Source organism: Scyliorhinus torazame, chromosome X, assembly GCF_047496885.1.
Source record: "Scyliorhinus torazame isolate Kashiwa2021f chromosome X, sScyTor2.1, whole genome shotgun sequence".
NCBI lineage: Eukaryota > Metazoa > Chordata > Chondrichthyes > Carcharhiniformes > Scyliorhinidae > Scyliorhinus > Scyliorhinus torazame.
In genome coordinates, this window is record NC_092738.1 from 14,901,907 (window position 1) to 15,046,085 (window position 144,179).

Consider the following 144,179-nt stretch of genomic DNA (forward strand, 5'->3'; position numbering starts at 1 on the left):
TGGGGTCTATGTTCATAAATCTTTGAAAGTTGCCACTCAAGTGGATAGAGCTGGGAAGAAGGCGTATGGTGTGCTCGCGTTCATTAACAGAGGGATTGAATTTAAGAGCCGTGAGGTGATGATGCAGCTGTACAAAACCTTGGTAAGGCCATATTTGGAGTACTGTGTGCAGTTCTGGTCGACTCATTTTAGGAAGGATGTGAAAGCTTTGGAAAAGGTGCAAAGGAGATTTACCAGGATGTTGCCTGGAATGGAGAGTAGGTCTTACGAGGAAAGGTTGAGGGTGCTAGGCCTTTTCTCATTAGAACGGAGAAGGATGAAGGGCGACTTGATAGAGGTTTACAAGATGATCAGGGGAATAGATAGAGTAGACAGTCAGAGACTTTTTCCCCGGGTGGAACAAACCATTACAAGGGGACATAAATTTAAGGTGAATGGTGGAAGATATAGGGGGGATGTCAGAGGTAGGTTCTTTACCCAGAGAGTAGTGGGGGCATGGAATGCACTGCCTGTGGAAGTAGTTGAGTCGGAAACATTAGGGACCTTCAAGCAGCTATTGGATAGGTACATGGATCACGGTAAAATGATATAGTGTAGATTAATTTGTTCTTAAGGGCAGCACGGTAGCATTGTGGATAACACAATTGCTTCACAGCTCCAGGGTCCCAGGTTCGATTCCGGCTTGGGTTACTGTCTGTGCGGAGTCTGCACGTTCTCCCCGTGTGTGCGTGGGTTTCCTCCGGGTGCTCCGGTTTCCTCCCACAGTCCAAAGATGTGCAGGTTAGGTGGATTGGCCATGATAGATTTCCCTTAGTGTCCAAAATTGCCCTTGGTGTTGGGTGGGGTTACTGGGTTATGGGGATAGGGTGGAGGTGTTGACCTTGAGTAGGGTGCTCTTTCCAAGAGCCGGTGCAGACTCGGGGCCTAATGGCCTCCTTCTGCACTGTAAATTCTATGATAATCTATGATTAATCTAGGACAAGGGTTCGGCACAGCATCGTGCTGTATTTTTCTATGTTCTCCAGACCCACAGCCGTGTGGTCGATTCTTCAAAAAAAATGACCTCTGAAATGCACTCACTTCAAGGGCAAATAGGGAGGGGCAACAAATGCTGACTCAGCCAGCGATGCAACATCCCATGAACGAATAAATAAAAAAGAAACCAGGGTGGCACAGTGAGAAAGTGGTTAGCACTGCTGCCTCACAGCAACAGGGACCCGGGTTCAAATCCGGCCTTGGATTTAGTTCAAATCCGGTCTATATGGAACTTGCACGTGCTTCCTGTGTCTGCGTGGGTTTCCTCCGGGTGCTCCGGTTTTCTCCCACAGTCCAAAGATGTGCAGGTTGGTTGGGTTGGCCATGCTAAATTGCCCCTTAATGTCCAAAGGCGTGCAGGTTATGTGGATTGGCTACGCTAAATTGTCCCTTCATATTCAAAGATGTGCAGGTTAGGTCAATTGGCCATGTTAAATTGTCCCTTAATGGCCAAAGATGTACAGGTTAAGTGGATTGTTCATGCTAAATTATCCCTTTGTGTCCAAAGATGTGCAGGTTAAGTGGATGGACCGTGTTGAATTGTCCCTTTGTGTCCAAAGATGTACAGGTTAGGTGGATTGGCCATGATAAATTGTCCCTTAGTGTCCAAAGATGTACAGGTTCGGTGGATTGGCCATGATAAATTGTCCCTTAGTGTCAAGATGTGCAGGTTAGGTGGATTGGCCATACTAAATTGTCCCTTAGTGTCCAGGGATGTACAGGTTAGGTGGATTGGCCATGCTAAATTGTCCCTTAGTGTCCAAAGATGTACAGGTTAGGTGGATTGGCCGTGTTAAATTGCCCCTTAGTGTCCAGTGATGTACAGGTTAGGTTCTGGGTTATGGGGATAGAGCGGAGTAGATGGGGGTGGTATGAATGGTTGGGGTGTTCATTCGAATGGTGCGTGCAGACTCGATGGCCCCAATGGCCTCCTTCTTCACTGTAGAGATGCAACGATTCAATGAAATGCCCTCCTTAAGTAAAACTCCGCAACCCCCCCAACCCAACCCCAGAATCAAACGTACCCTATTGGTCGTCAGGTAATGCATTTTGGAAGGTCTAATGCAGGTAGGGAATATACAGTGAATGGTAGAACCCTCAAGAGTATTGAAAGTCAGAGAGATCTAGGTGTACAGGTCCATAGGTCACTGAAAGGGGCAACACAGGTGGAGAAGGTAGTCAAGAAGGCGTACGGCATGCTTGCCTCCATTGGCCGGGGCATTGAGTATAAGACTTGGCAAGTCATGTTGCAGCTATATAGAACCTCAGTTAGGCCACACTTGGAGTATAGTGTTCAATTCTGGTCGCCACATTACCAGAAGGATGTGGAGGCTTTAGAGAGGGTGCAGAAGAGATTTACCAGAATGTTGCCTGGTATGGAGGGCATTAGCTATGAGGAGCGGATGAATAAACTTGGTTTGTTCTCACTGGAACAACGGAGGTTGAGGGGCGACCTGATAGAGGTCTACAAAATTATGAGGGGCATAGACAGAGTGGATAGTCAGAGGCTTTTTCCCAGGGTAGAGGGGTCAATTACTAGGGGCCATAGGTTTAAGGTGCGACGGGCAAGGTTGAGAGTAGATGTACGAGGCAAGTTTTTTACACAGAGGGTCGTGGATGCCTGGAACCCGCTACCGGAGGAGGTGGTGGAAGCAGGGACGATAGTGACATTTAAGGGGCATCTTGACAAATATATGAATAGGATGGGAATAGAGGGATACGGACACAGGAAGTGTAGAAGATTGTAGTTTAGTCGGGCAGCATGGTCGGCACGGGCTTGGAGGGCCGAAGGGCCTGTTCCTGTGCTGTACTTTTCTTTGTTCTTTGATCTTCTTTGTTCTATTCCTCCTTCAGTTTCACTCCAGACGACTGCCAGCTTGAACCCATGACTACCACCCTGTAGTGGTTAGCACTGTTGCTTCACAGCTCCAGGGTCCCAGGTTCGATTCCCCGCTTGGGTCACTGTCTGTGCGGAGTCTGCACGTTCTCCCCGTGTCTGCGTGGGTTTCCTCCGGGTGCTCCGGTTTCCACCCACAAGTCCCAAAAGTCGTGCTGTGAGGTGTCTGGTGGGGATCTAGCAGGCACGCAGCACAGAGCACCCGGCTCTCGCTGCCGATATGGCCGGAAAATTGCCAGGCCTGTGGCGGCCGCGCAACATGGTGCCGGCCGCGCACGGACCCAGCCTGCCAAATAATGCCCCCCTTTTGGCCAGGCTCGCCATCCCTGGAACACAACCCACCAGTGCCCTCAGCCCCTGTCAAAGTCTCCCCTGCCCGTGGATCGGCCCTCCCCCGACTGTGGCGGTGCTGGACTCAGTCCGCAGCCGCCACACCGCGTTCCCGAAAAAAACTACCACGAGAGACCCGTCGGGAATTCGGCCCATCGGGGGCGGAGCATCAGGGGGGAGGGCCTCAGGTAACATCCTGAGACCGTCCATATGGTGTGTGGCATACTCCTAGAGTCTGCCATTTTGGAAGGGGCGGAGCATCGTAAAAGCGGCACCCCCAATTTTGGCGCCAACGTGGATTCTCCGGCCCATCGATTTCGGCGTCGGAGAATCCCGGCCAGGCAGTGTGGCGACTCGGGGATTCTCACAGTAACTTCCATTGCTGTGTTAATTTCATAGAATTCATAAAATTGACAGTGCAGAAGGAGGCAATTCGGCCCATCGAGTCTGCACCGGCTCTTTGAAAGAGCACCCTACCCAAGCCCACACCTGCACCCTGTCCCCATAACCCAGTAACCCCACCCAACACTAAGTGCAATTTTGGACACTAAGGGACAATTTAACATGGCCAATCCACCTAACCTGTACATCTTTGGACACTAAGGGACAATTTAACATGGCCAATCCACCTAACCTGCACATCTTTATACACTAAGGGACAATTTATCATGGCCAATCCACCTAATCTGCACATCTTTGGACACTAAGGGTCAATTTAGCATGGCCAATCCACCTAACCTGCACATCTTTGGACACTAAGGGACAATGTATCATGGCCAATCCACCTAACCTGCACATCTTTGGATACTAAGGGACAATTTAACATGGCCAATCCACCTAACCTGCACATCTTTGGACACTAAGGGACAATTTATCATGGCCAATCCACCTAACCTGCACATCTTTGGACACTAAGGGACAATTTAGTCAATGGGGCAGCATGGTAGCATTGTGGATAGCACAATTGCTTCACAGCTCCAGGGTCCCAGGTTCGATTCCGGCTTGGGTCACTGTCTATGTGGAGTCTGCACATCCTCCCCGTGTGTGCGTGGGTTTTCTCCGGGTGCTCCGGTTTCCTCCCACAGTCCAAAGATGTGCAGGTTAGGTGGATTGGCCATGATAAATTGCCCTTAGTGTCCAAAATTGCCCTTAGTGTTGGGTGAGGTTGCTCGGTTATGGGGATAGGGTGGAGGTGTTGACCTTGGGTGGGGTGCTCTTTCCAAGAGCCGGTGCGGACTCGATGGGCCGAATGGTCTCCTTCTGCACTGTAAATTCTATGAATTTATCATGGCCAATCCACCCAACTTGCACATCTTTGGACTGTGGGCGGAAACCGGAGCACCCGGAGGAAGCCCACACAGACACGGGGAGGATGTGCAGACTCCGCACAGACAGTGACCCAGCGGGGAATCGAACCTGGGACCTGAGTTACTGTACTTGTGACACTAATAAAAGATTATGATGATTATAACAACAAATAAAACCTATTGCAACTGCTTTCTTAAAATTGCAATGCAGATGAAATCTGTGTGTATGTGTGTGATTTAACATTTGCGCAAGTGTCGGGGGAGGAAAATTGTCATTTGAAGAGGCAGGAATGTGCTGTCCCTCTGTCTCCTCGAGAGGGGGCTGGACCATTGGCGCTGGTTTTGGGGAAGTGGGTGTGGAGTAGTGTAGGCTCTGCCCCTTTTTCCGTTTGAGATCACAAGTGTATGTGTGTGTGGGGGGGTTTTCAACGTCAGATCAGACGGTGTGAATAGCTCGGTTGTGCTTCAGTCTCTCTGGAACAGTGTTGTGGCTCTGAGGTAAATGCCGATGTTTATTTTCAAACAAAAACAAAATATTTTGATCTCAATTATTGGCTCTTTTATATTTATTTTTAAATATTAGCTGTGTGGACTCTTGTCCAGGCTGTAGAACCACGACCCCCCCCCCCCCATACTTAGCCACGTCTTTAAATCCCCCCCCCCCCCCCAACCTCAGTCAGTTTTTCTAAAATGTTCAAAGGTTGTTTTTTCCCCCCTCAATATATTTATTTTCTTTCCCCTCCTGCTTCCAGAGAACCCACTCGAGTGAAAAATGGCCGTAGAAGGAGCAATGAAGTGTGTCAAGTACTTGATGTTCATATTTAACTTCTTGTTTTGGGTGAGTGTTAAGTTTTTTTTTAATGTCACTTTTTTTTGAGGGGGGGGGGGCGGTCGGTGTGTGTGTATGTGTGTGCGTGTGAGAGGAGGGGGGGGGGGGGGTTGGTGTGTGTGTATGGTGGGGGGTGGGGGGGGGGGGGGGTAAGTATCACCTTAAATGTGACTGGACTACAATTCTGTCAAAAATTTGGCCAATGTTGTGGTGTGGACGTGCTGAGAAAACTTAATTAATATTGCATCCCAAACTGCAATTTTTGGTTCGAAATAATGCACTGTTTAAACATGTTGGATTGGCTGATTTTTTTGGTGTTTCAAAGTCTGTTTACTTGCACAGCTATTTCCCCCCTCTTTTTTTTTTAAACTCTTTTTTTTTTTTTTCCCCCTCTCTCTGGTTAATGCTAAACTCCTTCAGAACAAAACGTCTGCCAACATTGAGACTGCTTTTTTTTTCATAGGACCAGCGACGTGGATTGATTTCCCCACACCCCCTCTCTGGAAATGCAGGATCTTGTGGGAGGGCTCAGTCATGGTTTTGGGAGAGGAAATGGAAGTGTGTGGGGGGAGAAAAATAGGACATCGGGGGGGGGGAAGAGAGGGGGCATTAACTATCTGTCGAGGGTGAATAAGACTAGATTGTTTTGGATATTGGGATGGGATTTGGTCTGTGTTTGTGTGGGTTGTTTCTTTTTTTTTGGGGGGGGGGTGAAATCAGATCAAGGGAAAGCAAGCCTAACATTCCCTTTTAAAGGGATGGGGAACATGAGGATGATCTGATTGGGATTGATTGTGTGAGGGAGGGGAGGGGAGGGGGGAACATTAGGGTGACTGAGATTGTTGTGTGAGTGGGGGTACATTAGGGTGATCTACTAGGGAGGACTGAGATTGTTGTGTGAGGGGGGTACATTAGGGTGATCTACTAGGGAGGACTGAGATTGTTGTGTGAGGGGGGTACATTAGGGTGATCTACTTGGGAGGACTGAGATTGTTGTGTGAGGGGGGTACATTAGGGTGATCTACTAGGGAGGACTGAGATTGTTGTGTGAGGGGGGTACATTAGGGTGATCTACTAGGGAGGACTGAGATTGTTGTGTGAGGGGGGGTACATTAGGGTGATCTACTAGGGAGGACTGAGATTGTTGTGTGAGGGGGGGTACATTAGGGTGATCTACTAGGAAGGACTGAGATTGTGTGAGGGGGGTACATTAGGGTGATCTACTAGGGAGGACTGAGATTGTTGTGTGGGGGGGGGCATTAGGGTGATCTACTTGGGAGGACTGAGATTGTTGTGTGAGGGGGATATTAGGGTGATCTACTAGGGAGGACTGAGATTGTTGTGTGAGGGGGGTACATTAGGGTGATCTACTAGGGAGGACTGAGATTGTTGTGTGAGGGGGGGTACATTAGGGTGATCTACTAGGGAGGACTGAGATTGTTGTGTGAGGGGGGGTACATTAGGGTGATCTACTAGGGAGGACTGAGATTGTTGTGTGAGGGGGGGTACATTAGGGTGATCTACTAGGGAGGACTGAGATTGTTGTGTGAGGGGGGGTACATTAGGGTGATCTACTAGGGAGGACTGAGATTGTTGTGTGAGTGGGGGTACATTAGGGTGATCTACTAGGGAGGACTGAGATTGTTGTGTGAGGGGGGGTACATTAGGGTGATCTACTAGGGAGGACTGAGATTGTTGTGTGAGGGGGGGTACATTAGGGTGATCTACTAGGGAGGACTGAGATTGTTGTGTGAGGGGGGGTACATTAGGGTGATCTACTAGGGAGGACTGAGATTGTTGTGTGAGGGGGGGTACATTAGGGTGATCTACTAGGAAGGACTGAGATTGTTGTGTGAGGGGGGTACATTAGGGTGATCTACTAGGGAGGACTGAGATTGTTGTGTGGGGGGGGGGCATTAGGGTGATCTACTTGGGAGGACTGAGATTGTTGTGTGAGGGGGATATTAGGGTGATCTACTTGGGAGGACCTGGGATTGTTGCGTGAGGGGGGTACATTAGGGTGATCTACTTGGGAGGACTGAGATTGTTGTGTGAGGGGGGTACATTAGGGTGATCTACTTGGGAGGACTGAGATTGTTGTGTGTGGGGGGATATTAGGGTGATCTACTTGGGAGGACTGAGATTGTTGTGTGGGGGGGGCATTAGGGTGATCTACTAGGGAGGACTGAGATTGTTGTGTGAGGGGGGTACATTAGGGTGATCTACTTGGGAGGACCTGGGATTGTTGTGTGAGGGGGGTACATTAGGGTGATCTACTTGGGAGGACTGAGATTGTTGTGTGAGGGGGGTACATTAGGGTGATCTACTTGGGAGGACTGAGATTGTTGTGTGTGGGGGGATATTAGGGTGATCTACTTGGGAGGACTGAGATTGTTGTGTGGGGGGGGCATTAGGGTGATCTACTAGGGAGGACTGAGATTGTTGTGTGAGGGGGGTACATTAGGGTGATCTACTTGGGAGGACCTGGGATTGTTGTGTGAGGGGGGTACATTAGGGTGATCTACTAGGGAGGACTGAGATTGTTGTGTGAGGGGGGTACATTAGGGTGATCTACTTGGGAGGACCTGGGATTGTTGTGTGAGGGGGGGTACATTAGGGTGATCTACTAGGGAGGACTGAGATTGTTGTGTGAGGGGGGTACATTAGGGTGATCTACTAGGGAGGACTGAGATTGTTGTGTGAGGGGGGGTACATTAGGGTGATCTACTTGGGAGGACTGAGATTGTTGTGTGGGGGGGGGGGACATTAGGGTGATCTACTAGGGAGGACTGAGATTGTTGTGTGTGGGGGGGGGGGCATTAGGGTGATCTACTTGGGAGGACCTGGGATTGTTGTGTGAGGGGTGGGGAACACTAGGATGAACTACTTGGGAGGACTGGTATCGTTGTGTGAGCAGGATGGTCCTCGGCGCTTTTCTTTTAAAGATTACCTGACTGGGTGGGAGTTGTGACAAGATTTTGCACCAGCGATATTTATGGCTGTGCCAATCTCGCTTACTAAACCGTGCCCCCTCCGAGCTATTGGTGTCCTCAGTCTCATTTCCTGCACTGCCTTTTTCTCTCTTTTCAAAATTGATTGTTTACAAACAGGAATTGCAGGTTTTTCTTGCAAGGCCAGAGGGAGGGGAGTGGGATTTGTTGAAAACTAATGCTGCAAATTCTCAGCAGGTCAGGTAGCATCAGTGGAGAGAGAGAGAGAGAGAGAGAGCTGACATTTTGAGGTTCCGGACCTTTATCATCACAACTGTCTGGGATTCACTGACTCAATCATTTTTTTAATGCCTCATATTCAATTTTAACAGCATTTGGATGTGTATTACTTGATTATTCCTTCAAGCAGTTCCTGATTTGCTTTAATGTTGCTATTTAATCTCCTGCTGGTCAATTTTTTTTGGTCATCTTGACATTATGGGAGGCATTCTCAAATTGAAATGGATACTTCTCGAATTGTTCTGAAGGGGGAGTGGGGTGGTGGGGGAAGAACCACTGGGGTTTGGAATGTGTCTTTAACTCAGACTGCCTTTGTTGTAACTTTGGGGTAAGATTATACAAGTCCCAGGAGCTTACTTTGTTTCGCTCGCCTTAGTTCGAGAACTTCTCAGGGGAAGCTTTGTCTCCTCTCCAAAAAAAAGAATGTGGTCAGGGGATTGAGAATGTGTAATGGCCGCCAACTGGGAGAATTCTTAAATGGTTGCTGTTCTTGTGACCTGGTGGGGACATTTTATTTTGGTGATTTTTGTATCTACAGCTACATAATATATGTCTGCTATGTTGTTTGGTACTACAGAACCTGAGTGTTGCTGGGAAAAGAGACCCGCTATTAAAGCTTTTCATATTGTGCTCACCAGATCAGTTTGCAGGTATTTTCTGACTGTTAACAGGAACAACAATATTCTACACTCTTTATGCAGTTTAGATGTTCCCCTGTTAAGGTTGGAAAATTCTTGCGAGCTGTCCTGACAATGCTGGACAAAGAGCTTCGGCTTGTCTCTATAATGCCACTCTGACAATCTTGTGTTGCCGGATACCCTTGTGACTTTTGACATCTCGGTGCTCTGAAGTACCTTCGCAAACCCTGATTTCGAATGTACCAAATGACCAGTTGTTTTACGTTCGTTTACGGTTCGATTCCTGGCCCCGGGTCACTGTCTGTGCGGAGTCTGCACGTTCTCCGTGTCTGCGTGGGTTTCCTCCGGGTGCTCCGGTTTCCTCCCACAGTCCCAAAAGACGTGCTGTTAGGTGAATTGGATATTCTGAATTCTCCCTCTGTGTACCCGAACAGGCGCCGGAATGTGGCGACTAGGGGCTTTTCACAGTAACTTCATTGCAGTGTTATTGTAAGCACACTTGTAACAATACAGATGACTATTAGGGCAGCAAACAGAATGGTTCTTGCTGTGAGTAAGGGCACAGACAGCAGAGTTCTGGGTAAGTTCTGGTGAGGGTAGAATGTGGGTGACTGCACACCAAACTGATTCATCTTTGTTTTCCACTTTGTCACAAGCCTCTTGCTCAAAAGGTGATCTAAGTTTTTACGAGTCAAGTTTTTAAGAACTTCACTGAAATCTCTTCAAATAAGAGTGATGATATGTGTGTGTGTAGCCAGCGTTGAGATTGCTCAAGGCAGTCAGTAACACCTACCCTTGTTGCAGGAGTGTGGTTTTTGCAATGTAGAACAAGCTTAAAGGTGTTACATTAAGGCCTGTGCTTCAGGTTTAACCAATGTGAAGTTAACTCTTAGTTTGTCAACCAGTCTGTTAGGTAGTCTCAATTAGCAAAGTGCAACCGGAACAGTTGGCTGCAATTTTTTAATACAAAAAATTTTAATACAAATCGCAGTTGGTGCAAAATCAATTCTGTGAAATGCGTAGGTTTTTAGTCTCTTGTTTGCCGGTGTATGTACTTGAAGGATGTTGCGACTCCCCTTCCATGGGGTAGGGTTGATGTTTTCCCACAAGACACTGCAGCAGAGCTCCACGCCATGGCTCACTCTGCACAATGGGAAATGAGCTAACGTGTTTTTCCAAGAGCCTAAACATACATTGTTGAAATTGGTAGCTCTAATTAAAGCTTTTAAAAACCATTTCTTCCCTATCTCTATTTTCCTTCCCTCCTCGCCCCCGGCAATGAAACTAGGTTCCTTAAACTTTGAATTAAAGTTTCATCACATGACCTCAAACTGCCCCACCCAGTCATGACATTTCTTTTCTAATTTTAACGCACAAGTATTGAGAAAAACATGACTACTTTTTAAATGCCACTGATATTTAACCTGGGTTGCTTACAGCAGTGTCTTGAATATTACACTTCCTGGAAGATTAGTGGGGCTGTTTCATAGAATTTACAGTGCAGACGGAGGCCATTCGGCCCATCGAGTCTGCACCGGCTCTTGGAAAGAGCACCCTATCCAAGGTCAACACCTCCACCCTATCCCCATAACTCCGTAACCCCACCCAACACTAAGGGCAATTTTGGACACTAAGGGCAATTTATCATGGCCAATCCACCTAACCTGCACATCTTTGGACTGGGAGGAAACCGGAGCACCCGGAGGAAACCCACGCACACACTGGGAGAACGTGCAGACTCCGCACAGACAATGGCCCAAGCCGGAATCGAACCTGGGACCCTGGAGCGGTGAAGCAATTGTGCTATCCATAATGCTACCGTGCTGCCCTAAAGGGAGTGTTTTTTTTTTGTTTTGTTGCTGTGATCGTGCTTTTGCTTTGGTCTTCACTCTGTAAGCTGATGGAAGTAATGCATATTATGGACTGTCACTTGTTTGTGGAATAGTTCTTTCCAATTTCTCTACAGGAATGAACTAATTTTCTACTTAGTACTCTCGGGGGGCCAGGCCAGTGGTTTAAGTAATGGAGTCGATGTTTTTCTTGCTCTTTGCTTGGCCATATTCTGAATGGTAGTCTGATGTTGCAAACTTGTAACTAAATAATTCCACCCCTCTCCTTACGTAATGAAATAAAATTTTAACATTATTTCACCATCTTCCTTCCTGTCCCTTGTTCTCTTGGAACATTATTAAGCAATGTTGTCACTTTTAAGATGTGCCAAATAAGAAGTGTCATAAGAATCCAAACCTTCCGACCAATGATTTTGGTACAGCTGCGAGAATGTGAGTTTGTATGTTCTCCCCATGTCTGCTCCGGTTTCCTCCCCCAGTTCATAGATGTGCAGGTTAGGTGGAATGGCCACGCTACATTTTCCCTTAGTGTCCAAATGTTAGGTGGGGTTGCGGGGATGGGACAGGGGAGTGCACCGAGGTACGCTGCTCTTTCAGAGGGTTGGTGCAGACTCGATGGGCCGAATGATCTCTTTCTGTACTCCATGGATTCTATGGAATGCGGTCTTGCATGTGCCCTGCAGTGTTGTTTTCAAAAACTTCATTCATGGACGCCGCTGGCGAGGCCAGAATTTATTGCCCATCCCTAATTGCCCCTTGAGAAGGTGGTGGTGAGCTGCCTTCTTGAATCGCTGCAGTCTGTGTGGTGTAGGTACACCCACCGTGCTGATAGGGAGGGAGTTCCAGGGCCAGGATTTTGACCCAGCGACAGTGAAGGAACGGCTGGTTGTATTTCCAAGTCAGGATGGTGAGTGACGTGGAGGGGAACGTCCAAGTGGTGGTGTTCCCTTGTGTCTGCTACCCTTGTCCTTTTGGATGGGAGAGGATGGCTTTGGAAGGTGCTGTCTAAGGAACCTTGGTGAGTTCCTGCAGTGCATCTTGTAGGTGGCACACACAGCTGCTACTGTGCGTTGGTGGAGGAGGGAGTGAATGTTGAAGATGATGGATGGGGTGCTGATCAAGTGGGCTCCCGGATGGTGTTGATCTTTTTGTTGGAGCTGCACTCATCCAGGCAAGTGTATTCCATCACACTCCTGACTTGTGCCTTGTAGATGGTGGACAGGCTTTGGGGAGTCAGGAGGTGAGTTACTCACTGCAGGATTCCCAGCCCCTGACCTGCTCTTGTAGCCACAGTATTGATATGGCTGGCAGAGTTACTGGTCAATGGTAACCTCCAGGATGTTGGTGTCGGATTCAGTGATGGCAATGCCATGGAGCGATGGTTAAATTCTCTCTTGTTTGAGATGGTCATTACCCGGCACGTGTGGTGCAAATGTTACTTGCCTCTTATCATCCCAAACCTGAATGTTGTCCAGATCTTGCTGCATCACAAACTGCTTCAGCATCTGAGGAGTCGTGGTCTTGAAATGTATGCGAGCATCCCCAGGGTATGTCATTGATGAAGATGGCTGGGCCTATGACACTCTCTGCACTGGTGTCCCGGGACTGAGATGACTGACCTCCAATAACCACAACCGTCTTCCTTCGTGCTAGTTAGGACTCCAACCAGTGAAGAGTTTCCCCCCGATTTCCATTGACTCCAGCTTTGCTCGGGCTCCTTGAGGCCACACTCGGTCAGATGTCAAGGGCAGTCATTGTGAGCAAGTGCCACTGGACTGTCGATGACACTTTCCATCACTTTGCAGATGATGGAGAGTAGACTGATGGGGTGGTAATTGGCCGGGTTGGATTTGTCGTTTCATGTGTACAGGACATACTCGGGCAATTGTCCACATTGTCATATTGTAGCTGTACTGGAACAGCTTGGCTAGGGGTGCAGCAAGTTCTGGAGCACAAGTCTGCAGTACTATTGCCGGAATATTGTAGGGGCCCATTGCCTTTGCAGTGTCCAGTGCCTTCAGCCGTTTCTTGATATTGTATGGAGTGAATTGAATTGGTTGAAGACTGACATCTGTGATGCTGGGGATAGTACATAGAAAAGTGTCCGACTCCACTACCATAGCTGGGAGTGCGTTCCACGCCCCAACCACTCTGACTAAAGAACGTACCTCTGACATCCCTCCTATATCTCCCACCCTGAACCTTATAGTTATGCCCCCTTGAAACAGCTACATCCACCCGAGGAAAAGTCACTGAACGTCCACTCTATCTATCCCTCTCATCATCTTATACACCTCAATTAATCACCTCTCATCCTCCTTCGCTCCAAAGAGAAAAGCCCTAGCTCCCTCAGCCTTTCCTCATAAGACTTACCCTCCAATCCAGGCAGCATCCTGGTAAATCTCCTTTGCACCCTTTCCAATGCTTCCACATCCTTCCTATAGTGAGGTGACCAGAACTGCACACAATACTCCAAATGTGGTCTCACCAAGATCTTGTACAAGGATCTCTGGAGAAGGCTGAGATGGATCATACACTTGGCTCTTCGGGCTGAATGTTGTTGTGAATGCTTCAGCCTTGTCTTTTGCATTGATTAAGGGTTAAGGAAAATCCCAAGGCTTTTTACACGTACATAAAAAGCAAAAGGGTAGCCAGGGAAAGGGTTGGCCCACTGAAGGATAGGCAAGGGAATCTATGTGTGGAGCCAGAGGAAACGGGCGAGGTACTGAATGAATACTTTGCATCAGTATTCACCAAAGAGAAGGAATTGGTAGATGTTGAGTCTGGAGAAGGGGGTGTAGATAGCCTGGGTCACATTGAGATCCAAAAAGAAGAGGTGTTGGGTGTCTTAAAAAATATTAAGGTAGATAAGTCCCCAGGGCCTGATGGGATCTACCCCAGAATACTGAAGGAGGCTGGAGAGGAAATTGCTGAGGCCTTGACATAAATCTTTGGATCCTCGCTGTCTTCAGGGGATGTCCCGGAGGACTGGAGAATAGCCAATGTTGTTCCTCTGTTTAAGAAGGGTAGCAAGGATAATCCCGGGAACTACAGGCCGGTGAGCCTTACTTCAGTGGTAGGGAAATTACTGGAGAGAATTCTTCGAGACAGGATCTACTCCCATTTGGAAGCAAATGGACGTATTAGTGAGAGGCAGCACGGTTTTGTGAAGGGAAGGTCGTGTCTCACTAACTTGATAGAGTTTTTCGAGGAGGTCACTAAGATGATTGATGCAGATAGGGCAGTGGATGTTGTCTATATGGACTTCAGTAAGGCCTTTGACAAGGTCCCTCATGGTAGACTAGTACAAAAGGTGAAGTCACACGGGATCAGGGGTGAGCTGGCAAGGTGGATACAGAACTGGCTAGGCCATAGAAGGCAGAGAGTAGCAATGGAAGGATGCTTTTCTAATTGGAGGGCTGTGACCAATGGTGTTCCACAGGGATCAGTGCTGGGACCGTTGCTCTTTGTAGTATATATAAATGATTTGGAAGAAAATGTAACTGGTCTGATTAGTAAGTTTGCAGACGACACAAAGGTTGGTGGAATTGCGGATAGCGATGAGGACTGTCGGAGGATACAGCAGGATTTAGATTGTTTGGAGACTTGGGCGGAGAGATGGCAGATGGAGTTTAATCCGGACAAATGTGAGGTAATGCATTTTGGAAGGTCTAATGCAGGTAGGGAATATACGGTGAATGGTAGAACCCTCAAGAGTCTTGACAGTCAGAGAGATCGAGGAGTACAGGTCCACAGGTCATTGAAAGGGGCAACACAGGTGGAGAAGGTAGTCAAGAAGGCATATGGCATGCTGGCCTTCATTGGCCGGGGCATTGAGTATAAGAATTGGCAAGTCATGTTGCAGCTGTATAGAACCTTAGTTAGGCCACACTTGGAGTATAGTGTTCAATTCTGGTCGCCACACTACCAGAAGGATGTGGAGGCTTTAGAGAGGGTGCATAAGAGATTTACCAGAATGTTGCCTGGTATGGAGGGCATTAGCTATGAGGAGCGGTTGAATAAACTCGGTTTGTTCTCACTGGAACGAAGGAGGTTGAGGGGAGACCTGATAGAGGTATACAAAATTATGAGGGGCATAGACTGAGTGGATAGTCAGAGGCTTTTCCTCAGGGTAGAGGGGTCAATTACTAGGGGGCATAGGTTTAAGGTGAGAGGGGCAAGGTTTAGAGTGGATGTACGAGGCAAGTTTTTTACGCAGAGGGTAGTGGGTGCCTGGAACTCACTGCCGGAGGAGGTGGTGGAAGCAGGGACGATAGTGACATTTAAGGGGCATCTTGACAAATACATGAATAGGATGGGAATAGAGGGATATGGACCCAGGAAGTGTAGAAGATTGTAGTTTAGTCGGGCAGCATGGTCGGCACGTGCTTGGAAGGCCGAAGGGCCTGTTCCTGTGCTGTACATTTCTTTGTTCTTTGTTCTTTGTTTGATTATTCTGGGCTCCCCCAGCATTGAGGATGGGGATATTTGTGGAGCCTTTTCTCCCAGTGAATTCTCCACCACCATTCATCACTGGATGTATCAGGACTGCAGAGCTTCGATCTGATCGGTTGGTTGTGGGATTGCCTAGCTGTCTATTATTTCCTGCTGATGTTGTTTGACACGCAAGTAATCCTGTGTTGTAGCTTCACCAGGTTGATAGCTCATTTTTGGGCATGTCTGGTGCTGCTCCTGGCATGTTCTCCTGCACTTAGGGTTGATCCCCTGGCTTGCTGGTAAAGTAGAGTGGGGGATATGCTGTGCCATGAGGTTACAGATTGTGGTTGAGTGCAATTCTGCTGCCAATAGTCCACAGTGCCTCATGGATGCCCAGTTTTGGGTTGCTAGACCTGTTCGAAATCTATCCCATTTAGCACGGTGATACCCTTTGTGTGGTGTGGACACGAGGCTTTGTCTCCATAACAACTGCAATGGTTACTCCTGCCAAATCTCATGAACAGATGTGTTTGTGACCGGTGGATTGGTGGGGATGAGGAGGTTTTTCCCTCTTGCTGGGGACTCAGTCAGTAATAGCTCTACGGAGCCACACTTGGTGATGGATATTGAAGTCCCCACCCCTTGCCACCCTCTCTGTGCTTCTTCCAACTATGGGTGGTATTCCCCCCCCCCCCCCCCCCCCCCTGAAACCAGCGGCGCGCGAATCGCGCAAGGCCGCTTGGAGAATCGCCGTGAGCAGCGATTCTCCGGCCCGGATGGGCCGAGCGGCCGCGCGTAAACGGCCTAGTCCCGCCAGCGCCGTCCACACCTGGTCACTGCCGGCGGGTACTCATCACGAAGGCTTGGGGGGGCGGCCTGTGGGAGGGGGGCTCCGTTCCCGGGTGGAGCCTCCGGAGTGGTCTGATACGCGATCGGGACGAACCGATCGGCGGGCCAGCCTCTCTGTCGGCGGGCCTCCTTTCTTCCGCCATCAAGCCTGGATCCATCCGCCATGTTTGTGCGGGGAGGACGGCCACCGCGCATGCGCTAGTTGGCGTTGGGTCTCTGACGCCGCGCCGAGGTCCCGCTCCCGTAAATCGCGCGATGCCCCTGCTAGCCCCACAGAGGGGGGAGAATAGGGGTCTCTGAACGGGCGCTGACACCGGAGTAAAACACTCTGGTTTTTACACCGGCGTCGGCACTTAAGACTCCCATTGGGAGAATCCCGCACTATAGCTCCACAGCAGCTGATAAGAGTGTTTCCTGCAGTTGGCTGGGGAGGGAGAGCTAGTGAGTTAGATCGTTGTCGATTTGATCTATTGATTGGTTAGTAAGTTGTGAGCAAATGCAGGCCTAATTTCTGACCACTCCACTCCAGGGAAATTCAAGGTCATTCTGTGTGTTAAGGCATTGGTGTCAGGGAATAGTTCAAAAGTGGATCACTGCTTGGTTTTTTTTGGAAAATTAAATCCTCCATTTCAAGGCACTCTGAAGCATCTAGATTAGCCACTGTGCTCTGTATTTTAGCACCTCAATGTTTAACTCTTCACATTCTCAAGCCTGTCCTTTTTTTTAAAATTTGGCACTCTTTGGGGCATCTAATTGGAGTCAGGTGACCTCTTGGGCATTGTGGCGCCAACTCTCCAGTGTTGCCCTGGAGTCTCCAGGAATTGAAGATTTGTCAGGTAGTGCTATGAGCCACTGGAGAGAAATCGGAGGCATTAAGTTTTTATTTTCATATCTTTGGTTACTTGGTTGTTAAAATAGATGAGGTGATTTAGGATCCTTTGGAGAGTATGGGAAGGATTATGGACCTGTTGGGGAGGTTTGGAGGGTTCGCGGGATACAAGCTGAATGTCTGGAAAAGCGAGGTATTCCCGGTGAATGAGCTCGGACAGCGGGCTAATTTAGGGGGGATGCCATTTCCGGTAGCAAGGGATAGGTTTAGGTACTTGGGGATTCAGGTAGCGAGGGAATGGACGGGGCTCCATAAGTGGAACTTAATGAAGCTGGTGGAGGAGGCCAGGGAGGATCTTAAGAGGTGGGATACACTGCGCTTAACGTTGGCGGGGAGGGTCCAAGTGGTGAAAATGAATATTCTGCCGAGGTTCTTGTTTATCTTTCAGGCTCTCCCGATCTTTATACCAAAGGCCTTTTTTCGGAAAGTGGACACGATCATCTCGGACTTTGTATGGGCGGGGAAGGTGCCGAGGGTGGGGTGGACCCTGCTACAGAGGCAGAGGCAGCAGGGGGGGTTGGCGTTGCCAAACTTGCTTCATTATTATTGGGCGGCGAATGTGGACAGGGTGCGGTGGTGGTGGGAAGGGGAAGGGGTAGAGTGGGTTAGGATGGAGGAGGAGTCTTGTAAGGGGTCTAGTTTGAGGGCTATGGTGATGGCAGCATTGCCAATGGCTCCGAGTAGGTATTCAGGGAGCCCAGTGGTGCAGTCCACGGTGAAGATATGGAATCAGCTGAGGAGGCATTTTAGGGTGGAAGGGCTAACGCCGCTGTTTGAGAATCATGGGTTTGAGCCGGGGGGGATGGATAGTGTGTACAGGAGGTGGAGGGAAGTGGGGCAGGTCAAGGTGAGGGATTTGTATTTGGAGGAAGGGTTCGCCAGTCTGGAGGGGCTAAGGGAGAGGGTAGAGCTGCCGAGGGGTAGTGAGTTCCGGTATCTACAGGTTAGGGACTTTGCACGAAAGGTCTGGAATGTTCCCCAGATTGCTGGGATACACCCTGCTGGAGCGACTGCTGCTTCCGGATGTGGAAGGGGAGGGAAGAATTGGGGATATATATAAGTGGCTGGGGGAGCAGGGAGGCGAGCGGGTGGTGAAGATCAAGGAGAAATGGGAAGCGGAGTTGGGAATGGAGATCAATTGGGGAGTATGGAGTGAGACACTGCGAAGGATAAACGGGACCTTCTCTTGTGCAAGGATGAGCCTGATACAGTTTAAGGTGGTGCACAGGATGCATATGACTTGGGCGAGAATGAGTAGGTTCTTTCAGGGGGTAGCAGATGAGTGTGAGAGGTGTGGGCGGGGGCCAGCGAATCATGCGCACATGTTTTGGGGTTGTGAAAAATTGGGAAAATTCTGGGCGGGAGTGTTCCTGGTCTTAGCCAGGACACTGGAGGAGGGAGTGGACCTGGACCCTTTGGTGGCGATATTTGGAGTCTCAGAGAAGCCGGAGCTCATGGAGAGGAGGAAGGCCGATGTCTTGACCTTCGCCTCTCTGATTGCACGGCGATGAATTTTGCTGGAGTGACGGTCGGCATCGCCACCGGGGGCAGCAGCATGGTTGGGTGACCTGTATGACTTCCTGCGGTTAGAGAAGATAAAGTATGAGTTAAGGGGCTCAGCAGGAGAGTTTGAGAAAAGGTGGGGGATGTTTGCGACCGTGTTTGAGGAGCTGCTCGTCGCAGAGGGGAGGCGGGGGGGGGGGGGGAAAGGAGAAAAATCTGTACAAACTGTATAGTTGATTGTTGGGAAGAATGTTTCCCGGGGTGTTTATTTGCTGTAACCTACTTTGATACAAGTTTGTAATAAAATACATTTAAAAAAAAAAAATAGATGAGGTGGGGGATTATGTTGCCCAGAATTGGCAACCCTACTTTGCAGACTTGAAAGGGGTGCTGTGTTCCATCCTTCCTATCTCCACAATCATACAAGAAGTATTGGTTCCAAATTTTTACTTTTGTTTTGGATATGAGCTTGTTTCTTTAGATTTCTGCTGTTGGTGTGAGTTTTAATCGCCACCAATGTTGAATCTGTTGAAAGAAATTTAGAGTTGCGAGTGAAATGAGAATCTGACCTGGTGTTATGGGCCAGGGTTTAGAGAACGTCGAAGTGTATCATGGAGTTCACCTGACCCACGACCTTTAATAGATTGTGGCCTGGGGAGCACACTGCCCACTCTACAGGTGTGGTACAGCAGAAATGGAAAAGTATTTTTTAAAGCAAAGCAATGTTATTCTATGAACTCAAATGAACCTTTTTAAAACATACAGTGAACATCTTAGCAACCATCAATTCAAATACAACCCCCAAAGAATACAACACTAAGTAATGCTTAATAACTTCCCAAACAACATCCAGAAATAAAAGAAACACCTTTAAACAGAAGCACATTAGGTTTACATTCACTACTGAGAACATTTATAATTCCGAATTCACCAAATGATCAAGAGATAGTCTTTTCATGGCAGAGAGAACAGCAGTCCACCTGCTTTGTCTGGCTTCAGCTCCAACACTGAAACAAAACCAAAAAATCACAGACACACCCAAGCTTTTCTCAAAGTGAAAGTAAAAAACAGAGCCAGAGCTCGGCTCCACCCACACTCTGACATCACTGCAGTAACATGAGCAGCTCCATTTCTTAAAGCGACATTGTCATGACGCCTGTGCAATGTTCAGTTCATCGTAAGGAAATTTTGAGGAAGTGTGAGCAGTCCACGCAAGCTTGGTTTCCTTTCATCTGCATGCCCAGTAAGATGGAAAGCGAATGTTCACACTCGGTTTGCAGTCGATGATGTGAGAGGGGCTTTCCATTTGAACTGTTGGGCAGCCCCCCCCCCCCCACAATTCCAAGGACGTCATTTAGCCAGCTACCTCAACAACATCATTCTCGCCGAGAATCTTTACCTGGCCTGAACACCTTCAGACGTCCGCCTCTGACGTCTGGAATATATTTTTAGAATCCTTGGAAGTTTTCATTCTTGCACTTCATTCCCGTTTTGGTGTCAATAGCTGGCGGTGGCCTTTGGAAATGTTGTGTAACAGCTGCTTTTGTTGGGTTTGTCTGTACTGCACATTGCCAAATGTCTTTTGTTCTTGGAGATGACTGAATCACAAGTGTTACACTCACTCTGCTCTTCCTCTCTCCATAGTTGGACAGTCGGTTAATCTTGTCTACTGTCTAGAAATAACTAGCCCCTCTGGTGGGGAATCCAGAAAAATCTTTAAATTGGAGCTAGGTTGAGGGGTGAAAGTCAGGAAATACACCCCCCCTCTCTCTCTCCCACACACGCGCGCGCGCGCACACACATGGCTAGCAGTAGATTGAAAACTTCAAAACTGCAATTATTTTTTATTCTTTTCCAGTTAAGGAGGTACAGGAAGCCAATTTTTAGACAACTTTCCATTTTCTCCATTTGAAAGTAATATGGTGTGTCATTGCGTGGCCGCCCAGTGGGCAGGGACTGGTGAGGATTGTAATTAATGAATAAATTCCAGCCTTCTAAATTAAGTACTTGGCCAGATGCACCACTTCAAAGTAACTAGAACACTTGCATCATCCGTAGCCATTATCTGATTTCTTTGGCATGTTTGGAAAGGCACTGATCCAGTCAGATCTGGAGATTCCAGGTTGAATTCCTCTTAGTTCGGACTTTACTCTCCCTAATTCCAGAGGGGGAGCAGTTTTGAACTTGGGCTGCAATATTTGCAATTCAGCTGCCATTTTAAGCAAGATTTTTAACATGTTCAAAATGGGGGACACTGCTTCTCTTCCAACGCATCCCAAGAGGGAACTGACTTGCATTTTTATAAAGCATTTCTTGGCCTCTGGCTATTACAGCCCATATCAAGTACTTTTTCCAGTGGAGTCACTCTCGGAAACAGGACAGCAAGCAACTGGGACACCACCAACCCGCACAGATAGCAATGTGACAATGACCAAGTTATTGTATTGCTGATTGATTTTTGAGGGACAAATAATTGCAAGGCGGCTGCAGGGAACTCCCCTGGCTTTATTGTAATAGGGCAGCACGGTTGGTTAGCACTGTTGCTTCACAGCTCCAGTGTCCCAGGTTCGATTCCCGGCTTGGGTCACTGTCTGTGCGGAGTCTGCACGTTCTCCCCGTGTCTGCGTGGGTTTCCGGGTGCTCCGGTTTCCTCCCACAAGTCCCGAAAGACGTGCTGTTAGGTGAATTGGACATTCTGAATTCTCCCTCTGTGACCCGAACAGGCGCCGGAGTGTGGCGACTAGGGGCTTTTCACAGTAACTTCATTGCAGTGTTAATGTGAGACTACTTGTGACAATAAAGATTATTATTATTTAATAGTGCTGTGGAATGTCCAGCCTCCATTGGAGAGAGTGGACAGGGTGTTAGTTTAATATCTGATCTGAAAGCCAGCAGCATTGGGTGTTGTAGCCTGGCTATCGAGTTACTCGTGTTGGGAGGTGCGCATGTTCTGGATGAGTGGGTACAGCCCTCCTGATGCTACCAAGGCAGGAGATTGCTCAACGCCCATCGAGCTATTGCCTCAGGAAGAGTTGGCACACACCGGCAATTAGGGGAGGAAACTGGGGTGAGGGGGCGGAAAGGTGGCTGAGTCACCTTGCCCTCACAGATTATTGGGATGCACTAATTGTTATGTTTACTTTGGGAGCAACAAGTCACTGGGGTGTGTCGGGACTGCTGGAGCCTGTGGCCATGGCCCCTCCCCAGTCCATTGTGACACCCATTTTTCTTTAAGCGCTGTACTGTCTCCCCAGCAGCAACCCTAATGTTTTGACATTTCTCAGAAGTCAGCTCTAATTCTCCATCAGCTAAAAGCAATATAGACCGAAGTGCTTGGAATCTGCCTGTGACTCAATACTGTTGAAAACCTCGTGTGGGTATTGGGAAAGTCCTGACTTCTTGCCCTCTCGATGATGCTGTCTAACGCATGACTGGTCAAACAAAAAGTAGTCCATGAACTGCAGAACCTTTGATGGTTTCGGCTTGACGAAAGCGGATTGCCTCTGCCTGCCCAAATTCTAATGGAAGAAGTGAAAGGGTGTCCGTCACGTGCACAAGAATAGTTTACGTCTGTGCAATGTGCTGCCCTCGGTTTTGACATACCAAAGCCTGATATTCAGGGAACTACTGAGGGAAGTGCTGCACTGTTCTGAGGTACAGTCTTTCCCATGAGGTCCTGTCTGCCCCCTCGGGTGATTGTTCTATGCAAAAATTAACCCCCCCCGTTCCCCCCTTGTGGGAATTTTCAACTCTTTTTAATGGACTTAATCGCTTGGAAAGTGCTTTAATGTGTCTTGAGGTCACAAAAACCAACTCTCTCCCTGAGCATTGATGAAGCATGCATATTGAACTCTAGACTCCTGGGTCCTGACCCTCTTGGAGGGTCTCTGGGGCTTATACTGTAACCACACTGAGGGCGTGGGGCCTGTGAAATATGTTGCTCAAAATAACTCGCCAATTTGGTGCTTCTGAGTTGGCGAGAGTTAAGTCATGACGGAAGATCAGCACTTGAATACTTGTGCTTCTGAATCTGCTATTTGTATCTTGGAGTTGAACTGGCTTTTACCAGGGCTGGAATTGGGATTGCAAAGGACATTCTCTGTTCTATTTCATCTATTTTAACTTGTAGCATAAATATTTTAAGGTGTGTGCGCTGACCCACGCAGATATTTCCTTTCTGAGACAGAGTTCCTCTTTTAGTTAAAAGAAACAGGCGATTTTAACATGCATCACAGTCTTGTTCCTCATAAAACCCCACTTAGTTGATTTGTGTGTGAGGGAACTGACGTGTCCCAACATAGTGAGGGAAGGGCAGGTAAGTCATCAAAAAGTGGGAGTTTTCTGACGCACACTCCAGCCGCTTCCTCATGTCTGTGTATCACCGCAGATGCTTTTTTGACCTTGACCGTTTGGAGGTTAAACATGCATTTGCCTCCAGTTCAGTTCCAGGGCCATGTTTCTATTTATTATTTTTAAAATTCATTTTTCCAGCATGTGAGCGTTGCTGTCTAGGCCAGCATTTGGTGCCCATCCTAATTGCCTTGAAGGTGGTGGTGAGCCACCTTCTGCCCGCTGTTCTGTTAGGGAGGGAGTTCCAGGATTTTGACCCAGCGACAGTGAAGGAACGGCCGATATATTTCCAAGTCAGGATGGTGAGTGACTCGGAGGGGAACCTCCAGGTGGTGGGGTTCCCCGGTACTGCTGCCCTTGTTCTTCTAGGTGGCATTGGTCAAATATATCAGAGGAATGGGTGCCTTTTCCTTTTTAAGGCACAATTTAAGCTTTGCTCTGTTTTATCCTGTGACATTGGGTGGCCCGATAGCACAGTGGGTAGCACTGTTGCTTCACCGCTCCAGGGTCCCAGGTTCGATTCCCGGCTTGGGCTACTATCCAGAGTCTGCACGTTCTCTCCGTGTCTGCGTGGGTTTCCTCCGGGTGCTCCGGTTTCCTCCCACAAGTCCCGAAAGACGTGCTGTTAGGTGAATTGGACATTCTGAATTCTCCCTCTGTGACCCGAACAGGCCCCGGAATGTGGAGACTAGGGGCTTTTCACAGTAACTTCATTGCAGTGTTAATGTAAGCCTACTTGTGACAATAAAGATTATTATTATTTGGGGGGAAAGGTGGGCAGAAATAACTGGTTCCTCATACCAAAATCTGCTGGTTACAACATTCTGTGCCCTTATTAGTGCAGACCGACATTTGGAATTTATTTTTGCTATCGCTGGTTTGTATGGGGCAAATCCTTTTTTTGCTCCAGTTATGACAAGTTTGTTTGGCATTGGCCCTGGCCTGCAGTGCACGAGTTGCGTTCCCAACATCAGAAGCCTGCGCTGGGCTGCCTGCGCAAAAGCACCAAAAAGGTCTGGGCATAAGCAACTGGGCAATAGCAAAGCCAGCAAACCTTCCTGCACAAGAGGAACGTCGGCCATTCTCATTCCCGAGGACATTGAATGGAGGTCCAGCAGGTGCCTTCCCTCCTGGATTATAAATTGGACACGAGGAACGTTGTCCGTCATTTGGAGTCTGCTTCTGTTCAGCTGCAAGCGGGCATGTGTGTTACAATATGTAGAATCTCCCAAGTTGGCCTAGCTGTAGATAGCTGCTGATGCTGCACACAATAAGTGACTTTGTGCGTGGATTACCTCTTGATGCTTTGATCATGATGGCATTGACTGATGCTTTCCAATGTTACGTGTAAAAGATTAAACCTTTAAATTGTTTTTTAAAAATGCTTTCTGAAACCAACCCTCCCCTCCAATGGTGTTTGTTTTTTAAATATGAAGATATTTTTACTTTGCAGCTGGAGTGGGGGCATTAGCTCAATGGTCCTCTCAGTGGTCCTCTTCTTGCCTCTGACCCAGAATCCTGTCAAGTGGAGACCAGAGCTCCAACTCTGAATTCTGGGTTGCTATTCAGTCGGTGGGAATGCCCTATGAAAACCCATGAAACATTCCATCATACAGAACTAGCCTCCCTATCAACTGGTGTCAAAGTGGCTAGGATTTATGTCATCGACTGTTGATCAAACTGAGACACCTTCCGCTGTTTTGTGGGATGATAAGCCAACTTGATGGCTCTTGACATCCCTTTTCCTCTCCCCTACCGCCATCCTCCTGTCACAAGCCCGGCCAGGAAGTCCACCTTACAAAGCTGAGGGGAGGGCATTTAGAGAACATGGCTCCACTGTGCTGGTAACTCAAATGTTCTGAACATTTTATGCAGCTTGTCTTGAGCCTCTGCCCTGTCTGGTTGATGCTCTGTAACTACGAAGCTCATGGGTTAAGTGCTTCCATCTTATTGAGGAGACTTCAGGCCAATCCACATCGAACAAGCTGCTGTGGAAACACTGCTTGTGTTTTGACAGCTGTGATAAATTGCGCCATTAGGCCAGTCCATATCGAACAACCTGCTCTGAAAACTCTGCTCATGTTTAGGCAGCTGTGATAAATTGCACCACTGCAGCTGATCGGCATTCTGAAGAAAGCAGCCTGCAACATTTACCCTATCTCCCACTGTTAATGGATCCTTTTCTAGAATCTGGGTCCACACCATTTGCCAAAACCTTGGGCCACACCCTATTTTTCCACTGAATTATTTGTGTACTTAATTTTGTTGAAATCCATCCATATCATTTTTTTTGATGTGTTGCTTCCAGACTAGCAGGTGAAAATATTTACCTCTTGCCACTGAAGGTAGGTGAAAGTAAATCTGCCTCCATTGCGGTGCGAGGTGTGTGGGCAATCATGGCTTGCTGCCCTGTGGTTCTTCAATCCTGTGGCAAGAAAATCCCACAGGAGGACCGGTTTGCATAGGGAGCATTTTGAGCTTCTTCCTGCGATGGCTCTTGGCTCTTCATGTTTTTTAAATGAGTGTTTGCACTGCCACTATATTGAACTGTGGATACGAATGCTGCTTGGTATTTTAATTCGGGAATGAAATAACAGCGCTAAGGCCACTCTTTTTCCACAAGCTCACTTCGTTCTAATGGGGCAAAGCAGCACAGGAAGGAAATCTTGGCGCAAGTAGAATGGGGCTTTTGGTCCAGATTTGGGAAGGGGGTGGGGTTACAGACCATAGTTTGGCCTGGCCACGCTGACCTGCATTGCTCATGCTCCTGCTATACCTGTTTGGAATTTTGAAATCGTTCTCCTTCTCTCCAGTTGCAGTCTTACCCTCCGATCCCTGCACGCCTCCTCCAACTGTAACCTTGTATACATCCAAGCTTTTGAATCGCTCCGTCCATCAGCTTCCAGGTCTTGTGCGGAATTCCATCCCTAAATCTCACCTTCCCTTCCTTTTTTTAAAAAACTCTAGATTTTTGGCTCCCCCATTCTAACCTTTGCGTGGCTCAGTGTCAAGTTTGTTAACGCCTAAGAAAGAACAAAGAACAAAGAAAAGTACAGCACAGGAACAGGCCCTTCGGCCCTCCAAGCCTGCAACGACCATGCTGGGCGTCTAAACTAAAATCTTCTACACTTCCTGGGTCCGTATCCCTCTATTCCCATCCTATTCATGTATTTGTCAAGATGCCCCTTAAATGTCACTATCGTCCCTGCTTCCACCACCACCTCCGGCAGCGAGTTCCAGGCACCCACTACCCTCTGTGTACAAAAACTTGCCTCGTACATCTCCTCTACCCTTGCCCCTCGCACCTTAAACCTATGCCCCCTAGTAATTGACCCCTCTACCCTGGGAAGAAGTCTCTGACCATCCACTCTGTCTATGCCCCTTATAATTTTGTAGACCTCTTATCAGGTCGCCCCTCAACCTCCTTCGGTCCAGTGAGAACAAACTGAGTTTATTCAACCTCTCCTCTTAGCTAATGCCCTCCATACCAGGCAACATTCTGGTAAATCTCTTCTGCACCCTCTCTAAAGCCTCCACATCCTTCTGGTAGTGTGGCGACCAGGATTGAACACTGTACCCCCAAGTGTGGCCTAACAAAGGTTCTATACAGCTGCAACATAACTTGTCAATTTTTATACTCAATGCCCCGGCCAATGAAGGCAAGCATACCGTATGCCTTCTTGACTACCTTCTCCCCCTGTGTTGCCCCTTTCAGTGACCTGTGGACCTGTAGACCTAGATCTCTCTGACTGTCAATACTCTTGAGGGTTCTACCATTCACTGTGTATTCCCTACCTGTATTAGACCTTCCAAAATGCATTACCTCACATTTGTCCGGAGGCCTTACTGAAGTCCATATAGATAACATCCACTGCCTTACCTGCATCAATCATCTTTGTGACCTCTTCGAAAAACTCTATCAAGTTGTAATTTCCCTACCATTGACGTAAGACTCACCGGCCTGTAGTTCCCTGGATTATCCTTGCTATCCTTCTTAAAGGGTAGTTTTTTTTTAATGCTCTGACTGGATCAGTGGCGCTATATAAACACGTAGTAGTCTTTGAGCTTCCCTCCCCTCCTGGTACAAGGAGTTTCTGTACAATCACAGGAAATGTCCTCTTTTGAGTGACGATCTGGTTCAAAAATAATCCAGGATGTCAGATGGCTTCCACACTTTATCGTTATTTTTAACAACTGCATTTTGAATTTTGAACTTGCAGCTTAACCATCCTTCTCTTCACCCTTCATGTACTTGCAGGCTGAACTTCGAGCAGTTGCGGACCCAGTTTGGATGGATTTGTGTCTGTTCCGTGATGCGCAAACCTGCCTGCCATGCTTCTCTGTTTTCTGGGGGTGGCACGGGGGAGAGATGGCAGCTCTCACGCAGAAGTGTGACATTTTCCGCTGTGCCCATCAGCCACTGTTGGAAATTGCCCAAGCCCATTGGTTGCTGATTTGGAGGTGGGGGGAGGGAATTGGGATCTCGGTGCATTTCCACTCGGATTGATTGTCCAGGATCAGCGAAAGGTTGGGGGGAAGGGTGCCTCTTGCTCCTTGCCCCTCTTTCCCACTCCTCTCAAAAAGTTTGCATTTGTCTGCTGCTGATGAGGGGCGAGCTGTTCTTTTTTGTTTTTGCAGTTGCTCATTATTTCCCTGATGCAGACGTGCCCTTTGGAACCGGTCTGTTGGGAAGGGATAAGGTCATGAGTGATGCAAGACCCTTGTGGAGCTTTAGAAATGGCATCAAATGATTAGGAGCCCTGTCTTCTGTGCATAGTATTTGACTATTTCCGCCTTCCCTCCCTCCTTCAGCTGATTCTGCTTGGTATTTGGGCACCACCAAGCTGTTGGGCACTGCCCAGTTGGTTGCCACTTAGTCAGGAGGTTATGGGCTTCAGCCCTACTCCAGAGCCTTGTTAATCCAGGGCAGCATTGCGGGAGTGTTTGTCATCTTTTTGGATGCGACTGGGGCAGAGATTTAAAATTTTAAATATCCCATGGCACTAAAGAGTGTGGGGAGCTCGCAGTCCTCAACCAAAATGATATAATTAAAATGGAAGCTGGTCATTATAACATTGCCCTGTGTGGGAGCTTGCTGTGCGCAAATTGGCTGCTGCATTTCCAAGATTACAACAGTGATTGCGCCCAAGTGCTTGTGTGACATCCTGTGGGCAATGGAAGGCGCTAATGCAAATGCAAGATCTGTTCTCCTAATATCTGTAAAACCCTACACGGCAATCTTCTATGCTTCATGCCACAATGGGAGGGGGAGGGGCCAAAACCTACTATTGAAGTTTGATGAATGTGTGGTTCCAATGTCGTCAACCGTCCCAACAATTGTTGTCATGACGAGCAGCGCAATTGAGGGAGGGAGTGGTGTACTGGAAGGAGTTTGCTGAGCTTCCTGTTCCCTATTCGCTGTTGGAGAAGGAGACCTGATGGGTCTCGCGCGGAGAGCCAGCCCAATAGCCACTTGGCGGTCAAAAGGGCGGGAACAAGTCCTGATTAACTCCCTCGCACCTCAGCGTGCGTTTGAACGGCAGGGAGGAGGAGAGAAGCAGTTTCTCCTGAAGCTTGCAGACTTTCAATCCTGATCATATGGTTGCAAGACTGCTGAGCTTGCTACCCTGCCTATACCGTCGTTTGCTGCACTAACTCTTTCAGGGCTTGTCCCTGATGGCTGCATTCACTCCAGCCTCCCTATATGTTGCTTGGAGCTTGCCAAAGGGTGGGGGGAGGGGGGGGGGGGGGGCAGCATATTTAGCGCAGCTGCCACTACCATTTTTAATTGGAACATGTTAATTAAATGGAAGTGGCGGCAGCAGAAACATTCTGGCAGTCACACTAAAAGGACTCTCTAGGTGGAGACGGGAAGCTGACCGTTTTGGCCAAGTGGAGTGGCACGGCGTAGAACCTGAAATCTGGATGACAGAACGGAGGTCTTGCTACATGAGGTGCACGCTGAGAGGGGGTTGCCCTGTTCACCCTTTCAGCGCAACCTCTTCCTCAGCGCGTGGCTGCCGGCCATGGCGAGAGGTGTGTGCACTAGCCGCAGAAACTTGGAACCGATTTGGAAGAAGAGAACCCTTGAGGAAACTGCCAAGGTATGGCTGCACAACAGTACCACATAACTGGGTAGCTGGCACACATATGCATGTTGCAAATTTTTGTCACCTCCATTGTATTGCCTATTTACTGCTGGCCTATGTCGGGTCTTCAGGCGCTCTTCCAACTCATTGAGATTGCTTTTATTGAGCATACCCGTATTCCAGGAGGGTACAGCTTGCAATTGGAAGTTTTGGTTCGCCAGCCGCTTCATAAATGCTTCCCACAGAACAGCACAGTCTCAAAACCTGGCTGCATAGCCAGTTACTAACACGGGTCAGGTGCAATAAGTTCCTTGTGTCCGTTTGACAACTTTTGAAGGGTAAATTTTAATGCTGGCAAATTTGAATATGGTATAGGCCCAAACCGAAGGAGGACACGTGATTAGAGGCCTCCACTCTTTTAAGTGGAGGTTGTTGTGGATATTTTGCGTGTAGGCAAGCTTGGGGTTGGGGGGTTTGCCCTATCCTGTTTTTTGCTTGTCTTGTTTAATGACCTTGTTCTCTCTGCGGCATGCACACAAACAAACATTGCACACCAGTCTGTGGAATGTAAACTTATTTAAAAGTATGTCCCAGTGTGAGTGCTTTTTATTTTGCTCTCTTTTTTTTTTGAGGTGTGCCTCCATGCGAACTTTAAACAAAGTGTGAATTAATTGTAAGCAAAGGTGTGTCTGGGAACCAATGTTCTAACGTGCCTTCCTTTTTCTGTCGTTTGTAGGCTTGGAGGGACGGGCTGTTAATGGCCCAGAACAAGACAGCACCCAGTGTCCCCCTCACCACCGTTTGCAGGCACCAGCACAGCTACACATTTCCAGGAGGATACGGTTGGTGAGCTTGAGGTAGTGCTGGGTGAGTCACATTGTATGGCTGCGAAGGAGCAAGAATATGGCTCCCAGTTGACGGCATGGTTGCCTTTGGGTTTTCCCTTCAAGGGCGAGTGCAGTGAAATGGGTCAACTGCTGTGGTTGGTGAGGGTGTGACAAAAGCTGGCCAATGCATCGTCACCTGACTGTGTGAGGTGGCGGTGACTACGCCCCATGCCCACCTATGGGGAGAAGTGCTGCAGATTCCCAGCATTTTCCTTGGCTTACCTGTTTGTCATTTGCATAGAGAAGTCTTGCTTTGCCTTTCAAACTCTGGTGAAAGGCTGCACTGGAAAACCCCAGCCTTTTTAAGAGTATATGACCACCCCGCCTTCCTCATCCAAGTGGCCATTTGTATGTTGAGGAAGGGAAGTTGTCTGTGTACTTCTGAGTTTCTCGAAACCACAGCAGGAGCTTTTTTAAAAAAAAAGTTAATGGGAATATAGGCGGCACTGGTTAGGCCAGTATTTGTTGCCCATCCCTAATTGCCCCTTGAGGAGATGGTGGTGAACCGCCTTCTTGAACCGCTGCAGCCCATGTGGTGTAGGTACACCCACTGTGCTGTTAGGGAGGGAGTTCCAGGATTTTGACCCAGTGACAGTGAAGGAACGGCCGATATATTTCCAAGTCAGGATGGGGTGTGACTTGGAGGGGAACTTGCAGATGGTGGTTTTCCCACGTATTTACTGCCCTTATTTACTAAGGCAGTAGAGGTTGTGGGCTTGGATGATGCTGTCGAAGGAGCTTTGGTGAGTTGCTGCAGTGCATCTTGTAGATGGTACACACGGCTGCCACTGTGCATCGCTGGTGGAGGGAGTGAATGTTTGTGGATGAGGTGTCAATCAAACTGGGCTGCTTTGTTCTGGATGGTGTTGAGCTTCTTGAGTGTTGTTGGTGCTGCACTCACCCAGGCAAGTGGAGAGTATTCCATCACACTCCTGACTTATAGAACATAGAACGATACAGCGCAGTACAGGCCCTTCGGCCCACGATGTTGCACCGAAACAAAAGCCATCTAACCTACACTATGCCATTATCATCCATATGTTTATCCAATAAACTTTTAAATGCCCTCAATGTTGGCGAGTTCACTACTGTAGCAGGTAGGGCATTCCACGGCCTCACCACTCTTTGCGTAAAGAACCTACCTCTGACCTCTGTCCTATATCTATTACCCCTCAGTTTAAAGCTATGTCCCCTCGTGCCAGCCATTTCCATCCGCGGGAGAAGGCTCTCACTGTTCACCCTATCTAACCCCCTGATCATTTTGTATGCCTCTATTAAGTCTCCTCTTAACCTTCTTCTCTCCAACGAAAACAACCTCAAGTCCATCAGCCTTTCCGCATAAGATTTTCCCTCCATACCAGGCAACATCCTGGTAAATCTCCTCTGCACCCGCTCCAAAGCCTCCACGTCCTTCCTATAATGCGGTGACCAGAACTGTACGCAATACTCCAAATGCGGCCGTACCAGAGTTCTGTACAGCTGCAACATGACCTCCTGACTCCGGAACTCAATCCCTCTACCAATAAAGACAAACACTCCATAGGCCTTCTTCACCACCCTATCAACCTGGGTGGCAACTTTCAGGGATCTATGTACATGGACACCTAGATCCCTCTGCTCATCCACACTTCCAAGAACTTTACCATTCGCCAAATATTCCGCATTCCTGTTATTCCTTCCAAAGTGAATCACCTCACACTTCTCTACATTAAGACTTGTGCCTTGTAGATGGTGGACAGGCTTTGGGGGGTCAAGAGGTGAGTTACGCGCTGTAGGATTCCTAGCTTCTGACCTGTTGTAGCCACAGTAATTATGAATGATTCTGCTCTCTGGGTCAATATCACACAGGCCCACTTGTTGGAGTAGGCCTTCTGAGTTAAATGGAGGAAGGTGGGTAAACAATCTGCCTTCATGAGCAGTAAATCATAAACGCAATCTTCCGGCAAAAGATGAGCAGATGGCTCGTGTCATTTCACTAAGATGTGAGTCATTTAGGTTGCATTCTACTATCTAATCAATTTAAAAATAATTCTGACTTCAGGTTTAACCCAGTGTGTTTGTTGCTGTTTTTCCTTTTAATCACCAGACTTGAGCCACAATTGAGGTGCTGCTGAAAGCCATAGCTACTAAGAGTTAGTCTCTCACTTTTTGGTTTATTTATGTGAATAATGTGTACCTTCTCGCTGTATGATGGTGCAGTCACGTAAGTGCAGATAAGAGTTGCTGTTTAATGCAGCCACTATTTTCTTTAAATCTTGGCCGCTGTTACCAATGATCACTCCAACCTACTCGAAAACAATTGGTTGCCACGACAAAATGTAAGGTGCTTCCCAGAAAAAAGTAACCTTGTTTTAAAGAGTCTTTGGATAGTTGTCCCATGTTGTATTTCCCATATAAATAAAGAGCAAATAAATTTGTACACTTTTTTTTCTTTCATTAAAGCGCTTGACAGCAAGAAAAGTAGTTCTTGTAATGTAGGGAAAGTAGCCAATTGTGCATAGCAAACTCCCACAGGCAGCAATGTGCGAATCCACTGGGTTGTCTGTTTTGGTGATTTGTTGGGCAAAGGGCGGATTTTGGCCAGGTCACGAGGTGAATATTTTCCCTTTGCCCCGTCCCCTCACCATTGTTCTTCAAAACATGTGGTATGGCATCATGGTTATTTGATATTGTTCGCTTGCTCCCTTGGCTTGTGCTATCAGTTCTGTCAAATGAACAATATTTATCATCCAGGGATTGAGCTTCTGTCTTTTGCTTGTAATGAATTAAAATGCCCATTCAAGTAACGGGTTAAGATTTGTGTCATTCTTTATTGAAGCAGTTGAGGGTTGAAATTCCTTGATATTTTAGATCGAGGGCAACATGCTTTTGGTGTCAAATCGGCCTGCGCACAATTTTGTTTCAGTTGCTCTTGTTTAAAATGGTGACGCAACATTTTCTTGGCGCAGTGCTGGAGTTTGGCATGGATATGTTCAATCGTGTTGCTTTAAAAAAAAAAAGCAGTGATGTAACCTCTTTTTAACACCCCTGTTCAGAGAGACAACCTCTCTCCTGCCTCCGCCCCCCCCCGAGGAAACCAGTCTGATTTTTGTCTTTAAGTTGATGTTTACCTGGAGATGAATTTATGCCCCAAACTGCTTCATCTCTAATGAATTGATGAAATAATTGGGGCAAGTTTGAATTGGCTGAGTATGCATCTTTCCACCCCGAGTAGTTGCACTTGCCTCCAAGATGGTGGTTCCTCGCATCACCTGGACCACCAGGTTTGGCCTAGTGTTCCTTGCTCTTGGCTGCATAATCTCCTTGACCATGAGGAAGGCTCGGGTACTCCTTGAGCCCAGTCACTAGGCCCAGACACTCTTTTTGACCATGGTGGTTTGGGTCGTGTGCCTCTCCCACAGCGCAAGGTCCACTAACTTGACAGAACCTGCTTTAATGCCACCGACTATATGCTCTAATGATTATTGGGTCACTTGAGTAACTATTTTATTTGCAAGCAGGCCTTCAAGGTCAGGATAGTAATTCAATTTTTGCTTTATTGGAGGATTGAAAGATCATGGAAAGCATTTTTTTTAAAAAGAAACATCTTTTTGGTTCAGCACTTTCTCCTCATCCAATTCTTTTATCGAATGCGGTCCAACCAGAATTGGCAACCTGCTTCATGGCCTAAACAAAACATATCAGTGTCAGTAGCTTTTCTGTGTTTTCAATGTCATTTCCCAGAATAAAAACATACTCCAGGTCAGTGTTGGGCAACCTCTGACCCCGGGGGCCACATGTGGCCCACCTGGGTTCTGAGTGGGGCCCACGAGACATTTTCTTGACCGTTACCCACGCGCAGGGTCGCCACATTCCGCTGATTTCTGTCCGTGTAGTTTTTTTCCTCCCGGTGTGACTGAAGTGATTCACACGTAAAGCGAGAACAAGTGAAGTGAGGTGTGTGCTGATTGCTCACAACAGGTGTGAGAGACGTGTCCCAAGTGTAAATATTTCTATTGTTTTCACCATTTGAAGTTGATGAGAGTTCTAATAATATATAAATGATGAAGCATTTTCTGTAACTCGTTATGAAATATTCGGCGTGTATTCAATGTGTTTAATCTTATTCATGGGGTCATACTTACTGAACAATCCTGATTTTAATCTTGTGACCCACTGAGATGAAGGCGGGTCACTCCTGCGGCCCACTCACTGGCTGAGGTTGTCCATCACTGTCCTATGAGACGGGCGGTTCAGGTGTTTATTTCCTGGTGAGATGCAGGTGCACCATCTCACATGGGAGTCTACCTATCCTTAGAAGTACCAGTTCGAGCAGTAGCCCAGAGTGTGAGCGAGGTGGGTTGGAGAGTGGAACACAGCTCTGCCCACCATTCGTGTCTGCCAGCTCTGTGCTGCTTCACCTCCAGGGGAAACACCCCTACGCCCATACTATTATATGTTAAGTGTCGTGGTGTGAAGAACAGGATGTTTGCTCGGTGTCTGATCCAACAATTCTCCCACTGAACAATTAGCAACTAATTGTTTGCTTTCTTCATGTTGATTGTGTATTCATCTGGATTTTTGTGGGATCTTTCAGCTGACATGTTTGCCTAAGTCACACTAAAAGCATTGAATAGGGAAGTGTTCTGAGACAATTGCGTGACAAGCTTGTGATCCAATTCAAATCTTGAGATTTTGTAGTATGTTCCTGCTTCTGTAAGGACTGGTGATTTTTTTTTTCACATTTGTGCTCCTGGGCATCTTCCTGCATGGAGATTTGATGCTGATTTGATAAATGCGCTGTTGTGAAATGGCGAGTGATTGTTTGGGCCTGGGGGTTGGGTGGGACGAGGAGCAAAATCTGTTCCAGCCGTTATAATAAACCCCCTGCCTCTCTTCCTAAACTAGATATTGAGTTTAGTGTTTTATCAATGCTCCCCATGGTGTCAATCGACAGTCTCCGCTGAGTAAGTTAATAGAACAAAGAGCAAAGAAAAGTACAGCACAGGAACAGGCCCTTCGGCCCTCCATGCCCGTGCCGACCATGCTGCCCGACTAAACTACAATCTTCCTGGGTCCGTACACTTCCTGGGTCCGTATCCCTCTATTCCCATCCTATTCATGTATTTGTCAAGATGCCCCTTAATTGTCACTATCGTCCCTGCTTCCACCACCTCCTCCGGTAGCGAATTCCAGGCACCCACTACCCTCTGCGTAAAAAACGTGCCTCGTACATCTACTCTAAACCTTGCCCCTCTCACCTTAAACCTATGCCCCCTAGTAATTGACCCCTCTACCCTGGGGAAAAGCCTCTGACTATCCACTCTGTCTATGCCCCTCATAATTTTGTAGACCTCTATCAGGTCTCCCCTCAACCTCCTTCGTTCCAGTGAGAACAAACCGAGTTTATTCAACCGCTCCTCATAGCTAATGCCCTCCATACCAGGCAACATTCTGGTAAATCTCTTATGCACCCTCTCTAAAGCCTCCACATCCTTCTGGTAGTGTGGCGACCAGAATTGAACACTATACTCCAAGTGTGGCCTAACTAAGGTTCTATACAGCTGCAACATGACTTGCCAATTCTTATACTCTATGCCCCAGCCAATGAAGGCAAGCATGCCGTATGCCTTCTTGACTACCTTCTCCACCTGTGTTGCCCCTTTCAAGGACCTGTGGACCTGTACTCCTAGATCTCTTTGACTTTCAATACTCTTGAGGGTTCTACCATTCACTGTATATTCCCTACCTGCATTAGACCTTCCAAAATGCATTACCTCACATTTGTCCGGATTAAACTCCATCTGCCATCTCTCCGCCCAAGTCTCCAAACAATCTAAATCGTGCTGTATCCTCTGACAGTCCTCATCGCTATCCGCAATTCCACCAACCTTTGTGTTGTCTGCAAACTTACTAATCAGACCAGTTACATTTTCCTCCAAATCATTTATATATACTACAAAGAGCAAAGGTCCCAGCACTGATCCCTGTGGAACACCACTGGTCACAGCCCTCCAATTAGAAAAGCATCCTTCCATTGCTACTCTCTGCCTTCTATGACCTCGCCAGTTCTGTATCCACCTTGCCAGCTCACCCCTGATCCCGTGTGACTTCACCTTTTGTACTAGTCTACCATGAGGGACCTTGTCAAAGGCCTTACTGAAGTCCATATAGACAACATCCACTGCCCTACCTGCATCAATCATCTTAGTGACCTCCTCGAAAAACTCTATCAAGTTAGTGAGACACGACCTCCCCTTCACAAAACCATGCTGCCTCTCACTAATACGTCCATTTGCTTCCAAATGGGAGTAGATCCTGTCTCGAAGAATTCTCTCCAGTAATTTCCCTACCACTGAAGTAAGGCTCACCGGCCTGTAGTTCCCTGGATTATCCTTGCTACCCTTCTTAAACAGAGGAACAACATTGGCTATTCTCCAGTCCTCCGGGACATCAGGCCCTGGGGACTTATCGACCTTAATATTTTTTAAGACACCCAACACCTCGTCTTTTTGCATCTCCATGTGACCCAGGCTATCTACACACCCTTCTCCAGACTCAGCATCTACCAATTCCTTCTCTTTGGTGAATACTGATGCAAAGTATTCATTTAGTACCTCGCCCATTTCCTCTGACTCCACACATAGATTCCCTTGCCTATCCTTCAGTGGGCCAACCCTTTCCCTGGCTACCCTCTTGCTTTTTATGTACGTGTAAAAAGCCTTGGGATTTTCCTTAACCCTATTTGCCAATGACTTTTCGTGACCCCTTCTAGCCCTCCTGACTCCTTGCTTAAGTTCCTTCCTACTTTCCTTATCATGACTAGTATGATGGTACAGGCAAGTACAATTAGTTTCCCGTTCCCTGAGGTAGATAGAATGATCAGTTTTTTTTTCAACTGCAGTTTCAATTTTTTTAACAGTTTTACACATCTCCTGTAAGCCGTATGTACCAACTCATGCCCTGCATTCATCTGTTTGAGTCTTTTTGTATCTATTGTTCTGGCAATCCTCCTCTGCCTACTTTGACAATGCCTCCTGCCTGCCGCCGCTCCATGTTTAGTCCTTGCAGTGTTTCATTACATATGCAGGGTACCATGTGGCCTGAGGTTGTGGGTTACCATCCAGTAAGCCATGTTGAGAAGGGTTGGTAGAATTTGACTGTGTTTTAACTGTCTTCCTACTTTCCCCTTGTCCACGTCAAATAGTTATTCTTTCTAAGCTCACTGGTGAAGGCTGGCCAACTGCCCAGGGAGCGGTGAGTGATGGCCCATGGAAGCGTACTCCTGTGCAACCCTTTACGAGAAGAGCAGGTGAAAACTCGCTGGAGATCTTTTCACCTTGGTACAAACCTTGCAGTTGCGAATTGGTCTCCTGTTATACACCCTGGCCTTTTTAAGTTTTCTCCTGTTGGCAAGAAACATTGGGCAAAGTGTGGCATACATAGAACATACAGTGCAGAAGGAGGCCATTCGGCCCATCGGGTCTGCACCAACCCACTTAAGCCCTCACTTCCACCCTATCCCCGTAACCCAATAACCCCTCCTAACGTTGATGGTCACTGAGGGCAATTTATCATGGTCAATCCACCTAACCTGCATGTCTTTGGACTGTGGGAGGAAACCGGAGCACCCGGAGGAAACCCACGCAGACACGGGGAGAACATGCAGACTCCACACAGACAGTGACCCAGCGGTGAATTGAACCCGGGACCCTGGCGCTGTGAAGCCACAGTGCTATCCACTTGTGCTACCGTGCTGCCTTTATGCTTGGATCTAGAAGTTGGGCTCAATCTTCCTATTTTGGGGGCAAACCAATTAAACTAAATTAACAAATCAAGGGACAAATAATGAGCCTTTTGGGGAGAGGGATACTGCAAAGGGAGCTTAAAACCCCCAAACAAATGCGAGTGGTCGATTAAAGCACCCCAGTGCCAATATGGCCTCAGCAGATGCTTTGCAGCCAATTCAAGCCACCACACCAAAGTCTGGGCAAGGGTGCAGAGAAGGTTTGCTTGAACAATGCTAGGGATGCAGTGCCTAGGTGAAAAGTTGAAGTTTGGGCTGTCTTCCTTGGAGCTGGGAGATTTGGTAGCTGTTTAAGATTGGGAAGGGTTTTGTAAGGGTAAAACTGGAAAAGCTGTTTCCACTGGCAGAAGAGTGAGTAACCAGCAGGCACCGAAAGAACCAGAGAGGCAATGAGTATGTTGCAGTGAGTTATGATGTAGGATGCGCTGCCTGTAAGGATGGTGAAACCTGTCAGAAATAACGTTCAAAAAGAGACTTTGGGGGTGGGGGGTTGGAATACTTGAAGGGTCATAGGAAAAGAGCATGGAACTAATGGGATAGCGAAGTTAATGTTTCGGGTCGGCGAACCTAACATTGGTCTTCTGTCCGTATCCAATCCAGAACGCCTTTTTCCCCAAAATGCTGTTTCAGTCATTTGGAAGGGAAATCAGGAAACACTTTTTCTTTACACCTCTGCAGTATTGGAAACCTGGAACGTGCCCCCTCTCCCTAAAAGGCTGTACGGTTGGAGCTTACAAGATTGAGTGTGAGGGGGTACGGAACCAAGGCAGTTAGGTGGAGCTCAGATTTCCGTCCGCCATGGTCCAAATAACTGGAACAGGCCCGGACTGAATGGCCTTCTCTGATCCTATTTTAAGAATTGGTTGAGGAGCTGTGGCATGCCAACCAAAGCCCATACCATTGTTTTTTCAAATTTGAGGGTTTTCTGTAACAGCAGATTGCCCGTTCCTCTTCACTTTTGGACACTTGAGCAAATTAGTTAATTGGTGTCGCACTCTCCAATAGTTTTGTGTTTTTAAGAATAGGAATGAACGCCATTTTGCCAGCAGTCCGTATTCTACAAATCTCTTCATTTCCTCTTTAAAAGTGTTGCGATTGACCTTGTTTCAACAGTCACTCACGACGCATTAACGCCTTGTAAACCCCAGACGCATTAACTCCTCGTAAACCGCATGGAAGTGAAATTGGCCTTGCTTTCTTCAATCTTGAGTCCCTAGTTGAATTCCACACTCCATTCAATGAAAAGCTAGTCAGTGAGTTGGTTCAAAACATTGTATTCAAAGCTTGTTTGTTGGAACGGCACGGTACTGCCATGTGTTGTTGAGTCACTGAATTGGGATGAGTGGGGGCTTTGTTCTTCTCCCCAATGAGTTACTGTTTGGAAATGAATGTGAGCTGTAGTAATTGCTCCAGATTATTTTAGGGTTGAAGTGCATTTATTAGTTTTCATAAGAAATAAGCACATTTGCGAACAAACGGAGTACTGAGAATTTGCATGTTCTTAAACGCCTTGGGCTGTCCCGTGGTTGAGGGTGATGTCGACTTGGTGGTAAATTTCTGCCATGAGCTGTCTTGTGACTGAAGTATCCCATTCTCGACCGGCAAGATCTTGGAGCACGTGGGGCAGGACAATTCCACGAGGTAGTGGGATCTGGGAGTGCAGTTTTGCTTCCTTTTCTTCTCTGACTCCGTGTAAGGCATTGTGATTCAGTGATGCAGCTTGGTGGGCAAGTTGTCACCATTCTGAGCGATTGGTGGCTCCTCCTAGTCATTGGTGTCTATGCTGTTATGCTTGAAGGAGAGTTTCTGAGTGTCTTTGAAGTGTTTTCTTTGTCTTCAGCTAGAACGCTGGCCATTTGAAAGTTCAGAAAACCAGATCTGGCGGGGGGATGCTTTCCGACCATCCAGACAATGTCCAATCCACGTGGGGCGCAGCGCATTCGGCTTTGTCCAATTTCTGACTTGACTATTCTAATAACCCACCTTTGCTCTGCCTACGTGAGGATCTGCACGTTCTGTGGCCTACTGTGTGTCCACCATTGGCAGCTTTGCCATTGGCTCTTTAGGTCCTTGGCTTACTCTCTCAAGATAAAGTCCTCTTTGGACCTTTTTTTTGGCTTGTGTGCCTGTGAAGTGCCATGGGACATTTTACTGTGTTGAGGCACAATATCAATTTTTAAAAATTCTTTCATCGGGTGGGAGCATCGCCATCGGCAAGGCCAACATGGCCCATTTGAACGGAGCGGCTTGGCCATTTTAGATTGCACGAGGAACTGAGCGGTTTAGTATCAGCCACATTTTAAAGTGGAGTCTCGACTTGGTCTGAGGACATTAGGTTGTTCAAAGTGATCCAGCACAGACTATGGGCATCAGTGGTGCAGAATGCCACCCAAGTTCAAAGAGTTTGTGTGCAGGTCGGTGGGAAAAGTAGTGCGCAGATGATGCGATGGTTCAAAGGCCTCTTAAATTGGTAAGTGACAGGCTGGCGTTCTTGAATATTTGTGTCTGAAAATCTGGTATCTGTCGACTGCTGGCACACCTGATCAAACGGGTGCTTTTTGTGTTGTGCTGGTGCAATGGCATTCCTGGTTATTAATGACTATTATACCCCACCATCTGGCCTGGGCTTGCGAAATCCTACCAACTGTCCTGGCTTGAGACAATTCACACCTCTTTAACCTGTGATTATCCCTCTCTGCAGTCGCACCGTCTGGACCTGTAAAGACTTAATTACCTGCAAAGACTTGCATTCAAAGTATCATCTTGCATCATTGACTTTGTCTGTATATGTATTTGTGGAACCAACCTCTTCATTCACCTGAGGAAGGAGCAGTGCTCCGAAAGCTGGTGACATCGAAACAAACCTGTTGGACTTTAACCTGGTGTTGTAAGACTTCTTACTGCGCTCACCCCAGTCCAACGCCGGCATCTCCACATCATTAATGACTAGATAATCTCGACCGTGACGAGCGATTTTTCAGCTCGTCAAACCAGAGGTGGTTCTCTAAATGGAGGAACCAATGGGCAGAAAGCTCCCAAGCCCCCAAAAGTGTTTGGCAGGCATTGCGGGGTGGGGGGGAAATCTATTTCAAGCCAGCATGAATTTGCAGCAGGATCTTCTGTTGGTGCCCACTATGGCGGGTAGGAAAACCCACCAGAGGATGGAGTGAACCTTATTTGCATCTGTTCATGGGATGCAGATGAAGGCCCCCACACACCAGATTTTCAGCCATGCCGACATGAAGCGCGTTCATTCACCGTAGCGTGTGCAGATGTCGGGACTCATTTAAACAATGTCTGGGGCTGGCTCCAGTGCCTGGGGAGGCCTCCTGGACCCTGAAACACCAGCAGTGGGTTGGGTGAACATCTGCAGGTGGAACCCCGCCCCAAAAGCACAGGACTTGAGACAATGTTTTAATGAGCAGTCAGTCCTTGGGGAGGCTTCTGAAAGAAGAGAAATAGTGGATGCAGTAGTGCAGCATTTTTAATGAGCCAAATAAAATTTTTAACACTTAAGTAATTTGAGACCGGACATGTGGTAAGTGTAACAGGCTGGGGGGGGTCATAGATTAATCATGATAGTCAACGACTTGGCTTGTCATTGTATGAGGATGGTGGTAGGTGTGCTAACCTGGCTGTGTGATCTGTTCTTTGAATGCAGAAATTCCTGTATTCCTCAAGTGTGTGTTTTGCCAGCTGTTGAATCACAGAAAAATACAGTGCAGAAAAGGCCCTTCGGCCCATTGAGGCTACACCGAGGTAGGCATTCCGGTTCAGCCTGGCAGTTTTTCCACTTTGTATTCCGCTGGTTTCAAATCACTGGCACTGGGAAACCGGAGGAAGACTGGGCAAGAGCATATACCTAACCCCCCTCAAATTGGTAAGATGTTTGCAAAACGCTGCTGTGGCATTTATTTTTTGTTTTGATTGGCCCTTGCTAACTGCAGCGTTCCTTCTACTTTTGCAAGTTTTGTTTTGGTGTGCAGCCAGCTATTATTTGGTTACTGTACAATTAACCCTGACGGGAGGGAAATCTTCTCTGATACAAGAACGGGGTTATTTGTGTCACACACACAACACGCACACACACATCGTGAGCAGGTGGGTTATAAAATGAAGTACCTTGGGGATCAAGGCTGCAGGAGTGTGTGGAGGTTTGGAGGTTTGGACAGTCTGGGTGGGAAGATCCAGCAGACTGGGCTCTGTTTAGCTTGGGCTGTAAGACGATGTGTGCAGAGCTGAATCTGTCCGTACGGTGGCCTGCCAGATGGGGTAGTTTTGCATGTACTTGTGTCGGTAAGTTTTAGTCGAAATCGGCCTCCCCTTTCACTTTGGAATAATGCAGTAAAACTTTGAGCCAAACTTCTTCATTTGAATGTTGATTTTTGTTTCTTCAATCTGGGAAGTGGAGTGCGCTCATAAATCACTGAGCAGCCCTAGATTGCAAGGGCACGTCATTGTTACACGGCATGACTGCGCAAGTAGCCATAGAAGAGTGCCAGTTGATGCCCATAGACATTCAAAATTCTTGGGTATGACCAACACTTAAGACCCAAGAAGCTACCTTATAATGTGAGACTGAATTTGCAACAATTGGCTCGGCAGTGAAAAATGTTGCATTATCGAGAGACTTTAAAGCCACAATTCCAATGATGGAAAAAGCTGTAATTTTGAGGGGAAACTCCAGGTTCTGATGTTTTTATGATTGGATTAAGTTTTGACGGGAAAGGAGGAAACACTATTTCCTCTAACTGGTGAAGGGTTGATATTTATTAAAAAAAAAGAAATCGTCAAGTAAACATTTTGCAAGTGTTGCCGCGTAGAATGCTTTACGACAGGTATTCAAGTTTGAAACCATTTGTCAATGTTTTTGAGGGGGAAGATGCAGGATCGTAGGGTAAGAACACAGATTTATTTATGATTGTTCAGTAAAGTACTGACATAGACAAAAAAGGCCGAATGGCTTCCCTTCTGTATGTAATTCTATGGGATAGGGGATGCGATTCTCCGAAATTCACGACGGCGCAAAACGGGCACAGGCACTACAGATTCTGGCCGCCACAGGGGGCCAGGACGGCACTGGAGCGGTTCACGCCGTTCCAGCCTCCCTTCCCAGCAGCAAATGGGCGCCGTGCCAACCCACACATGCGCAGTTGGGCTGCGCCAACCCACACATGTCCAGTTGGGCCGCGCCAAAGCGCAGGGGACTTCCCCAGTGCACCGGCCCCGACGCAACGTGGCGTGGAGGTTCAGGGGCCGGCTACGTAATAAAATAGGGCCGGGGGTTGGAGAGGCCGGCCCGTCGATTGGTGGGCCCCGATCGTGGGCCAGACCCCATCGGAGGGGCCCCCCGGTGAAGGAGTGCTTTTCCCCACCACACAGGCTGCCCCACCGGCCCTACGCGCAGAGTTCCCGCCGGCTGCAAGCAGGTGTGGACGGCGCCGGTGGGACTCGGCCTTTTCCGCTCGCCCCATCAAGGCCGGAGAATCGGCCGGCGGGCCGTGACCGGCGCCGCGCCGGTGCAAATGGCGGCGATTCTCCGCTCCTCGGAGAATAGCCTGCCGGCGTCGTGGGAAAAAATGGCGCGATCGGCGATTATCCCATACGGCGCGGCATGGGAGAATAGCACCCTATAGCTCTTTGTTTCCCCACTTGCCCACCACCAATCAATTCCTTGATGTTTGTGGGTGAATTGAGAGAGTATAACGTGCAGTTGTTTGGTAGTACAGAACTGTCAATGCTTTTCCTATGGCATTGGACACTTCACATGGATGCCAATATAAGTGGGGGGGGGGGGAAACCACAGTTTATGCTTTTGAGAAGAGTGCTGATAATTAATAGAATCCCTACAATGCAGAAAGAGGCCATTTGGCCCATTAGGTGTGCGCTGACCCTCTGAAAGAGCATTCTAACTAGGCTCCCGTCCTATCCCCGTAACCCCACCTAATCCGCACATCCTGGACATGGGCAATTTAGCATGGCCAATCCACCTAACCTGCACATCTTTGGACTGTGGGAGGAAACCGGAGCACCCGGAGGAAACCCACCCAGACAAGGGGAGAACGTGCAGACTCCGCACAGACATTGATTGGACCCAATCAATTTGTGCACGCTTCTCATGTGGTTTAAATGGTTGTTTTCACTCTTGTATTCGCATCCCTGCGATTCACGGGTGCCAGATGAAAAGCTTCGACAAACCTTTTTGTTTACCTGCGTTACGACACTCTGGGCGAGTGTGCAGTCCATTCTAGCCCCACGTGCCTTGGAGTCACAACACAAAGGAATTAACCAATAATTCTCATAAAATTACCCAAAGTCTTTGGCCCTTGGCTGCCCTATAATTTTAGTGCCCAAGTTTGTAAATGTGAACACGATTATTGTTCATTTATAACCAGGGCTATCATGAAATATGCAACTGGATAACAACCTAATACCTACTCCCCCCTTTAACTGTCCCACCCTCTACCCACACACAAGACAGACAAACACAGAGGGGGGAGAAGGAGTGAAAAATAGGGATGGAAGTCAAAAGATAAGAGTCTTTGCTTCAGATGTTACTTCTTCAGCACACTTTCCTCACAGCACGCAGGCATTTTAGTGTCTTTGGTTTGCAGCTGGTAATGGTTGTCTTTGTAGAGTCATTCATTCAGGGTCACTGTCGTTTAGAAGATGCAGTACTCTCAGGCAGCAAGCTTTCCAGAGAGACACTTTATTTCACATCAAACTAGGCTTTCAGCTCCTGGTTTGACTTCAGGCCTCTGCTGTCTCGAGAGAGAGAGAGAGAGAGAGAGAGAGAGAGAGGCTTGCTGGAGAGAGTCAGCCCTTACAGTGGCCTTTAGGATCTTTTTGGAGAGAGTTGGTTGGATCTCTACACCAGGCTGCCAGAATCAAAACTGAAACAAAACTCCAGCCGTAAGACTCGCAAAACATATCAGTGGGACCAGATCCAATCACCACCTGTTACCGGGCAGAGCACAGCCCTTTGGGCCAATTCAGTGGCCACCAGCCAAATCAATCAAACTGATGCAGGCAATCACCAGTTTAAACCAGCACAACCTTCCAGATTCTTCTGTTTGAATTAATGATACAGGCTCCTTGCAGGCTGCGTGTCTTAGTGAGAAGTCCATCAATCATCAAAAGTGCAACAGCAAAATAAGAAAGGGGAAATAAACAGGAAGGGCCCTTACACCAGCAATATAATGTCTGTGTGGTGCATCTCCCTAATCCTCCCAATAGTGCCACGGGATCTTCATCTTGATCTGAGGGGGGCAGAGAGGACTTTAGTTTCGACATCCCATCTGAAAGACGGTACCTGCTGGCCACTGCGCCACTCCCTCAGTACTGCATTGGGAGCATCTGCCTGGATTTTTATGCTTCCAAGTCTCTGGAGTGGGACTTGATCCCACTACCTCCAAGAAAGTAGATTGGGTGCTCGCCTTTGTTAGCCAAGGCCTGTGATGCTGGAACTGTATGAAGCAGCAGTTGGGCCACAGCTGGAGTACTGCGTCCAGTTCTGCTCGCAGCACTAGAGGAAAGATGCGGATGTATTTCTAAGAGGAGGCTGCCCAGACTGAGATTTTTTTTCTTCTGTAGTTGAGGAAAGGTCGGATAGGCAGGGGTTGTTTTCTTTATAAGTGAGGCTGAGGTAAGGCCTAATTCAACTGTATAAGATGGAGGGATCTCGATAAGTGAATCGGAAGGGCTTGGTTGAGGGGTCCATAATTGGGGTGGGCAGGCATAGATTTTGGGTAAAGAGGTGGAAGATTTTGTTGCCTGAAAGGGCCATTAAGAAAGATACCCCAGAGCACTCAAAGTGTATATTCAAGGTTGCAAACGAAGAATTGGAAAGTGGGATTAGGCTGGGTGGCTACTGATTGGTTAGCATGACCATGATGGGCTGGACAACCTTCTCCCATGCTGTGAATTTCTACGTTGCTACAATTAAGGGGCTGGTTTAGCACAGTGGGCTAAACATCTGGCTTGTAATGCAGAACAAGGCCAGCAGCACGGTTCGATTCCCGTACCAGCCTCCCCGAACAGGCGCCAGAATGTGGCAACTAGGGGCTTTTCACAGTAACTCCATTCAAGCCTACTTGTGACAATAAGCGATTATTATTATTATTATTATTATTATTATTATTATCTCTGAAAAGAGTGCTACTGTACCATGGAATTATCTCCAATGTCCCACACGACGTTGAAAACTGTTCTGAAAATGACGACCAAATCCTTGGCCTCTCTGCCGCCATAAAATGTTCTGTTGAAATGAAGCCTCATCATCTTCCTGGACTGTCTTCACTTTGTATGGAGAATGACCCAGTAACTGACCTTGTTGAGGGCTGTTTTGAAGGCGTGTTTCCGTTCAATGCCCTAATGAACTTGTGAAATGGTGTTGTTTGTTAAATCAGTGAATCCCAGAGTGTCCACAATGAGAAAGCTAAAAGGCAATTTCTAAAATTCATTTGTGCACTTTGCTCAGCTGATAATGTGGTGGTGTCATTGTGGTCTTCAATCCCACTGAGCATGAGTAACTGTAATGAGAAGTCATTTATTTTATGTCTTCCATCGGGAATCCGCACTCGTGGGTGTGATTTCAAGGCATATAGTTTTGAACATCCCAAACTGTCTGAAGGCCATTCTTACCAGAATATCATGCCATTCAGTGGTCAAATGGCCACCTTCTGGGTCACCAGTAGTATCAAATGTTGGGAGCTGTGTTTCTGACATCCAACTCTCCTTTTCCCCCCACCCCCTTCCCCCACGCAAGAACAGCTATTGAGTGCTCCTGATGTTTTCTTTCCTATTATATTCTTCCAGTGCAGTCTAGGGCTGGAAAGGGGGGGTTGAAACGGAGACAATGAAAGGAAATTGGATGGGTGTTTGGGGGAAGTTGCAGGGACTAGCTGGGTTTCTCTGCTCTGATCGACAGAGAGACCGTACGATGGACTGAATTGGTGCCTCCGTGCTATAATATGACTCTGACAACCGCTATTGAAAAATAACTCTTGTATTGTATGCCTTGACAAATGTTTCCTATCATGTGCTCGGGTGTGCTCTGTCCCAGTCTGGTCATTGTGGTCGCCAGTGTTTTAGATTGTTCTAAATTCTCAAAAGAAGAAATGTTGTGATCTTTTTCTTTTCTGTATTCCTCCACCCCGATATTAACAGTTACTCTTTCTCGCCCCCTCATTCCAGATCTCTGGCATTGCCCTCATTGTGGTTGGCATTCTCGTCCAGACCAAAGTCAATGGCACCCTACATATCACCAATGTTGCTGCTTCTGGAGCTCCTATCGTCATCATCATAGTTGGAGTCGTCATCAACTTTGTTGCTTTCTTTGGTTGTTGCGGTGCCTGGAAGGAAAACTACTGCATGGTGACCACGGTAAGAGCTCTATCTGGACTGTTAAACCATCACTCGCCAGGCTACAGTCTACCGAGGCTCCCAGGGCTTTTTATTTTACCTCCATTACTTTTGGCTCGTTCCCAAATAGCCCCAGTTTTGTGCGGCAGTGGGACGAGTGAATTTTCAGCAGTTTGTCACGTGGGGTTTGCAACAACTGCCCACGTGGCAGACGGCACATTCCGAGTTGGTTGGCTTGACCACTTCCAAGTCTGTTCCTTGCCAACGGTCTGGGGAGATGAGCTTCCACACTGGCATGGTCACCGTGCAGATTGGCAAGCCAGGTATGCAAGTCACCTACTGCATCTGCTATTCCAGTGAGGCTTCACGTTTTCCAGTGAGGCGAGGCTTGCATCCAACCTGCAGAATAAATGTTGGGGCGGCACGGTTGCACAGTGGTTAGCACTGTTGCTTCACAGCACCAGAGTCCCAGGTTCGATTCCCGGCTTGGGTCACTGTCTGTGCGGAGTCTGCACGTTCTCCCCATGTCTGCGTGGGTTTCCTCCGGGTGCTCCGGTTTCCTTCCAGAAGCCCCGAAAGTCGTGCTGTTGGGTGAATTGGACATTCTGAATAAAAGCAAATTACTGTGGATGCTGGAATCTGAAACGAAAGAGAAAATGCTGGAAAATCTCAGCAAGTCTGGCAGCATCTGCAGGGAGAGAAAAGAGCTGACGTTTCGAGTCCAATTACTCTTTGGTAAAGCTTTGACAAAGAGTCATCGGACTCAACGTTAGCTCTTTTCTCTCCCTACAGATGCTGCCAGACTTGCTGAGATTTTCCAGCATTTTCTCTTTGGACATTCTGACGCCTCCGTGTACCCGAACAGGCGCCGGAATGTGGCGACTAGGGGATTTTCACAGTAACTTCATTGCAGTGTTAATGTAAGCCTACTTGTGACAATAATAAAGATTAAAAATTTAAAAGATCCTCCCCATGTTCACTCTCCCTATTGTGGCACCTACACACACTGATGATTTATCCAGTGTTCTTGTTCCCCTCCTGGTGAGTACTGAGCTGCCTGTTGCTATACTGATTTTTCTAGGTGGGAGTGTGGCGATGCCAGTCCAGTGATGGATGAAAACTTTAGTCCATGGTCAAATTTTTTAACTTGCTCATATCACTGGTTAGGCCCAGCATTTATTGCCCATCACTTATTGCCCCTTGAGAAGATGGTGGTTAGCTGCCTTCTTGAATCGCTGCAGTCCATGTGGTGTAGGTACACCCGCCGTGCTGTTAGCGAAGGAGTTCCAGGATGTTGACCCAGCGACAGTGAAGGAACGGCCGATATATTTCCAAGTCAGGATGGTGAGTGACTTGGAGGGGAACCTCCAGGTGGTGGGGCTCCCAGGTATCTGCAGCCCTTGTTCTTCTAGATGGTAGCAGGTTGGAACGTGCTGTGAAAGGAGCCTTGGTGAGTTGCTGCAGGGCATCTTGTAGATGGTGTACACGGCTGCCACTGTGTACTGGTGCTGGAGGGAGTGAATGTTTGTGTGGTGGATGGGATATCAGTCCTGCTGTTTTGTCCTGGATGGTGTTGAGCTTCTTGTGGCGTTGGAGCTGCACTCATCCAGGCCAGTGGAGAGTATTCCATCCTGACTTGTGCCTTGTAGATGGTTGACAGGGAGCCAGGAAGTGTTACTCACCAATGAATTCCCAGCCTTTTAACCTATCCTTGAACAGTCATTGTGGCGACAATGTAAGTTTTTTTTTTTTTGTCAATGGTAATCCCCAGGATATTTGGTGGGTAATTTGGCAATGATAAAGCCATTGAATGTCACGGGACGATGGTTAGATTCTCTCTCTTGTAAGAGATGGTCATTGCCTGGCACTTGCATAGTGTGAATGTTACTTGGCACTTATCATCCCAAACCTTAATGTTGTCCATGTCTTGCTGTAAAGGAGGTGCATTATGGACTAAATGGTGATGTATCCATTTACTCATTTTCCCCCTCCACTAAAACCGCAAATACAGACGGGGAGGGGTTAAGTTGTTTGGACATCACAAACTGCCACTGTTTGTAGTAAAGACAACCTAAATGTGAGGTGATGCATTTTGGCAGATCAATCAGGCCAGGACCTACTCAGTTAATGGTATGGCGTTGGGGAGAGTTATAGAACAAAGAGATCTAGGAGTACAGGTTCATAGCTCCTTGAAGGTGGAGTCGCAGGTGGACAGGGTGGTGAAGAAGGCATTCGGCATGCTTGGTTTCATTGGTCAGAACATTGAATACAGGAGTTGGGACGTCTTGTTGAAGTTGTACAAGACATTGGTACGGCCACACTTGGAATACTGTGTGCAGTTCTGGTCACCCTATTATAGAAAGGATATTATTAAACTAGAAAGAGTGCAGAAAAGATTTACTAGGATGTTACCGGGACTTGATGGTTCGAGTTATAAGGAGAGGCTGGATAGATTACATAGATTACATAGAACATACAGTGCAGAAGGAGGCCATTCGGCCCATCGAGTCTGCACCGACCCACATTAATCCCTCACTTCCACCCTATCCCCGCAACCCAATAACCCCTCCCAACCCTTATGGACACTACGGGCAATTTTTTTTTTAGCATGGCCAATCCACCTAACCTGCACGTCTTTGGACTGTGGGAGGAAACCGGAGCACCCGGAGGAAACCCACGCAGACACGGGGAGAACGTGCAGACTCCGCACAGACAGTGACCCAGCGGGGAATCGAACCTGGGACCCTGGCGCTGTGAAGCCACAGTGCTATCCACTTGTGCTACCGTGCTGCCCAAAGGCTGGGACTTTTTTCCCTGGAGCGTAGGAGGCTTAGGGGTGATCTTATAGAGGTCTATAAAATAATGAGGGGCATAGATAAGGTAGATCGTCAACATCTTTTCCCAAAGGTAGGGGAGTCTAAAACTAGAGGGCATAGGTTTAAGGTGAGAGGGGAGAGATTCAGAAGGGCCCAGAGGGGCAATTTCTTCACTCAGAGAGTAGTAGAGGCGGGTACAATTGTGTCTTTTAAAAAGCATTTAGATAGTTACATGGGTAAGATGGGTATAGAGGGTTATGGGCCAAGTGCGGGCAACTGGGACTAGCTTAATGGTAAAAACTGGGCGGCATGGACTTGTTGGGCCGAAGGGCCTGTTTCCATGCTGTAAACTTCTATGATTCTAACCTAGCAGTGATTGGCGGCTTCGTGACCAGCTTCTATTCTCTCCCAATGCTTGGGAGCACGTTGGTGTTCCTTCTGTCAGTCTTCAGTCTAAATCTAGGATTGATGATTTTCCCTTTGTTTAGTTTTGGTCACCTGAGATGTTGGCCATTGAAATGGGCTTCTAACTTTTTTTTTCTCCACCCAATCGGTGTCTTAAATCCAATACCCTTAAGTAAGACACTGCCTCCTAGGTGTGAAGGGATGTTTTTGGGTGGTTGGAAAGGGAAGTAGAGAGAAATGCAAATTATTTGGCTATCTTTACATTGCAGGAGTTAGTTGTGCTTGAAATGTTCGTCCTGCGAAGCTGCAACAGGTTTCTCTCGCTCCCCACGCGCTTCAAAACAATGGTGGGTTTGCTGGGGGTGAAATAAGCTGTTTATTTTTGTTTGTTTCCAGTTTGCAGTTCTGCTCATCCTGATTTTCCTTGTGGAAATTGCTGCTGCCATTGCTGGTTACATCTTCAAGGACCAGGTGAGTAGTGCATTACTCTATCTCTGTGGAGGGCTGGAGAGAGAGGGGGGTGGGGGTGGGGCTGAAAGGAGGAGAGGAGGCAGAGGAATGTGCGAGTAGCAGGGTTGTCCTTTAACTGAGGAGCCAGATTGGCCAACCCATCACATTTGATGTTCTGGTTGTGTTACCAAATGAGTTTTCTGTGCTTCGACAAGAGAGCTAGGTTTTACAGCGTTTAATTGACTTTGGCAGGAATTGCGCGTATAACCTCTTTGGACCTTCTGCAAGAATTTGCCATGTCATCGGTTTAGAGTTTCAGGGGATGCCCCAGTTTAATCAATACAATCTTTTAAAACCTTTTTCCATTGGTCTGGCTGCAAAAGTATAATGTTGTCCAATTAGCTTTGACTTCGATTTTGTCCCCTCCTTATCAATGAATGCCTTTTATAAATTGGACATTGCTTAACAGTTTCCTTTTTGGTTGGGTAGGGGTAGTGAAAATTAAGAGCATTGTTCAGTTAGATAATCCAGACTTTTAAACGCCCACCGATTTCGCCATCACTATAAACCTAGGTAGTCCTTGGAGTATTGTGGGCAGCCCCGTATCTAAGGAAGGATGTGCTGGCCTTGGAAAGGGTCCAGAGGAGGTTCACAAGAATGATCCTTGCAATGAAGAACTTGTCGTATGAGGAATGTTTGAGGACTCTGGGTCTTGTGCTCGTTGGAGTTTAGAAGGATGAGGGGAGATCTTATTGAAACTTACAGGATACTGCGAGGCCTGGATAGAGAGGACATGGAGAGAATGTTTCCACTTGTAGGAAAAACTAGAACCAGAGGACACAATCTCAGACTGAAGGGACGATCCTTTAAAACAGAGATGAGGAGGAATTTCTTCAGCCAGAGGGTGGTGAATCTGTGGAACTCTTTGCCGCAGAAGGCTGTGGAGGCCAAATCACTGAGTGTCTTTAAGACCGAGATAGAGAGGTTCTTGATTAATAAGGGGATCAGGGATTATGGGGAGAAGGCAGGAGAATGGGGATGAGAAAATATCAGCCATGACTGAATGGCGGAGCAGACGCGATGGGCCGAGTGGCCTAATTCTGCTCCTATGTCTTATAGTCCAAACTGAAGTTTTATAGTTTGAATGTTGGAAGCCTCTTGTGACATTTTAATCGAATCAGATTTTTTTTTTCTCAGCTGATTAATTTGTATTTTTCTCGGATTGGGAGGTAACAGTTAATGCTCTGACCCCCACCGGCTTTATTGAAGAGGGGTGTATTCCACAAAGAATTGACGAGGCATTCTCCGATCATTCGGATGCATTGCATAACAGCAGAGAGCATGTGACCATCGAATCCTTCTCCGTTGCCTCACAAATGCCTGAAATTTGTGGATTTTAATGTTTGCAGTACTGATTTCTTTGTGTGTTCCTTTCCTCCACTGACAGATTCGGGGTGTCTTTGAGAGCTCGTTTAATGAGACTATGAAGAATTACAACACGTCAGGCAATGCCGCGAACATTGACAACTTGCAGAAACAGGTTTGTTCTTAAATTTCATAAAACAGGGGGAATTGGCATCAATGGGGAAGGAGGGAGGGGAGGGAGACATGAGAAGAAGCAAGATGTTGCAATGTATGGCACCAGAAATTTGAATAAAATGGGGCCCCCCTGGCGCAGTGCCAGGTGAACGCAGATCCCTTCCTTTCGGGTAAAGCTGCTACCTGGGGAGCTAGTGCCGATGAACACTGGCCACCTTGTCATCTTCAGCGACACTACTGCCCTTTCTAATGTCTTTTTGTCGTTATCTTCGCAATAGTAAGGGCACAGTGGTTAGCACTGCGGCCAAACAGCACCGGGGACCCGGGTTCAATTCTGACCTTGGATGACTGTGCGGAGTCTGCACGTTCTCCCTGTGTCTGCGTGGGTTTCCTCCGGGTGCTCCGGTTTCCTCCCACAGTCCAAACATGTGCAGGTTGGGTGGATTGGCCATGCTCAGTGCGCAGGGTTACGGGGAGCTATTAATTCTTGATTAATTAAGGGGATTAGGGGTTATGGGGAGAAGGCAGGAGAATGGGGATGAGAAAATATCAGCCATGATTGATTGGCGGAGCAGACTCGATCGCCCCCCCACCCCCCGCAATGAACAGCTCCTCAAACACGGTCACAAACATCCCCCACCTTTTCTCAAACTCCCCTGCTGAGCCCCTTAACTCATACTTTATCTTCTCTAACCGCAGGAAGTCATACAGGTCACCCAACCATGCTGCTGCCCCCGGTGGCGATGCCGACCGCCACTCCAGCAAAATTCATCGCCGTGCAATCAGAGAGGCGAAGGTCAAGACATCGGCCTTCCTCCTCTCCATGAGCTCCGGCTTCTCTGAAACCCCAAATATCGCCACCAAAGGGTCCGGGTCCACTCCCTCCTCCACTATCCTGGCTAAGACCACGAATACTCCCGCCCAGAATCTTCCCAATTTTTCACAACCCCAAAACATGTGCGCATGATTCGCTGGCCCCCGCCCACACCTCTCACACTCATCTGCTACCCCCTGAAAGAACCCACTCATTCTCGCCCGAGTCATATGCACCCTGTGCACCACCTTAAACTGTATCAGGCTCATCCTTGCACAAGAGGAGGTCCCGTTTACCCTTCGCAGTGCCTCACTCCATACTCCCCAATTGATCTCCATTCACAACTCCGCTTCCCATTTCCCCTTGATCTTCACCAGCCGCTCGCCTCCCTGCTCCCCCAGCCACTTATATATATCCCCAATTCTTCCCTCCCCTTCCACATCCGGAAGCAGCAGTCGCTCCAGCAGGATGTATCCCGGCAATCTAGGGAACCCCTTCCAGACCTTTCGTGCAAACCTGTAGATACCTGAACTCACTTCCCCTCGGCAGCTCTACCCTCTCCCTTAGCTCCTCCAGACTGGTGAACCCTTCCTCCAAATACAAATCCCTCAGCTTGACCAGCCCCACTTCCCTCCACCTCCTGTATACACTATCCATCCCCCCCGGCTCAAACCCATGATTCTCGCACAGCGGCGTTAGCACCGACATCCCTTCCACCCTAAAATGCCTCCTCAGCTGATTCCATATCTTCACCGTGGACTGCACCACTGGGCTCCCTGAATACCTACTCGGAGCCATTGGCAATGCTGCCGTCACCATAGCCCTCAAACTAGACCCCTTACAAGATTCCTCCTCCATCCTCGCCCACTCTACCCCTTCTCCTTCCCACCACCGCCGCACCTTGTCCACATTCACTGACCAATAATAATGAAGCAGATTTGGCAACGCCAACCCCCCCTGCTGCCTCTGCCTCTGTAGCAGGGTCCACCCCACCCTCGGCACCTTCCCCGCCCATACAAAGTCAGAGATGATCGTGTCCACTTTCCGAAAAAAGGCCTTTGGTATAAAGATCGGGAGAGCCTGAAAGATAAACAAGAACCTCGGCAGAATGTTCATTTTCACCACTTGGACCCTCCCCGCCAACGTTAAGTGCAGTGTATCCCACCTCTTAAGATCCTCCCTGGCCTCCTCCACCAGCTTCGTTAAGTTCCACTTATGGAGCCCCGTCCATTCCCTCGCTACCTGAATCCCCAAGTACCTAAACCTATCCCTCGTTACCGTAAATGGCATTCCCCCCCCTAAATTAGCCCGCTGTGCCAGCTCATTCACCGGGAATACCTCGCTTTTCCCCACATTCAGCTTGTATCCCGAGATGCCTCCAAACCTCCCCAACAGGCCCATAATCCTTCCCATACTCGCCAACGGATCCGAAACATACAGCAAGAGGTCATCGGCATAGAGCGACACCCGATGCTCCCTCTGTCCCCTCATTATCCCCTGCCACTCTGCCGACCCCCTGAGAGCCATCGCCAATGGCTCTATGGCCAGCGCAAACTGCAGCGGCGACAGCGGGCACCCCTGCCTCGTACCCCTGTGTAAGTCAAAGCTTCGTGAGCTCCTATCATTCGTCCTCCCCCTCGCTCTTGGCGCCACATACAGCAACCGCACCCATGCCACAAATCTCAGCCCAAACCCAAACCTTCCCAAAACTTCGAACAAGTATCGCCACTCCACTCCATCCGATCAAACGCTTTCTCCGCGTCCATGGACACCACCACCTCCGGTACCAGAGCTCTCAACGGATTCATCACCACATTCAACAGCCGTCTTATATTACTCGCGAGCTGCCTGCCCATCACGAAGCCTGTTTGATCTTCTGCAACCACCCCCGGGACACAATCCTCCATCCTCCCTCGCCAACAACTTAGCCAATACTTTCACATCCGTGTTCAATAGTGATATGGGTCTATACGACCCACATTCCACCGGGTCCTTCCCTTTTTGGGGATTAGTGTGATTACTGCCTGCTTCATCGTCTCCGGCAACTCCCCCTTCTCCAGCGCTTCATTAAACGCCCCCAACAGATGTGGTGCCAGGTCCGCCGCAAATTCCTTATAGAATTCTGCCGGGTACCCATCCGGCCCAGGGGCCTTCCCCGACTTCATACCCCTGATACTATCCAGCACCTCCCTCAGCCCCAGGGGCTCCTCCAACGCCTGGCTCTTTGCTTCCTCCACCTGGGGAAATTCCAGCTTGTCCAGAAACCACCCCATGTCCCCCTCCTCTCCTCCTGGGTCTGCCTCATAAAGTCCCTGGTCATACTCTCTAAATGCCTCGTTTATCTTCCCTGGCTCTGACACCACGGGCGAAATTCTCCGACCCCCCGCCGGGTCGGAGAATCGCCGGGGGCTGGCGTGAATCCCGCCCCCGCCGGTTGCCGAAGTCTCCAGCACCTGAGATTCGGCGGGGGCGGGAATCGCGCCGCGCCGGATGGCGGGCCCCCCCGCGCGATTCTCCGGCCCGGATGGGCCGAAGTCCCGCCGCTAAAATGCCTGTCCCGCCGGCGTAAATTAAACCACCTACCTTACCGGCGGGACAAGGCGGCGCGGGTGGGCTCCGGGGTCCTGGGGGGGCACGGGGCGATCTGGCCCCGGGGGTGTGCCCCCACGGTGACCTGGCCCGCGATCGGGGCCCACCGATCCGCGGGCGGGCCTGTGCCATGGGGGCACTCTTTCCCTTCCGCCTCCGCCACGGTCTCCACCATGGCGGAGGCAGAAGAGACTCCCTCCACTGCGCATGCGCGGGAAACTGTCAGCGGCCGCTGACGCTCCCGCGCATGTGCCGCCCGGAGATGTCATTTCCGCGCCAGCTGGCGGGGCACCAAAGGCCTTTTCCGCCAGCTGGCGGGGCGGAAATTCGTCCGGCGCCGGCCTAGCCCCTTAATGTTGGGGCTCGGCCCCCAAAGATGCGGAGCATTCCGCACCTTTGGGGCGGCGCGATGCCCGTCTGATTTGCGCCGTTTTGGGCGCCAGTCGGCGGACATCGCGCCGTTTCCGGAGAATTTCGCCCCACATCCCCAGCCCCAGTCCGGATCTTCAATATTTCCCTGGATGCATCCTGCCTCCGCAGCTGGTGCGCCAGCATACGACTCGCCTTCTCCCCATAATCGTATTGCACCCCTCTTGCCCTACGCAGTTGCCCTACCGCCCTCCCCGTTGTCAGCCTGTCAAATCTGCTCCCATGTCTTATGGGATGGGATGGAAGTGGGCCTCGATAAAGTTCTCTTTCGGAGGGTCATTGCAAGCTCGATGGACCGAGTCTGCACTGTAGGGATTGTATGGAAGTAGCGAGTCCCTGCAGATTTTCTGCAAAAGCAGCAACTTTGCGTCGTCTGTCTGGAAATTTTCAATCGGAGCTATGAAGCCAGTGTTCACTTGTTTGGGGGAATAAAATTCAAATATCCAAGCTGTTAGTGGACTAATTACCCTGTGTCTGGATTAGTAAGATGGAGAACGAGAGGTAAATTTGCACTGACTGCTTGTGAATTATTCACAATTATTCGTGCAAGCTTGATCATACTGTGACATCTGCAGTGTAATAAGCAGTAAATTACCTGATGTGTATTCTGTTCCCTCATTCAGTTTCACTGCTGTGGAAGTGCCCAGTTCACAGACTGGTTTCCCCCCCGTCAAGTCCCAGATTCCTGTTGTAAGGTTCCTGCTGCAAACTGTGGGAAAAATGTGACTGCTGCCAACATATACCAAGAGGTGAGTATCCATTCCCGATTGCTCGTCTTTCACGTGTCTCGGTGCCGACAAGGTGGGAATGGGAGGGTGGGAAAGAGGAAAGAAGTTCCAAGTCGCTGTCTTAAGACCTTTCGGCCGTAGTAAACTGAGGGGAGGGGAATTGTATAGAACTCCCCTCTGGCTGTATGGCTCACATTGAATGTATACAGTGAGTATTACAATTGTATAGAAGCACCTCAAAAGTGCAACTTGATCTATGTGGAAAAGTTAAACCTTTGCACCATTTTGGAATGTCTAATGTTTTTTGGACTGGATGCACCTCAAGAGTGCAGCAAGATGTATGCAGAAAACGTGAATATTATTGCACTTCGTGTGATGGCCATTTTGAAGTGTTTGCCATATTCTTCCAGATTACAAATGAAGCAAATTTTTGCGACAACAAAAAAAGGACAAGTTCCCCTGCCCCATGGTTCTCATGAGGCAGGCTGCATCAGTGTGCAGCCCAAGTAGAGAAACACTGGGAGCGTTTGATCTTTGGATTTTTGCCATCACTGTCCCTGACCTGTCCTGCTGGGAAAGTTTGGCACAATTGATGTGCTCAGGGAGTTTAGCATCCATTTTCAGCACGTTAGCAAGGGGGGAACCTTGGTACACATCAGAATATCTGGCAAGTTTGAGTCCTGGTGGGGTAGGCTTGCAATTAGTGCAGCTTTTTGAGTTGACTCTCGCTCATCTAGCTGAAGTCATGAGCAGTACATTTGGATCATGTGGTGAAGCTGCCCTGTACCTCTGCTGTCTATAATCCTTCTATAGAGCGTTTTGGAGATCTTCAGTGGGATTCTCCGTCGGCAAGGTCCTCCACTTCGCCGCTAACACACTCACGCCTGCGGGTTTCCCGACATCGTGAGTTGGCCACAGTGTCAAGTCCCATTGGCCGGCTGCGGGAGCGGGGGAACCCGGGGCTGGCGGGACAGAGAATCCCGCCCTTTCTCTTTTGAGGTTGAAGAAAAAATTAAAACATTTAGCGAGTTGGGTTCACCTTGTGTTGTTGCTTCTGCAGTCTTGCTAATAACTTGCATTGTGATCATTCCCTTCTCCCTAATGCACTTTTTGCCTTTCAGTAACTATGTTTTAATGATCTTTTTGTTCTCCCCACCTTTTTTCTGTTCGTAGGGTTGTGTGAATGTTATTAATACCTGGCTTAAAAACAACATTGTGATTGTTGCAGGCGTGGCTCTTGGCATTGCCTTATTCCAGGTAAGGGGAATTGTACAGTTGCAGTGCGACACATATCTGTAAAGCAAAATTAACAGCCAGCACATCCCTGGCTGTTTTCAGTCAGCTCTTTAACTGGAGTAATGAGGCTAAGGATCCCCTTAACTTTACTTGATTTCATCAAAATGTGACTGGTGCATGTGTCCTAGCCTTGTGCAAACATCTCTCTTCCCTTCACAAATGATTAGCCAAGAAAGAACTTGCGACGGTGAAAATTGGACGACCAAACCTAGACCAGCAGAACTTTTAAAAAAAAATGTAAATTACCCAATTATTTTTTTTCTAATTAAGGGTCAATTTAGCGTGGCCAATCCACCTACCCTGCACATCTTTGGGTTGTGGGGGTGAGACACACGCAGACACGGGAAGAATTTGCAAATTCCACACGGACAGTGACCCTGAGCCGAGATCGAACCTGGAACCTCGGCGCCGTGAGGCAGCAGGGCTAACCACTGTACCACCGTGCTGCCCAGACCAGCAGAACTGATCATTAGGAAGGGAGGATGCTTGTGCTGTTTCATTGTAATCATTTTTTAAAAAAAGGATGAGTTTATGATTAGTAAACAAAAAGAAATCGCCCCTTTTTTGAATTTGGTAGAGTAGTTTGTAGTTGGACCATTTTTCGCCAAGCTGCAGTGTCTTTTGTTTTGGGGGGATCCCTTATTAGCCAGGCACCTCGTGTGACGAGTGAAAATGGTCCTGCAGAGTGTGGCTCCAGGTGTGAGGACTACTTTCGCAAGAGCAAACAAGCCAAAGTATTTAGGCTTATAAATTTATGAAGCATTTTGAGACATCAAGCTAGGAAAGTCTATCTCTTCTGGTTAGTTGCCTCAGCACCAGGGACCTGGGTTCAATTCCGGCCTTGGGTGACCACCTGTGTGGGGTTTGCGCGTTCGCCCCGTGTCTGCGTGGGTTTCCTCCGGGTGCTCCGGTTTCCTCACACAATCCAAAGATGTGCAGGTTAGGGAGATGTGCCATTCTCAATGTGCAGGGTTATGGGGAAAGGGTGGAGGAGTGGACCGAGGTAGAGTGATCTTTTTGGAGGGTCGGTGCAGACTCGAAGGGCTGAATGGCCTCCTTCTGCCCTTTAGGGATTTTGGGGAGAGTCAAGGGGTCACCAATTTTAAAAATTGAAGTGAGCTGAGAGAGAGAAGATGGGAGAAGGAGGAGAGAACAGCGCATTGGGAGTTACTCAAAGGAGTGGGCACGGGAGCAATAGGTCAGAAGGTGAGAGCATTGAGGGAGAACTAGGGAATAGGGACAGTGTGGCTCTGAGGCAGCGCAGACGGGGAGAAGTTGCTGAACACAGCGGGTCTGGTGGCCTGAAGTGCATATGTTTTAATGCAAGGAGCATTACGGGTAAGGCAGATGAACTTAGAGCTTGGATTACTACTTGGAACTATGATGTTGTTGCCATTACAGAGACCTGGTTGAGGGAAGGGCAGGATTGGCAGCTAAACGTTCCAGGATTTAGATGTTTCAGGCGGGATAGAGGGGGATGTAAAAGGGGAGGCGGAGTTGCGCTACTTGTTCAGGAAAGTATCACAGCTATACAGCGAGAGGACACCTCAGAGGGCAGTGAGGCTATATGGGTAGAGATCAGGAATAAGAAGGGTGCAGTCACAATGTTGGGGGTATACTACAGGCCTCCCAACAGCCAGCGGGAGATAGAGGAGCAGATAGGTAGACAGATTTTGGAAAAGAGTAAAAACAACAGGGTTGTGGTGATGGGAGACTTCAACTTCCCCAATATTGACTGGGACTCACTTAGTGCCAGGGGCTTAGACGGGGCAGAGTTTGTAAGGAGCATCCAGGAGGGCTTCTTAAAACAATATGTAAACAGTCCAACTAGGGAAGGGGCGGTACTGGACCTGGTATTGGGGAATGAGCCCGGCCAGGTGGTAGATGTTTCAGTAGGGGAGCATTTCGGTAACAGTGACCACAATTCAGTAAGTTTTAAAGTACTGGTGGACAAGGATAAGAGTGGTCCGAGGATGAATGTGCTAAATTGGGGGAAGGCTAATTATAACAATATTAGGCGGGAACTGAAGAACATAGATTGGGGGCGGATGTTTGAGGGCAAATCAACATCTGACATGTGGGAGGCTTTCAAGTGTCAGTTGAAAGGAATACAGGACAGGCATGTTCCTGTGAGGAAGAAAGATAAATACGGCAATTTTCGGGAACCTTGGATGACGAGTGATATTGTAGGCCTCGTCAAAAAGAAAATGGAGGCATTTGTCAGGGCTAAAAGGCTGGGAACAGACGAAGCCTGTGTGGCATATAAGGAAAGTAGGAAGGAACTTAAGCAAGGAGTCAGGAGGGCTAGAAGGGGTCATGAAAAGTCATTGGCAAATAGGGTTAAGGAAAATCCCAAGGCTTTTTACACTTACATAAAAAGCAAGAGGGTAGCCAGGGAAAGGGTTGGCCCACTGAAGGATAGGCAAGGGAATCTATGTGTGGAGCCAGAGGAAATGGGCGAGGTACTAAATGAATACTTTGCATCAGTATTCACCAAAGAGAAGGAATTGGTAGATGTTGAGTCTGGAGAAGGGGGTGTAGATAGCCTGGGTCACATTGTGATCCAAAAAGACGAGGTGTTGGGTGTCTTAAAAAATATTAAGGTAGATAAGTCCCCAGGGCCTGATGGGATCTACCCCAGAATACTGAAGGAGGCTGGAGAGGAAATTGCTGAGGCCTTGACAGAAATCTTTGGATCCTCGCTGTCTTCAGGGGATGTCCCGGAGGACTGGAGAATAGCCAATGTTGTTCCTCTGTTTAAGAAGGGTAGCAAGGATAATCCCGGGAACTACAGGCCGGTGAGCCTTACTTCAGTGGTAGGGAAATTACTGGAGAGAATTCTTCGAGACAGGATCTACTCCCATTTGGAAGCAAATGGACGTATTAGTGAGAGGCAGCACGGTTTTGTGAAGGGGAGGTCGTGTCTCACTAACTTGATAGAGTTTTTCGAGGAGGTCACTAAGATGATTGATGCAGGTAGGGCAGTAGATGTTGTCTATATGGAGTTCAGTAAGGCCTTTGACAAGGTCCCTCATGGTAGACTAGTACAAAAGGTGAAGTCACACAGGATCAGGGGTGAACTGGCAAGGTGATACAGAACTGGCTAGGCCATAGAAGGCAGAGGGTAGCAATGGAGGGATGCTTTTCTAATTGGAGGGCTGTGACCAGTGGTGTTCCACAGGGATCAGTGCTGGGACCTTTGCTCTTTGTAGTATATATAAATGATTTGGAGGAAAATGTAACTGGTCTGATTAGTAAGTTTGCAGACGACACAAAGGTTGGTGGAATTGCGGATAGCGATGAGGACTGTCTGAGGATACAGCAGGATTTAGATTGTCTGGAGACTTGGGCGGAGAGATGGCAGATGGAGTTTAACCTGGACAAATGTGAGGTAATGCATTTTGGAAGGGCTAATGCAGGTAGGGAATATACAGTGAATGGTAGAACCCTCAAGAGTATTGAAAGTCAAAGAGATCTAGGAGTACAGGTCCACAGATCACTGAAAGGGGCTACACAGGTGGAGAAGGTAGTCAAGAAGGCATACGGCATGCTTGCCTTCATTGGCCGGGGCATTGAGTATAAGAATTGGCAAGTCATGTTGCAGCTGTATAGAACCTTAGTTAGGCCACACTTGGAGTATAGTGTTCAATTCTGGTCGCCACACTACCAGAAGGATGTGGAGGCTTTAGAGAGGGTGCAGAAGAGATTTACCAGAATGTTGCCTGGTATGGAGGGCATAAGCTATGAGGAGCGACTGAATAAACTCGGTTTGTTCTCACTGGAACGAAGGAGGTTGAGGGGCGACCTGATAGAGGTCTACAAAATTATGAGGGGCATAGACAGAGTGGATAGTCAGAGGCTTTTCCCCAGGGTAGAGGGGTCAATTACTAGGGGGCATAGGTTTAAGGTGAGAGGGGCAAAGTTTAGAGTAGATGTACGAGGCAAGTTTTTTCCGCAGAGGGTAGTGGGTGCCTGGAACTCACTACCGGAGGAGGTAGTGGAGGCAGGGACGATAGGGACATTTAAGGGGCATCTTGACAAATATATGAATAGGATGGGAATAGAAGGATACGGACCCAGGAAGTGTAGAAGATTGTAGTTTAGTCGGGCAGTATGGTCGGCACGGGCTTGGAGGGCCGAAGGGCCTGTTCCTGTGCTGTACATTTCTTTGTTCTTCTTTGTTGTTGAGTGTTGTGCTGTAATTTTGTGTGACTCAGTGGGCTGAACGCCACCTGCTTGTTGGGTGTGGGTGCCCAGTACCTAGGCTGGCACTAATGGTCATTGGCTAGTTCCCAGAGGCATGCAGGATAACTATGTAACTGACCTATGCTTCTAGGGAATGGATACTTAGTGATGTGAGTAGATGAAGGCAGTAGTTAAACAAAGTGCCACTTTTTTCTGGCAGCTGGGAAATGGGAACTTGGGGCTATGGCCGTTTTGTTTGCAGTTCAGTAGAATGCACCGAGGTCTTGAGCTGACACACTGGTTACCCAAGAATTTTGGACCTGGAGAGGTTTGGGGCAGGGCAGGAGTAGGCCCTTCAAGCCTACTCTGCCATTCAAAAAGATCATGGGCGACCTGGTTGTAGTCTCAAACTCTACTTTCTGTCCATCTCCCCTGCCCCCTACAACAACTACCCTTGTCCATCAAAATGTATCCAACTTGGCCGTGAATCAATTCATTGACCCAGCTGTCTGGGTCAAGAGGCTCTCTACCCTGTCCGGATTCTCGGTCTTAACATGGTAGACCTCTTAACCTGTTCCCCTGGTTCTAGTCTCTCTCACAAGTTGAACCATCCTCCCTCCCCTATTAAATCCCCTCCGCATCATGTTTCAATAATATCATCCCTCATTCATCTGTGTAAATTATACATTATGATGTGGCACCTGCCATCTCATACCAGGCAGTCCAGTCAAGTGTTTCTCAACCTACTGTGGGATCAACAGAACTCCTGAACCCAACCACCAAGGTTGAGAAAATGCAGAACCCAGGAATTCAAACCTTTACCAAACAGCATACAATGCTTTGATTGCACTTACCTTGGATGGTTCCTTGGTTTAGAGAGCTTGGGGAAAGCGATGTAAGAGAGGCTAAGAACATTACGCTCTTGACGTATCCTCTTGTTCAATTGCCTGTAACTGTTGTTGATCTTGTGAAATATTGAAAATAGGAGCAGGAGGAGGCCATTCGGCCCTTTGAGCCTGCTCCACCCTTCATTATGATCATGGCTGATCATCCACCAATAGCCTGATCTCTACCCCCCCCCCCCTTCCTTACCTCAAGTGCCATATCATCTTTTTATTAAAAAATTTTTTTTAGAGTACCCAATTATTTTTTTTCCCAATTAAGGGGCAATTTAGTGTGGCCAATCCACCTATCCTGCACATCTTTGGTTGTGGGGGCGAAACCCATGCAAACACTGGGAGAACATGCAAACTCCACACAGTGACCCAGGGCCGGGATTCGAACCCGGGTCCTTCGCGCCGTAGCCCCAGTGCTAACCACTGCGTTAGATGATTGATGCAGGTAGGGCAGTGGATGTTGTATATATGGACTTCAGTAAGGCCTTTGACAAGGTCCCTCATGGTAGACTAGTACAAAAGGTGAAGTCACACGGGATCAGGGGTGAGCTGGCAAGGTGGATACAGAACTGGCTAGGCCATAGAAGGCAGAGAGTAGCAATGGAAGGATGCTTTTCTCATTGGAGGGCTGTGACCAGTGGTGTTCCACAGGGATCAGTGCTGGGACCTTTGCTCTTTGTAGTATATATAAATGATTTGGAGGAAAATGTAACTGGTCTGATTAGTAAGTTTGCATACGACACAAAGGTTGGTGGAATTGCGGATAGCGATGAGGACTGTCAGAGGATACAGCAGGATTTAGATTGTTTGGAGACTTGGGCGGAGAGATGGCAGATGGAGTTTAATCCGGACAAATGTGAGGTAATGCATTTTGGAAGGTCTAATGCAGGTAGGGAATATACAGTGAATGGTAGAACCCTCAAGAGTATTGAAAGTCAAAGAGATCTAGGAGTACAGGTCCACAGGTCATTGAAAGGGGCAACACAGGTGGAGAAGGTAGTCAAGAAGGCATACGGCATGCTTGCCTTCATTGGCCGGGGCATTGAGTATAAGAATTGGCAAGTCATGTTGCAGCTGTATAGAACCTTAGTTAGGCCACACTTGGAGTATAGTGTTCAATTCTGGTCGCCACACTACCAGAAGGATGTGGAGGCTTTAGAGAGGGTGCAGAAGAGATTTACCAGAATGTTGCCTGGTATGGAGGGCATTAGCTATGAGGAGCGGTTGAATAAACTCGGTTTGTTCTCACTGGAACGAAGGAGGTTGAGGGGAGACCTGATAGAGGTCTACAAAATTATGAGGGGCATAGACAGAGTGGATAGTCAGAGGCTTTTCCCCAGGGTAGAGGGGTCAATTACTAGGGGGCATAGGTTTAAGGTGAGAGGGGCAAGGTTTAGAGTAGGTGTACGAGGCAAGTTTTTTACGCAGAGGGTAGTGGGTGCCTGGAACTCGCTACCGGAGGAGGTGGTGGAAGCAGGGACGATAGGGACATTTAAGGGACATCTTGAGAAATACATGAATAGGATGGGAATAGAGGGATACGGACCCAGGAAGTGTAGAAGATTGTAGTTTAGTCGGGCAGCATGGTCGGCACGGGCTTGGAGGGCCGAAGGGCCTGTTCTGTGCTGTACATTTCTTTGTTCTTTGTTGCGCCACGTGTCGCCCCGCAAGTGCCATATCTAACTGCTGGGAAGGATCTCCCACAGCAAGAAACCTGTTCTCAAGTGGGCAGTGAAATTTAAACTTCATAAATAATAATTAAATCTCTTCATTGTCACAAGTAGGCTTACATTAACACTGCAATGAAGTTACTGTGAGAATCCCCTAGTCTCCACATTCCGGCACCTGTTCGGGTCACAGAGGGAGAATTCAGAATGTCCAATTCACCCAACAGCACGTCTTTCGGGACTTGTGGGAGGAAACCGGAGCACCCGGAGGAAACCCACGCAGACACGGAGAGAACGTGCAGACTCCGCACAGACAGTGACCCAGCGGGGAATCGAACCCGGGACCCCGGCGCTGTGAAGCAAGTGCTCACCATTGTGCTACCATGCCGCCCATATTATTGAACCAATTAAGAGCACACTCAACGATGCGCCAGGGGCTAATGGCAGCATTTGAAGTGGTGTGGGCAGGGACCTGGTATGAGATAGAATATAGACATAGAACATAGGGCCTGTTCTGTGCTGTATTTTTCTATGTTCTATGTCTATATTCTATCTCATACCAGGTCCCTGCCCACACCATTTCAAATGCTGCCATTAGCCCCTGGCGCATTGCTGAGTGTGTTAAAGTCAGCCTACTTGTGACAATGAAGAGTTTTAATTATTATTTATGAAGTTTAAATTTCACTGCCCACTTGAGAACAGGTTTCTTGCTGTGGGAGATCCTTCCCAGCAGTTAGATATGGCACTTGCGGGGCGACACGTGGCGCAACAAAGAACAAAGAAATGTACAGCACAGGAACAGGCCCTTCGGCCCACGATGTTGTGCCGAACGTTTGTCCCAGATTAATCATAGATTATCATAGAATTTACCGTGCAGAAGGAGGCCATTCGGCCCATCAAGTCTGCACTGGCTATTGGAAAGAGCACCCTACCCAAGGTCAACACCTCCACCCTATCCCCATAACCCAGTAACCCCACCCAACACAAAGGGCAATCTTGGACACTAAGGGCAATTTATCATGGCCAATCCACCTAACCTGCACATCTTTGGACTGTGGGAGGAAACCGGAGCACCCGGAGGGAACCCACGCAGACACTGGGAGGATGTGCAGACTCCGCACAGACAGTGACCCAAGCTGGAATCGATCCTGGGACCATGGAGCTGTGAAGCAATTGTGCTATCCACAATGCTACCGTGCTGCCCTTAAGAACAAATTAATCTACACTATATCATTTTACCGTAATCCATGTACCTATCCAATAGCTGCTTGAAGGTCCCTAATGTTTCCGACTCAACTACTTCCACAGGCAGTGCATTCCATGCCCCCACTACTCTCTGGATAAAGAACCTACCTCTGATATCCCTCCTATATCTTCCACCTTTCACCTTAAATTTATGTCCCCTTGTAATGGTTTGTTCCACCTGGGGAAAAAGTCTCTGACTGTCTACTCTATCTATTCCCCTGATCATCTTATAAACCTCTATCAAGTCGCCCCTCATCCTTCTCCGTTCTAATGAGAAAAGGCCTAGCACCCTCAACCTCTCCACGTAAGACCTACTCTCCATTCCAGGCAACATCCTGGTAAATCTCCTTTGCACCTTTTCCAAAGCTTCCACATCCTTCCTAAAATGAGGCGACCAGAACTGTACACAGTACTCCAAATGTGGCCTTACCAAGGTTTTGTACAGCTGCATCATCACCTCACTGCTCTTAAATTCAATCCCTCTGTTAATGAATGCGAGCACACCATACGCCTTCTTCACAGCTCTATCCACTTGAGTGGCAACTTTCAAAGATGTATGAACATAGACCCCAAGATCTCTCTGCTCCTCCACATTGCCAAGAACTCTACCGTTAACCCTGTATTCCGCATTCATATTTGTCCTTCCAAAATGGACAACCTCACACTTTTCAGGGTTAAACTCCATCTGCCACTTCTCAGCCCAGCTCTGCATCCTATCTATGTCTCTTTGCAGCCGACAACAGCCCTCCTCACTATCCACAACTCCACCAATCTTCGTATCGTCTGCAAATTTACTGACCCACCCTTCAACTCCCTCATCCAAGTCATTAAAGAAAATCACAAACAGCAGAGGACCCAGAACTGATCGCTGCGGTACGCCACTGGTAACTGGGATCCAGGCTGAATATTTGCCATCCACCACCACTCTCTGACTTCTATTGGTTAGCCAGTTCGTTATCCAACTGGCCAAATTTCCCATTATCCCATGCCTCCTTACTTTCTGCATTCTTGATGCAGAAAGCATTCTTGTCAAGCTGACAGAAATTGGAAACTGCACAGAGTAGACCTGATGGCCGCCTTGTATCCATCAAGATCTCTCTATAGTAATGCGAGAAATGACCAGTTCAGTTTTAGTGTTTAAAATATCTTTTCGTTTTTTTCCAGCTCCTCGGAATCATCTTCGCATGTGTGCTGATGAAAGGCATCAGAAGTGGCTATGAAGTGATGTAGTCTCCATCTTAAACGCTGACATTTGTCGATATATATTTTGTCCTTTTTTTTTTTTTTGCCACAACTGTGAATGTTAATCGCGATGAAAATTCTTTCCTTCAAAGGAAATTAATGTCTACTTTTTTCTATCCTGCTTTTGATGGTTTTTCAAAAAAAAATGTATAAATACTGAAATGTAAATGATAGACTTGCCCACCTGCAGCTTATCTCTTTCGGGCATCCTCCGTTCCTCTGAGAGGACTACAGATTCAGCGCACTCTGAAGAAAAGCATCTTCTGCAGGATCACCATCCTTCCTCCTTTTGGAGCCTTGCCAAATAAAACAAAATGCTGCTGGGCCATATTCTAATGTGCGGCATATCCCCCGCCCTTGCTCAAGGGAGTCTTTGGTATTGGATGGTTTTGAGTAGGACAGCACATGGCTATAGGTTGCCTTAATTGAGACAACCAGGCACTCTGCACGCTCCACAACTTGGTTCAGTTGAGTGGCCTCTATCGTCTGACAGCGTTTGGTGAGCATCTGCAAAACCTTTTTTTGTGTGTGTGTGCGCGCACAAAGGGGGGGTTGGGGATGGAGGGAAAAAGTAGGGAAAGATGCTTAAAGTTTTAAAGAAGCCTTTGCCATCAACTTTATGGCTTTGAGGGCAGGAATGCACCCCCCCCAAACCGCTTTTAGGTAGTAACTGCAGGAATCTAAGCAACGCGCCATGGGCATGGTGTGAATCATTTCACTGGTATTTAGTTGCCTTGGTCCGAGAACCTTGGCAATCAGGGCACACTTGGCATCCTTGTAGTTGAAATGCATCCTTGCCTGTGCCACTCACCACCTCCAGTGCCCCCTCCATCTTCATTGGGTTTGTCTACTGGTTAGGTTCCTCTGATTACTTTATCACTTTGTCTTTGCGCTCTCTCTCCCTCGCTTTCTCTCTCGCTCCCTCGCTTTCGCTCTCTCTCCCCCTCCCACGCGCGCGCGCTCTCTCTCCCACCCGCTCTCTCTCTCTCCCACCCGCTCTCTCTCTCTCCCACCCGCTCTCTCTCTCTCCCACCCGCTCTCTCTCTCTCCCACCCGCTCTCTCTCTCTCCCACCCGCTCTCTCTCTCTCCCACCCGCTCTCTCTCTCTCCCACCCGCTCTCTCTCTCTCCCACCCGCTCTCTCTCTCTCCCACCCGCTCTCTCTCTCTCCCACCCGCTCTCTCTCTCTCCCACCCGCTCTCTCTCTCTCCCACCCGCTCTCTCTCTCTCCCACCCGCTCTCTCTCTCTCCCACCCGCTCTCTCTCTCTCCCACCCGCTCTCTCTCTCTCCCACCCGCTCTCTCTCTCTCCCACCCGCTCTCTCTCTCTCCCACCCGCTCTCTCTCTCTCTCTCCCACCCGCTCTCTCTCTCTCTCTCCCACCCGCTCTCTCTCTCTCTCTCCCACCCGCTCTCTCTCTCTCTCTCCCACCCGCTCTCTCTCTCTCCCACCCGCTCTCTCTCTCTCCCACCGGTCTCTCTCTCTCCCACCCGCTCTCTCTCTCTCTCCCACCCGCTCTCTCTCTCTCTCTCTCTCCCACCCGCTCTCTTTCTCTCTCCCACCCGCTCTCTCTCTCTCCCCCACCCGCTCTCTCTCTCCCCCACCCGCTCTCTCTCTCCCCCACCCGCTCTCTCTCTCCCCCACCCGCTCTCTCTCTCCCCCACCCGCTCTCTCTCTCCCCCACCCGCTCTCTCTCTCCCCCACCCGCTCTCTCTCTCTCCCACCCGCTCTCTCTCTCTCCCACCCGCTCTCTCTCTCTCCCACCCGCTCTCTCTCTCTCCCACCCGCTCTCTCTCTCTCCCACCCGCTCTCTCTCTCTCCCACCCGCGCTCTCTCTCTCCCACCCGCGCTCTCTCTCTCCCACCCGCTCTCTCTCTCTCCCACCCGCTCTCTCTCTCTCCCACCCGCTCTCTCTCTCTCCCACCCGCTCTCTCTCTCTCCCACCCGCTCTCTCTCTCTCCCACCCTCTCTCTCTCTCCCACCCGCTCTCTCTCCCGCCCGCTCTCTCTCTCTCCCGCCCGCTCTCTCTCTCTCCCGCCCGCTCTCTCTCTCCCCCGCCCGCTCTCTCTCTCCCCCGCGCGCTCTCTCTCTCCCCCGCGCGCTCTCTCTCTCCCCCGCGCGCTCTCTCTCTCCCCCGCGCGCTCTCTCTCTCCCCCGCGCGCTCTCTCTCTCCCCCGCGCGCTCTCTCTCTCCCCCGCGCGCTCTCTCTCTCCCCCGCGCGCTCTCTCTCTCCCCCGCGCGCTCTCTCTCTCCCCCGCGCGCTCTCTCTCTCCCCCGCGCGCTCTCTCTCTCCCCCGCGCGCTCTCTCTCTCCCCCGCGCGCTCTCTCTCTCCCCCGCGCGCTCTCTCTCTCCCCCGCGCGCTCTCTCTCTCCCCCCGCGCGCTCTCTCTCTCCCCCGCGCGCGCTCTCTCTCCCCCGCGCGCGCTCTCTCTCCCCCGCGCGCGCTCTCTCTCCCCCGCGCGCGCTCTCTCTCCCCCGCGCGCGCTCTCTCTCCCCCGCGCGCGCTCTCTCTCCCCCGCGCGCGCTCTCTCTCCCCCCGCGCGCGCTCTCTCTCCCCCGCGCGCGCTCTCTCTCCCCCGCGCGCGCTCTCTCTCCCCCGCGCGCGCTCTCTCTCCCCCGCGCGCGCTCTCTCTCCCCCGCGCGCGCTCTCTCTCCCCCGCGCGCGCTCTCTCTCCCCCGCGCGCGCTCTCTCTCCCCCGCGCGCGCTCTCTCTCCCCCGCGCGCGCTCTCTCTCCCCCGCGCGCGCTCTCTCTCCCCCGCGCGCGCTCTCTCTCCCCCGCGCGCGCTCTCTCTCCCCCGCGCGCGCTCTCTCTCCCCCGCGCGCGCTCTCTCTCCCCCGCGCGCGCTCTCTCTCCCCCCGCGCGCTCTCTCTCCCCCGCGCGCGCTCTCTCTCCCCCCGCGCGCGCTCTCTCTCTCTCTTCCCCCCCCTCCCCCCACGCTCTCTCTCTCTCTCTCTTCCCCCCCCCCCTCCCCCACGCTCTCTCTCTCTCTCTCTCTCTCTTTCCCCCCACGCTCTCTCTCTCTCTCTCTCTCTCTTTCCCCCCACGCTCTCTCTCTCTCTCTCTCTCTCTTTCCCCCCACGCTCTCTCTCTCTCTCTCTCTCTCTTTCCCCCCACGCTCTCTCTCTCTCTCTCTCTCTCTCTCTCTTTCCCCCCACGCTCTCTCTCTCTCTCTCTCTCTCTCTCTCTTTCCCCCCACGCTCTCTCTCTCTCTCTCTCTCTCTCTCTTTCCCCCCACGCTCTCTCTCTCTCTCTCTCTTTCCCCCCACGCTCTCTCTCTCTCTCTCTCTCTCTCTTTCCCCCCACGCTCTCTCTCTCTCTCTCTCTCTCTCTTTCCCCCCACGCTCTCTCTCGCTCGCTATCCCTCTCGCGCTCTCTATCCCTTGCTTGACAAAAGGGTGTGTACAATTCCTTTGCCCACATCTTGTGCGGATGTGTATTCTTTAGCTCCCGCCATGGAGTCTGCTTTGAAATATGTTTTGGGCCATGTGGTTGTGTAGTCCTCATGACGTGTGGCGCACTTGAAGCTTTTTTTAAGGAGGTTGTGCGTATCAAGATGTGTCATCTGCTTAACTGCAGCAGTGAGCTGTGTTGTGCAACCTGCCGTCACAGCCAGAGGTCTTCGAAAGCATTGCTTGTCTGATAATGGCACGGTACTTTTCATCCCTTTCTCCAATTTCTTCCCGGGCTTTGGATGGCTGCATGTGCGTGGGAGGGATGTGTTGTGGAATAAAAAGATCTGTTCCCCCTTTTCTTTCTCCCCCGCCCAGTGACTTGCTATTTCCAATAAGATAGTGCTAAGAAATATGCAGTATGCCACGGTCAATGCCAGAATTGCTTTTCTGCTGCAGTTGCTGTCTCGATCTTCAGGAGGCGGTGTTTCTCCCAATAATACTTGACAAACATTTGGGACCCAAGTGTGTTTGGTTTTGGTGTGGGCAAGCAAGGGTTGTAAGGTGAAGTGGTCGCAAGATTTTTAGTTCCCTCCATGCCACCTGAACCCCCCCCACCCCCACAATGAGTACGATCCTATTTTTAAGAGCCTCCTAATTTTCCCCCCACCCCATGTCAAAACTTTTTTATTTAAAAATATAGTAATAAGAGTGGAATTTCCCAAGATTGAAGTAGGGCCATTCTGCCTTGGGAGGTTAGATGGTTATTAAACTTCTCCCAAAGATTCAGCCTGTGAGCATTGGCTGTTCTGTACTGTAGGGGGGGGGGCTTAACAAAATGAATATGATGGCGGGTTGGAGACCTGTTTGTAGAATTTGAAGTTGGTATTTTCCCAATCTCTTTAGCATGGAAAATCTGACTGCATGCTACTTTCAATATGGCTTCTCATATATTAAAGTGTAGAGAGATTTTTGGTGTTCTGTATGTGGCAAAATAAACATTTTCTAGGTTGTGTGCCATCTCATTTGTGTGCCTTTTATTTGCGTGTTGGTCATTGGAGGCATGCGGGCCAGGCTCTGCTCGATTCTTGTTGGACAATATATGGGATCGTTAACATTCATTTCAGGGAGAGTTTTTAAACATCTCTGAATGGTGGCAATTCTGGTATCAGTGTTGGTCTCAATATACATATTCATTCTCCAGTGGGACTGGAATCCCGAAACGACCTAAAGTAGGAGTAAAACTGACTAAATTTACTGACTTTTATGAAACTGGATAATTCTACATGCTTGCAGTAACATGACATGGGATAGGGCTCCAACATTGAGGTTCTGCCCCATGGTCCTTGATGTGACTTCCCCACTTGGGCATGTGCAAATTACATTTTTTGAATTAAATCTAAATGGATTTGATTTTGCCCCTCAGCGTAAACATATCGAACACATTTATTTATTGCACTTGCAGCTTGGAATGTCCTCCTGCAATAAATGGTGGTAATACCCGGCTTTCTAATTGTAACACGGCATGAGCTTTGAATAATGTAGTTCCTACAGTGTAGAAGAACCATTTGGTTCATCGAGTCTGCACCAACCCTCTGAAAGAGCACCTTACCTAGGCCCAATTCCCGTCCCTAACCCCGTAACCCGTGGATTGTGGGAGGAAACCAGAGCACCCGGAGGAAACCCACACAGACACGGGGAGAAAGTGCAAATGCCACACAGACAGTGACCCAAGGCCGGAATTGAACCTGGTCCCTGATGTTGAGGCAGCAGTGCTAACCACTGTGCCACATGCAGTCAATGTGACAACTTTCTGTACATGCGCTATGGCGTTTATGAGCAAGTCTATTGTACGGAGTTGATTGCGCATTCTCTCGTTCGCGTTCTCTCACTGCTCACTCTAGTTGGTGTTTGCTCGTTCTCGCTCACTCGTTTGTGTTCGCTCTCGTTCATGTTCTCTCTCAAATATGCAGGGATGCCTCCTGCACTCTAACAATTCTATGATAGGGTTGTTGGGTATGTGACAAATGGAGGAGTGTTTAAAGCATGTAGCACATGAGCGTTTGCATAACTTTTTGAAACCTACTTCTACCTTTTTGCTGTTGCCAACTACTTTTGCACCATTTTGTAGAGAATTACCATTTTACAAACACTCTGGGTTTTTTAAAGAGCGGGAGAAAGTAATTGACAGCACTGAACTATGGATGTGCATGTGTTTATCTGCATATGAAGGTTTCCTTTTACTGAGTTGTGCAACCTGACCTCCCCGGCGGTGGGTTTCAAGATTGCATCTACTCTTGTTTAAGCTGTATGGGGCAATTCTATCAGCCACTATTGGAGCTAGCAAATTCAACCATCAGAGTGGAGGGGGTTAAGATCAGTTTAAACGTATCTGCCCAGATAGAAACATAGAAGATAGGAGCAGGAGGAGGCCTTTCGGCCCTTCGAGCCTGCTCCGCCATTCATCACGATCATGGCTGATCATCCAACTCAATAGCCTAATCCTGCTTTCTCCCCATAGCCTTTGATCCCATTCTCCAAGTGCTATATCCAGCCGCCTCTTGAATATATTCAAAGTTTTAGCATCAACTACTTCCTGTGGTAATGAATTCCACAGGCTCACCACTCTTTGTGTGAAGAAATGTCTCCTCATCTCTGTCCGAAATGGTTTACCCTGAATCCTCAGGCTGTGACCCTTGGTTCTGGACACACTCATCATTGGGAACATCTTCCCTGCATCTACCCTGTCTAGTCCTGTTAAAATTTTATAAATCTCTATGAGATGCCCCCTCATTCTTCTGAACTCCAGCGAGAACAATCCCAACCTAGTCAATCTCTCCTCATATGACAGTCCCGCCATCCCTGGAATCAGTCTGGTAAACCTTCGCTGCACTCCCTCGAGAGCAAGAACATCCTTCTTCAGAGAAGGAGACCAAAACTGCACACAATACTCCAGGTGTGGCCTCACCAAGGCCCTGTACAATTGCAGCAACACATCCCTGCTTCTATACCCGAAACCTCTCACAATGAAGACCAACATACCATTAGCCTTCTTTACCGCCTGCTGCACCTGCATGCTTACCTTCAGGGACTGGTGCACAATGACACCCAGGTCCCGCTGCACACTCCCCTCTCCCAATTTACAACCATTCAGGTAGTAATCTGCTTTCCTGTTTTTGCTTCCAAAGTGAATAACCTCACACATATCCAAATTATACTGCCTCTGCCATTGATTTGCCCATTCGCCCAACCTGTCCAGATCATGCTGTAGGATCCTGCATCCTCGTCACAATTCACCCTCCCACCTAACTTGGTATCGTCCGCAAACTTTGCGATGTTACATTTTGTTCCCTCATCCAAATCATCAATATATATTGTGAATAGCTGGGGTCCCAGCACCGATCCCTGTGGTACCCCACTGGTTACTGCCTGCCAATTTGAAAAGGACTCATTAATCCCTACTCTTTGTTTCCTCTCTGCCAACCAGTTTTCTATCCACCTCAATACATTTCCCCCAATCCCATGCGCTTTAATTTTGCACAATAATCTCTTATGCGGGACTTTGTGAAACGCCTTCTGAAAGTCTAATTATACCTCATCGACTGGCTCCCCCTTGTAGACTGCACTGGTTACATCTTTAAGGAATTCCAACGGATTTGTCAAGCATGATTTTCTCTTCATAAATCCATGCTCACGGTGGCGCAGTGGGTTAGCACTGCAGCCTCACGGCGCCGAGGTCCCAGGTTCGATCCCGGCTCTGGGTCACTGTCCGTGTGGAGTTTGCACATTCTCCCCGTGTTTGCGTGGGTTTTGCCCCCACAACCAAAGATGTGCAGGGTAGGTGGATTGGCCACGCTAAATTGCCCCTTAATTGCAAAAAATGAATTGGGCACACTAAATTTTAAAAAGAAATAAATAAATCCATGCTGACTCTGTAGGCTGTAGAACTACACAACGGAGCACATGTCGAAAGGAAAGAATCCCATTCTCAAGCATGTTGGTGTTCACTGACTGGGACCAGCTCTCTTAAGCACCCTTGACACTTCCAAATTGCCCCAGAGGCTAGGGGTACCCAGGGCTCCAGTACGACCTTCGCTTGGTGCTTGGCAGCATCACATGATAAGCATTGACCTGAATGCTGCCACTGAACCAACGATCCTTTGAGTCAAGTCTCACACTGGGCTGACACCAGTGTTGGTACAAAGGGTACTGTCGGAGGTGCCATCATTCATGATGTGATATTAAACAGAGACCCTGGTGTCCTGCTCAATATTTATTCTTTAACTTAACATATCTTGCCACTCGTGTGAGCTTGCAATGCACAGAATGGCTGCTGTGTCTCCGATACATTTCAACAGCGGCTATACTACAAAGGTACTTCATTGGCTGTAAAGTGCTTTGTGATGTTCCGAAATGTAATACAAGTACAGGTTTTTCTGTTATTGCTAAATCTTCCTCTGGCCTTAACTGCTGTGTCCTTGTCTGATCTTGCTGAAGCTTTATCTCTGTTCTTTGTTTCTCTATCTAACCTCTTTACTCATGTGGTGTTTCTTTCCCAGACAACTTTAGACTTGTTTTTCTGTCTGTGTCTTAGCTAAGACTTGGTAAGCACTCATCTCTCCTTCCTGCCACCACAAGCACGTTGATTACATCTAGCCCCTTTTGCTGAAACCTTCTTGGCCTGGTGTGCTTTAAGTTAGGTGCTGGTCTGTCAAGAAAGGAGGGTGTGCATGTCTTCCCTGGAAACACACTTGTAATTCAGGCATCGAGTTTCTTTACTGTTGTTGTTTCACAGAGCAATCCTCAATCCGTGCCAGTGTCTTAAGTGATGCAGTTGTGCTTTCGGCTGAGGGGGAGCTCTTTGAAAGTGGACAACTGTGTGTGGAGAACAGTTTAAAAAAATTGTGTGTGGTAGTTAGCACTGCTGCCTCACAGCATCGAGGACCAGGGTTCGATCCTGGCCCCGGGTCACTGTCCGTGGGGGGTTTGCACATTCTCCCCGTGTCTGTGTGGGTCTCACCCCCACAACCCAAAAGATGTGCAGGGTAGATGGATTGGCCACACTAAATTGCCCCTTAATTGGGAAAAAAAGAATTGGGTACTCTAAATTTATTTTTTAGTAGTCACTATAGTCCCAGCTGCCCATAGGCTGCTTTCCCCTTTGAGGGAGAGAACTGACTGGTGGTGATTTAACCCGAGGGTCACCCCACCTCAGGCAAGGGGCAAGGTTGAGAAGGCGGGGCCTTCATGAATAACCTAAGCCGATACGGGAATTGAACCCACGCTGTTCGCCTCGCGTGCCGGGCAGTACCTCCAAACTACTTGCTTTAGCGTTTCCATTGTGCATGGGTACATACACAGCTAGTTGGTGACTTGCCCACAGTACCCAATAGTCTGCTTTGTGTGAAGCATGCCAGGTTGGAGCTACATGGCACACCATATTGAAAAAGAAAGGAACTTTGTGTGTGTGTGTGATCTCGGGATGTGCCTGACACAATCGAGGACCTTTGACATGTGGGGCGAAATTCTCCGTTATCGGCGCGATGTCTGCCGACCGGCGCCAAAAACGGCGCAAATCCCACCTGCATCACGCCGCCCCAAACGTCGCTAAGTCTCCGGCCCGGAATGGGCTAGCAGCGGCGTGACGCTATCCGCGCTGGCTCACGTGGTTCACGCCGTGACGGCTCCAAAGACGCGCTGCTCCCCCCACCCGACCGGATGGCTAGCCGCCGCTCAGCCCCGAGGTTCGAGTCACGGGATGTGGAGCCGCTCCTGGACGCGGTGGAGCAGAGGAGGGAGGCCCTGTATCCCGGGCATGCCCGCAGAGTTGCCCCACGCCACAGCCGGCGTCTGTGGAGGGAGGTGGCAGAGGCCGTCAGCGCTGTGGCCCTGACACCACGGACAGGCACCCAGTGGCAGTCAGTGCAGGAATCCCCTGTGGTTGTCCCCCTCTCGAACAGGTATACCCCTTTGGATACTGTCGGGGGGGGATAGCCTATCAGGGGAAAACAGCAGCAGCCAGAGCAGTGGCACCACGGCTGGCTCTGATGTTCAGAAGGGAGGGTCAAAGCGCAGAAGAGTAATAGTAATAGGGGACTCTATAGTCAGGGGCACAGATAGGCGCTTCTGTGGACGTGAAAGAGACTCCAGGATGGTATGTTGCCTCCCTGGTGCCAGGGTCCAGGATGTCTCCGAACGGGTAGACGGCATCCTGAAGGGGGAGGGCAAACAGGCAGAGGTCGTTGTACATATTGGTACTAACGACATGGGCATGAGGTCCTGCAGCAGGAGTTCAGGGAGCTAGGCAGAAAGTTAAAAGACAGGACCTCGAGGGTTGTAATCTCGGGATTACTCCCTGTGCCACGTGCCAGTGAGGCTAGAAATAGGAAGATAGAGCAGATAAACACGTGGCTAAACAGCTGGTGTAGGAGGGAGGGTTTCCGTTATCTGGACCACTGGGAGCTCTTCCGGGGCAGGTGTGACCTGTATAAGATGGACGGGTTGCATCTAAACCGGAGAGGCATAAATATCCTGGCCGCGAGGTTTGCTAGTGTCACACGGGAGGGTTTAAACTAGTATGGCAGGGGGGTGGGTACGGGAGCAATAGGTCAGAAGGTGAGAGCATTGAGGGAGAACTAGGGAATAGGGACAGTGTGGCTCTGAGGCAGAGCAGACGGGGAGAAGTTGCTGAACACAGCGGGTCTGGTGGCCTGAAGTGCATATGTTTTAATGCAAGGAGCATTACGGGTAAGGCAGATGAACTTAGAGCTTGGATTACTACTTGGAACTATGATGTTGTTGCCATTACAGAGACCTGGTTGAGGGAAGGGCAGGATTGGCAGCGAAACGTTCCAGGATTTAGATGTTTCAGGCGGGATAGAGGGGGATGTAAAAGGGGAGGCGGAGTTGCGCTACTTGTTCGGGAGAATATCACAGCTATACTGCGAGAGGACACCTCAGAGGGCAGTGAGGCTATATGGGTAGAGATCAGGAATAAGAAGGGTGCAGTCACAATGTTGGGGGTATACTACAGGCCTCCCAACAGCCAGCGGGAGATAGAGGAGCAGATAGGTAGACAGATTTTGGAAAAGAGTAAAAACAACAGGGTTATGGTGATGGGAGACTTCAACTTCCCCAATATTGATTGGAACTCACTTAGTGCCAGGGGCTTAGACGGGGCGGAGTTTGTAAGGAGCATCCAGGAGGGCTTCTTAAAACAATATGTAAACAGTCCAACTAGGGAAGGGGCGGTACTGGACCTGGTATTGGGGAATGAGCCCGGCCAGGTGGTAGATGTTTCAGTAGGGGAGCATTTCGGTAACAGTGACCACAATTCAGTAAGTTTTAAAGTACTGGTGGACAAGGATAAGAGTGGTCCAAGGATGAATGTGCTAAATTGGGGGAAGGCTAATTATAACAATATTAGGCGGGAACTGAAGAACATAGATTGGGGGCGGATGTTTGAGGGCAAATCAACATCTGACATGTGGGAGGCTTTCAAGTGTCAGTTGAAAGGAATACAGGACCGGCATGTTCCTGTGAGGAAGAAAGATAAATACGGCAATTTTCGGGAACCTTGGATGACGAGTGATATTGTAGGCCTCGTCAAAAAGAAAAAGGAGGCATTTGTCAGGGCTAAAAGGCTGGGAACAGACGAAGCCTGTGTGGCATATAAGGAAAGTAGGACGGAACTTAAGCAAGGAGTCAGGAGGGCTAGAAGGGGTCACGAAAAGTCATTGGCAAATAGGGTTAAGGAAAATCCCAAGGCGTTTTACACGTACATAAAAAGCAAGAGGGTAGCCAGGGAAAGGGTTGGCCCACTGAAGGATAGGCAAGGGAATCTATGTGTGGAGCCAGAGGAAATGGGCGAGGTACTAAATGAATACTTTGCATCAGTATTCACCAAAGAGAAGGAATTGGTAGATGTTGAGTCTGGAGAAGGGGGTGTAGATAGCCTGGGTCACATTGTGATCCAAAAAGACGAGGTGTTGGGTGTCTTAAAAAATATTAAGGTAGATAAGTCCCCAGGGCCTGATGGGATCTACCCCAGAATACTGAAGGAGGCTGGAGAGGAAATTGCTGAGGCCTTGACAGAAATCTTTGGATCCTCGCTGTCTTCAGGGGATGTCCCGGAGGACTGGAGAATAGCCAATGTTGTTCCTCTGTTTAAGAAGGGTAGCAAGGATAATCCCGGGAACTACAGGCCGGTGAGCCTTACTTCAGTGGTAGGGAAATTACTGGAGAGAATTCTTCGAGACAGGATCTACTCCCATTTGGAAGCAAATGGACGTATTAGTGAGAGGCAGCACGGTTTTGTGAAGGGGAGGTTGTGTCTCACTAACTTGATAGAGTTTTTCGAGGAGGTCACTAAGATGATTGATGCAGGTAGGGCAGTAGATGTTGTCTATATGGAGTTCAGTAAGGCCTTTGACAAGGTCCCTCATGGTAGACTAGTACAAAAGGTGAAGTCACACGGGATCAGGGGTGAACTGGCAAGGTGATACAGAACTGGCTAGGCCATAGAAGGCAGAGGGTAGCAATGGAGGGATGCTTTTCTAATTGGAGGGCTGTCACCAGTGGTGTTCCACAGGGATCAGTGCTGGGACCTTTGCTCTTTGTAGTATATATAAATGATTTGGAGGAAAATGTAACTGGTCTGATTAGTAAGTTTGCAGACGACACAAAGGTTGGTGGAATTGCGGATAGCGATGAGGACTGTCTGAGGATACAGCAGGATTTAGATTGTCTGGAGACTTGGGCGGAGAGATGGCAGATGGAGTTTAATCCGGACAAATGTGAGGTAATGCATTTTGGAAGGTCTAATGCAGGTAGGGAATATACAGTGAATGGTAGAACCCTCAAGAGTATTGAAAGTCAAAGAGATCTAGGAGTACAGGTCCACAGGTCATTGAAAGGGGCAACACAGGTGGAGAAGGTAGTCAAGAAGGCATACGGCATGCTTGCCTTCATTGGCCGGGGCATTGAGTATAAGAATTGGCAAGTCATGTTGCAGCTGTATAGAACCTTAGTTAGGCCACACTTGGAGTATAGTGTTCAATTCTGGTCGCCACACTACCAGAAGGATGTGGAGGCTTTAGAGAGGGTGCAGAAGAGATTTACCAGAATGTTGCCTGGTATGGAGGGCATTAGCTATGAGGAGCGGTTGAATAAACTCGGTTTGTTCTCACTGGAACGAAGGAGGTTGAGGGGAGACCTGATAGAGGTATACAAAATTATGAGGGGCATAGACAGAGTGGATAGTCAGAGGCTTTTCCCCAGGGTAGAGGGGTCAATTACTAGGGGGCACAGGTTTAAGGTGAGAGGGGCAAGGTTTAGAGTAGATGTACGAGGCAAGTTTTTTACGCAGAGGGTAGTGGGTGCCTGGAACTCGCTACCGGAGGAGGTAGTGGAAGCAGGGACGATAGGGACATTTAAGGGGCATCTTGACAAATATATGAATAGGATGGGAATAGAAGGATACGGACCCAGGAAGTGTAGAAGATTGTAGTTTAGTCGGGCAGTATGGTCGGCACGGGCTTGGAGGGCCGAAGGGCCTGTTCCTGTGCTGTACATTTCTTTGTTCTTTGTTGTTCTTTGCCTCAAGAAGGTGAACGACCTCGTAAGGGCAGGCAGGGTGAGCCTCCCCCACCCCCCTGCCCGATATCCATATCCCCCCTCCCCATATCCCCCCTCCCCATATCCCCCCCTCCCCCATATCCGCCCTCCCCCCCCATATCCCCAAGTGAATCCAGCCCTAACCTTCACCTCTGCAATACACGCGCAACCGATGTCGTGCATTCATATACCTGCCTAACAGTCTTGCCTTTTACCCCTGCCACCACCCCCCACAGGAGAAGCGCGCACACAACACCAGGGAGCATGTGAGGACTGGAGGAGGCCCCGCTGATGAGAGGCCACTGACCGAACATGAGGAAAGGGCCCTGGAACTGGCTGGCGGACCTGAGGACCGGGAGGTTGCTGATGCAGAGGTCGGGGGCCCACCAGCAAGTGAGCCACCGACAGCCCGTCCCCATATCCCCCCTCCCCCATGACCCCCTCCCCCATATCCCCCCTCCCCTATATCCCCCTCCCCCATATCACCTGATCACTGCCTGTGTGTCTAACCATGCATGCTTCATTGTGTATCGCAGGAGCAAACGTCCAGGCACCCATCCCCGCAGATGCAGACCGCCCGCATGATGCCCCTCGGAGACCACGGGAGACGGAGAGACCCTGACCCTCTGGCATGCGACGCCCGCAGGATGCCCCTCGGAGACCACGGGAGACGGAAAGACCCGGACCCTCCGGCATGCGACGCCCGCAGAATGTCCCTTGGAGACCACGGGAGACGGAGAGACCTGGAGCAACAGGGAGACGACACCCCCGTCACGTGCGGGTGCGACGACGCAGGCGTGTGCCACGCAGCGACGAGAGGGGCAGCCACAGGCCCCCGCCACTGCCGAGCCAGGACACCACTACCCAGGACACCCCTACCCGGGACACCCCTACCCGGGACAGCACTACCCAGGAAGACAAAATACCGGACAGTGACTCAGAGTGGATGGGTGGAGACGAACCCCCACCCCAAAGTGCCATGGACTCAGAGTGGGACGAAGAGCACGACACAACGCCACTGCTGTCACCAACACCCTCCACCATCGCAGAAACACTCACCACGGTTGGGCACTTTAGTGATGAGGCGTCTGGTACACTCACTGGTGCGCACAACACAGCCGTCCCGGTACAGCAGGTGGAGGTAGGAGCAGCAGAGGGGCCGGGCGGTCAGAGGGCAGCCCAGCCCAAGCGAACATCTGCCGCCCAGATGGATCCCGGGTTCCTGGAGTTACCACACCCACACATAGATCCGATGCAACCACCGAACCGGAGACGAGCGAAGAGGGTGACGGGCGGCTTGCGGCGGCTGCAGTCGCAGGTTGAGGAGTCCACCCGCTTCCAGGAGCTGGAAGTGGTGCCGGTCATACGTGCCACCCAGGCCTACACCACACGGGTGGCGTCCGCGGTGGAGGCAATGGGTGCGACGGTGTCAGACATGGGGAACGGTTTGCGAGGCCTGGGGCTTTCCGTGCAGGCGGCGTCTGTGGCCCAGGACATGGCTGCCCTCTCACAGGAGGCCATGAGCCAGTGCCAGCGCCAGATGGCAGAGGCGCTCAATGCCATGGCCCAGTCTCTGCAGGCCATGGCCCAGTCTCTGCAGGCCATGGCCCAGCCTCAGCAGGCCATGGCCCAGTCTCAGCAGGCCATGGCCCAGTCTCAGCAGGCCATCGCTGAGGGCATCGGCGCCAGTGGCCATGTGCGAGCCGGCGTCGCACAGTCACAGACAGGGTTTGCCAATCCCCGAGCTCCATGGCTGCAAACCTGCAGACCCCTGTCGATACCAGCACGGGCCTCCAGGACTGGCAGCGCCAGATGTCGGGGGGGCGTCGGATGGCCAGTCCGTTCGCATCCCCCACCCATGTAGAGGCCTGGGGGCCATTGGGCCTTCCGTCCCCCTTCCGTCCCAGGTGCATCAGGTGGGCAACGGGCAGGACAGGCTGGCAGCTCGCCATCCCAGTTGCCCGGGCCGCAGCCTGGCCCATCTAGGCCAGGACGCCCCAGGAAACGGCCGCCAAAGGGATCCCGTGTCAGAGGGCAGGAATCACAGGAGTCCACCTCCAGTTCTGCTGTACCATCTGGGGAACCACCTAGGCGTAGTCAAAGGGCCCATAAGGCCAAACAATTAGACACTGAGTAAGTTGGCACGGGTGCAGGGCACAGATGAGTTTTAGGGGCTAGGGCACGTGCATGAACTCCTTTGGTTATTAAAGTCAATGTTACACCTACCGAAGCTGCCTTTGTGCTCTGTCCAAAGCGTGCGGGGGTGTCATGTACGTTGAGCTCAAGTGTGTGTGTGAGGGGTGGTCTTACCTCAGCCCCAGGTGAGTCTGCCCCCTTCCCCCTGGGCCGCCATCAACATCCCCCCCGGGCAGAGGACGGGACCGTGCGCTGCAGTGTCACAGCCGCATGCAGGGATGGTCCGGGTGGATGGTGGTACTGTGGCCATGGGTCAGACATAGTCCAACGATGTGGAGCCAGGAGTTCACCGCAGGGCGGGTTGTCATCATCCTCCATGGCCTGCAATAGACACGCGTCCACCCGCAACTGTGTGAGCCCGGCCCGTTGTGCCGCAGGTGGATCGGCAAGGGGGGGGGGTGCATGCCGGTGGGGTGGGTGGGGTTGGGGAGGGGGGTGAGGGTGCTGGGTGGGTGGATGGGTGGGGGGTGTGGGTGGTCGGCTGTTGCCATGGTGTGCGGTCTGTGGCCATACTACCCGATTCCCATGCCCATCTAGTCAGTGAAGCGGGCGTCTATCAGTCTGTCCCGTGCCCGCTGGGCCAGCCGGTAACGGTGGACAGCCACCCGCCTGTGTCTAGCCCGTCTGCCCTGACCATTGCCCCCATCCCCCTCATCTGGGAGGACTGCGCCTCTTCCTGCTGCTCCTCCACTCCGCCCTCCTCTGCCTGCGGCACATCGCCCCTCTGCTGGGCTAGATTGTGCAGGACGCAGCACACCACAATGATGCGGCCGACCCTATCTGATCGATACTGGAGGGCGCCCCCAGAGAGGTCCAGGCACCTTAAACGCATCTTCAGCAGCCGAAAGCACCTCTCTATCACTCCCCTTGTCGCTACATGGGCATCATTGTAGCGGTTCTCCGCCTCATTGCGTGGCCTCCGTATAGGCGTCATCAGCCACGATCGCAATGGGTAGCCCCTGTCGCCCAGCAACCAGACCCTCAGCCGGGGATGGTGTCCCTCGTACATGCCGGGGATGGATGACCGCGACAACACGAATGAGTCGTGTACACTGCCTGGGTAACGGGCGCAAACTTGCAGGATCATCATGCGGTGGTCGCAGACCACCTGTACGTTCATCGAATAGGACCCTTCCTATTGGTGAACACGGCCCTGTTTTCTGCAGGTGGCCGCACGGCGACGTGCATCCCATCGATCGCGCCCTGGACCATGGGGAACCCGGCCACGGCAGAGAAGCCCACGGCCCGGGCATCTTGGCTGGCCCGGTCCACAGGGAAGCGGATGTAGCGGTGCGCCATGGCATATAGGGCGTCTGTCACTGCCCGGATGCACCGGTGCACCGATGTCTGCGATATGCCGGACAGGTCCCCACTCGGTGCCTGGAATGACCCCGTTGCATAAAAGTTGAGGGGCACCGTAACCTTGACGGACACTGGGAGAGGGTGTCCCCCGCCAGTGCCACGCGGTGACAGGTGCGCCAGCAGGTGGCAGATGTGTGCCACGGTTTCCCGGCTCATCCAGAGTCTCCTCCTGCATTCCCAGTCCGTGAGGTCCTGGTACGACAGCCGGGGCCGGTACACACGGGGCGCCCTCAGGTGCCTCCGTTGCCGTGGGGCCGCGACGTCCTCCTCCCCCTCCTCGTCCTGTCGGTCAGGTGTCCCTCCAGCCTGGTCGGCTGCCGCCTGCCCCTCTGCGGCAGCCTGCGCCGCCTCTCTGGCACGCTCCTCCTCCTCCTCCTCCTCCTCCTCATCCAGGGCAACATGGACATTAGCGGCTGCCGCCACGGCGGCCAACATCGCTGGATGATCGGAAAACATGACGGCCTGTGCGGGGGGCGGGGGCGGGGGACGGGGGACGACGACATGTCATCATTGCCCATACCCCCTCCTCCCCCCAGCCAGGTGGCATGGACCGCATGGGTCCGACTGTTGAAGGCTGGCACCTGGCCAGGTGGACCAACTCACTTGCCCTCGCACACCCCTTCCCCGGCACGGACCCCCTCCCCGGCACGGAACCCCCCTCCCCGACACGGACCCCGTCCCCGTCCCCGTCACCCTCCCCGGCACGGACCCCCCCCCCGGCACGGACCCCCCCCGGCACGGACCCCCGTCCCCCTCCCCGGCGCGGACGCCCCCTCCCCGGCACGGACCCCCCCGGCCCCTCCACGGCACGGACCCCCCCCCCCCACGTCCCTCCCCAGCACGGACCCCCGTCTGTCCGTCCCACTCCCCGGCACGGACCCACCCCCGTCCCCCTCCCCGGCACAGACCACCCCCGTCCCCCCGTCCCCCTCCCCGGCACGGACCCCCCCGTCCCCCTCACCGGCACGGACCCCCCAGCCCCCGTCCCCCTCCCCAGCACGGACCCCCCTGTCCCCCTCCCCTGCACGGACGTCCCCCTCCCCGGCACGGACCCCGTCCCCCGTCCCCCTCCCCGGCACGCACCTCCACGACCCCCTCCCCGGCACGGACCCCGTCCCCCGTCCCCCTCCCCGGCACGCACCTCCACGACCCCCTCCCCGGCACGGACCCCCCCCCCCCCCTGTCCCCCCGTCCCCCTCCCCGGCAGTCATCCTCCCGTCCCCGGCACTCACCCCCCCTCCCGGCACTCCCCCAGAGCCCAGCCCACTCTAACCACCCCCCCCCCCCGCCGTGCACACACACACAAAACCCTACACACACCTCTCCCCCACACATTCAGACTGCGGCCACGCCATCGCCTGCCCAGCGGCCAACCCCCCAGGCCGTCACCCACCTCCACTCTGGTCGGCGTCAACCATGAGCACTGGTTGACACCAATTAATAGGTGGTTTGATTTATGCCGACGTGACCTGTGATCACGTCGGCGGGTCTTCGGCCCATCCGGACGGGAGAATATCGGCAGCCCCGAAGTCCATTGCCTTGCGCCCACCCGTGCCATTCTCCGAGGTGTGCGGCGCGATTGACGCCCCGCCGACTTTTCTCCCTTCGGAGAATTCGGCGGGCGGCGGGGACGGGATTCACAACGGCCCACGGCGATTCTCCGACCCGGTGGGGGGTCGGAGAATCTCGCCCCAGGTCTCTGTGATAAGGAGGGCTATAGCATAGTGGCAATGTTACTAGACTAGTGAGGTACCCTCAATAATGACACTTCGAGATTAAACTGTAAAGAAGGCTTTATGAGACTAATAACTATACTACAGCTGGAGACGAGAGCTGACTGCTATACAGACCATGAGGCAGCCCTTTATGTATGGCTCCCAGATGGGCGGAGCCAGAGGCGGAGTCCCCAGGGTTCCAAGCCCGGTCTTAAAGGGGTCATCACCTTACATGATAATAAGGCAGTAACCGTTCATCACACCTAGTCTCTCGATTCGAGGATGATGTCGACGGAAGGTCCAGAGTTTCTGCCATGGGACCTTGTGACTGAACAGACCCATTCGTCACCACCGATCTTTGGGCGCATGAGGCCGACCATCCCATGAGGCATTGAGATCTGGGGCACAGGATTTGATTCCTTCTCTGTCGCCATTCTGTCTCAGCATTAAGATGCTGTGACTCAAAAGTGTGTTGTAGATTGGACAAACTCGCCATTTTGGATGACGTAGCAAGCTCTTGATTGTTATGTCAATGCTACCCCTGCACTTCAGAGAGAGCAGCAGAATAAATCTTAATGATGATCAGGAAACTACCAATCTGTTGTAAAATCCATCTGGTTCATTAATGCCTGTCACGGAAGGAAATCTTTTTTTTTTAAATTTAGAGTACCGAATTATTTCTTTTCCAATTAAGGGGCAATTTAGCGCGGCCAATCCACCTGTCCTGCACATCTTTGGGTTGTGGGGGTGAAACTCACGCAGACACGGGGAGAATGTGCAAACTCCACACGGACAGTGACCCAGAGCTGGGATCGAACCCGGGTCCTCAGCGCCATAGTCCCAGTGCTAACCACTGTGCCACCGTGCTGCCCTGTGGAAGGAAATCTGCTGTCCTTCCCTGGTCTGGCCTATGACTCCACACCCACAGCTATCTGGTTGACACTTAACTGTCCCTCTGAACTACCTTAGCCAACCACTCCGTTGTATCAAAATTGCTGCAGGAAAGTCGAACAAGAACAAAACTGGGCGGACCACCCAACAGCGACCTAATGGTATTTGTAAGCGAGACCCCAGGACATGTGCGCCCAGCAGGTAAGGCTTCTTGCGAGGGGCACCAATTCCTACAATCGCCTCACAGTGCCTTTTAATGTGGCTCCAAGGCAGTTCGTTTTGCCAATCATTAAACTGCTCGATGCTGGACAAGTATCAGTGTGTACTCAGCTCTTACTGAGTTATTTAATAATTGACAGTGTTGGGCTGGCTTCCAAGCACTAAGATTCCTGATTGAGTCATTTCACACACTCCAGCTGTTGTACTGAAAGTGATGGTCATGAAGCACAGTTTCTGGAACAGTTGAGCACAACCTGCATTGAAACACCAACAATGTGCATTTATTGTATCACTTCCACGGTAAAAACACTCCTAAGGCACATCACAGGAATCTAGGGCTTTGACAAAGAGTTATCCAGACTCGAAACGTTCGCTCCCTTCACTCTCCACAGATGCTGTCAGACCTGCTGAGATTGTCCAGTATTTTCTGTTTTTGTTTCAGATTCCAGCATCCGCAGTCATTTGCTTTTATCACAGGAATCTAACTGGATAAACATTTGACACCGATCCACATAATATCTGGCCAGGTGAAAAAAACTTAGGCAAAGAGGTAGATTTTAAGGAGTGTTTTAAAGAGAATATAAAACCAATATTGTTTAAGTGAATGGGCTGGGGTCTGGCAGATGGAATACAATGTTGACAAATGTGAGGTTATCCATTTTGGTAGGAATAACAGCAAAAGGGATTATTATTTAAATGATAAAATATTAAAACATGCTGCTGTGCAGAGAGACCTGGGTGTGCTAGTGCACGAGTCACAAAAAGTTGGTTTACAGGTGCAACAGGTGATTAAGAAGGCAAATGGAATTTTGTCCTTCATTGCTAGAGGGATGGAGTTTAAGACTAGGGAGGTTATGCTGCAATTGTATAAGGTGTTAGTGAGGCCACACCTGGAGTATTGTGTTCAGTTTTGGTCTCCTTACTTGAGAAAGGACGTACTGGCACTGGAGGGTGTGCAGAGGAGATTCACTAGGTTAATCCCAGAGCTGAAGGGGTTGGATTACGAGGAGAGGTTGAGTAGACTGGGACTGTACTCGTTGGAATTTAGAAGGATGCGGGGGGATCTTATAGAAACATATAAAATTATGAAGGGAATAGATAGGATAAATGCGGGCAGGTTGGTTCCACCGGCGGGTGAAAGCAAAACTAAGGGGCACAGCCTCAAAATAAGGGGAAATGAGGGCAGCACGGTGGCGCAGTGGGTTAGCCCTGCTGCCTCACGGTACCGAGGTCCCAGGTTGGATCCCAGCTCTGGGTCACTGTCCGTGTGGAGTTTGCATATTCTCCCTGTGTCTGCGTGGGTTTCACCCCCACAACCCAAAGATGTGCAGGGTAGGTGGATTGGCCACGCTAAATTGCCCCTTAATTGGAAAAGATTAATTGGGTACTCTAAATTTATAATAAAAAAATAAAAATAAAAATAAGGGGAAGTAGATTTCGGACTGATCTCAGGAGGAACTTCTTCACCCAAAGGGTTGTGAATCTATGGAATTCCCTGCCCAATGAAGCAGTTGAGGCTCCTTCATTAAATGTTTTCACGATAAAGATAGATCGATTATGAGGGGCATAGACAGAGTGGATAGTCAGAGACTTTTTCCCAGGGCAGAGGGGTCAATTACTAGAGGGCATAGGTTTAAGGTGAGAGGGGCAAGGTTTAGAGTAGATGTACGAGGCAAGTTTTTTACACAGAGGGTAGTGGGTGCCTGGAATTCGCTGCCGGAGGAGGTGGTGGAAGCAGGGACGATAGTGACATTTAAGGGGCATCTTGACAAATACATGAATAGGATGGGAATAGAGGGATACGGACCCAGGAAGTGTAGAAGATTGTAGTTTAGTCGGGCAGCATGGTCGGTGCAGGCTTGGAGGGCCGAAGGGCCTGTTCCTGTGCTGTACTTTTCTTTGTTCTTTGTTCTTTGATAGTTTTTTTTGAGAATTAAGGGTTATGGTGTTCAGGCCAGAAAGTGGAACTGAGTCGACAAAAGATCACCCATGATCTCATTGAATGGCGGAGCAGGCTCAAGGGGCCAGATTGCCTACTCCTGCTCCTAGTTCTTATGTTCTTATATTGTGTATATATAAAAGGTGATGTGGAGGCTGTAATAATCTCTACATTAAAAAAAACATTCATGGGATGTGGGTAGCATGGGCAAGGCCCAGCATTTATTGCCCATCCCTAATTGCTCTTGAACTGAGTGGCTCGCTTGGCCATTTCAGAGGGGCATTTTGAGAGTTGATACGGTTCTGGAGGTCACATGTAGGCCAGACCAGTTAAGGATGGCAAGATATCCTTCCCCTAAATGGGGTATTGGTGAACCAGATCGACAATGGTCATCGTTAGACTTTTAATTCCAGATTTTTTTTATTGAATTCAAATTTCCCCATCTGCCAGTGTGGGATTCAAGCCCGGGTCCCCAGAGCATTACTCTGGGTCACTGGTGAAAGTATCACCTCTCTCTGTCTCTCTATCCAACCCCCCCCTGGATAATTTAATCCTTAGTAGCTTTAACCAATTTTCTCCCCATACTACTTCAAATGCAGGGAGGCAAACGGGTTGTTATAATGCAGCCACATATTCATGACGAGTCGGTTCGGTGTCTGGGAGGACAATCATCTCTCTCAGGTTCTTGCCATGCGTGAGATGCAAACATCAGCAATGCAACTGCCTGGTCCGGACCCAGTGTACACCGCTTCCCTTATTATTTGCAAAGCAAACGACTTTGTTCGTTAAACCGTAGAAGGTTGAGTTGCTATGCCTCGCAAGGTGATTGATGGTTTGCCAAATGAGCCATGAGGCTTCATGCCAAGTCATTTATAATCATACATGAGTTACCTTTCACGGGGTAAATTACGCAACTCCAGAACACATAATATTCCATTATTACTCAACCTTGGTTCGCAATATTTTATTTTATTTTATGTAATTAACACAGTTTCTGTATTAAAAAAATAATAACTTGGGCTGTGCAGTTTTTGTTACTAAAGTCCAGATGAGATTAAGAGAAATTGAAATCTTAGCATTCGCAAAAGAACAGTGTGAAAATGATTGGGCTGCAGTTAGAATCGTCCGTTAGCAATGGGTAGTTGATTGACTGCAACATCCTTCCTGGCTAGATATACTGATGGGTGTAATAGTAAGTCTGGACTGCATCTCCCTGTCAAACTGGCAGCCCACTTGATTGGCACCCCATCCACAAACATTCACTTCCTCCTCCACCGACGCACAGCGGCAGCCGTGTGTAACATCTTTTTAAAAAATATATTTAGAGTACCCAATTATTTTTCCAATTAAGAGACAATTTAGTGTGGCCAATCCAACTACCCTGCACATCTTTGTGTTGTGCAGGTGAGACACACGCAAACACGGGGAGAATGTGCAAATTCCACACGGACAGTGACCCAGAGCTCGTGTGTACCATCTACAAGACGCACTCCAGGAACTCACCAAGACTCCTTAGGCAGCACCTTCCAAACCCATCTCTACCATCTAGAAGGACAGGCACATGGAGCCATGACCTAGAGGTTCCCCTCCAAGTCACTCACCATCCTGACTTGGAAATATATCAGCCGATCCTGCACTGTCGCTGGGTGAGGAACCCGGAACTCCCTCCCTAACAGCACTATGGGTGCACCTACACCATAGGGACTGCAGCGGTTCAAGAAGGCAGCTCACCACCACCTCCTCAAGGGGCAATTAGGGATGGGCAATAAATGCTGTTCCAGCCAGCGACACCCACATCCCACAAATGAATTTTAAAAAATTGAAAACAAACATTTATGAGGTGTGTGCTGAGATGGGTTAGTGGGTGCTGGCAGGAGATGGTGGCCTTGTGGTAAAGTCACTCTGGGCTTGTAATCCAGAGGCCCAGGTTAATGCGTGAGGGACAGGGGTTCAAATCCCACCCCAGCAGCTGGTTTAAATTCAATTAATAAATAATGGTGAACATGACAACTTATCCTTGATCGTTGGTAAATCTGGTTCATGAATGTTCTTTAGGGAAGGGAAAATCTGCCATACTTACCCAACCTGGCTGACCTGTGACTCCAGATCTAGCGTAAATGCCCTAGATCAGGGTCCTATTTTGTATCATAGATCTCCTATGAAGTGCTTTGTTGTTGTATTTCTCTTTCCACATTTAATGGTGCACAAGGCAAACTTTCATCTGTTCCCATCGTGAGGTACCTGGAACAGGTCGCTATGGGCTTATACCTTGAGGGGCAGCACTCCACACCAAGCATGGCTGACTGGAGTCTCTCCTGTGCGTACCACCAGCCATTGCAAGGATTCTGCATGTCGACACACTCAACCTGTTTAACCACATTATGAGTGCAACTTACACGGCCATTAAATCCCGGGGCGGGCCTCGAACCTGGAGCGTCTGGCTCAGAGGCAGGGACGCTAACCCGCTGCGGCACAAGAGTCCCCGTGACATGCTTTGGGATGTTTTTAGGTGCCATATAAATATAAGTCGTTGTTGTGGATGAAGGGAGTTAAGGAGGTTCACAGTCTAGAGGCAAAAACAGAAGATACTGCACAATCTCAGCAGGTCTGACAGCATATACATACATAGATACATAGAAGATATGCAGTGTTACAGACCTTCCGAATACGACACGTACTTGAGATCAGTGTGCCAGTGAAGTCACTTCAATGAACCACCCTGGAACCCTCGGCTTCCAGGAGATCTGAGGGCGGAAGATGACCTTGCAGTAGGCCAAAGACTTACATTGTGGTGATACTGATTTGGAATAGACAGGGAAAATGTTTTGTGGAAGTGTGCAAGATCCTAGAATTTACAGTACAGAAGGAGGCCATTCGGCCCATCGAGTCTGCACCGGCCCTTGGAAAGGGCACCCCACTCAAATCCACGCCTCCACTCTATCTCCGTAACTCCACCTAACCTTTGGGCACTAAGGGACAATTGATCAAGGGACTGTGGGAGGGGCTGCATGTCTTTGGACTGTGGGAGGAAACCGGAGCACCCGGAGGAAACCCACGCAGACACAGCGAGAATGTGCAGACTTCACACAGAGACACTCATCCAAGGCCGGAATTGAACCTGGGTCCCTGGCGCTGTGAGGCTAACCACCGTGCCGCCCCACGGTCCCGGGTTCAATTCCAGCCTCGGGTGACTGCCTGTTTGGATTTGTACGTTCTCCCCGTGTCTGCGTGGATTGGCTGTGCTAAATTGCCCCTTAGTAATGTTGTGGACTAAACAGATGTAGGACCATCATTAGATATTGTGTCGGACTATAAGGAATGTCCTGGGAAAATTCGGCCTAAATTGGCCTTCAGTTTAAATCCAGTATAAGCACAGTTTCCTGGTCAATTCTGCTTCACACGTCACGCCTGAGTTACACAGTATGGACTAAGAGAGAACAGATATGGGTTTCCTCTTGGTCACTACAACACTTAGTTCCTCAAAATATCATTTTAACTTCCTCCAAACAGGATGTACAGCCAACTCATGGGAAGATTTAAATGGACATTTTGTCCTGTCATTGGAGGCTCAGTAAACCCAGCACAAGAACACCCCAAAACTAGACTCTGAAGGCCTCAAGAGGCCTGGGGAAAGCGCAGGAGTATAGTGTTCAGATAGAAGATTGCCCATGATCTTATTGAATGGCAGAGCAGGTCCGATAAGCTGAATGGCCTCCTCCTGCTCTTGGTTTCTGTCATGGGTTTGCAATTTGTAGAATGGAAATGTCACACTTATTATTGCTCCCCACAAAAATATTTTGACTGCTTCCTCCTTCAGTCATTTTTTTTATTTATTGCATGTTCGATTGTGATACCTGCCCAGTCTCTGTGGTGAGTTGCATCTACTATAGTGCAAACCACTTAAAATGAAAGTCACTTATTGTCACAAGTAGGCTTACATTAACAATACAATGAAGTTACTGTGAGAATCCCCTAGTCACCACATTCCAGCACCTGTTCAGGGAGGCTGATATGGGAATTGAACCGTGCTGCTGGCCTGCCAGGGTCTGCTTTAAAAGCCAGCTATTTAGTCCACTGTGCTAAATCAGCCCTTACCTGAAAAGCTCTGCCTCATATACAGTTCAACTACACTTGCATGGTGGGTGATGGTATATCTCAATGTGAGATTGATCTGTCCAGAGCAAGGAACCTTCAAGCTCTGTTACATGTTGGGAGGCCTCTTACCAGAAGGACAGACACCAAGGTGGCTAATGCACCTGTTGTGTACACTGCACATTGTCAATATGTCAGCAAGTGAATGCTTTGGCAACTACATTGTTAAGCTAATCACCTTAGAAAAGACAGGTGACGGTTATTGGCTCAATCTCCAAAATAGTAAAAACAGCTGGAACAGTTGGTGAGAGGGAACCATAAAGAGTTTGTGCCTCTGCTGAGCTGCAAGTAGAATAAACTTGCTGAAGGTAAAAGACATGGGGCGGGATTCTCCCCTACCCGGCAGGGCGGGGGGTTCCGGCGTAATGGAGTGGCGGGAACCACTCCGGCGTCGGGCCGCCCCATAGGTGCGGAAACCTTTAGGGGCCAAGCCCTCACCTTGAGGGGATAGGCCCTCACCTTGAGTGGTTTGTGCTCCGCCGGCTGGTGGGAAAGGCCGAAAGGTCTTCGCCGGGCGATGCATGCGCAGGAGCGTCAGCGGCTGCTGACATCATCCCCGCGCATGCGCTGGGGAGGGGGTCTCTTCCGCCTCTGCCATAGTGAAGACCATGGCGAAGGCGGAAGAAAAAGAGTGCCCCCACGGCACAGGCCCGCCCGTGGATCGGTGGGCCCCGATCGCGGGCCAGGCCACCGTGGGGGCACCCCCCTGGGGCCAGATCGCCCTGAGCCCCCCTACCCCCCCCCCCCCCAGGACCCCGGAGCCTGCCCGCGCCGCCTTGTCCCGGCGTTCAAAAGGTGGTTTAATCCACGCTGGCGGGACAGGCATTCCAGCAGCGGGACTTCGGCCCATCGCGTGCCGGAGAATTGGCGGGGGTGGGCCCGCCGACCGGCACGGCGCGATTCCCACCCCCGCTGAATCTCTGGTGGCGGAGACTTCAGGACACGGCGGGGGCGGGATTCACGCCAGCCCCACGGCGATTCTCCGACCCGGCGGGGGGGGGGTCAGGGAATCCCGCCCAAGCTGCTGTATTATTCCTCCATCATATACTGACACTTGATATTATTACACATGCTCATAACATTGCAGTTCTTCCCCTTTTTTAAAAAAGGTGTCTTTATAACTAACTATTTCCTGGCTCACTAACGATATAAATTCAACAGTGGAAAGCAAATAAACAGATCATGTTGAATCTGTACAACTGACATGATTATGACTGACTTTTTTTCTCTAAGCCACAGCTACAAATCAAGTTTAACAACTGCTTTCCTGATCTCCTTGCAGGTTGGCAGCATGGTAGCACAGTAGATAGCACTGTGGCTTCACAGCGCCAGGGTCCCAGGTTTGATTCCCTGCTGGGTCGCTGTCTGTGTGGAGTCTGCATGTTCTCCCCGTGTCTGCGTGGGTTTCCTCCGGGTGCTCCGGTTTCCTCCCACAAGTCCCGAAAGACGTGTGGATTAGGTGGACTGACCATGATAAATTGCCCTTAGTGTCCAAAAAGGTTAGGAGGGGTTATTGAGTTACGGGGATAGGGTGGAAGTGAGGGCTTAAGTGGGTCGGTGCAGACTCGATGGGCCTCCTTCTGCACTGTATGTTCTATGTTATGGTGGAGAGCCAGGCTTCTACCCTTTGACTTTGGGTCAGTACTCAGAAAATCTTGATTCCTTCTTGGTGTGTTTTAAAAATTCATTTACAGGATGTGGGCTGCATCTCCGGCAACCTCGGCGAAAATTGGAAGCTCTTCAAGCTTCCGACCTCCGACCTCGAAGCAGCATCGGATGCCAGGAAGATCGCGCTATTTCTCTCCACCGCGGGGGACCACGCCATCCGCATCTACAACTCCCTCACGTTCGCTGACGGCGATGACAAAACAAAATTTAAAACAGCCCTGCTGAAGTTTGACAGCCACTGCGACATTGAGGTGAATGAGAGCTTTGAACGGTACGTTTTCCAGCAGAGGCTTCAGGGTAAGGATGAACCTTTTCAGTCCTTCGTCACCCATCTCCGCATCCTCGCGCAGTCATGTAACTATGACTCGACGGCTGAGTCCATGATCCGGGATCAGATCGTTTTCGGGGTCCACTCCGACTCCCTTCGGCAACAGCTCCTGAAAGTCAAACAGTTGACCCTCTCTGTCGCTATTGAGACGTGCGTTGTCCATGAGCCTGCCAAGAATCGTTACTCCCACATCAGGGTGGCAGAAACTGCGAAGCTGGCCTCCCACGAGGCAGAACGGGTGCAGGCCATTGCACAGACGCAGGGCCTGAGCATCGAGGAGAGTGGCCGTTTCGCGCGTTTTTCCCGGGTCCCTGCGCATGCGCGCCACGACCGAGTGGACGACGAGACCGAAACCCGACTGCGCAGGTGCGTACGTCGACCGACCGCACTGCGCATGCGCGATGGGGCACGGATCACGCTGACGTCAGCGTCATGACGTGTCCGAATTGTGGCTCCGCCCATTTAAAGCGGCAATGTCTGGCAAGAGGACACCGGTGTCTCCAGTGTGGCAAGCTTGGCCACAACGCAGCCCTTTGCAGATCTGCTCCACCGCTCAGCAGCCAGCGATCCCAGTTGCGGTGCAGAAGTGTCCGCTCAATACAATAAGGTATGCCAGATTCTGATCCCGACAGCCCAACGGACCCTGATGCTGAGTGCCTCCAGTCCCCATACCGGGTGGGCATCATAACCACACATGCGCTGCCTTCCACCACACCTACGGAACGCCTCTCGATCTTCAGTGTGGATCCCGACGATGAGTGGTGTGCTGTCCTCACAGTGAACAAGGCTCGCATCCAGTTCAAACTGGACACCGGCGCATCAGCGAACCTCATCTCAAAATCCGACCTCGACACCATCCGCGCCAGACCAAGCATTCTTCCACCGGCCTGCCAGCTCCTTGACTACAATGGCAATGCCATAGCTGCCAGTGGCTCGTGTCAACTAGGCGATCAAGGCAACGCTGCGGTTTGAAATCGTCGGGCCTGACAGAGCGTCCTGGCTCGGTGCTCGAGCCTGCAAGCTCCTGAACCTGGTTCAGCGAGTCCACACCATGTCATCATCACCGGCGACGGCCTCACCTGATGGAAACTTGCAAGCCGACATAGATGACATCATCACGCAGTACCGCAGTGTATTCGATGGGATGGGCACGCTCCCATACCGATATAAAATCCTGCTCAAGCCGAACGCCACCCCTGTAATTCCTGTACCACGCTGGGTGCCAGCACCCCTCAAGGATCGTCTGAAGAAGCAATTACAGGACCTCCAAGACCAGGGCATCACATCGAAGGTCACAGAGCCCACAGACTGGGTCAGCTCCATGGTCTGCGTCAAGAAGCCGTCAGGGGAGCTTCGCATTTGCATTGACCCTAAGGATCTGAACCAAAACATCATGAGGGAGCATTACCCGATACCAAAACGTGAAGAGTTGACCAGTGAGATGGCTCATGCCAAATTCTTCACTAAGCTCGACGCCTCCAAGGGTTTTTGGCAAATACAGCTGGACGCGTCCAGTCGCAAGTTGTGCACATTCAACACCCCGTTCGGTCACTACTGCTCCAACCGGATGCCTTTTGGGATCATATCTGCCTCCGAAGTGTTTCATCGCATCATGGAGCAGATGATGGAGGGCATCGAGGGGGTACGAGTGTACGTTGACGATGTCATTATCTGGTCCACAACGCCCCAGGAACACATCGCTCGCCTCAAGAAGGTATTCCAAAGAATCCATGAACATGGTCTTCAGCTCAACAGGGCAAAGTGCTCATTTGGTCAATCGGAGATCAAATTCCTAGGTGACCACCTCTCGCAGCAGGGCGTACGGCCAGACACCGACAAGGTCTCGGCGATCAACGCCATGAAGACCCCGGAGGATAAAAAGGCGGTCCTCCGCTTCCTCGGAATGGTCAACTTCCTCGGGAAATTCATTCCCAATATGGCATCCCACACCACGGCCCTCCGCCATCTCGTCCAAAAGTCGACGGAATTCCAGTGGCTGCCCACGCATGAAGAGGAATGGCGCGAGCTGAAAGCGAAACTCACGACAGCCCCGGTCCTCGCGTTCTTCGACCCAACCAAGGAAACCAAGATATCAACTGATGCAAGCCAGGTGGATGTAGGGAAGTTGTTTCCATTAGCAGGGGAGACTAGGACCCGGGAGCACAGCCTTAGAATAAAAGGGAGTCACTTTAGAACAGAGATGAGGAGACATTTCTTCAGCCAGGGAGTGGTGGGTCTGTGGAATTCATTGCCACAGAGGGCGGTGGAGGCCGGGACGTTGAGTGTCTTTAAGACAGAAGTTGATAAATTCTTGATTTCTCAAGGAATTAAGGGCTATGGAGAGAGAGCGGGTAAATGGAGTTGAAATCAGCCATGATTGAATGGTGGAGTGGACTCGATGGGCCGAATGGCCTTACTTCCACTCCTATATCTTATGGTCTTATGGTCTAGGACGGCATTGGGGCGGTGCTCCTTCAACGGGATGACTCCTCGTCCTGGGCTCCAGTGGCGTATGCCTCCAGGGCCATGACGCCCACTGAGCAACGGTACGCTCAGATTGTGAAGGAGTGTCTGGGCCTCCTGACAGGGATAGTCAAGTTTCACGACTACGTTTATGGCCTGCCAAAATTCACGGTAGAAACGAACCACAGGCCTCTAGCCCATATAATCCAGAAGGATTTAAATGACATGACACCTCGGTTACAGTGTATTCTTCTAAAGATACGCCGCTACGACTTCGAACTGGTCTACACGCCAGGCAAAGAGCTGATCGTTGCAGATGCCCTATCCCGGTCCATCACCACACCGTGTGAACAAAGTGACTTCATCTGCCACATAGAAGCCCAAGTGCAGTTGTGTGCCTCGAACCTTCCGGCCTCTGACGAACGGGTGGTCCAAATTCGTGAGGAGACGGCCAAGGATCCTCTGCTGCAGCGTGTGATGCAGCACCTTACCAATGGCTGGCAGAAGGGACAATGTCCCCAGTTCTATAACGTAAAAGACGACCTGACGGTGGTGGACGGAATCCTTTTGAAACTCGACAGGATCGTAATTCCTCAGAGCATGCGGGCTATGGTGCTGGGCCAACTCCATGAGGATCACCTTGGGGTCGAGAAGTGCCGACGCAGAGCTCGGGAGGCGGTCTATTGGCCGGGCATCAGCCAGGACATTGTTGACACAGTCCTCAACTGCCCTACCTGTCAGAAGTTTCAGCCAGCTCGACCCAAAGAAACGTTGGAGCAGCACGAGATCGTGAACTCTCCATGGTCCAAAGTAGGTGTAGACCTTTTCCACGCCAAGGGGCGTGACTACGTACTCCTGGTCGACTACTTCTCCAGTTACCCAGAAGTGGTGGAACTGTCCGACCTCACGTCGAAGGCGGTAATAAAGAAACGTTCGCCAGATATGGGATACCGCTCACGGTAATGAGCGACAACGGTCCTTGCTTTTACAGCCAGGAATGGTCTGATTTTGCAGTCCTACAATTTCCGTCACATAACCTCCAGTCCCCACTACCCGCAGTCAAACAGGAAGGCCGAGAAAGGGGTCCACATTGTGAAGCGGCTGCTGTGCAAAGCTGCAGATTCGGGCTCCGATTTTAACCTGGCTGTGGTATTATCAGGTACCCGAGAGGCTGTAGACCATTGGATAAACCTAGGAGTTTACCATTGGCTGTTTGGTATGCAGCTCCGCCCTGACATGCGGGGTATAAGAACCGGTGCCGTCCCAGCAGCCCTCTCTCTGTACCGAAGCTGCTGGGGAACAGTTCTAGTCTATTAAAGCCTTCAGTTATGTTACTACCTCGTCTTTAATTGTAATTGATTGCATCAATTTCATAGACTACACTTAAGCTGAAAGGATGGATCTCCGAATCAAGCCGGAGTGTCTACAACTCAGCCCCCACGCGGAGAACTCGGCGGCGATATTTAAGCACTGGCTGGCGTGCTTTAAAGGCTACCTCGAGACAGCCGGAGGCACCCCCTCAGGAGAACAGAAACTGCATCTCCTGCACTCGAGAGTAAGCCCTGGAATCTTCTCCCTCATCGAAGAGGCGGAGGACTATGATACTGCGATCGAACTGTTAAAGGGACATTATTGGAGTATTGCGTACAGTTCTGGTCACCTCATTATAGGAAGGACGTGGAAGCTTTGGAACGGGTGCAGAGGAGATTTACCAGGATGTTGCCTGGTATGGAGGGAAAATCTTATGAGGAAAGGCTGATGGACTTGAGGCTGTTTTCGTTGGAGAGAAGAAGGTTAAGAGGAGACTTAATAGAGGCATACAAAATGATCAGAGGGTTAGATAGGGTGGACAGTGAGAGCCTTCTTCCGCAGATGGAAATGGCTAGCACGAGGGGACATAGCCTTAAACTGAGGGGTAATAGATATAGGACAGAGGTCAGAGGTAGGTTCTTTACGCAAAGAGTGGTGAGGCCGTGGAATGCCCTACCTGCAACAGTAGTGAACTCGCCAACATTGAGGGCATTTAAAAGTTTATTGGATAAACATATGGATGATAATGGCATAGTGTAGGTTGGATGGCTTTTGTTTTTTGACTTCCCATGTCGGTGCAACATCGTGGGCCGAAGGGCCTGTACTGCGCTGTATCGTTCTATGTTCTATGCTCTATATACGCCCTGTAAACCAGGTCTACACACGTCACCTGCTTGCAACTAGACGGCAAAGCCCCGGGGAATCGCTGGAGGAGTTCTACCGTGCGCTACTGGTGTTGGGCAGAAACAGTGGCTGCCCGCAAGTTTCGGGGAGCGAACACACGGAACTTCTAATCCAGGCTGCCTTCGTAGCAGGTATGAGCTCCTCAGAGATCCGCAAAGACTCTTAGAAAAGGACACCCTGGGACTGAGAGAGGCACGGGCCCTGGCAGAGTCCATGGACGTTGCCTCCAGAAACGCGCAATCCTATGCGCCCGACCACGCGGCGGCCCCCTGGGCTGCGTGGTATCCCGCAGCGGCAGGCCCACTGACCTTCCCCGTGTCCCCGCAGGCCTGCGCTGTAAGACGGCCGGCTAACTCCGTTGGGCCCCGCTGTTTCTTCTGTGGGCAGGAGAAGCATCCCCGCACGCACTGCCCGGCCCGCACCTCCACCTGCAAAGGGTGCGGCAAGAAGGGCCATTTTGTGGGGGTCTGTCAAGCACGAGCTGTGGCCGCGGTCTCCAGCGACTCCGGACCGCCGCGGCAATCTTCCCCTCGGGCCCCAGGTGGCCAGCACTCACCGCCACCCCCCTATCCTAGGGCCATGTCCGACCCACGGGCGCGGCCATCTTGCCCCTCGGACACCACGCTGGACGGATGGGCGCTAGCATTTTGTCCATCCCCTCCGTCATTTTGTCCATCCCCGACCACCATGTGCGACCCATGGGAGACACCATCTTGGATGGGGCCCCAGGCCCCCAGCACGGCCGACTACACGCTGCCCGATCAAAATCCGCAACTGCTCCATCTGGCCTCGGTGACGCTGGACCAAAATCGACCTCGGACACTCGCAACTGCAACAACGACGGTGTTCATCAACGGCTACGAGACGTTTTGCCTCATCGACTCTGGGAGCACGTAGAGCTTTATACACCCCGACACGGTAAAGCGCTGTTCACTTGTTACCCACCATGTAAACCAAAGAATCTCCCGGGCCTCCGGGTCACACTCGGTGGAGATAAAGGAGTTCTGCCTCGCAAACCACACTGTCCAAGGCAGGAAATTCAACAATTTCCGCCTTTATGTCCTGCCGCACCTCTGCGCGGCTACACTCCTGGGGTTGGACTTCCATTGTAACTTGCAAAGCCTGACCCTTAAATTTGGCGGCCCTATACCCCCACTTACTGTCTGCGGCCTCGCGACCCTTAAGGTCGACCCGCCTTCCCTGTTTGCGAACCTCACCCCGGATTGCAAACCCGTCGTCACCAGGAGCAGACGCTACAGTGCCCAGGATCGGATCTTTATTAGGTTGCTTGGTTTCATTGGTCAGAACATTGAATACAGGAGTTGGGACGTCTTGTTGAAGTTGTACAAGACATTGGTACGGCCACACTTGGAATACTGTGTGCAGTTCTGGTCACCCTATTATAGAAAGGATATTATTAAACTGGAAAGAGTGCAGAAAAGATTTACTAGGATGTTGCCGGGACTTGATGGTTTGAGTTATAAGGAGAGGCTGGATAGACTGGGACTTTTTTCCTGGAGCGTAGGAGGCTTAGGGGTGATCTTATAGAGGTTATAAAATAATGAGGGGCATAGATAAGGTAGATAGTCAACATCTTTTCCCAAAGGTAGGGGAGTCTAAAACTAGAGGGCATAGGTTTAAGGAGAGAGGGGAGAGATTCAGAAGGGCCCAGAGGGGCAATTTCTTCACTCAGAGGGTAGTGAGTGTCTGGAATGGGCTGCCAGAGGTAGTGGTAGAGGCGGGTACAATTGTGTCTTTTAAAAAGCATTTAGATAGTTACATGGGTAAGATGGGTATAGAGGGTTATGGGCCAAGTGCGGGCAACTGGGACTAGCTGAATGGTAAAAACTGGGCGGCATGGACTGGTTGGGCCGAAGGGCCTGTTTCCATGCTGTAAACTTCTATGAATCTATGATTCTATAGGTCCGAGGTCCAACGACTGCTGAAGGAAGGGGTCATTGAAGCTAGCAACAGTCCCTGGAGAGCTCAAGTACTGGTGGTGAAGACCGGGGAGAAACATAGGATGGTCATTGACTACAGTCAGACCATCAACAGGTTTACGCAGCTGGACGCGTACCCTCTCCCCCGCATATCCGACCTGGTGAACAGGATCACGCATTACAAGGTCTTCTCCACGGTGGATCTCAAGTCCACTTACCATCAGCTACCCCTCTGCACTAGTGAACGCAAGTAAACTGCTTTCGAAGCAGATCGGTGGCTCGACCAATTTTTAAGGGTTCCCTTTGGTGTCACTCATGTGGTCTCGGTCTTCCAACGTGAGATGGACCGAATGGTTGACCGATACGGCTTACGCGCAACGTTCCCGTATCTTGATAACGTCACCATCTGCGGCCATGACCAGCAGGACCAGGACCATGGGCAGCATGGTAGCATTGTGAATAGCACAATTGCTTCACAGCTCCAGGGTCTCAGGTTCGATTCCGGCTTGGGTCACTGTCTGTGCGGAGTCTGCACATCCTCCCCGTGTGTGCGTGGGTTTCCTCCGGGTGCTCCGGTTTCCTCCCACAGTTCAAAGATGTGCAGGTTAGGTGGATTGGCCATGATAAATTGCCCTTAGTGTCCAAAATTGCCCTTAGTGGTGGGTGGGGTTACTGGGTTATGGCGATAGGGTGGAGGTGTTGACCTTGGGTAGGGTGCTCTTTCCAAGAGCCGGTGCAGACTCGATGGGCCGAATGGCCTCCTTCTGCACTGTAAATTCTATGATAATCTATGATACCAACCTCCAGAAATTTCTCCAGACCGCGGAAATCCTTAACTTAACGTATAATAAGGATAAATGCGTATTTAGCACCGACCGCCTAGCCATTCTCGGCTACGTAGTGCGAAATGGAGTTATAGGCCCCGACCCTGAACGCATGCGCCCCCTTATGGATTTCCCCCTCCCTCACTGCTCCAAGGCCCTGAAGCGCTGCCTCGGGTTTTTCAGTTATTACGCCCAGTGGGTCCCCAACTATGCGGACAAGGCCCGACCCCTAATCCAGTCCACAACCTTCCCCCTGTCGATAGAGGCCCGCCAGGCCTTCTGCCGCATCAAAGCAGACATTGCAAAGGCCACGATGCGTGCCATCGATGAGTCCCTCCCCTTCCAGGTCGAGAACGATGCGTCTGACGTAGCTCTGGCTGCCACCCTCAACCAAGCGGGCAGACCCGTGGCCTTCTTCTCCTGTACCCTCCATGCTTCCGAAGTTCGCCATTCCTCGGTCGAAAAAGAGGCACAAGCCATAGTAGAAGCTGTGCGACACTGGAGGCATTACCTGGCCGGCAGGAGATTCACTCTCCTCACTGACCAACGGTCGGTGGCCTTCATGTTCGATAATGCACAGCGGGGCAAAATAAAGAACGACAAGATCTTACGGTGGAGGATAGAACTCTCCACCTACAACTACGAGATCTTGTACCGTCCCAGGAAGCTAAACGAGCCTTCCGATGCCCTGTCCCGCGGCACTTGTGCCACCGCACAAGTGGACCGCTTCCGAGACCTCCACGAGGACCTCTGCCACCCGGGGGTCACTCGTTTTTTCCACTTCATTAAGACCCGCAACCTGCCCTACTCCCTCGAGGAGGTCAGGACAGCCACCAGGAATTGCCAAATCTGCGCGGAGTGCAAACCGCACTTCTACCGGCCAGAGAAAGCGCACCTGATAAAGGCTTCCCGTCCCTTTGAACGCCTCAGCATGGACATCAAATGCCCCCTCCCCTCCACCGACCGCAACACGTATTTCCTGAACGTGATTGACGAGTACTCCCGGTTCCCATTCGCTATCCCCTGCCCAGACATGACCGCAACCACCGTCATCAAGGCCCTCCAGGGTATCTTTACACTGTTCGGTTTCCCCGCGTACATACACAGTGATAGGGGGTCCTCCTTTATTAGCGACGAACTGCGTCAATTCCTGCTCAGCAAGGGCATCGCCTCAAGCAGGACAACCAGTTACAACCCCCGAGGAAACGGCCAGGTAGAGAGGGAGAACGGAACGGTCTGGAAGACCGTTCTACTGGCCCTACGGTCCAGGACTCTCCCCGTCTCCCGCTGGCAGGAAGAAGTCTTCCCGGAGGTCCTCCACGCCATCCGGTCGCTGCTCTGTACAACTACCAATCAGACACCTGAAGAACATCTCCTTGTCTTCCCCAGGAAGTCCTCCTCCGGGACCTCGCTCCCAACCTGGCTTGCGACACCCGGACCCATCCTGCTTCGGAAGCACGTGCGGGCGCACAAGTCGGACCCGTTGGTCGAGAGGGTCCACCTGCTGCACGCTAACCCCCAGTACACCTACGTGACGTTCCCTGACGGCCGGCAAGATACAGTCTCCCTTCGGGACCTGGCGCCCGCTGGAACCCCACACGCACCCGAACCATTACCACCACCCCCTCCCCCCCCCACAGCACCTCATTGGAGGGTCGGTCCTCCCGCCGCTCCTACCTAGGCCATCCCACCCACCGACGCCCCCTACAGGCGCCCCCCTCTCGTGTCAACCGTTTGCCCCAGCAGCGCCGTCTAGGGGTGCCGAAGCTGCCATGGAGGCCGAAGCCACGCTCCCGGAGTCGCAGACGCCGGGACCCCCACCAGAATCACCACCGAAGCTCAGACGATCCAGGAGGACGACCAGGCCACCCGACCGACTGATTGCTTCACTGTAACTGTAAACGAACACTGACTGTATATATCTTCCACGCTTGTAAATATTCTCGACAACCCTGTAAGGAGGTATCACGGTACCTCCATATCTGATCATACCATGTAGATGCAATTGTAACCACTGGCCACCACCCCCGCCGGACTCTTTTTTAACTGGGGGTGAATGTGGTATTATCAGGTATTGCAGTACCCGAGAGGCTGTAGACCATTGGGTAAACCTAGGAGTTTACCATTGGCTGTTTGGTATGAAGCTCCGCCCTGACAGGCGGGGTATAAGAACCGGTGCCGTCCCAGCAGCCCTCATTCTGTACCGAAGCTGCTGGGGAACAGATCTAGTCTATTAAAGCCTTCAGCTATGATACAACCTCATCTTTGAGTTTAATTGATCGTGCATCACTGGCGATGCTGGCATCCAGGGCGACCCCAATGTCCACTGGGTTGTCTCCAGCGCAGATGCTCATGAATCGCACTCTGAGGACCACATTTCCAGCCATCCACGTTCTCGACCTTGACCACCTCACGGTCCTACAGAAAATGCAGCAGTCACGGGCCCAACAGAAAACCACGTATGATGCCCATGCCACGGATCTACCTGAGCTGGCCCCAACTGATCATGTTCGTGTCCAGTTGCCTGAGGGCGGCTGGTCAGCCACAGCTGTTGTGATCAACCAAGTGGCCCAAGATCGTTCCTTGTCCGCATGGATGATGGCTCCCTGCTACGGCACAACAGACGGGCACTGCGAAGAGTTCCACGCCTGCTACATGACCGATGTGCCCCGCCGCCTACGATGCCTCCTCTGGACGTACCCGACCATGAGGCCATCGATCTACCAGCAATCCTGCCAGTCCATGCGACCACCGCGGTGCCAGCGATCCCGCCTCTCCAAGTGCAGACGGCTCCTAATCCGCCTCTGCGGCGCTCCACAAGAATTCATCGCCCACCACACAGACTGAATCTACAGACTGAGCTTTTGTACATTTTTGTGACTTCACCAATTGGACCTCTGTAAATATCGTTTTGTTTGCCCTGTATCTGCACTATCACAACCTTCCTATGTATATACGTTCATTTAGACACCTTTCTGTATATAGTCAGGCACATGTATATATTTATAAGCATCCACTCCTTAGTATTTATTTATTTTTTAAAAGAAAAAAAAGGGGAGATGTCATAATATCCACGCATGTATATAATGAGATGCAGACAGGCAGTGATTGACACACTGGATGACCAGTAAGCACACAGAACAGAGCAGCCAATCACCAGACAGGACACGACCACTATAAAGGCAGAGGGCACTAGGTTTCCCGCTCTCTCGGGACCCAGCCACTGAGACAGTCAGAGTCCACGAGCTAGCAAGTGCAAACACCATGCGGTAGCTAGTAAGTCTGGTCAGGCTAGTACAAGGTCTCCAGTCAGTTCAGTATAGTGTCGACCCACAGTTAAATATATATGTTAGTTCTATCGTTCAATAAAACCGTGTTGGATCTTCTACAGTGTTAGACGTCTGTTTCTCGCATCGCTGCATCAAGTGCAGTCCACACCGAACCGACCTGCCTAACATATCAGTGGTGAGCTGCCTTCTTGAACCCTGTAGTCAGTGTGGTGTAGGTACACCCACATGCTGTTAGGGAGGGTATTCCAGGATGTTGCCCCAGCGACAGTGAAGGAACGGCCGATATATTTCCAAGTCAGGATGGTGAGTGACTTGGAGGGGAACCTCCAGGTGGTGGGGTTCCCAGGTATCTGCTGCTCTTGTCCTTCTAGATGGTAGTGGTCGTGGGTTTGGAAGGTCCTGCCTAAGGAACCGTGGGGAGTTGCTGCAGTGCATCTTGTAGATGGTGCACACGGCTGTCACTGTGCGTCGGTGGTGGAGGGAGTGAATGTTTGTGGATGGGGTTCCAATCAAGTGGACTGCTTTGTCCTGGATGGTGTCGAGCTTCTTGAGTCTTCTGACACTTAAGTCTGAACTAATCAAGTAGATGGTTAGGGTCATGTGATCTCGGTGGACATTAGCATCAATTTCAGCCAAGTGTCTTCTCGTTCCACAAACCTCTGGTACATACCCTACATTCCACTTGGGCGGTGAGCCCAGAAGACAAACAAATGCATTTTTCCTGAAACTGCGTTCGCTTTCGTTTGTATCATACTGTTAGCATTCAACTTTCACAGTCATGTTTCCAGTAGGAGCAGACTCAAGCTCAGAGACCATCAGACATAGGAGCAGAATTAGGCCATTCGGCCCATCGAGTCTGCTCCGCCATCCAATCATGGCTGATATGTTCCTCATCTGCCACCTACAATGTTACAGACCAAGAGCTGGATTGTGAAATCAGCCGGAGCGTCTGTCCTCAACCTTCTCATCATCAACAGCTCAGTGGTGCAAATCGTGTTGTGGAATATTGTCTGAACCTTTAGCAGAAAATCAGGTTTCCGGACTGAAACTTCAGCACCATTTGTTTCGTCACTGCTTCGTTAACCAGCCTAAGAGGCTTTTCATCTGCTCCACTCCATGTTGGTAGTAGGAGGGCGGCACGGTGGCACAGTGGTTAGCACTGCTGCCTCATGGCACCGAGGACCCGGGTTCGATCCGGCCCCGGGTCACTGTCCGTGTGGAGTTTGCACATTCGCCCCGTGTCTGCGTGGGTCTCACTCCCACAACCCAAACATGTGCAGGGTAGATGGATTGGTCACACTAAATGAAAAAAAAAATGAAAATCGCTTATTGTCACAAGTAGGCTTCAAATGAAGTTACTGTGAAAAGCCCCTAGTCGCCACATTCCGCCGCCTGTTTGGGGAGGCTGGTACGGGAATTGAACCCTGCTGCTGGCCTGCCTTGGTCCGCTTTCAAAGCCAGCAATTTAGCCCTGTGCTAAACAGCCCCTAAAATTGCCCCTTAATTGGAAAAAAAAGGAATTGAGTACTCTAAATTTATAAATAACACTTTTTGCAAAATGTTGGAAAGTAGGAAGGAGTGAGGGTATGTTTGATACCATGTTGTTCCATGAAATTTTGGAAGCTAGCAGAACAACATAGCTTTAAATTGAGGGGAGATAGACATAAGACAGATGTCAGAGGTAGGTTCTTTACTCAGAGAGTAGTAAGGGTGTGGAATGCCCTGCCTGCAACAGTAGTGGACTCGCCAACACTAAGGACATTCAAATGGTCATTGGATAGACATATGGATGATAAGGGAATAGTGTAGATGGGCTTTAGAGTGGTTTCACAGGTCGGCACAACATTGAGGGCCGAAGGGCCTGTACTGCGCTGTAATGTTCTATGTTCTAATAGTGAGGGCCGCTAGCTAGAGACACGTTCCTCTGGTAATCCTCAATGATGGAAGAACCCAGCACATCAGTGTAACAGATAAGGCTGACACATTTGCTGCAATCTTCAGGCAGAAGTACCAAGTGGATGATCCATCTCGGTCTCCCCAGCATCACAGATGCCATGACAAGCAAAAATCGATCATAACTCATTGATTGTCCATTCCGTATTGGTGTTTTTACCCACGGTGCTTTGCTTCAATCCATTTTGGGTGATGATTGATGAGTGCCAGAAAATTGCCTTTTCCCTTTTCACAGAGATCTGCATGATCTTTACAAATGGACCGTGACCATCATTATAAAGGAGCTTTTGACAGCCTTTTTCTACAGGTTGGCAGACGATACATTAGCTCCCCATTGATGGTGGATCATTGCCTAGACCATGCCAATAATACTGGCATGCTTGTGTAACATGGTTGCCACTACAGTGATAACAAATTATTCCACTGCTATCATCAGTTTCGGGGTGGTGGTGGCACAGCCACTGAACTCGTAATCCAGAGACCCAGGCTCTGGGTTCAAAAGCTGAATGGAATTTAAATGCAATTAATAAATCTGGAATTTAAAAAGCTTGTCTCGGTAATAATGACCATGATTTATTCTCCTAAAAACTCATCTGTTTCACTAATGCCCCTTTTGGGAAGAAAATCTGCCTCCTTACCTGGTCTGACCTATGTGTGACCCACAAGAAATGTGGTTGATTCTTAAGTATCCTCTGAAATGGCCAAGCAATCATAGAATCCCTGCATAGAATCCCTATTGTGCAGAAGGCTATTTAGCCCATTGAATCTGCACAGATCCATTCCGCCCTATACCTGTAACCTAACCTGCACATCTTTGGACACTAAGGACAATTTAGTATGGCCAATCCACCTAACCTGCACATCTTTGGACACTAAGGGGCAATTTAGTATGCCAATCCACCTAACCTGCACATCTTTGGACACTAAGGGGCAATTTATCATGGCCAATCCACCTAACCTGCACATCTTTGGACACTAAGGGACAATTTATCATGGCCAATCCACCTAACCTGCACATCTTTGGACACTAAGGTGCAATTTAACATGGCCAATCCACCTAACCTGCACATCTTTGGACACTAAGGGGCAATTTATCATGGCCAATCCATCTAACCTGCACATCTTTGGACACTAAGGGACAATTTATCATGGCCAATCCACCTAACCTGCACATCTTTGGACACTAAGGGACAATTTAACATGGCCAATCCACCTAACCTGCACATCTTTGGACACTAAGGGGCAATTTATCATGGCCAATCCACCTAACCTGCACATCTTTGGACACTAAGGGGCAATTTAACATGGCCAATCCACCTAACCCGCACATCTTTGGACACTAAGGGACAATTTAACATGGCCAATCCACCTAACCCGCACATCTTTGGACACTAAGGGACAATTTATCATGGCCAATCTACCTAACCTGCACATCTGCATTTATAAACTGCATTTATTTCAATACAAGGGGCCTGACGGGCAAAGCGGATGAACTCAGGGCATGGATGGGCACATGGGACTGGGATATTATAGCTATGACTGAAACATGGCTAAGGGAGGGGCAGGACTGGCAGCTCAATGTTCCGGGGTACAGATGCTATAGAAAGGATAGAACAGGAGGTAAGAGAGGAGGGGGAGTGGCGGTTTTGATTAGGAAGAACATTACGGCAGTACTTAGAGGGGATATATCCGAGGGTTCGCCCACTGAGTCTATATGGGTGGAACTGAAAAATAAGAAGGGAGAGATCACCTTGATAGGACTGTACTACAGGCCCCCAAATAGTCAGCGGGAAATTGAGGAGCAAATGTGTAAGGAGATTACAGATAGCTGCAAGAAAAATAGGGTGGTAATAGTAGGGGACTTTAACTTTCCCAACATTGACTGGGACAGCCATAGCATTAGGGGCTTGGATGGAGGGAAATTTGTTGAGTGTATTCAGGAGGAATTTCTCATTCAGTATGTGGATGGACCGACTAGAGAGGGGGCAAAACTTGACCTCGTCTTGGGAAATAAGGAAGGGCAAGTGACAGAAGTGTTAGTGAGGGATCACTTTGGGACAAGTGACCATAACTCCATTAGTTTTAAGATAGCTATGGAGAATGATAGGTCTGGCCCAAGAGTTAAAATTCTTAATTGGGGCAAGGCCAATTTTGATGGTATCAGACAGGAACTTTCAGAGGTAGATTGGGGGAGACTGTTGGCAGGCAAAGGGACGGCTGGTAAATGGGAGGCTTTTAAAAATGTGTTAACCAGGGTTCAGGGTAAGCACATTCCCTTTAGAGTGAAGGGCAAGGCTGGTAGAAGTAGGGAACCCTGGATGACTCGAGATATTGAGACTCTGGTCAAAAAGAAGAAGGAGGCATATGACGTACATAAACAACTGGGATCAAGTGGATCCCTTGAAGAGTATAGAGATTGTCGAAATAGAGTTAAGAGGGAAATCAGGAGGGCAAAAAGGGGACATGAAATTGCTTTGGCAAATAATGCAAAGGAGAATCCAAAGAGCTTCTACAGATACATAAAGGGAAAAAGAGTAACTAGGGACAGAGTAGGGCCTCTTAAGGATCAACAAGGACATCTATGTGCAGAGCCACAAGAGTTGGGTGAGATCCTGAATGAATATTTCTCATCGGTATTCACGGTGGAGAAAGGCATGGATGTTAGGAAACTAAGGGAAATAAATAGTGATGTCTTGAGAAGTGTGCATATTACAGAGGAGGAGGTGCTGGAAGTCTTAAAGCGCATCAAGGTATATAAATCCCCGGGACCTGATGAAATGTATCCCAGGATGTTGTGGGAGGCTAGGGAGGAAATTGTGGGTCCCCTAACAGAGATATTTGAATCATCGGCAGCCACAGGTGAGGTGCCTGAAGATTGGAGAGTGGCGAATGTTGTGCCCTTGTTTAAGAAGGGCAGCAGGGAAAAGCCTGGGAACTACAGACCGGTGAGCCTAACGTCTGTAGTAGGTAAGTTGCTAGAAGGTATTCTGAGAGACAGGATCTACAAGCATTTAGAGAGGCAAGGACTGATTCGGGGCAGTCAGCATGGCTTTGTGCGTGGAAAATCATGTCTCACAAATTTGATTGAGTTTTTTGAGGGGGTGACCAAGAAGGTAGATGAGGGAAGTGCAGTAGACGTTGTCTACATGGACTTCAGCAAAGCCTTTGACAAGGCATACAAAATGATCAGAGGGTTAGATAGGGTGGACAGTGAGAGCCTTCTCCCGCGGATGGAAATGGCTAGCACGAGGGGACATAGCCTTAAACTGAGGGGTAATAGATATAGGACAGAGGTCAGAGGTAGGTTCTTTACGCAAAGAGTAGTGAGGCCGTGGAATGCCCTACCTGCTACAGTAGTGAACTCGCCAACATTGAGGGCATTTAAAAGTTTATTGGATAAACATATGGATGATAATGGTATAGTGTAGGTTAGATGGCTTTTGTTTCGATGCAACATCGTGGGCCGAAGGGCCTGTACTGCGTTGTATTGTTCTATGTTCTATGTTCTAAGGTACCGCATGGTAGGTTGTTGCAGAAGGTTAAAGCTCACGGGATCCAGGGTGAGTTTGCCAATTGGATTCAAAATTGGCTGGACGACAGAAGACAGAGGGTGGTTGTAGAGGGTTGTTTTTCAAACTGGAGGCCTGTGACCAGTGGTGTGCCTCAGGGATCGGTGCTGGGTCCACTGTTATTTGTGATTTATATTAATGATTTGGATGAGAATTTAGGAGGCATGGTTAGTAAGTTTGCAGATGACACCAAGATTGGTGGCACAGTGGATAGTGAAGAAGGTTATCTAGGATTGCAACGGGATCTTGATCAATTAGGCCAGTGGGCCGACGAATGGCAGATGGAGTTTAATTTAGATAAATGTGAGGTGATGCATTTTGGCAGATCGAATCAGGCCAGGACCTACTCAGTTAATGGTATGGCGTTTTATAGAACAAAGAGATCTAGGAGTACAGGTTCATAGCTCCTTGAAGGTGGAGTCGCAGGTGGACAGGGTGGTGAAGAAGGCATTCGGCATGCTTGGTTTCATTGGTCAGAACATTGAATACAGGAGTTGGGACGTCTTGTTGAAGTTGTACAAGACATTGGTACGGCCACACTTGGAATACTGTGTACAGTTCTGGTCACCCTATTATAGGAAGGATATTATTAAACTGGAAAGAGTGCAGAAAAGATTCACTAGGATGTTGCCGGGACTTGATGGTTTGAGTTATAAGGAGAGGCTGGATAGACTGGGACTTTTTTCCCTGGAGCGTAGGAGGCTTAGGGGTGATCTTATAGAGGTCTATAAAATAATGAGGGGCATTGATAAGGTAGATAGTCAACATCTTTTCCCAAAGGTAGGGGAGTCTAAAACTAGAGGGCATAGGTTTAAGGTGAGAGGGGAGAGATTCAGAAGGGCCCAGAGGGGCAATTTCTTCACTCAGAGGGTAGTGAGTGTCTGGAATGGGCTGCCAGAGGTAGTAGTAGAGGCGGGTACAATTGTGTCTTTTAAAAAGCATTTAGACGGGCACTTTGTAACCTCCTGACCTGGCATATCCCCCACTCTACCATTACCACCCAGCCAGGGGATCAACCCTGGTTCAATGAAGAGTGCAGGAGAGCTTGCCAGGAACAACATCAGGCATAACGAAAAATGAGGTGTCGACCTGGTGAAACTCCAACACAGGACTACATGTGTACCAAACAGCAGCAAGTGATAGAGCTTTTAAAAAAAAAAAATTTTAGAGTACCCAATTATTTTTTTTTCCAATTAAGGGGCAATTCTGCGTGGCCAATCCACCTACCCTGCACATCTTTGGGTCGTGGGGGTGTGACCCACGCAGACACGGAGAGAATATGCAAATTCCACACAGACAGTGACCCGGGGTTGGGATCGAACCCGGGTCCTCGGCGCCGGAGGCAGCAGTGCTAACCACTGAGCCATCGTGCCACCCATGTGATAGTCAGAACTAAGTGATCCCACAGCCACATCCAGCCGTGAATGGTGGTGGACAATTTAACAACTTACTGGAAGAGGAGTTTCCACAAATATCCCCATCTTCAATGATGGAGGAGCCCAGCATGTTGGTGCAAACGATAAGGCACTGGATACTGCAAAGGCTATGGGTCCTGACAATATTTCAGCAATAGTACTGCAGACTTGTGCTACAGAACTAGCAGCACTCCCAGACAAACGGTTGCACACCAGCGAAAACATTGGCATCTACCCGGTAATGTGGAAAATTGCCCAGGTGTGTCGTAAAACAAAAAGCAGGACAAATCCATCCAGGTGTAATGAATGTAGGAATTTTAGATATATTGGATTATATTTATTTGGCAAAGTAAGAGTAAGAGTGTGTTTGACTGCTGAAGTCGTGTTGTAAAAGGATCTTAGTTTGAAAGCTTTTAGGAGCCAGGGGTGCAATTGACTGTCTTAAAAAGCTTGGATTAATGCAGATTCAAAGTTGATGAAAATTTGTTTTCAGTTTGGTGAGAATATATCATTGCTGGGTGGAGCTAAGGCATCAGGCTTTTTGAGAAAGCATTTCCAGTTCTGTTCTGGATGAAGCTGGGACTGCAAGTCAGGTTTTACTCTCTGCAGGTTAGTTAAAAGGAGATTTGCAGTCTTTAAAGCAGTACAGACTTGTCTGAGGACATGGGGGAGCTGAAACAAGCCAGCTGAAAACAGCTTTTGAAGAAACACAGCCAGAATTACTGCATGGGTCTGACAGAAGTCAGATTTGTTTCTGTAAAGCAGTGTGAAGAGATCTCTTTCTGAAAGAATATCTCTGTAACTCACGTATTCCTCTGTGCCATTGGTATTTAAGGTGGTTGAGAGTGGAGATTCTTTATTTTCCTCTTGTTTAAGTGGGAATAATGATAGCAATTAAGGGTATTATATTCATTGTGTTGGGTAGTATTGTTTAAGGGGTAACTGTAATCTGTTTTCTGGTGTTATGATAAAGATGCATTAATACTCTGTCAGTAATAAAGTTTGTTTTAATATACCATATCCCTATTTTGTGTGAAACCACTCCTTTTCTCACTGTCTTACAAAATTCCAAAAATATATTGGAGTCTCTGTCCAGTATCCTCGTCACTGTTGAGGTCTTGTCTGGGATTGTAATACAGGTCAATTACCACCCCATCAGTCCACTCTCAAACATCAGTAAAGTGACAAGCGGCAGTTACTCAGCAATAATCTGCTCACGGATGCTTAGTTTGGGTTCCACCAGGGTCATGCAGCACCTGACCTCATTACAGCCTTGGTTAGGGCGGCATGTGATGCAGCGGTTAGTACTGGGACTGCCTTGGTTTCACACATGGACAAAAGAGTGAATGCCAGAGGTGAGGTGAGAGTGACTGCCCTTGACATCAAGGCAGCATTTGACCGAGTTGGCATCAAGGAGCCCGAGCTAAACTGGAGTCAATGGGAATCAGGGGGAAAACTCTCCGCTGGTTGAAGCCATACCCGGCACAAAGGAAGATGGTTGTGATGGTTGGAGGCCAATCACCTCAGCTTCAGGACATCACTGCAGGAGCTGCTCAGGGAAGTGTCCTAGGCCCAACCATCTTCAGCTGCTTCATCGGAAGGTCAGAAGTGGGGCTGTTCGGTGATGACTGCACAATGCTCAGCACCATTCACAACTCCTCAGATACTGAAGCTGTCCGTGCCTACGTGCAGCAAGTTCTGGACAATATCCAGGCTTGGGCTGATAAATGGCAAGTAATATTCACGCCACACCAGTGCCAGGTGTTACAAATTCCTGGGTTGGTGCGCAGTTAATTCGAGCCCCACTTGATCCGGAATCACAACACAAGTGAAATAAATAAATATTTCTTCGCAAAACATCCAAAGTCTTTTGCCCTTGGTTGCCCAATAATTACAGTCGCCAGGTTTGTAAATTTAAACACAATTAGGTTTATTCATAACTGGAACTATAATTAAATATGCAGCAAATACAACAGGTCAACTATTGTCTAATTCCTAACTCCCCCATTTAAACTCATCCTACATTCTAAACACACACACACAAGACAGACAAACACAGAGCGGAGACGAGGGCTGTAAAAATAATAAGTAAAGTAAAAAGATAAGAGTCTTTGTTTCCGATGGGTGTTTCTAGCACACCTTCCTTCAAGGCTTTCAGTTTCCAGTCTGTAATGGTTTTCACTGTAGATTCATTCAGGTCACTGCAGTTTCAGAAATACAGCAGCTTTCTGGAGAGAGAGAGAAAAGAGAGCAGCTTCTTCCCTCTGAGCATCCAGGTCTCCCTGCCTCTCTGAAAATCATCCCACTCCAGCAGGATCCAATCACCACCTGTTACCGGGCAGAATACAGCCTTTTGGCCAATTCATTAGCCACCAGCCAACCAATTGAACCGAGTTCCACCGATCCCTCAGATGCCGAAACATCTGAGCTCTGTGTCTGAAGGCTAGCATAGTGCTCTCTTTTGTAACTTCTGAATTCCTCTGCTCGACTTAAAAGCACATGCCCATTAATGCAATGGTGAGATCATAAGCGATCACAGTGGCTGTTTTCATTAAAACGCCGGAGGTTGAGGGGTGACCTGATAGAGGTCTACAAGGTAATGAGGGGCATAGATAGAGTGGATGGGCAGGCACTCTTTCCCAGGGTGGAGGGGTCAGTCACCAGGGGGCAAAGGTCCGAGGGGCAAAGTTTAGAGGAGATGTGCGAGGCAGGTTTTTTACACAGAGGGTGGTGAGTGTCTGGAACGCGTTGCCAGGGGAGGTTGTGGAAGCAGATACATTAACGGCGTTCAAAAGGCAACTTGACAAACACATGGATAGGATGGGTATAGACGTGTACAGCAGAAGGAAATGCTGAGGGTTTTGGCCAAGGTAATATCATGACTGGGAGGGCCGAAGGGCCTGTTCCTGTGCTGTACTGTTCTTTGTAACAGTGATAGAGTCTACATCAGCCCAGGTAAAACAAACTCACACAAAACCAATTGAGTCAGTGGATGGATTCCAAATGGACACTAGGACCCTACCGCAATCCATTTTACTGAGTGAGGCCACCAGGAACAGTGCGGTCAGAATCCGGTCAAAATCTCCACCATCCGAGCAGGTAGGTGCTGGTATTTTTGTACTTTGATTCCACCTTTTCGCCAAAATCTGTTACATATTGCGAGGCACTTGCAAATAAACACAAGCCCCCAAGGTGGCCAGTGAATGTGTTTGATTTACATTCATACCATTGCAAGGCGCAATCTTGCTCTGTCATGTGATTTGATGCAATGTCAGCGTGCTGCGAGTGGTTTCCACTCTCCTGAGCCAGAGTCCGTGGGCGGGATTCCCTGAGTCTTGGCGCCGAGATCGCGCTCGGAGCAGGGGCAGAGAATGGGGTCTCAGACCCGCGGCGCCGGGCAGCACGGTAGCCTTGTGGTTAACACAATTGCTTCACAGCTCCAGGGTCCCAGGTTCGATTCCGGCTTGGGTCACTGTCTGTGCGGAGTCTGCACGTCCTCCCCGTGTCTGCGTGGGTTTCCTCCGGGTGCTCCGGTTCCCTCCCACAGTCCAAAGATGTGCAGGTTAGGTGGATTGGCCATGACAAATTGCCCTTAGTGTCCAAAATTGCCCTTAGTGTTGGGTGGGGTTACTGGGTTATGGGGATAGGGTGGAGGTGTTGGCCTTGGGTAGGGTGCTCTTTCCAAGAGCCGGTGCAGACTCGATGGGCCGCATGGCCTCCTTCTGCTCTGTAAATTCTATGATCTATGATCTATGATTGTCCGCGGTCCAGAGAATCGCCGCCAGCCACGTGCTCGCGGCCGACGCGGCGCCAGTCGGGGGCCATTGAAAGAGGCCCCCGCAGCGATTCTCCACGATCGACTGGCCAGCTCCGGCCGAGTTCCGCCGGCGTGGTTCCAACCTGGTTCCACCCGGCGGGAGCCTGGGCTCGCGGCCGCGCTCGACAGTCAAGATATTGGCCCGAGATTGTATGTTGAAACCCCAGTCTAGGGACATGAGCGCAAAATCTGGACTGACAGTCGAGTGCAGTCCTGAGGAAGTGCTGCACTGTTGGATGTGTCGGGTGGGATTCTCCGACCCCCCGCCGGGTTGGACGATCGGCGGGGGGTGGCGTGAATCCCACCCCGCCACTCCGATGCTGGCTGTCGAATTATCCGCCGCCGGTTTTCGGGCGGGGATCACGCTGCGCCGGTCGGGGCCCGTTGCCAGCGGCACCCCCCGGCAATTCTACGGGCCGAGCGGCCGTCATTTCCTGGCCAGTCCCTCTGGCGTGAAATAGACATGGTCCATCCCGGCGGGACCTAGCTTGGAGGGTGGCCAGCGGAGTCCTTGGGTGGGGGCGCGGGGGGATCTGGCCCTGGGGGGGAGGGGGGGGTGCCACGGTGGCCTGGCCCGTGATCGGGGCCCACCGATCTGCGGGCAGGCCTGTGCTGTGGGGGCACTCTTTCCCTCCGCGCCGGCCTCTGTAAGGCTCCGCCATGGCCGGTGCGGAGAAGAAACCCCCCTGTGCATGCACAGGATACACGGCAGCGGTTCTGCACATGCGCCTACTCGCGCCGGCACACGGCAGCCCTTCGGCCGGTTGGCATGGCGCCAACCCCTCCGCCACCGGCCTAGCCCCCGGACGTGTGGAGAATTCCGCAACTTCCGGGTGGCCCGATGCCGGAGTGGTTCGCGCCGGTCGTGGAGCCGGCGTTGGGCCATCGCACTAAGTGCGGGAGAATCCCGCCGGTCATCTTTTGGACTGGGCATTAAGTAGAGGCGCCATCTGCCCTCGCTTTGCTGCTGGTTAAACAATGGCTCCCAGGGAACTACAGGCCGGTGAGCCTTACTTCAGTGGTAGGGAAATTACTGGAGAGAATTCTTCGAGACAGGATCTACTCCCATTTGGAAGCAAATGGACGTATTAGTGAGAGGCAGCATGGTTTTGTGAAGGGGAGGTCGTGTCTCACTAACTTGATCGAGTTTTTCGAGGAGGTCACTAAGATGATGGATGCAGGTAAGGCAGTGGATGTTGTCTATATGGACTTCAGTAAGGCCTTTGACAAGGTCCCTCATGGTAGACTAGTACAAAAGGTGAAGTCACACGGGATCAGGGGTGAGCTGGCAAGGTGGATACAGAACTGGCTAGGTCATAGAAGGCAGAGAGTAGCAATGGAAGGGTGCTTTTCTAATTGGAGGGCTGTGACCAGTGGTGTTCCGCAGGGATCAGTGCTGGGATCTTTGCTGTTTGTAGTATATATAAATGATTTGGAGGAAAATGTAACTGGTCTGATTAGTAAGTTTGCAGATGACACAAAAGTTGGTGGCATTGCGGATAGCGATGAGGACTGTCAGAGGATACAGCAGGATTTAGATTGTTTGGAGACTTGGGCGGAGAGATGGCAGATGGAGTTTAATCCGGACAAATGTGAGGTAATGCATTTTGGAAGGTCTAATACAGGTAGGGAATATACAGTGAATGGTAGAACCCTCAAGAGTATTGAAAGTCAGAGAGATCTAGGAGTACAGGTCCACAGGTCACTGGAAGGGGCAACACAGGTGGAGAAGGTAGTCAAGAAGGCATACGGCATGCATTGAGTATAAGAATTGGCAAGTCATGTTGCAGCTGTATAGAACCTTAGTTAGGCCACACTTGGAGTATAGTGTTCAATTCTGGTCGCCACACTACCAGAAGGACGTGGAGGCTTTAGAGAGGGTGCAGAAGAGATTTACCAGAATGTTGCCTGGTATGGAGGGCATTAGCTATGAGGAGCGGCTGAATAAACGTGGTTTGTTCTCACTGGAACGACGGAGGTTGAGGGGCGACCTGATAGAGGTCTACAAAATTATGAGGGGCATAGACAGAGTGGATAGTCAGAGGTTTTTCTACAGGATAGAGGGGTCAATTACTAGGGGGCATAGGTTTAAGGTGCGAGGGGCAATGTTTAGAGGAAATGTACGAGGTAAGTTTTTTACACAGAGGGTAGTGGGTGCCTGGAACTCGCTACCGGAGGAGGTGGTGGAAGCAGGGACGATAGTGACATTTAAGGGGCATCTTGACAAATACATGAATAGGATGGGAATAGAGGGATACGGATCCAGGAAGTGTAGAAGATTGTAGTTTAGTTGGGCAGCATGGTCGGCACGGGCTTGGAGGGCCGAAGGGCCTGTTCCTGTGCTGCACTTTTCTTTGTTCTTTGTTTATTTGTTCATTCAGCAGTCAAGCACGACTCTGATTGTTACCCGCAGAGAGGTACACAGGACGTAGGAGCAGGAATCGGCCATTCAGCCCTTCAAGCCTGCTCCGCCATTCAATGGCAGATCCAGTTCTGGTCCCAACTCCAATTTATCGTCTGCCAATGTCGTCAATCACATTCCAGCCAAATTCCTTTCAGATTCAGTGTCGCGATGCAGAATGATAGGAGCAAAGAGAAAAGGGAGAGACAGGGGGAAAGAAAACATCCTGTTGTGGAGGGTGTAGAAAGAAGACCTTTTTGGAGGTTTTTAAAAATTCATTTTTGACGGGATCTAGACAGGGTCTATCATAGATTAACATAGAATTTACAGTGCAGAAGGAGGCCATTCGGCCCATCGAGTCTGCACCGGCTCTTGGAAAAAGCACCCTACCCAAGGTCAACACCTCCACCCTATCGCCATAACCCAGTAACCCCACTCAACACTAAGGGCAATTTTGGAAACTAAGGGCAATTTATTATGGCAAATCCACCTAACCTGCACATCTTTGGACTGTGGGAGGAAACCGGAGCACCCGGAGGAAACCCACGCACACACGGGGAGGATGTGCAGACTCCGCACAGACAGTGACCCAAGCCGGGAATCGAACCCGAGACCCTGAAGCTGTGAAGCAATTGTGCTATCCACAATGCTCCCGTACAGGGGCTGGTTTAACACAGTGGGTTAAACAGCTGGCTCATAATGCAGAACAAGGCAGCAGCGCGGGTTCAATTCCCGTACCGGCCTCCCTGAACAGGCGCCGGAATGTGGCGACGAGGGGCTTTTCACAGTAATTTCATTGAAGCCTGCTTGTGACAATAAGCGATTATTATTATTATTATCTGGGTGTCGCTGGTTAGGCCAACATTTATTGCCCATCCCTAATTGTCCCTTCAGAAGGTGGTGGTGAGCTGCCTTCTTGAACCGCTGCAGTCCATGTGGTGTAGGTACACCCACTGTGCTGTTAGGGAGGGAGTTCCAGGATTTTGACCCAGTGACAGTGAAGGAACGGCCGATATATTTCCAAGTCAGGATGGTGCGTGACTCGGAGGGGGACCTCCAAGTGGTGGTGTACCCAGGTATCTGCTGCCCTTGTTCTTCTAGATGGTAGAGATTGTAGGTTTGGAAGATGCTGCCTAAGGAACCTTGGTGAGCTCCTGCAGTGCATCTTGCAGATGGTACACACGGCTGCCACTGTGCGTCGGTGGTGGAGGAAGTGAATGTTTGTGGAAGTGGGAGCAATCAGGAGCAATCTATTTTGTCCTGGATGATGTGGAGCTTCTGGAGTGTTGTTGGAGCTGCGCTCATCCAGGCAAGTGGAGAGTATTCCATCACACTCCTGACTTGTGCCCTGTAGATGGGGGACAGGCTTTGGGGAGTCAGGAGGTGAGTTACTCACCGCAGGATTCCCAACCTCTGACCTGCTCTGGTAGCCCCAGTATTTATGTGGCTGGGTCTTTTGCACAGATATGCTGGCTCCCCCATAATTGAAGTTGTGGATATTTGTGGAGTCTCCTCCTCCAGTGAGTTGTTTAATTGTCCACCACCATTCACGGCTGGATGTGACAGGACTCCAGAGCTTAGATCTGATCTGTTGGTGGTGGGATCTTAGCTCTGTCTATTACTTGCTGCTTCTGCTGTTTGGTACACAAGTAGTCCTGTGTTGTAGCTTCACCAGGTTGACACCTCATTTTTGGGTAAGCCTGGTGTTGTTCCTGCCACGCTCTCCTGCACGCTTCATTGAACCAGGGTGGATCCCCTGGCTGGGTGGTAATGGTAGAGTGGGGGATATGCTGGGCCATGAGGTTACAGATTGTGGTTGATACAATTCTGCTGCTGATGGCCCTCAGTGCCTCATAGATGCCCAGTCTTGAGCTGCTAGATCTGTTCGAAGTCTATCCCATTTAGCACGGTGGTCGTGCCACACCACACGATGGAGAGTATCCTCAATGTGAAGACGGGACTTTATCTCCACAAGGGCTGTGCGGTGATCACTCCTGCCGATACTGTGATGGGCAGATACATCTGCAGCAGGCAGGTTGGTGAGGATGAGGGCAAGTAGGTTTTTCCCTCTTGTTGGTTCCCTCGCCACCTGCTGCAGTCCCAGTCTAGCAGCGATGTCCGGCCAGCTCGGTCTGTGGTGGTGCTACCGAGCCACTCTTGTGATGGACATTGAAGTCCCCCACCCAGAGTATATTCTGCGTCCTTGCCGCCCTCAGTGCTTCCTGCAAGTGGTGTTCAACATGGAGGAATACTGATTCATCAGCTGATGGTGGCCGGTACGTGGTAATCAGCAGGAGGTTTCTTTGCCCATGTTTAACCTGAAGCCATGAGACTTCATAGGGTCCGGAGTCAGTGTTGAGGACTCCCAGGGCAATTCCCTCCCGACTGTATCCCACTGTGCCACCAGCTCTGCTGGGTCTGTCCTGCCGGTGAGACAGGACATACTCAGGAGGGTGATCATGGTGTCTGGGACATTGTCTGTGAGGTATGATTCTGTGAGTGTGGCTAAATCAGGCTGTTGCTTGACTGGACTGTGAGTCAGCTCCCCCAACTTCGGCACAAGCCTCCAGTTGTTAGTAAAGAGGACTTTGCAGGGTCGACAGGGTTGATAGGGATGGGTCTGCCTAGGTCGACGGATTAATTCATTTTTATTGACTTTGTAGTGTCGTGTTAGGTACACTGGTCTAACACTGGCTGCAACTGGATGCAGCTTAGATCAGAAAGATACTCCAGACCTTGAAGTTAGTTCAATCAGGTTTATTGAACTAATAGCACAGTTAGCACAGTTCTCTGTGAGTTCGACTCTCTGCTAACTTGAGCTTTTATTGGTAGAGGGATTGAGTTTCGGAGCCATGAGGTCATGTTGCAGCTGTACAAAACTCTGGTACGGCCGCATTTGGAGTATTGCGTGCAGTTCTGGTCGCCGCATTATAGGAAGGATGTGGAAGCATTGGAAAGGGTGCAGAGGAGATTTACCAGAATGTTGCCTGGTATGGAGGGAAGATCTTATGAGGAAAGGCTGAGGGACTTGAGACTGTTTTTGTTAGAGAGAAGGTTAAGAGGTGACTTAATTGAGGCATACAAGATGATCAGAGGATTGGATAGGGTGGACAGTGAGAGCCTTTTTCCTTGGATGGTGATGGCTAGCACGAGGGGACATAGCTTTAAATTGAGGGGAGATAGATATAGGACAGATGTCAGAGGTAGGTTCTTTACTCAGAGAGTAGTAAGGGCGTGGAATGCCCTGCTTGCAACAGTAGTGGACTCGCCAACACTAAGGGCATTCAAATGGTCATTGGATAGACATATGGACGATAAGGGAATAGTGTAGATGGGCTTTAGAGTGGTTTCACAGGTCGGCGCAACATCGAGGGCCGAAGGGCTTGTACTGCGCTGTAATGTTCTATGTTCTAAGTGTGGTTACTCTGTCTGACTGAACCAGACTAGCTATTAGCCACGTGGTGGAGGTGTGAGATTGTAACAACACCCTTGACTGACTCTCTAGATGTTCATTAGTGGAAAGAGGTGGGGTGTGAGTGCCTCGTGTCTTTTATAGTCAGATCCCACCCCTGAGTGTCCTGCCTGCTTATTGGTCATGTCTTGTTCTCGGTGTCCATTAGCTGCTTGTCTGTATATCATTATGTGTGTGTCTGCATATCATGACATGTAGCAGTTGAATGCAACTGAGTGTCTCGCTCGGCCATTTCAGGGAATATTTGAGAGTCAACCATATTGCTGTGGGTCCGGAGTCACATGTAGGCCAGACCGGGTAAGGACGGCAGATTTCCTTCCCTAAAGGACATTACCAAACCAGCTGGGTTTTCTTATGACAATTTATTGGATTCAATTTCCACCATCTGCCGTGGCGGGTGTCATGATATTCAAACACACACATCATGATAGATAGACCAACAGACCAATTAGCACACATAACACGACAGCCAATCACAGACAAGAGCAGACACAGTATAAGACAAGAAACACGACACCTGGTGGACAGTCCATCTAGAGACAAGGACAAGGACAGGACCTGATTAACAAGACACTCACACAGTCACCACGTGCTGAGTACCAAGACAGATCTGTAAATAACAAGTTGGAATAAAACTGCGTTGTACCAATCGCAACCGTGTTGGTTCATCTGTACCTCAGAGCACCCAACACCACAGCGGGATTCGGACCCGACTCCCCAGAGTATTGCCCTCGGTCTCTGAATCGGCAGACTCGTGGCAATTCCCCGCTGCCTCCCAGTTGTGGGGATGACACCCCGTTGATGGAACCTGGGGATGATGAATGAGGTGGTGATGGGGAACAGACCTGATATAGGGGGAGGGGAGATGCAAGTCTTTGCTGTTGTCACTCTGTGAGCCTACATGTTCAAACAGCGTATTAATGTCAACAGGAGATTCACCAGTGGGAGAAAAGAGATTTTCATGGGCCTTTGATGCAATTATGCAATAAATTGCCATCTAACAGTGAGAAATGAACAGCTGAAAGAGTGGTGATTAGCGTTTAATGCAATGCCCTGGATGAAGCCTTCCGCATCACAAAAGGAAAATGATTTGCGCCTCTGTTCTTGGGTCAGATAACTGCCGATCTAGAAAAGGCTTCATTTAAATAACGGACACATTTCTCGAAAGGCCAGGCCACTTGACTTCAAGTCCCATGCCTCACAGTAGTTGAGGGGGGGGGCGGCGGGAGAGCAGAATTAGCTTTGATTCTGAAAGAAATCAAATTGTGTGCAGGCCACCTCATTAATCTTCAAGGCGAGCTGCTGTTCGCAGCCCAGTGCAAGCAGAGCCGCGTCGCCATGGAAACCACAAGTGGCGGGGCCATCGAGGCCTACGCCGCCTCACGTACGCTAATCTTGAAAGGATATGTTGATGGCAATTTAAATGATACAATCAGCTCCACTCTGCGTGGTTGTACAGAGAGGAGTGTAGATCTCAATTGATAATTAGATGGTGTGCCCGCAATTACAATTTGTTGTAATCTGTTTATCCAGAGCAGTGTTCAATTAGACGGTAATGAGCTGGAAAAGCTGGAGTATAATAAAATCAAAACTGGTGCATCAAATGGTGCTGAATCGACAGACACAGCAGCAGGCGTGTTAACCCATTCAGTACAGGCTGCTAAAGTGACAGCCTCCGAAAGGACAGCCTTGCGAGGGCTAAAAGAGGCCTTGGCGCTGTTTTTGCTGGTTTGTGATGGGCTCAGACATCAATTGAAATGGTCCTTTCGTTTGCAGCTAATTAATGTCGCAGAGTGCTGGGTTCCAATGGAACTAGGGGCTGGAAAGTGCAGAAGAAGATGTGTAGCAATTTGACTCGGCTGAGTGGCTTGTTCGGCCATTTCAGAGTCAACCGCATTGCTGTGGGTCTGGAGTCATATGTAGGCCAGACCAGGGAAGAATGGCAGATTTCTTTCCCGAAAGGACATTCGTAAACCAGATGGGTGTTACTGATATTGGACTGTGGGGTTACGGGGATGGGAGCGGGGGAGTGGGCCCAGGTAGGGTGCAGACTTGATGGGCCGAATGGCCCCCTTCTGCACGGTAGGGATTCTATGGTCAGGCTCATGTCACTATTGACATGTAGGCTGTCGGAATAGTCACTTCATCGAATGCGTTGCACAAGGGAGCAACTCTCAAACCAGGCAGATAGTCTCAATCGAACATAAATCGTAGATCTGCTGCACACCTTCCATTTTCTTCGCTCCACCATTGGAACCCATACCTACAGCCATACCATGGGGCCCTAAGCTCTGGAATGCCCTCCCGAAACCTCTCCATCTTGCTCTCCTCTTCAAACACCCACCTCTTTTAGTAAAGTACCTTGGTCACCACTCCTAACATCACCTCATGTGACCCGCGGTCAAATTTAATCGAACTGCATCCCTGCAGAACACCTTGGCACGTTTCAGTGACATAACGGCGCTCAGTATACATGCATGTTTTCTGTTGTTATACAGTCGCCAGATACAGATGATACTCAGGTGATAGAGGGCCCACGAGATGAAGGGCCCACCAATACTTACCTTGACTTACCTTGCAGGAGCAGCACTTGGAGTTTCAGCGGGAGCGGAGTGCAGAGGCTGCCGGTGGGTGAGTATTTAAGTTTAAAAACACTTACCTTGCAGGAGCAGCACTTGGAGTTTCAGCGGGAGCGGAGTGCAGAGGCTGCCGGTGGGTGAGTATTTAAGTTTAAAAACACTTACCTTGCAGGAGCAGCACTTGGAGTTTCAGGAATAAAAGGAATGCGGAATATTTGGCTAATGGTAAAGTTCTTGGAAGTGTGGATGAGCAGAGGGATCTAGGTGTCCATGTACATAGATCCCTGAAAGTTGCCACCCAGGTTGATAGGGTTGTGAAGAAGGCGTACGGTGTGTTAGCTTTTATTGGTAGAGGGATTGAGTTTCGGAGCCATGAGGTCATGTTGCAGCTGTACAGAACTCTGGTACGGCCGCATTTGGAGTATTGTGTACAGTTCTGGTCACCGCATTATAGGAAGGACGTGGAAGCTTTGGAGCGGGTGCAGAGGAGATTTATCAGGATGTTGCCTGGTATGAAGGGAAAATCTTATGAGGAAAGGCTGATGGACTTGAGGTTGTTTTCGTTAGAGAGAAGAAGGTTAAGAGGAGACTTAATAGAGGCATACAAAATGATCAGGGGGTTAGATAGGGTGGACAGTGAGAGCCTTCTCCCGCGGATGGAAATGGCTAGCACGAGGGGACATAGCTTTAAACTGAGGGGTAATAGATATAGGACAGAGGTCAGAGGTAGGTTCTTTACGCAAAGAGTGGTGAGGCCATGGAATGCCCTACCTGCAACAGTAGTGAGCTCGCCAACATTGAGGGCATTGAAAAGTTTATTGGATAAGCATATGGATGATAATGGCATAGTGTAGGTTAGATGGCTTTTGTTTCGGTGCAACATCGTGGGCCGAAGGGCCTGTACTGCGTTGTATCGTTCTATGTTCTATGTTCTAATACGAGAACTGAGTTTGTAGAGTTTTTGCAGGTCCATAGAATCCCTAAAGTATAGAAGGAGGCCATTCGGCCCATCGAGTCTGCACCGACCCTCTAAAAGAGCACCCTACCTAGGCCCATTCCCCCACCCTATCCCCGTAAACTCACCGAACCTGCACATCTTTGGACATGATGCAGAGATGCCGCCGTTGGACTGGGGTGGGCACAGTAAGAAGTCTTACAACATCAGGTTAAAGTCCAACACGTTTATTTGGAATCACTAGCTTTCGGAGCGTAGTTCTGTCATCAGAAGAGATAGGTTACACAAACACAGCATATATAGACAAAGTCAATGATGCAAGACGATACTTAGAACATAAGAACTAGGAGCAGGAGTAGGCCATCTGGCCCCTCGAGCCTGCTCCACCATTCAATGAGATCATGGCTGATCTTTTGTGGACTCAGCTCCACTTTCCAGCCTGAACACCATAACCCTTAATCCCTTTATTCTTCAAAAAACTATCTATCTTTATCTTAAAAACATATAATGATGCAAGACGATGATGCAAGACGATACTTAGAACATAAGAACTAGGAGCAGGAGTAGGCCATCTGGCCCCTCGAGCCTGCTCCGCCATTCAATGAGACCATGGCTGATCTTTTGTGGACTCAGTTCCACTTTCCAGCCCGAACACCATAACCCTTAATCCCTTTATTCTTCAAAAAACTATCTATCTTTATCTTAAAAACATTGAATGAAGGAGCCTCTACTGCTTCATTGGGCAAGGAATTCCAGAGATTCACAACCCTTTGGGTGAAGAAGTTCCTCCTAAACTCAGTCCTGAATCTACTTCCTCTTAGTATGAGGCTATGCCCCCTAGTTCTGCTTTCACCCGCCAGTGGAAACAACCTGCCCGCATCTATCCTATCTATTCCCTTCATAATTTTATATGTTTCTATAAGATCCCCCCTCATCCTTCTAAATTCCAAAGAGTACAGTCCCAGTCTACTCAACCTCTCCTCGTAGTCCAACCCCTTCAGGTCTGGGATTAACCTAGTCAATCTCCTCTGCACACCCTCCAGTGCCAGTACGTCCTTTCTCAAGTAAGGAGACCAAAACTGAACACAATACTCCAGGTGTGGCCTCACTGACACCTTATACAATCCTTAGTCTTAAACTCCATCCCTCTAGCAATGAAGGACAAAATTCCATTTGCCTTCTTAATCACCTGTTGCACCCGTAAACCAACGTTTTGCGACTCATGCACACCCAGGTCTCTCTGCACAGCAGCATGTTTTAATATTTTATCATTTAAATAATAATCCCTTTTGCTGTTATTCCTACCAAAATGGATAACCTCACATTTGTCAACATTGTATTCCATCTGCCAGACCCCAGCCCATTCACTTAGCCTATCCAAATCTCTCTGCAGACTTCCAGTATCCTCTGCACTTTTTGCTTTACCATTCATCTTGGTGTCGTCTGCAAACTTGGACACATTGCCCTTGGTCCCCAACTCCAAATCATCTATGTAAATTGTGAACAGTTGTGGGCCCAACACTGATCCCTGAGGGACACCACTAGCTACTGATTGCCAACCAGAGAAACACCCATTAATCCCCATTCTTTGCTTTCTATTAATTAACTAATCCTCTATCCATGCTACTACTTTCCCCTTAATGCCATGCATCTTTATCTTATGCAGCAACCTTTTGTGTGGCACCTTGTCAAAGGCTTTCTGGAAATCCAGATATACCACATTCATTGGCTCCCGGTTATCTACCGCATTGGTAATGTCCTCAAAAAATTCCACTAAATTAGTTAGGCACGACCTGCCCTTTATGAACCCATGCTGCGTCTTCCCAATGGGCCAATTTCCATCCAGATGCCTCACTATTTCTTCCTTGATGATAGATTCCAGCATCTTCCCTATTACCGAAGTTAAGCTCACTGGCCTATAATTACCCGCTTTCTGCCTACCTCCTTTTTTAAACAGTGGTGTCACGTTTGCTAATTTCCAATCCGCCGGGACCACCCCAGAGTCGAGTGAATTTTGGTAAATTATCACTAGTGCGTTTTCAATTTCCCCAGCCATCTCTTTTAGCACTCTGGGATGCATTCCATCAGGGCCAGGAGACTTGTCTACCTTTAGCCCCATTAGCTTGCCCATCACTACTTCCTTGGTGATAACAATCCTCTCAAGGTCCTCACCTGTCATAGCCTCATTTCCATCAGTCACTGGCATGTTATTTGTGTCTTCCACTGTGAAGACCGACCCAAAAAACCTGTTCAGTTCCCCAGCCATTTCCTCATTTCCCATTATTAAATCTCCCTTCTCATCCTCTCAAGGACCAATATTTACCTTAGCCACTCTTTTTTGTTTTATATATTTGTAGAAACTTTTACTATCTGTTTTTATATTCTGAGCAAGTTTACTCTCATAATCTATCTTACTCTTCTTTATAGCTTTTTTAGTAGCTTTCTGTTGCCCCCTAAAGATTTCCCAGTCCTCTAGTCTCCCACTAATCTTTGCTACTTTGTATGTTTTTTCCTTCAATTTAATACTCTCCCTTATTTCCTTAGATATCCACTGTCGATTTTCCCTCTTTCTACCGTCCTTCCTTTTTGTTGGTGTAAACCTTTGCTGAGCACTGTGAGAAATCGCTTGGAAGGTTCTCCACTGTTCCTCAACTGTTTCACCATAAAGTCTTTGCTCCCAGTCTACCTTAGCTAGTTCTTCTCTCATCCCATTGTAATCTCCTTTGTTTAAGCACAAAACACGAGTGCTTGATTTTACCTTCTCACCCTCCATCTGTATTTTAAATTCCACCATATTGTGATCGCTCCTTCCGAGAGGATCCCTAACTATGAGATCCTGAATCAATCCTGTCTCATTACACAGGACCAGATCTGGGACCGCTTGTTCCCTCGTAGGTTTCATTACATCCTGTTCTAGGAAACTATCGCGGATACATTCTATATACATTCCTCAAGGCTGCCTTGACCGACCTGGTTAAACCAATCGACATGTAGATTAAAATCCCCCATGATAACTGCTATACCATTTCTACATGCATCAGTTATTTCTTTGTTTATTGCCTGCCCCACCATAATGTTACTATTTGGTGGCCTATAGACTACTCCTATCAGTGACTTTTTCGCCTTACTATTCCTGATTTCCACCCAAATGGATTCAACCTTAGAATGCGAGACTTTGCAGGTAATTAAGTCTTTACAGGTCCAGATGGTGCGACTGGAGAGAGGGATAATCACAGGTTAAAGAGGTGTGAAATTCATAGAATTTACAGTGCAGAAGGAGGCCATTCGGCCCATTGAGTCTGCACCGGCTCTTGGAAAGAGCACGCAAGGTCAACACCTCCACCCTATCCCCATAACCCAGTAACCCCACCCAACCCTAAGGGCAATTTTGGACACGAAGGGCAATTTATCATGGCCAATCCACCTAACGTGCACATCTTTGGACTGTGGGAGGAAACCGGAGCACCCGGAGGAAACTCACGCACACACGGGAAGGACGTGCAGACTTCGCACAGACAGTGACCCAAGCCGGAATCGAACCTAGGACCCTGGAGCTGTGAAGCAATTGTGCTAGCCACAATGCTACCGTGCTGCCCACGGAATTGTCTCAAGCCAGGACAGTTGGTAGGATTTCGCAAGCCCAGGCCAGGCGGTAATACGACATGAATCCAAGGTCCCGGTTGAGGCTGTACTCATGTGTGCGGAACTTGGCTATAGGTTTCTGCTCAGCGTTTCTGCATTGTCGCGCGTCCTGAAGGCCGCCTTGGAGAACGCTTACCCGGAGATCAGAGACTGAATGCCCTTGACTGCTGAAGCGTTCCCCGACTGGAAGGGAACATTCCTACTTGGCGATTGTCCGTTCATCTGTCATCACGTCTTTGGTCACTAAGGGACAAAGTATCATGGCAAATCCACCTAACCTGTACATCTTTGGACACTAAGGGGCAATTTATCATGGCCAATCCACCTAACCTGCACATCTTTGAACACTAAGGGGCAATTTAACATGGCCAATCCACCTAACCTGCACATCTTTGAACACTAAGGGACAATTTATCATGGCCAATCCACCTAACCTGCACATCTTTGGACACTAAGGGCCATTTAACAAGGCCAATCCACCTAACTTGCACATCCCTAGACACTAAGGGACAATTTAACATGGCCAATCCATCTAACCTGTACATCTTTGGACACTAAGGGGCAATTTATCATGGCCAATCGACCTAACCTGCACATCTTTGGACACTAAGGGGCAATTTATCATGGCCAATCCACCTAACCTGCACATCTTTGGACACTAAGGGGCCATTTAACATGGCCAATCCACCTAACTTGCACATCCCTAGACACTAAGGGACAATTTAACATGGCCAATCGACCTAACCTGCACATCTTTGGACACTAAGGGGCAATTTAGCATGGCCATTCCACCTAACCTGCACATCTTTGGACACTAAGGGGCAATTTAGCATGGCCAATCCACCTAACCTGCACATCTTTGGACACTAAGGGACAATTTAACATGGCCAATCCACCTAACCTGCACATCTTTGGACACTAAGGACAATTTAACATGGCCAATCCACCTAACCTGCACATCTTTCGAGACCATGACCTGGATATTGTACAATCATGTCATTAACAGTGGCTCTTTTCCGATACTTGGTACTTTTATAGTTAGCTGCCATTCGAGGATTGCTGTGAAACCGAAACACTTACGCTCATCCCTCAGGGATGCTCAGTAACTCCTGCCTCATTATTCCTCACTTCAACAAACCACATAAGAATGCTGCTCTGTGTTGTGTCACGATGAGTAATGAGCCGGAACAGCCAGCAGTTTTCATTGGAATTCCTCCCCACAGCCCTGCTCCAGCTCTGAAGTCAGGAGCTTGTGGGCCTGAATTCCATCCCACAGATTTGAGCAAAGAAAAATCCAGGCTGACACTCCTTGAGGGAGCGCTCTGCAGAAACGCCGTGATTCAGATGAGATATTAAACTAAGATCCTTTAATGTATTTTCAGGTGGATGTGAACAAATCCCACAACACTACTCCAAAGAAGAGCGGAGGAGTTCTACCCGTTGTCCTGGCCAACAGATTCCCAGGATCTTCGGCAGTATTCCCTCAGTTCTAAACTCGGAATGTCAGCCCAGATTTTAACATTCGCTCACTCTGGTTGGAGCTATGAGGCAAAATGGCGTGATGGCGGAGCAGGGAAGGATCAAGAGTTGGAGACTGGAATAGCCCAGGGCCGTGTGCTTCATGTGGGGCAGGATGTGGGGTATGCAGGTGGGAGCTGAACAGCAGGGGATTGGCTTTGGCAAATAGCCAGTGGCAGGGTCGGGCCTGGCTTACGGGGGGTGGGTGGGGGAGGGGCGGCGGGAAGGCTGGTGGCCTAGTCTGTGCCAAGGAGAAGCCTGTGAGAAGGGGAAGAGAGGGAGAGACAAGTTACAATGGAACCTGTGTTTGAACACAGGTAGCTTAGTTTAGTGCTGAGGTGGACCTTTTATTGAGGGGGTTTGTTTACTGAGTTATGGATGAAACATTCGGCACACGGTTGATAATGAGGAGGGTACTGCAGGGAGATATCAATGGATTGGTCAGGTGGGCGGAAAAGTGCCAAATGGAATTCAACCCAGTGAAGTATGAGGTGATGCACATTGATTAGCACTGTTGCTTCACAGCTCCAGGATCCCAGGTTCAATTCCAAGCTTGGGTCACTGTCTGTGCGGAGGCTGCGTGTTCTCCCCGTGTCTGCGTGGGTTTCCTCCGGGTGCTCCAGTTTCCTCCCACAGTCCAATTGGCCGTGCTAAATTGCCCTTAGTGTCCAAAAAGGTTAATTGGGGTTACTGGGTTAAGGGGATGGGGTGGAGGAGACGTGGGCTTGAGTGGGGTGCTCTTTCCAAGGGCCGGTGCAGACTCGATGGGCCGAATGGCCTCCTTCTGCATTGACGATTCTATGAAATTCATAGATTATCATAGAATTTACAGTGCAGAAGGAGGCCATTCGGCCCATTGAGTCTGCACCGGCTCTTGGAAAGAGCACCCTACCCAAGGTCAACACCTCCATCCTATCCCCATAACCCAGTAACCCCACCCGACACTAAGGGCAACTGCCGATTCTATGACAGGTTGATGCAGGCTGCAGAGGAGATTTACCAGGATGTTGCCACCCAGCACTGGAGAATAGCTGCTATGAGTACAGATTGGAGAGGCTGGGGCTGTTCTCCTGGGGACAGAGGGGGCTGAGGGGAGAGTTGATTGAGATGTACAAAGTTGTGAGGGGCCTGGATAGAGTGGATGGGAGGGACCGATTTACCTCAGCAGAGAGTTCAGTGACTGGGGGGTGGGGGGGGCAGCTGGCATTGGTTACTCGAATAGAAACAATGTGCAGGGGCATGGGGAAAAGGATGACGAATGCATGTTTGGAGAGTTGGTGCTGACACGATGGGCCGAATGGTGTCCTTCTGCGATTCGGTGATTGGAACGCACCCACAAGTGTGGAATTCCAGCCAAACTGCTCAAGCACGCAAAGTCCCATCAACTGGCACACCGTCGTAACCTCCGACCTCTCCATTAGTTAGTGGTTAGCACTGCTGCTTCACAGCGCCAGGGACCTGGGTTCAATTCTGGCTTTGGGTGACTGTCTGTGCGGACATAGAACATAGAAAATACAGCACAGAACAGGCCCTTCGGCCCACGATGTTGTGCCGAACCTTTGTCCTAGATTAATCATAGATTATCATTGAATTTACAGTGCAGAAGGAGGCCATTCGGCCCTTTGAGTCTGCACCGGCTCTTGGAAAGAGCACCATACCCAAACTCAACACCTCCACCCAACACCAAGGGCAATTTGGACATTAAAGCAATTTATCATTGGCCAATTCACCGAACCCGCACATCTTTGGACTGTGGGAGGAAACCGGAGCATCCGGAGGAATCCCACGCAGACACGGGGAGGACGTGCAGACTCCGCACAGACAATGACCCAAGCCGGAATCGAACCTGGGACCATGGAGCTGTGAAGCAATTGCGCTATCCACAATGCTACCGTGCTGCCCTTAAGAACAAATAAATCTACACTATATCATTTTACCGTCATCCATGTACCTATCCAATAGCTGCTTGAAGGTCCCTAATGTTTCCGACTCAATTACTTCCACAGGCAGTGCATTCCATGCCCCCACTACTCTCTGGGTAAAGAACCTACCTCTGATATCCCTCCTATATCTTCCACCATTCACCTTAAATTTATGTCCCCTTGTAATGGTTTGTTCCACCCGGGGAAAAAGTCTCTGACTGTCTACTCTATCTATTCCCCTGATCATCTTATAAACCTCTATCAAGTCGCCCCTCATCCTTCTCCGCTCTAATGAGAAAAGGCCTAGCACCCTCAACCTTTCCTCGTAAGACCTACTCTCCATTCCAGGCAACATCCTGGTAAATCTTCTTTGCACCTTTTCCAGAGCTTCCACATCCTTCCTAAAATGAGGCGACCAGAACTGTACACAGTACTCCAAATGTGGCCTTACCAAAGTTTTGTACAGCTGCATCATCACCTCACGGCTCTTAAATTCAATCCCTCTGTTAATGAACGCGAGCACACCATAGGCCTTCTTCACAGCTCTATCCACTTGAGTGGCAACTTTCAAAGATGTATGAACATAGACCCCAAGATCTCTCTGCTCCTCCACATTGCCAAGAACTCTACCGTTAACCCTGTATTCCGCATTCATATTTGTCCTTCCAAAATGGACAACCTCACACTTTTCAGGGTTAAACTCCACCTGCCACTTCTCAGCCCAGCTCTGCATCCTATCTATGTCTCTTTGCAGCCGACAACAGCCCTCCTTACTATCCACAACTCCACCAATCTTCGTATCGTCTGCAAATTTACTGACCCACCCTTCAACTCCCTCATCCAAGTCATTCATGAAAATCACAAACAGCAGAGGACCCAGAACTGATCCCTGCGGTACGCCACTGGTAACTGGGATCCAGGCTGAATATTTGCCATCCACCACCACTCTGACTTCTATCGGTTAGTCAGTTCGTTATCCAACTGCCCAAATTTCCCACTATCCCATGCCTCCTTACTTTCTGCAGAAGCCTACCATGGGGAACTTTATCAAATGCCTTACTAAAATCCATGTACACGACATCCACTGCTTTACCTTCATCCACATGCTTGGTCACCTCCTCAAAGAATTCAATAAGATTTGTAAGGCAAGACCTACCCCTCACAAATCCGTGCTGACTATCCCTAATCAAGCAGTGTCTTTCCAGATGCTCAGAAATCCTATCCTTCAGAACCCTTTCCATTACTTTGCCTACCACCGAAGTAAGACTAACTGGCCTGTAATTCCCAGGGTTATCCCTAGTTCCTTTTTTGAACAGGGGCACGACATTCGCCACTCTCCAATCCCCTGGTACCACCCCTGTTGACAGTGAGGACGAAAAGATCATTGCCAACGGCTCTGCAATTTCATCTCTTGCTTCCCATAGAATCCTTGGATATATCCCGTCAGGCCCGGGGGACTTGTCTATCCTCAAGTTTTTCAAAATGCCCAACACATCTTCCTTCCTGACAAGTATTTCCTCGAGCTTACCAATCTGTTTCACACTGTCCTCTCCAACAATATCGCCCCTCTCATTTGTAAATACAGAAGAAAAATACTCATTCAAGACCTCCCCTATCTCTTCAGACTCAATACACAATCTCCCGCTACTGTCCTTGATCGGACCTACCCTCGCTCTAGTCATTCTCATATTTCTCACATATGTGTAAAAGGCCTTGGGGTTTGCCTTGATCCTACCCGCAAAGATTGTTCATGCCCTCTCTTAGCTCTCCTAATCCCTTTCTTCAGTTCCCTCCTGGCTATCTTGTATCCCTCCAATGCCCTGTCTGAACCTTGTTTCCTCAGCCTTACATAAGTCACCTTTTTCCTCTTAACAAGACATTCAACCTCTCTTGTCAACCATGGTTCCCTCACTCGACCATCTCTTCCCTGCCTGACAGGGACATACATATCAAGGACACGTAGCACCTGTTCCTTGAACAAGTTCCACATTTCACTTGTGTCCTTCCCTGCCAGCCTATGTTCCCAACTTATGCACTTCAATTCTTGTCTGACAACATCGTATTTCCCCTTCCCCCAATTGTAAACCTTGCCCTGTTGCACGTACCTATCCCTCTCCATTACTAAAGTGAAAGTCACAGAATTGTGGTCACTATCTCCAAAATGCTCCCCCACTAACAAATCTATCACTTGCCCTGGTTCATTACCCAGTACTAAATCCAATATTGCCCCTCCTCTGGTCGGACAATCTACATACTGTGTTAGAAAAGCTTCCTGGACACACTGCACAAACACCGCCCCATCCAAACTATTTGATCTAAAGAGTTTCCACTCAATATTTGGGAAGTTAAAGTCGCCCATGACTACTACCCTATGACTTCTGCACCTTTCCAAAATCTGTTTCCCAATCTGTTCCTCCACATCTCTGTTACTATTGGGGGGCCTATAGAAAACTCCTAACAAGGTGACTGCTCCTTTCCTATTTCTGACTTCAACCCATACTACCTCAATAGGGTGATACTCCTCGAACTGCCTTTCTGCAGCTGTTATACTATCTCTAATTAATAATGCCACCCCCCCACCTCTTTTACCACCCTCCCTAATCTTATTGAAACATCTATAACCAGGGACCTCCAACAACCATTTCTGCCCCTCTTCTATCCAAGTTTCCGTGATGGCCACCACATCGTAGTCCCAAGTACCGATCCATGCCTTTAAGTTCACCCACCTTATTCCTGATGCTTCTTGCGTTTAAGTATACACACTTCAACCCATCTCCGTGCCTGCAAATACTCTCCTTTGTCAGTGTTCCCTTCCCCACTGCCTCATTACATGCTTTGGCGTCCTGAATATCGGCTACCTTAGTTGCTGGACTACAAATCCGGTTCCCATTCCCCTGCCAAATTAGTTTAAACCCTCCCGAAGAGTACTAGCAAACCCCCCTCCCAGGATATTGGTGCCCCTCTGGTTCAGATGCAACCCGTCCTGCTTGTACAGGTCCCACCTTCCCCAGAATGCGCTCCAATTATCCAAATACCTGAAGCCCTCCCTCCTACACCATTCCTGCAGCCACGTGTTCAACTGCACTCTCTCCCTATTCCTAGCCTCGCTATCACGTGGCACCGGCAACAAACCAGAGATGACAACTCTGTCTGTCCTGGCTTTCAACTTCCAGCCTAACTCCCTAAACTTGTTTATTACCTCCACACCCCTTTTCCTACCTATGTCGTTGGTACCAATGTGCACAGCGACTTCTGGCTGCTCACCCTCCCCCTTAAGGATCCTGAAGACACGATCCGAGACATCCCTGGCCCTGGCACCCGGGAGGCAACATACCTTCCGGGAGTCTCGCTCGCGACCACAGAATCTCCTATCTATTCCCCTAACCATTGAATCTCCTACAACTATTGCTTTTCTATTCTCCCCCCTTCCCTTCTGAGCCCCAGAGCCAGACTCCGTGCCAGAGACCTGACCGCTAGGGCCTTCCCCCGGTAGGTCATCCCCCCCCAACAGCATCCAAAACGGTTTACTTGTTTTGAAGGGGAACGGCCACGAGGGATCCCTGCACTGTCTGCCTGTTTGTTTTTTTCCCCGACTGTAACCCAGCTATTCTTGTCCTGTACCTTGGGTGTGGTTACCTCCCTGTAACTCTTCTCAATCACCCCCTCTGCCTCCCGGATGATCCAAAGTTCATCCAGCTTCAGCTCCAGTTTTCTAACATGGTCTTTGAGGAGCTGAAGTTGGGTGCACTTCCCGCAGGTAGAGTCAGTGGGGACACCGGTGGTATCCCTCACCACCCACATCCTACAGGAGGAGCATGTAACTGGCCTAGCCTCCATCCCCTCTTACCTGAAAGAATATAGCTGCTGTGTGGACTAACTAGATCTCCGCCCTTCGACTCTGCTCCCAGTCAGCTACACTTCCTGTAAACTCCTGGCTCTCTTCGCACTCTTTGCGGAAATGTCGGAAACAAAATGAAAGGAGCACCTTACTCCCTCCTCACCTAACTCCCTCGGTCACCAAACTCTCACTATCGCACTCAAATGCACCAAATTCAGCACTCCCTCGGTCACCAAACTCTCACTATCGCACTCAAATGCACCAAATTCAGCACTCCCTCGGTCACCAAACTCTCACTATCGGACTCAAAAAGCACCAAATTCAGCACTCCCTCGGTCACCAAACTCTCACTATCGCACTCAAAAAGCACCAAATTCAGCACTCCCTCGGTCACCAAACTCTCACTATCGCACTCAAATGCACCAAATTCAGCACTCCCTCGGTCACCAAACTCTCACTATCGCACTCAAATGCACCAAATTCAGCACTCCCTCGGTCACCAAACTCTCACTATCGCACTCAAAAAGCACCAAATTCAGCACTCCCTCGGTCACCAAACTCTCACTATCGCACTCAAATGCACCAAATTCAGCACTCCCTCGGTCACCAAACTCTCACTATCGCACTCAAATGCACCAAATTCAGCACTCCCTCGGTCACCAAACTCTCACTATCGCACTCAAATGCACCAAATTCAGCACTCCCTCGGTCACCAAACTCTCACTATCGCACTCAAATGCACCAAATTCAGCACTCCCTCGGTCACCAAACTCTCACTATCGCACTCAAAAAGCACCAAATTCAGCACTCAGTGCAAACAAAGTCTGCACTGTAGGGGATCACTTTTATACTGTGAATCTAGCCTCTGAAAAACTGGCCTAATCCAATTAACTAATGAACAAGCTCCAGCTGCAAGTGCCTACAAGTAGAAGCCTGTTTAAAGCTGATTGAAAATTCACCTTCTTCTAAACCAAACAGCAACTTTTAAGTTAATTAACTAAATAAAAGAAAGACTAAACTTTCGATAAAAATGAAGCCTTATACTCCCTAGGTCACCAAACTCTCACTATCGCACTCAAATGCACCAAATTCAGCACTCAGTGCAAAAAAAAAAAAAAAAAAAAAGTCTGCTCGTTCTCCCAGTGTGTGCGTGGGTTTCCTCCGGGTGCTCCGGTTTCCTCCCACAGTCCAAAGATGTACAGGTTAGATGGATTGGCCATGCTAAATTGTCCTTAGTGTCCAAAAGGTTTGGTTAGCTTACGGGAATAGGCTGAGGGCTCTTTCGGAGGGTCGGTGCAGACTCGAGAGACCGAATGGCCTCCTTCTACACTGTCGGGATCCTGTGTGATTTTATGTGATTCTATGTTGCAGAGGACATGTGTGACACATAAATGATATTATTGAAAGACAAAAATGACAAAGGAGTTTGCAACAGCACCAATAGCACCTCCCTAGGGATCATGACCCTACCTCCTTGCAGACCAAGTGTATCAAGAAGGACAGTGTGGTTTCTGTGCTGGTAAAAATACAGTGGACCTGATCTCCATACTCCAGCTCCAGGAGAATTGTAGAGAACAGGATATATCACATTAACTTGCTTTCCTCAACCTCACTGCAACTTTCAACACCATCAGCAGGGAAAACTCTACAAGATTTTGGAGTCCAGCACATCCCCCTCAGTCTCACCTCCTTTCGTGATAGCATGCACTGTACTGGACATCTTGACAGCAACACTTCCAACCGTTTCTGAGTATAGAATGGAGTGAAACAGGGCTGTGTCCCAGCACCCAAATTGTTTCCCCTTTTCACCTTCATGTTCCTGACCATTTCCATTCCTGCAGACAAGGAAGGAGTTTATCAGCTAACTGTGTCAAATTACCCCATCTCAAATGGATTTAATTTGCTGTCTATGACCATCGCCTCACTCAGATGGCTTCAGTGGCAGATCTGAGGCCACCCATATCCGGCCTAAAGCTATTTCGACATTGGCCTTGTAGGGGGTACATGCGCTGTCGATCACAGAGAGATCCAGGTCATAAAACATCTTCCTGTTCATACTGCACCTGGGTATACTGAGCAAGCCATGCCGTAAATGCCACTCTGAGGCCTGTGTGAAAGCAACTACACTCGTTCCCTACAGGCATTGCTCCAACCTGACATGCAAGTAGAAGCTTGTCCCTAGGGCTCAATTATAAACCTTAATGAATTCAGAGAAACCCCAGCTCTCTCCGGGGATTTAAATTATACCCCGACAATACACTGCAGGTTAGCAAGAGGAAGCAGGCTGGTGCAAGTGAATGGTGAGGTCTGTTTTATGCCAAGCTCCACATGCTCACTGACTTTCACTTTAGTAATGGAGAGGGATAGGTACGTGCAACAGGGCTAGATTTACAATTGGGGGAAGGGTAAATACGATGTTGTCAGACAAGAATTGAAGTACATAAGTTGGGAACATAGGCTGTCAGGGAAGGGCACAAGTGAAATGTGGAACTTGTTCAAGGAACAGGTACGACGTGTCCTTGATATGTATGTCCCTGTCAGGCAGGGAAGAGATGGTCGAGTGAGGGAACCATGGTTGACAAGAGAGGTTAAATGTCTTGTTAAGAGGAAAAAGGAGACTTATGTAAGGCTGAGGAAACAAGGTTCAGACAGGGCGTTGGAGGGATACAAGATAGCCAGGAGGGAACTGAAGAAAGGGATTAGGAGAGCTAAGAGAGGGCATGAACAATCTTTGGCGGGTCGGATCAAGGAAAACCCCAAAGCCTTTTACACATATGTGAGAAATATGAGAATGACTAGAGCGAGGGTAGGTCCGATCAAGGACAGTAGCGGGAGATTGTGTATTGAGTCTGAAGAGATAGGAGAGGTCTTGAACGAGTACTTTTCTTCTGTATATACAAATGAGAGGGGCTATATTGTTGGAGAGGACAGTGTGAAACAGACTGGTAAGCTCGAGGAAATACTTGTTAGGAAGGAAGATGTGTTGGGCATTTTGAAAAACTTGAGGATAGACAAGTCCCCCGGGCCTGACGGGATATATCCAAGGATTCTATGGGAAGCAAGAGATGAAATTGCAGAGCCGTTGGCAATGATCTTTTCGTCCTCACTGTCAACAGGGGTGGTACCAGGGGATTGTAGAGTGGTGAATGTCGTGCCCCTGTTCAAAAATGGGACTAGGGATAAGCCTGGGAATTACAGCCAGTTAGTCTTACTTCGGTGGTAGGCAAAGTAATGGAAAGGGTACTGAAGGATAGGATTTCTGAGCATCTGGAAAGACACTGCTTGATTAGGGATAGTCAGCACGGATTTGTGAGGGGTAGGTCTTGCCTTACAAGTCTTATTGAATTCTTTGAGGAGGTGACCAAGCATGTGGATGAAGGTAAAGCAGTGGATGTAGTGTACATGGTTTTTAGTAAGGCATTTGATAAGGTTCCCCATGGTAGGCTTCTGCAGAAAGTAAGGAGGCATGGGATAGTGGGAAATTTGACCAGTTGGATAACGAACTGGCTAACCGATAGAAGTCAGAGAGTGGTGGTGGATGGCAAATATTCAGCCTGGATCCCAGTTACCAGTGGCGTACCGCAGGGATCAGTTCTGGGTCCTCTGCTGTTTGTGATTTTCATTAATGACTTGGATGAGGGAGTTGAAGGGTGGGTCAGTAAATTTGCAGATGATACGAAGATTGGTGGAGTTGTGGATAGTAAAGAGGGCTGTTGTCGGCTGCAAAGAGACATAGATAGGATGCAGAGCTGGGCTGAGAAGTGGCAGATGGAATTTAACCCTGAAAAGTGAGAGGTTGTCCATTTTGGAAGGACAAATATGAATGCGGAATACAGGGTTAACGGTAGAGTTCTTGGCAATGTGGAGGAGCAGAGAGATCTTGGGGTCTATGTTCATACATCTTTGAAAGTTGCCACTCAAGTGGATAGAGCTGTGAAGAAGGCCTATGGTGTGCTAGCGTTCATTAACAGAGGGATTGAATTTAAGAGCCGTGAGGTGATGATGCAGCTGCCTCCCAGGTGCAAGGGTACGTGATGTCTCGGATCGTGTTTTCCGGGTCCTTAGGGGGGAGGGGGAGCAGCCCCAAGTCGTGGTCCACATTGGCACCAACGACATAGGTAGGAAAGGGGACAAGGATGTCAGGCAGGCTTTCAGGGAGCTAGGATGGAAGCTCAGAACTAGAACAAACAGAGTTGTTATCTCTGGGTTGTTGCCCGTGCCACGTGATAGTGAGATGAGGAATAGGGAGAGAGCATTTAAACACGTGGCTACAGGGATGGTGCAGGCGGGAGGGATTCAGATTTCTGGATAACTGGGGCTCTTTCTGGGGAAGGTGGGACCTCTACAGACAGGATGGTCTACATCTGAACCTGAGGGGCACAAATATCCTGGGGGGGAGATTTGTTAGTGCTCTTTGGGGGGGTTTAAACTAATGCAGCAGGGGCATGGGAACCTGGATTGTAGTTTTAGGGTAAGGGAGAATGAGAGTATAGAGGTCAGGAGCACAGATTTGACGTCGCAGGAGGGGGCCAGTGTTCAGGTAGGTGGTCTGAAGTGTGTCTACTTCAATGCCAGGAGTATACGAAACAAGGTAGGGGAACTGGCAGCATGGGTTGGTACCTGGGACTTCGATGTTGTGGCCATTTTGGAGACATGGATAGAGCAGGGACAGGAATGGATGTTGCAGCTTCCGGGGTTTAGGTGTTTTAGTAAGCTCAGAGAAGGAGGCAAAAGAGGGGGAGGTGTGGCGCTGCTAGTCAAGAGCAGTATTACGGTGGCGGAGAGGATGCTAGATGGGGACTCTTCTTCCGAGGTAGTATGGGCTGAAGTTAGAAACAGGAAAGGAGAGGTCACCCTGTTGGGAGTTTTTTATAGGCCTCCTAATAGTTCTAGGGATGTAGAGGAAAGGATGGCGAAGATGATTCTGGATAAGAGCGAAAGTAACAGGGTAGTTATTATGGGAGACTTTAACTTTCCAAATATTGACTGGAAAAGATATAGTTTGAGTACAATAGATGGGTCGTTTTTTGTACAGTGTGTGCAAGAGGGTTTCCTGAAACAATATGTTGACAGGCCAACAAGAGGCGAGGCCACGTTGGATTTGGTTTTGGGTAATGAACCAGGCCAGGTGTTGGATTTGGAGGTAGGAGAGCACTTTGGGGACAGTGACCACAATTCGGTGACGTTTACATTAATGATGGAAAGGGATAAGTATACTCCGCAGGGCAAGAGTTATAGCTGGGGGAAGGGCAATTATGATGCCATTAGACGTGACTTGGGGGGGATAAGGTGGAGAAGTAGGCTGCAAGTGTTGGGCACACTGGATAAGTGGGGCTTGTTCAAGGATCAGCTACTGCGTGTTCTTGATAAGTATGTACCGGTCAGACAGGGAGGAAGGCGTCGAGCGAGGGAACCGTGGTTTACCAAGGAAGTGGAATCTCTTGTTAAGAGGAAGAAGGAGGCCTATGTGAAGATGAGGTGTGAAGTTTCGGTTGGGGCGATGGATAGTTACAAGGTAGCGAGGAAGGATCTAAAGAGAGAGCTAAGACGAGCAAGGAGGGGACATGAGAAGTATTTGGCAGGAAGGATCAAGGAAAACCCAAAAGCTTTCTATAGGTATGTCAGGAATAAGCGAATGACTAGGGAAAGAGTAGGACCAGTCAAGGACAGGGATGGGAAATTGTGTGTGGAGTCTGAAGAGATAGGCGAGATACTAAATGAATATTTTTCGTCAGTATTCGCTCAGGAAAAAGATAATGTTGTGGAGGAGAATGCTGAGCCCCAGGCTAATAGAATAGATGGCATTGAGGTACGTAGGGAAGAGGTGTTTGCAATTCTGGACAGGCTGAAAATAGATAAGTCCCCGGGACCTGATGGGATTTATCCTAGGATTCTCTGGGAGGCCAGGGAAGAGATTGCTGGACCTTTGGCTTTGATTTTTATGTCATCATTGGCTACAGGAATAGTGCCAGAGGACTGGAGGACAGCAAATGTGGTCCCTTTGTTCAAAAAGGGGAGCAGAGACAACCCCGGCAACTATAGACCGGTGAGCCTCACGTCTGTAGTGGGTAAAGTCTTGGAGGGGATTATAAGAGACAAGATTTATAATCATCTAGATCGGAATAATATGATCAGGGATAGTCAGCATGGCTTTGTGAAGGGTAGGTCATGCCTCACAAACCTTATTGAGTTCTTTGAGAAGGTGACTGAACAGGTAGACGAGGGTAGAGCAGTTGGTGTGGTGTATATGGATTTCAGCAAAGCGTTTGATAAGGTTCCCCACGGTAAGCTATTGCAGAAAATACGGAGGCTGGGGATTGAGGGTGATTTAGAGATGTGGATCAGAAATTGGCTAGCTGAAAGAAGACAGAGGGTGGTGGTTGATGGGAAATGTTCAGAATGGAGTACAGTCACAAGTGGAGTACCACAAGGATCTGTTCTGGGGCCGTTGCTGTTTGTCATTTTTATCAATGACCTAGAGGAAGGCGCAGAAGGGTGGGTGAGTAAATTTGCAGACGATACTAAAGTCGGTGGTGTTGTCGATAGTGTGGAAGGATGTAGCAGGTTACAGAGGGATATAGATAAGCTGCAGAGCTGGGCTGAGAGGTGGCAAATGGAGTTTAATGTAGAGAAGTGTGAGGTGATTCACTTTGGAAGGAATAACAGGAATGCGGAATATTTGGCTAATGGTAAAGTTCTTGAAAGTGTGGATGAGCAGAGGGATCTAGGTGTCCATGTACATAGGTCCCTGAAAGTTGCCACCCAGGTTGATAGGGTTGTGAAGAAGGCCTATGGAGTGTTGGCCTTTATTGGTAGAGGGATTGAGTTCCAGAGTCGGGAGGTCATGTTGCAGCTGTACAGAACTCTGGTACGGCCGCATTTGGAGTATTGCGTACAGTTCTGGTCACCGCATTATAGGAAGGACGTGGAGGCTTTGGAGCGGGTGCAGAGGAGATTTACCAGGATGTTGCCTGGTATGGAGGGAAAATCTTATGAGGAAAGGCTGATGGACTTGAGGTTGTTTTCGTTGGAGAGAAGAAGGTTAAGAGGAGACTTAATAGAGGCATACAAAATGATCAGGGGATTGGATAGGGTGGACAGTGAGAGCCTTCTCCCGCGGATGGATATGGCTGGCACGAGGGGACATAACTTTAAACTGAGGGGTAATAGATATAGGACAGAGGTCAGAGGTAGGTTCTTTACGCAAAGAGTAGTGAGGCCGTGGAATGCCCTACCTGCTACAGTAGTGAACTCGCCAACATTGAGGGCATTTAAAAGTTTATTGGATAAACATATGGATGATAATGGCATAGTGTAGGTTAG

At 49.5% G+C, this 144,179-nt stretch overlaps 1 protein-coding gene across 1 annotated transcript; it reads left to right on the forward strand.

The window, feature by feature from the left end:
- The first annotated feature begins 5,268 nt into the window (after positions 1 to 5,268).
- cd63 (CD63 molecule) lies at positions 5,269 to 68,570 on the forward strand. The gene is made up of 7 exons (XM_072493834.1): positions 5,269 to 5,407; positions 47,102 to 47,290; positions 50,887 to 50,961; positions 52,388 to 52,480; positions 56,935 to 57,060; positions 58,213 to 58,296; positions 67,493 to 68,570. Exons 1-7 carry the CDS (start codon positions 5,342 to 5,344, stop codon positions 67,556 to 67,558), a joined length of 699 nt encoding a protein of 232 aa, XP_072349935.1. The 5' UTR covers positions 5,269 to 5,341; the 3' UTR covers positions 67,559 to 68,570.
- Positions 68,571 to 144,179: the final 75,609 nt, after the last annotated feature.

Excerpts from the sequence above, each read along its gene's own strand:
- cd63 (XM_072493834.1), top strand. The coding sequence starts at position 5,342 with ATGGCCGTAGAAGGAGCAATGAAGTGTGTCAAGTACTTGATGTTCATA. Across the intron at positions 5,408-47,101 it reads TATTTAACTTCTTGTTTTGG|ATCTCTGGCATTGCCCTCAT; the intron begins GTGAGTGTTAAG and ends CCCTCATTCCAG. Across the intron at positions 52,481-56,934 it reads TTGACAACTTGCAGAAACAG|TTTCACTGCTGTGGAAGTGC; the intron begins GTTTGTTCTTAA and ends TCCCTCATTCAG.